This window comes from Melozone crissalis, unplaced genomic scaffold (genome assembly GCF_028551555.1).
Source record: "Melozone crissalis strain CALT ecotype California unplaced genomic scaffold, PUWL_Pcris_2 ptg000042l_1, whole genome shotgun sequence".
Classification (NCBI taxonomy): Eukaryota; Metazoa; Chordata; class Aves; order Passeriformes; family Passerellidae; genus Melozone; species Melozone crissalis.
The window spans coordinates 37,167,222-37,289,117 of record NW_026535820.1 but is presented as its reverse complement, the minus strand read 5'-3'; the positions used below and the strand labels follow the sequence as shown (position 1 = coordinate 37,289,117).

At 39.3% G+C, this 121,896-nt stretch overlaps 2 protein-coding genes across 4 annotated transcripts; one reads left to right on the top strand and one right to left on the bottom strand.

Annotated features, from left to right (window-relative positions):
• Positions 1 to 16,983: 16,983 nt before the first annotated feature.
• RPRD1A (regulation of nuclear pre-mRNA domain containing 1A) lies at positions 16,984 to 60,821 on the top strand. The gene is made up of 7 exons (XM_054284817.1): positions 16,984 to 17,299; positions 26,636 to 26,765; positions 27,443 to 27,549; positions 27,632 to 27,726; positions 28,623 to 28,749; positions 28,848 to 29,023; positions 56,198 to 60,821. The coding sequence occupies exons 1-7, from the start codon at positions 17,149 to 17,151 to the stop codon at positions 56,345 to 56,347; spliced, it is 936 nt and encodes a 311-aa protein (XP_054140792.1). The 5' UTR covers positions 16,984 to 17,148; the 3' UTR covers positions 56,348 to 60,821.
• A 2,006-nt stretch (positions 60,822 to 62,827) lies between these two features.
• On the bottom strand, positions 62,828 to 68,003 carry CUNH18orf21 (chromosome unknown C18orf21 homolog). Of its 3 annotated transcripts, none has more exons than XM_054285006.1 (5): positions 67,920 to 68,003; positions 67,778 to 67,804; positions 66,829 to 67,028; positions 63,689 to 63,897; positions 62,828 to 63,283 (listed from the first exon to the last, which is right to left on the bottom strand). In XM_054285006.1, exons 3-5 carry the CDS (start codon positions 66,940 to 66,942, stop codon positions 63,130 to 63,132), a joined length of 477 nt encoding a protein of 158 aa, XP_054140981.1. In that variant the 5' UTR covers positions 66,943 to 67,028; positions 67,778 to 67,804; positions 67,920 to 68,003; the 3' UTR covers positions 62,828 to 63,129. The 3 variants fall into 3 exon arrangements, with proteins under 3 accessions (XP_054140981.1, XP_054140982.1, XP_054140980.1); XM_054285007.1 differs by having other exon boundaries at positions 67,782 to 67,804; XM_054285005.1 differs by lacking the exons at positions 67,778 to 67,804; positions 67,920 to 68,003 and adding an exon at positions 67,435 to 67,768.
• Positions 68,004 to 121,896: the final 53,893 nt, after the last annotated feature.

Genomic DNA, 121,896 nt, shown 5'->3' with positions numbered 1-121,896 from the left:
GAACACAATGATTCATCCCACTTACCTAGCTCAGTGTAATAGCAAACAACCCAGGGTACCACTGTACAGAATGCAGCTGTTGTGAACAGCATGTGACAGAACCCTGACTGTGACAGAGTGGAGCTGTGTCACTGCCCCATCCTGGCTCTAACCCACTGGACAAATTCTGGTTTGCACAGGAAGAGCAAGGTGTGAGACACTCACATATTAATACTGACATATTATAATACTGACATATTAAAGGTTAATGACTCAAAAAATCAGCCATTTGCAAAAGCAGAGGTGCATTCCTCAGGCAGATTTGCACCTTCAAACTGAAAGGGAGGGGGAGAGTTTCTGGGTGGGTGGTAGAAAAATCTCTGATGTCCATAAGAATAACTGAGGTGCAGAGCAGATGTGAACCCTCCACCAGAGGCTGACCACGACAAACTGACTTTTGTTTACCAACATGTTGTTTTTGAGTCAGAGAAAGGGAAAGGCAGATCCTTCAAAGTGGGACAATGCTTTTTAGCATGCCAATGTCCTCCATCCTGAGTCCTGATAAGGCTCAGGCATAAAACTTCCTCCTGGGGGAGGTATAGGAACATTCACTTGTAGGTCTGAAGGCGTTCATCCCTTCTGATGGGGCACGAGGGGCTTAGTTACACTGGCATGAGAGGCAGCTGTCATGCCATTAAAATGTGTCATAAACCATCACAGACCCTCAAAGCCCCACCAGACTCATTTCTGGGTCCTCCCACCAGAGCACTGCACATGATCCACAGTGTTCCATAAGACAGTGTTAAACTCCCCTTCCAGATGGGGTCCCTGGGTGTTCCCACCTGAACCTGGGCATTTATTAACCCACTGAATTTTATGTTCCAAAGACTCTCCCTGTCTCCTCAATGGATCAAGTCTACAACCATCAATTCAACCATCAGACATGGAAATAGCAGCAGTGAAGCCTTGCCACTGGATCCATGCATGGTGATAGCTTTCCTTTCCCCTATCTACTCTTATCCTTTCTTTCTCTTTCTGGCTTTTCCTTATACATTTTCTTAAGTGATATCCTTATACTTTAAATAGTTATATTCCTATAGATAATACTCAAAAGTGCCACATACCTCCTTTCCATTGCAACCAAATTCTTCTAAAATGAATCTGTGTGTATAAATATAAATATAAATATAAATATAAATATAAATCCTAGAAATAGAAATATATGACCACTAGTGATTCTGTGTATTTTCACTTTATTCTGTCCCAAGAGATTAACAAGAATTGTAGCTACCCCACCACAGGGGGTGGGCCGTAACTACCCCTGTGTTATCACCTGGGGAGACCCTACCTGAAAGCACTGCTAAATGTGCTGGGAGAATCAGATAGTGCAGAGTTTTCTTTTCTTCTTACCATCAAAGAAACACTGGCTGCAAGACATAGCTCTAAAATCTTTCCACTCTTTCACACTCAGGGAAATTAATTACTTTTTGGTTGTGGAAACCAAAAAGTTTTTCTTTCAATTTCTCCAATAAGAATTCCTTTGTATACTAAAAACACAGTGGGCTAAATCCAGCTTTCCTTGTGCAGTAAGGCATGAAATATATAAGATATTCACGTAAGCAACCTTAGCAGGATCTGGCACTCAGTCTTCTATGCATGAAAAACCAAATTCACATATGAGTAATGTGGTTCAGCAAAATACGTTCTGTAACTACCCTACGCACATGTCTGCCTTTGACAAAGATGGGATGTATTCCCTGAAATTAGAGCATATAAAAGAAATTTTCCTCCATGAAAGGTGGTTCTTTTTCACTTCCATGTAGTCTCACCGAAATGAATGAAGATTGCACATGAGTAAATTATAGAGTACTTTGACTACACCACCACAAGGAGGAATATTTTGTGATTGAGAAAGAGGATTAACTCTCACAGTCAGAACACAGCAATTTAAAACAGCTACAATTTTTAAAGTATGCTAAAATTTTGTGGTTTTTTCCACTTGCCATTTCTCCTTGCTGATTTTCTAGATAAACAAGCAGCTAAGGATATTTACCAGAACAATTACTCAACATCATTACCCAATTATAGATTTTTGGCTGAGAGCTAACGCAGAATTTGTTTCCGAAGAAGAAAAAGGTACTCCTGCAAAAGGTCTTTGTGTCACACTTTGATCCATTCAGGTGTGTAAAGTCTTAGGTTCAAGGACAGGATATATCTCTCACATTGACAAGTCTGAAATAGCAGTTGTGTACAATCTATTCTTCAGGTTTCAAGCTGACAGATATCCTGTAGTGTACATCATACCAATCCTGAGTACTACAAGCAGCAATAGAGGAGCAAGTGTGAGCATCTAAAATGATGCTCTTATTCAGAAATGAACTACAGGCCTTGGTAATGTTGGCATCAGTAATTTTTTTAACAGAAAAGGTCATATTCTGAAGGGTTAAAAAACTGCAGTTGTTAAGGGAGTGACTTATTTAAAATTACTTAGGGTCTCAAGTGTAAATGAATAAGAATTAGTCTTCCAGGTGGTTTGTGCAATGTGAATTATTTATGTTACAGAAGTTTAGTACCATTTTAGTTTTTATGACAAAAACTGCTGTACCAGATGCATTTAGGCCAGGATTTGCCAGCCTTGAAAAGTGATCACCGAGTGGTGATAATAGAATTCAGTGAGTCAAAGGAGAAAGAGAGAGAATAAGTAGGAAGTCTTTACTTATGGTTCATTGTAATACAGAATATATAAGGGTTTAATTAAAGTTATCAGCAACTCAAAAAGGAAGTAAGTTTTAACAGAGTAGAATTAAACTCTGGTATTCATTGTTAGAGGATAATTGTGAGCATCAAAGTAAAATTTGATTTAGAAAGTAATTAGAAAAATTCAAGGAGAAAATCCATTGAACACATTGATATAACTTCAGACAAGAAATATTTTGTTAATAAAATTATATTTGCACATAGTCTTTTAACTAGTATAACTAACTAATAGACTAATATATTTAAAGAAAAAATATTTTTTATTTTTGACTAGATTATAGTTGTTCCTTAAATTGTTTCACACCAGATACTGATATTTTTGTATCATACATTTATATAGATAACTATTTTTTAATATCTAATAGAAAATATTTCTTAAAATTGACTTTTGGGGACAGCTTTTTTCCTTCTTCTATTTTTTTTCATTTTTGCCACTGAATAGAAAGAGCAAAATACTTCTGCACACTGATTTTTATTCCCTGCTTTCCTAGTTCTGCTTTGCTTTAAATTTCTAAGGGTGTCTTTTTGGCAATTTGTTTTTGGGGTTTTTTGTTTGTTTTTTTCCCCTTAAAAAATTCCAACTGGGTAAGAGCCATCACAGCCAAGGAAACGGGCATGGGTTGGCTCTTTTTTTAGAACTGATGTCAGGGGAAAACCCTAGAGGATCATTCCTAACTTCATTTGGAAAAGAGGTGTCCAAAGCATAACTCAATCAGTTGTTGACAGAAGAGAGGAGAGACAGACACTGTCAAAAAAGAATGCCCAGAGAAGATGATAAATGCCTGTGGCTTGTCAGGGTCCTGATCTCAGCCTCTCAGCCTTTAAACCTCTCACAGTGAAGCTCTCATTAGTAAACAGATTGCTCACAAGAAGCAGAGGAGGAGCAGGACAAGAACAAGGCTGTGGGAGCCAGAAACACCATGATTAATGATGTTCTGCTGACATGCAAAAGCAAACGCACTCTGTGTCCACGGCATCGAACTCGGCTACAGTCTAACAGTGATTCCTTAATTGTTCTCTTGGCATGCAGCACATGGCTCTTCTTCTGAAAGTCATTTCACATTAAAATTCCTGGTAAATCTTTTATCCAGACCAGAGTGAACTGAGCAGTGAAGCTTGTGCTGGGGAGAGAAAGAAATAGCCTTGAACAAAATGGTTGGAGAAGTGGTGGAGGAGAAGGCTCTCTCTGTAACAAAGAGCAAATACCATGCTATAGCCAACTGCACCATGTGAATCACTTGGATAGAGAAGGGAAAGAAAAGTGATTTCACACAGTTCTGTCTAAGGAGGCCATCTTCCTGCCAGGGAGAATCTGCCTCTGGCAAGAGCAAAGCTATCTCCTGAGGCAAGTGTGTAAGTTTGGAAGTGGCAGGGCAGGACCTGAGGTGCTCTCCCAATGCCCACCCAGTAGACCTGATCCTGAACCACAATAACCTCACTGCACCGCTAGGCAGAAGGAAGGTCTGGTTTGTTGCCCCATGGTTGATGGAAAGAATAAAAAAGGTTTAGCTTTATATTTGCACTTAGCCCAAACCATAAACATTAAAAAAAAAATCACATTTTTGCTGTTCTTTTCAGCAGTCACTTGCCACCAAGTCTGCTGACAGGTGGTGTTCATGGCAGAAAAGGAACTTCACTATTTACTGGTCACGATCTCTGCTAACATGGCTATCTCACTGCAGCTTTATGGTATCTGGGTGGTTCCTTTTGGAAGAATAAACTGATAACTTTATCACACAGCCTTCAAATTAGGCTTTTACTTTTCACTAGTCTACCTGTTGGAGACTAATTGTAAGCAAAACCTACAAATCAGTATTTGCAAAACAAAGTTAAATACCAATCAGTCCTGCTATAGCCATCAACTTTCCATCCAACACTCCTTAATGAAAATAAAATCCAGTGGCTACATCTAACTTAGCAAGTGATATATGGGAGCTGCAGTCAGAGGTTCTATCTGGGTAACACTTGGTAGCATAGAAAGCATTTAGCTGAGATGTATAATCAGAACATCTCATTTACCATACACACACACACACACACACACGTCACAAAACATATATTAAAAAATAAGAGTAGAAATAGGAATACATATTCTGGAGACTGTTGAAAGCCTAACAGGAAAGCAGATTTTATTCTTATCAGCTGGGAAAACAATAGCAAAACAATAATCTTGTTTTGCCTGGCTTGTATTTTGCTCTTGTTCTTTTCATTTTTAAGATTATACCAGTTCTGTGCAACTTTTTTTTGTTTGTTTCATACCCTACTTTTTTCCCCAGAAATTCTTTCACTGGCAGCTACCTTTATGTCAGTTTTAATTTCAAAGCTGACATTTAAAATCTGTTCTGTGGCACTGATACATTTAGTGGCATGTTGACTGTTGTTTCTTCTGGTTTCTTGTACTCCATTTGATAAATTTTACAGCCCAAATAGAAAATATGAAACTAAGTGGATCTTTGTATAGCAGACTGGAAGAAATACATTGCTAGCAATTTTACACTAACAATATATATACTGTAATACTAAGGCTACCAGCAAATACATTTTAAACTGATATTTGCTTACTATCACAAACAAAGGTAAATGCAAAAAATCAGTGGATGTTAGTTGTATGTAATTTGAACCTCTGGAAAGTCTTTCTTACATTGTGCACAATGCAATAGCAAAATAGAAAATACAGCCACTCAAATCAATTAGGGCCTTTTTGAAAAGATGGGTCCTACTCCCTTGGTGAGTACTGCCACCACCAAAAGCCAAGACAGGACCCAGAGTACCTGAATGTGCAGTTTATTGTGCTGCAGTGTTCACAGCACCAGGCGTCCATCCACACACAGATCAGAATAATAACCTTAAGTGTAGGGAAAGCTCCAGCAACAATGGTTGAATTCTATTTTACCTTAAATCCAGCAGGCAAGGATATGCATTTAAGCTCACCAGTGGCTGCACACTGATAGCAGTGGGAGAGGCCTGGGCCATGCAAAGTGGAGGTGAACTCCAAACATGGCTGTAGGATTGCTTTACACCGATGGTGCTCTCCTGAGGTCACTGATGGTATATATTGGTATCAGAGTAAGAAAGATGAGAATCAACTTTGCTTAAGACAAGAAACTCAGATCATGAGTTTAAAGGTTTAAAAAAGGGAGGAAAAAGGACCAGAGACCACAGTCTGGCCTTGCCATGCTGGGAATGGATCAAAATCTTACTTACAGTGTCACAATTATGATAAAAGATATTTGTGGGAAAATACCCTCTTCATTTTTTTACCAACCCTCAAAGCATACTAAGACTGAAATAATTTGGCTATGCATCTGAACATCACACAGATCTGTAAAATTTCCATCCTTTTTCAACTGTTATCTAATTTTGTGTGTTAGGATGAAAACAGACCTTCAAGTCATGTTTCAGCACTTGAGTGATTCCCAGTCAAAGCTGCAAATTGCTCTTTCTGCTCTATAAGGTCAAAGTTTGAGGATAGAGAGGGCAGGAGGGATTTTCTGCTATTTTTCATGCTGAATGGGAAATGACCCCTAAGAATTTTTAGCTGGCCCTTTTAAGTCTTGAGACTTAAAGACAGGTGGAGAATTGCAAGGCATAAATGCCATGGTAGCTGAAGCAAAGACAGACGCATCAAAGCATTGGCAATTTGGCAGCCATGCAGTGAATCCTGGGAGGAATGCCTGAGGTGAAATGAGGTTCTTGCCATACAGGTATAGCAGAAGTTAATTCAGGACAGTTGTCTAGGGTGTGTGGTTAGCTGTGCACACAGCAAACTTCAGATTAAAAACAAACAAAGCACAAGTTTGTAGTCATTGGGAGGGTTTCAGGCAATTTTCAGTACAAATCATATACTAATTGGAAGTAATCATTGGCTTCTTGGGGTGAGCAAAATTTCTTGATGATATCATATGAAGTCTGTTGGCATAGTCCTGGTACCTTACGAGACCAATGGAACTGAGAGAGCTCCAGCTCCTTCCTTATAAAAGCAGCACTTAAGGCAGTTCTGGCAACCAATACCTCTCTGTCCTGCCAAGTTCTTCTGACTGCTTTTCATACTCATGATGCCCAGACAACTTTCTTCAGCTTTATGGAATATACAGGGTAGGAAGATATGCTGAAAATAGAGTCTGTTGTCTACAAGCAGAACAATATCTGTAACAACATGAAGAAATTATTTGATTTATGTAATTAATTTTTGTGTTTTGAAAACAATATCACTCATAACTTCATGTTATGAGGATATGTATTTATTTGCAGATATCTCATCTACCTGTGCCATGAGGAATGTGTTCAAACACACATCCTTCTTTCTTAAAATGCTTTGAGTGATTCCTAGGTCACAGCTGAGTTGTTTCATTCATTTATGCATGAAACAACAGTGACTTTGATCACAACTAAATAGGTCTGATTGAACATAACAGGCAGTATCCAAGAACTATACAATAAGGAATTGCTTCTACATTATTTATATATGCTTTATTTTTTCTCAGCTCTGAACAGACACAGGACGGTGATTAGTTCTGAATGCTGATGATCTGTACCATCAATACATGCAAGCTGAAAATGTCAGGAACTGCTAAATTGCTAAATTTACATCACTGACATAAAGTTTCCCCTGGGGGACATCCTTCTGCCATTTTCTGCCTGAGCCACAGTGTATTACTGTGGCTGGGTGATAGCAGAAGTTGTTGTGAGGTACAGAAGTTTACTTCAGGCATTCCAAAGCAGTGGAATTCCTTTCTACAAAGAAAAACAGCTTGTATGTGTCTTTACAGTCTGAATGATGCATGTGCACCCATCCCCTGATCATACAGAAGAATTCTACATGCATAAAATCTACATGCATTGATATGAACATTTTATTGAGTCTGTACATTTTCTTTGAGGAGTGTTAAAAAAATAATTTCTGCCTATACAGGGAAACTTAGTGAAGGAATTCTAGAACATAATGATTACATAAAAAGCTCCTTACTTAAAAGGACTGTGCAGGTCTTGGATTTCTTCCACTCTGATTTTCAAGCAATATTTGATAACCCATCTTGAAAATAAGAATGTATTATATCACACTTTTTATTTTCAGCACTGTAGAATACTGTTATTTTTGGGTATCCACTGTAAGGTCAACACAGTAAAGTGCAAGAATTCAGGAAATTTATGGAATTTAGATGCAATTCTTCAATACAGCTTCTGGATGTATCAAGCACTGGAAGTGCCTCTGCTGGATTCCTTACTCATAGACAGTAGTGGTTTAACATGTGATATTTGATCATCTTGGCTGGGATTACCATAGAGAGGATAGGGATTAGTGTCCCTTCAAGATTGGTAAGAATGGGGAAACCATGGGCTACCTGCTAGTCAGCCTAACCTCAGGCTCCAGGAAGTTTAGGGAGCAAATACTCCTGGAAAATGCATCCAGGAGCATGAAGACCTAGCAGGCAGCATTCCACAGTATCTTTTGAGGGAGTCAGAGAGACCTAGGACTAGAGAAGCTGGCTACTGGGTGGTGGAAAATGGAATTTTGTGAGCAATGGTACAAAATTCAACTGATGTTGAATTTGACTGATCAGTTGCTGTGCCCCACTGGAGGTACCAGAGATCAAAACCAGGAACAAGATGGTTAATGCCTGTGAATGACCTGGGCAAGGAGACAGCACATACCCCCAGCAAGTTTGCAGTTAACAGCACACTGGTGGCTGGATGGCAAGGTGGGGAAAAGCACTCCGTGCACTGATGGGTAGGGCAGCCATTTGATGCCAGAAATGCTGGAACTCTGCAATACAGGTGCTGCAGACTCCTGGTGCTGTGGAGCACTGGCTGAGGAGAAGCTCTGCCGGACAGGACTTTCTGAGTCCTAGAGGCAGAACAGAGGAACAGGCAGGAACAGTGAGGATGGAACAGCATCCCATACTCGGCGGTATTAATGAACCCCAAGGGAAGGGCCCTCTGCCTGGCACATGTGAGATCATTCCTGGATCTGTCTGGCTCTGGGTCCCCCAGTACCAAGAGAAAAGGAAAAAAACTGTGTGAGTTTTTAGGTACACCAGATGATTAAGATGAGATACAGAGACAAAGGACCTATCTTTCTTTGCCTTGATGAGAAGAAGGCTACAGAAGGATCTAATTTCACTCTTCAGAGAAGGCAGATCCATGCTCTTTTGGATGTGCACAGGGAGAGGCTGCGAAGTTATAAATGAGTTGCAGGAAAAATAAGCACATAGGAATGAAACTGTATCTGCTATTTCTAAACCACTAGTGACACCTAGTTTCCAAGAAAAAAAACAGCAGCTACATTAACACTGCAACTTGGAAAAATGCATTTGATTGCATTTGCAACACTATAGGGCTTGGTAATTCCAAAACTCTGCATAACATAACCTCAGACAAATAGACTTTGACAATAAAAATATGTGCATTAAATCTGTGCTTCAATAAGGGACATAGAGCTTGCAAGTGTGGTCTCTCAGTGAAAGGTAGTGATGCTATACCACATTAGACATTTTGCCATGTCTGTGTCTGTGCTGTCTGGCTACATCATTGGTTTTTCATTGATGCCCTGATTGTTCATACGCTGTAAATATTGATGTGCACTCAGAAAAGCTCTGGGGTGATACCATCTGGCTCTTCAGGTGGGAACCTTGGACTTGTGGAAGTACCTTACGCAGACATAAGTCCTATGCTCACAGGCAGTAGAGATGCAATTGAGTCAGACCTGCCCTCCTTACAGTACTCTGAGGACACCAGATTACTGGGAAGGCCATGAGCCTCCCTCTCCTCGCACTGTGCCCAGTTCAATTTAGAACAAAAGCAAAGCAAATGGCCACTCTGAGTGCTGGAGGACTGCACAGGAAAAGACCAGATTCTCCTTTCTGGGACAACAGCAAACACCTCTCAAACATGTTCATTTGAAAATTATGCTTTTTAGGGACATAAAGTTGTAGGTATGTGACACAGCTCACAGTTGTAGGTATGTGATAGCTGGAAGAGGTACTGAAACACCAGGTGACGGCTGTGGGCAGCCACATTTTCCCAGCATTGCTAGAGTGCTCTCAGCTACAGCATCCTTATCCACCTTCCAAATTTTTTCCGTCTCCTGCTCCCCATTTGCCAAGAGAAATTGGAATCTTATTTCCATCGAAATTAGTGGCTTTTACTTTAATTAGGCAGCAGTGCCAGATGTGACAGGTTAGGGGAGTCACCTGGCAAAAAAGTATATGGTGGCCTTGGACCACTACCAGATAGTGACAGCGTGTCTGGTCACCACTTCATAAACCACAGATGTCTGAAGAAACATGGACTTTCTATTGCATTTACAGCTGACTCCTGCACACAGCTGCTTACCCATCACCAGCTCTGACTTGGTTTTGAGTCAGATATGGCAAGACAATGGCACAGAGACCAAGTATCATGTCACTAACAATGACTGGAAAAATTACTGTGCCTGAGTCATGTTCCTGAAGGTGTTGCAAGAGCAAATTAAGCTCCTACTGCCTGCACAATCTTTCTTTCTTCATTAACTCACTTCATTCATTGTTCTTTCCTCAAAAACCGGGCTCAAAAATACATTTTTAGGGTGACCAAATAAACCTCCATTGGGAACAGCCACTAGCACTCTGGCAATGCTCAGTTTAAGGAAAAGAGCAAGTATGCATGAAAAAATACATGGCTTTTATATGTGGATCCCTGTGCATTTAAGAAAACTATGTCTACTTAAGTAATTGATGTTTTTGACAACATAACTGATGGCTAACATATAGAAGATATGGCTGATGGCTGTGTAGTAACAATTTTAATGGCAGACCTTTCCATCCTACTCTGCCTGCTCACTGAGCAGTAGGAGTTTGAGGGTAAGCACACTCCAGAAGACAACAAGCACCCTCTGTACTGAAGGGTGACACTGACATTCAAGTTAACCTGTGGTTAGGCTCTGCATGACAGGACAGTAACATTGTGCAGCTGCACAGCCTATTGTACTGTGTGGATCCAACTGATGGAAGCCCATCAGGCTTGAACTTGAACTCGTACAAGTTCACAAATGTGAATAGTGTAGTGTGCAGACAAAGCCTGGAGCATTATTTCACCATTCTCCTGCTCAAAGCAGGTACCACCACATGATCAGACCACAGTTGTAAGAATTTTATTCAGTCTGGTCTTGAAAATACTCAAGGATGCAAAACTTTTTGGGCAACCTGTTCCATTGCTTGACTGTTCCTGAGGTGAAAGAACTTTTTCGTTCTACCTAGTTGGAGCTTCCATTTCAGTTTCTCACCATTGTTTGTCAGCCTCTCATCATGCATGTCCATGAATCACTCCATTTTCTCAATTTACCTCCTTGTAGGTACTAGAAAGCTGCCACTAGGTTTCACTAAACCCTTCACTTCTCTAGGGTAAAATCCAAATTTCCACAGCCTCCCCATCTGGTTTCTGTGTTCCAACCATCTGACCATCTTGGTGGCCTTCAGCTGAACTTACTCAAGGTTATAAATATTTTTCCAACACTAGGGAAGGCCAGAACTGAATGCACTATTCCAGATTTGGTTGAATGCGTGTGGAGTAAAGGTGAATAAGTGCTTTCCTCAGCCCTCTGGCTGTGCTTGTGTTAGTAGAGCTCAGCAGGCTGGTAGCAACTACCTCCAGTACCATGAGCTGAGTACACAGTAACAAAAACACAGTGCCTGCTTCCTACAGTTAAACAGTTTCTGGAACATCAGGTCCTCCACTGGATAACAAAGGTTAATCAGCCCATCCCCTATGATTTAAAGTCAAATTTAAATTTGCATTTTTTGTAATTTCAAGTTGGTTCTTTACATAGTATGCCAATATATCACAGTGTTTTCCTTATCCTTGAAAGATAACATTATTTATTGTCAAGAATTTGTTTTGTTTTTTTTTACTTTTATGCCATGACTAAGAGCTATATGCATTCTAGGGCACATATGAATGATCCGTTAATATATTGTTCAGATGTTTAAAATTACTCAGTCTAATGTTTTGTGCCTTTCTGCACACCTGAGTTAATACATACCCTGGAGCGCTTTCCTGCTTGGTTACAGCACTCTGTACAACAAAAAAAACTGGGACTTGATTGCATCCATATATTAATCACAGTGGATGTTTACATAGTATGACTTCACTTAATTGCATAATGATGAAGAAGCCGGATGTACATAACTGTCTGGCTGAATGCCTGACTTAGGGAAAAAGGAAGGCTTCCCACAAACATTTTTACATTTCTACAGAGGGCCAAAGAAATCATAGAAATGCTGGACATATTTTTTCTGATTATTTAATCTATCTTTCTCCATAATATATGGGCATGCTTTGCTGAATCATATATACATATCTCAGAGAGTGGTTTTTGTTAATCTCCTAAATAGCAAATGATTCCTGTCTTTAATGAATTATATTAAAAGGTGAAGTGCTTAGTGGCAGGAACTCATGTAAAAGCACAATTAATCACCCTGGGGTTTTGGCTCCAGCAGGCAGCTCCTTTAAGCTACTTCAGAAGGCTTCCTCCTTCCATTTAAGCTTTCTTTTGTTCTTCTCCTGCAGGACTTCTTAATGTTCATTTTTGGGTGGTTCTGGTTTTTGGGGTTTTTTAAAAATAAATGGATGTATTTATTTTTAATTTCTGTCAGGGATACATCCTCTTGTTATTCAGGTAAAAAAATGGGGCTTAGTGTTTCTGAATTAATTACTCAGATGAATTATCATCACTCAGTCAAGAGTAACTTTACAGATATACTTCAGGATCCTGTTTCTGTGTATCTCCATTTTTCATGTTCTTATTGGAGTAAGGAAATAGGAACATTTATACAGCACTGGGCTGTGAGATGCACAAACACATTGTGAAAGATGGAAAAATATTTTTATATATGAAACTTCAGAAATTATTATATTTGATGGACCAGACACTTGGAAGATTAAAAAAGAACTGCTCTGCCAATGTTGTATTTTTGAGATCCAGGTAGTGATTGGTGTGCTGACTAATATAAACTCTCAGACAGGAAACACAACTACAGAAATCTCATTTTTCCTCTAATATCATTGCATCTCCTGGGTGAGACTATTTGAGAAAGAGATACAAAACAAAGTTTAAAATGAGAAAATGCCAGGCTCATACAGACAAAGATCTGATCTGTTCTGGTGCAAGAGCTGGTTTTAACTCAAATCCCACATAGCTGATGAGCAATGTTTAGGAAACCAGTATATACACAGATTGTTTTACTGCTCTATGTAGTAGTGTGAAATAAGGGTTCCTAAAAAGTCCAGTGAAGCATAGAATAATGGTAAGGATAAGAAGCCAAAACCCTGCAACCTCCATGTAAAGTAAGAGCGCTGTACAACCTCTTGGTGACTATAATTACATCTTTGAACTAGCTAGAGCGTCCCAGTACCATGCTCTACAAAAGTAATTTATTCACAGTTATTGTCTTACACTTGCATGTGGCTCCTTTCTCCCAGAGCGGGAGAGCACAGCGGACTATCCCAACAGAAGGGAAGCAGTACAGAACTTTGTTCTTAGGAATTCAGGGGGAAGATGCTATTGCAGTCTGAACATAGGAATGGGCGGGTGAAAACTTGACATCTGTTGACAGCTCCGCCTCTGTGGGTGTGGGTGAAATTTTAAAGGCAGGTGAATAATGTATGACTTGTTTGTGAATGAAAGCTGAGGTTTCCCAAGCTCTGCAACAAATGAACCTTCCATTGTGCATGCTTCCTGTCAGAGAGTCACTTTGCTTTGAGGAAGTCTCGTGGCAGATTTCTGTTCACTGACTGGATAAAGCATAGCTTTTAAATTAGCTTACTGATGTAAATACTTGTTATTACAAATTTAAAACGCGCTACAAAAATTTATGGGAAAAGTGAAATTTGTATTTTGTCAGTGTAGTTTATTATACAGTATATATAACACAGAAAATAAATCTCCTGGTATTCAAATATATTTATTTCAAAAAAATACCAATCTCAGAGGATTTCTTTTTTTGTAAAATGTTTTGATAATCTGGGAAGATGCAGAGGAAGGACTAATAAACATTTTTACAAACATTATTAAAATTCTCTACCAATTTCCTTTTTTTCTTCCCTTTTTAAATTTGATTTACCATGTAAATTTTACTGTTTGTTGCTGCATACTTTCTAGTCTAAGGTGTGAAAGAAATAGATCTTTTTCCGTAGTAACTCAAAAGTGTCTCCTGGTAGCATCAGAATATATATGACTTCAAGAAATGCTATTTGGGTGTTGATTACTAGGTTACCATTCATATTTCAGTTTTCTCACGGATGCATCCATGTTTGCTCTTTAGCTCTGTCTTAATTTGACTTCACTGGTCAGTTCTATTTAATGTCAGAGTGTCCTCTGCTGTACATAGCAAAAATAGCAGTATGTTACAGATTCTTTCATTCATGGTGATCAAAAGGCAGTGAATAAGAAATTCTGTAGGGATCTGTGCAACTTATTTAAATTTCTCTGTCAAAAGCATTTTTGAAAAATCCTTTCTAGTTCCCCCCCAAATCACTCATTCTATAGATGATTTTGTAAATAGAATTCACATTAAAACCTCCTAACACTCCCACCTCACCCTCATCAAAGTTTTATGTTTAAAGGGAAGATTTCACTGAGAACAAATATTAGGAAAATTGCCCAAAAAAATCCACTGGGACACCTTCTCTGTCAGATAGGAAATAGGGATAAACATTTATGCAATTAAAAAAAAAAAAAAAGCTGTAATGAGTGGCCAATACCCCAGAGCACTGTGCAGCCCTTCAGAAGGACCTTGACAGGGTGGAGATGGTCAGAGAGGAATATTCTAAAATTCAACAGAGGCAAATGCAGGGTCCTGCACCTGGGGAGGAATAACCCCAGGGACCAGGACAGGCTGGGGGCTGAGCTGCTGGAAAACAGCTCTGTGGAGAAGGACCTGGGGGTCCTGGTGGACAAGAAGCTGTCCATGAGCCAGCCGTGCTCTTGCAGCCAAGAGGCCAGTGGTGTCCTGGGGCGCATTAGGAAAAGCATTGCCAGCAGGTCAAGGGAGGTGACTCTGCCCCTCTACTCAGCCCTGGTGAGGCCACATCTGGAGTGCTGTGCCCAGTTCTGGGCTACTTAGTACCAGGGAGACATGGAGCTCCTGGAGCAGGTCCAGAAGAGGACAACAAAGGTGATTAAGGGACAGGAACATCTCTCTTATGAGGAAAGGCAGAGAGAACTTGGCCTTTTCAGCCTCAAGAAAAGACAGCTGAGAGGGGTCCTCATCAATATCTGTAAGTATCCAAAGAGAGGATGTCAAAAAGGCAGATCCAGGATCTGCTCAGTGGTGCTGAGCAACAGGATAAGAGCAAATTGGCAGAAACTGATGCCCAGAAAGTTACACCTGCATATGAGGAAGAACTTTACTGTGCAGGTGACCGAGCACTGAACAGAGTGCCCATAGAGGATGTGGAGTCTGCCTCACCAGAGATACTTGAGAACTGTCCAGACACAATCCTGTGTCATGTTTCAGGGATAACCCCGCTTGAGCATGGAGGTTGGACCAGATGATCCACTGTGGTCCCTTCAACCTGACCCACTCTGTGATTCTTTAAAATACTCCACAATTATTTTTGTTCATAACTCGCGTTCTACTGTTTGATGAGGACAAATTGGGTGTATAAAAGGTCATAGCAATTCCATTTTAAGGATGGATAGTTAGCCATTGTAAGGATGTCCTAAGAGTAAGGCATATGCATATTTTTCTAATTAATACACATGCAATTTTATAGAAAAATGAAAAATACTGACAACTGCAATCATAATTATTAGCTACAGAAATAGGATTCAGGATAGACCTGTAGTTGCTAAGGCAGATAGCTCTCTGAAATTGTCAGCCACTTGATAATGTTTAAAATAAGAAATAATGTAAAGTGTTTTTCAGATGGACATCAGGGAAGGCTAAAAATGCTCACATCAAGAATGCTACTTATGTCAAGTAGCACAGAGTACCTTCCCTGTTCAGAGAATCCTTGAAAAATGCCTGAAGATTACATGATAAAAAAATCTAGAAAATAATATAAAGGTAAGCAGACAGTAATTTTTATTCACTATTTCCAAAGTAGCAGAAGTAGCAAGAACGCAATGAAGCTTTAAGGAGCAAAAACAAAGACAAAGCATTTTTGCACATAATCTTGTCAGTGAACAGTAGAATCCTGTCACATGATACGGTTAATGCCAGAAATCAAAAATAAAAGAGACAGCTTTTAGAAATGAGGCCAGACACCTTTGTGGAGTATGTGTCTACCTGCTGATGTGAAATACCTTACACCCAAGTGTATGGTAGGTAAGTGAGTGCCTGGGGAAGAAGAACCCCAAGTAGTACCAGCACTGGAGAGCAGCTCTGCTGGGAAGGACGTGGGAGTCTTGGTGGGTGACAGGTTGACCATAAGCTGGCACCAAAAGGCCACTGGGATCCTGTGGTGCATTGGGAAGAGCATTGCCAGCAGGTGTGGAGGGAGGGGATCCTGGCCCTCTATTCGACCCTAGTGAGGCCACATTTGGAGCGGTGTCCAGTTCTGGGCTCCTCAGCACAAGGAAGATGAGGAGCTGGAGATGGTCCAGTGGAAGCCACAAAGATGATTTGGGGTCTGGAGCATTTCTCTTATGAAGAGAAACTGAGGCAGCTGGGGATGTTTAGTCTGGACAAAAGAAGACTGAGAGGGGATCTCATCAATACAGACAAATATCTCAAAAGCAGGTACCAAGAGGATGGTCTCAAACTCTTTTTGGTGTCGCCTAGCGACAGGACAAGGAGCAATGACCATAACGTAAAACACAAGATGTTCCACTCCAACCTGAGGAAGAACTACTTTATGGTGAGGGTGGCAGAGCACTGGAACAGGCTGCCCAGGGAGATTACAGAGTTTCCCTTTTGGGACACATTCCTGTTTAATTTGCTCCAGGTGACCCTGCCTTGGCAGGGGGTTGCACTGGATAATCTCCAGAGCTCCCTTCCAACCATAACGATTCTGTTATTCTTAACCTGCTGGGTGAAAGAAACCGCTAGGACTAGTGTGCCTTCTGGGGGCAAATTTACATTTGCGTATTTATGTTATTTTCCAGGGCAGGACGCTGACGGAGTGACCCCATCCCTGAGGGACCCCATCCCTGAGGGACCCCATCCCTGAGGGATCCCGTTCCCGCGCGGCCCCGCCCCGGCGCGAGCTCGCGCCCGGCCGGAAGTGAGGGCAGGCGGGGAAGGGGCGGGGCCGCGCGGCTCCCCACGGGCCTCGGCCGCCGCCATTTTGTTGGCGCCGGGCGCTGCCGCCGGGGCGGGAAGGGCTGGGAATCGCTCGTCGGCTCCTCCCTCGTCGGGGCCGAGAGGCGGGGACTGAGCGCGGCCCGGCCCGGCCGGGACGGGACGGAGCGGCGGGGCCCTACGCGGTGCAGCGATGTCGGCGTTCTCGGAGGCGGCGCTGGAGCGGAAGCTGTCGGAGCTGAGCAACTCGCAGCAGAGCGTGCAGACGCTGAGCCTGTGGCTCATCCACCACCGCAAGCACTCGGCGCTCATCGTCAGCGTGTGGGAGCGGGAGCTGCGCAAAGGTGAGCGGGGGGCCGGGCAGGGCCCGCCGGGGGCGCCCCGGGGCGGCGGAGCCGGGCGGGATTGAAGGCGGCGGCCCCGCTCCGAGTGCGGGCACGGGGAGGGAGGGTCCGGCGGGGCTGCGCGGCCTGCGGGGCCGGGGAGAGAGCGAGGGCAGGCCTGAGCGCCTGCGGAGAGAGAGCGGAACTGTTGGGCCAGCGTTAAACGTCGGGTCTCCGCTTCTCCGTGACCGTGGGCTGCCAGGTGCTGCTTCTCCCTTTTTTTCCTTCCACTTCTCTCGCTCCTTTCTTTTCCTTCCCGTTTTCCTGTCACTCCATAAAGAGGTGTCTCTGAGGACGCTGCCCCTTGTGTATTGTCTCCCGTTTTTTAAGGAGAAAGGCAAGTGGGGAACCGGAAGGAATCCGGCGAGCCAGGGCTTTAGGGCTTTTTGTTGTTAATTACAGCTCTTTCAAGACGGAGCCTTTTTGCGTATTATTTGTCATCGTCTCTTATGATGGTTAGCTGTAATACTGTATGAATTCCATGTCTACTCAGGTTTCCTTTCCAGAAATGTTCTTGAAGGGCAGATGAGGATGGGAATACACTGAGGGAAAAGCAGTGTAATGTATCCAGAGTGGTTTTTGCTTCCTGGTTTTGCCAGATGGTTAATAAAAATGTTAACATAATAAAAACATGGGTTTCTTTAGGTGTGATCAGCGTGCAGACTCAAATGCTAATGTGGCTTTCCATTTAACAGGAAAGAACTTGCAACTATAGGCTGTGGTTCAGGGAGTGAAAGGGAGAAATGGCATATGAGGGTTTATTTGACCTGACTGGATAATAGCTTAAGTTGGTTCATTTAAGAAAAAGAAAACTCACTTACTGGAACTCTGCTTCGATCTACAAAATGATGCTGTTTTACAGTAGCTTCCTTTGGAGCCTCAATAATATGTGGATCTTCAATGGGAAAAATAAGAAGTCTCAATCTTTTAGACTAAGCAGAAAAAAACCAGTACTAAGCCATCTTTCAGGATTTATGAAAGAGGAAGGAAACACTGAGTTTCATGTAATATGACTACTGTGCTTTTATTAAAATACTCTTTTTCTGGGATTTGTTATCTTTTGAACTTTGAGGCATGAGTTAAATTCTTATTTGTATTGACTGAAGGGAGACTGACTTGGTGACATTATTCCATCTTAGGACATAAACACATTTTCATTGTGTTAGTTGCAGACTTGCTTTTTTTTGTTGCAGGAGCAAATGAATGGATCTCCCACCTTTGTCTGAAACATTTCACATTTCTGGGCCTTCTAATCAAGCAGCATGAATGTTTAGGGTTTTGAATGATAGCAGGAAGGTATCTTAAACTAATTTAAAGAGTCACAGAGTTTTGGTTGCTCCTCTTAATTATCATGCACAATATTAGTTCATAGTAATCTGTGATATTAATAGGCAGTCCTTAACTTTAACTTTCTTCTTGTGCTGGTTGACTAACTGGAGAAATGAAATCTTTGAAACCCAGGCATTGAGAGGCAAGGACAACAACCTTCTTTTGAGCTTTAGCTGAGAATAGCTGCCATCATTGGGTTTGTTTTGTTTATTGAAGTTGTTGTCCTGCTTTTGCTGCTTCAAAGTAAGATTTTGGTGTGACCTCTCTTCAGATGCCAACCTTCAAGGGTCTGTGGAAGGCAAATGTGAAACTCTGCCTGTGCTAGGAGTAGCTTAGTTGCTTTCAAGGTCCTGACCCTTCTGGGCTTTTAGGCCTATGTGAAGTGTTTCATTTTGGAAGATAGGAAGCTTCATTTAAAGCTGCCATAGTTAAAATGCACAGGATGTATTTTAGTTTCCTATCTGTTATAATATCTGAGCTTCATAAATGCTAGCTTGCATTTACCTGATACTAACTTCTGGCTAATTGCTGCTCAGATTTGTAAGATGCTGTCTAATTCCCAAAGGTGGAAGTAGTTATCTCAGCAGGCAGCATGGGAAGGATGAGGGGAAAACAACTGTCCTGTGGTGAAGCGAGTGCATAAAACACCACAAAGTAGGATATTGGCAATGAGGCCGTAACTAGAGGAAGTTTAAGGCTCCTGACTTGCCTGTTATTCAAACCATAGAAACAGGATTTCTCTTCTACCTGAGAGGAAAATTACCTGTATCTGGGGAATATAGATATGAAAGTTATTGACGTTGTCAGCTGTTATTGCTAGCCAGTAGTGTCCTGGAACCTTGAACCTTGCATTTCTAGATTTTGTTTCCTTTCATTGTATCCCTTTTTTATTGTCACCGCCCCTCTCCAGACCTTCCTTCCAGCCTACTGCTTTTCAGGAACATTGTATAACTAGTTGCGTTGACCACAGTACAATGACATTATGTTTTTTTCTGGATGCTTTCAGTTTTGGTAAAAGATCATTTGCATCAGATGAGCTTTCATGAGCCTTTCTGAACATGTCTCTAGCTATTCATAAAGGCAAGTCCTAAGATCAGAGCTCTTTCTTTCCTAAATGTTTGGTTCTGATTCTTTTATATTTAAAGTAATCTTTTTCTTTATGCCACATTAGACTAGAGGTGAAAAGATAGCTTTTCAAATCTGCATATAATTTAGACAGCATAAAATTTTAGTGCCTTTCTGTTTACTTGGATTAATTGGCAGTGGTCAGGTCCCATATTCTCTTCCCTATGGATCATCAGTATGCCTTCATGTACAGGTTTTCTTGAAAAGCGTGTACTGAGGGAAATGATCCTGCTTCAGCTAGATTTCAGAGGTACGAAATGTAGTTCTCAAAGTTAAATAGTTAATTACTTGTGAGTCATAAGCTTATTCAGTATTTAAGCAGTACTAATTAATTAACTTGTGATTACCTCAGTCATTTTAAAGAGGCAACTGGTGGGCCCATTTAACCCTGTGTAGTTTTGTGTATCCATAAAGGGAATGACTTACAGGGTTTCTGTTTAAACTGAGTAGTGGCATAACATACAAATTTGTTGTGTAAGCCTGCAGTCACTGAAGGGCTGCTGGGAAACCCCTTAGGAAGAAAAACCTTTGAATAGGCTCTTCTGAGATGCAGTCTCTTGAGAATTATTTTTTGTTGTTTGCAAGTCAGGTTTGTTCTCTTGCATGCATCTCTTGTTCCCTGGTTTCAGGAGGCTCTGCAACTGTAGAGGTTTGCTACGTGTTAGTTCATTTTTTGAAATGAAAAATTTCAGTTCTGTAATTCAAAGCATCTGCCTTCAAGGGTGAACAGTAACTGCCCATTCAGTAGGCTCAATGTGCAGTTTGCTGTACTTGGTTAAAAGGTGTTCTTTTCCAAAGGAGAAAACCCAAAATTGCTAAGGGTTTGTAATATGGGACTTGTTATTTTGAGTTCCAGTTAGTTGTCCATATGAATCTTTTCCTGTCATCTCATTTTCTTTTACCTTTTCCAGGTTCAGTTCTGTCACTTGTTAAGGTTTTATTTCATAGTGATATTTTAGTAAGCACAGAATATTCTGAGTTGGAAGGGACCCACAGGGATCTTCATGTCCAAGTCTTGGTTCTTCACAGGACACTGTTGCATTGTATCTTTAAACCTAATTTCAGATTCAAGTATCTCTTTCTTCAGGGCCCACACGGCATCTCAATGGTAAGTCAGTAACAGAAACTCATGGTGATCATCCCCCATCCTCCTTGATCGCTTGACCTCTTGTTTAGGCTTTCATCTGTCACCCCACGCGTGTCATGCTGATCACTCTCTTCCCTGCACAGCTTATCTAGGTCAGTGGAGCCGTTGTGTAGAGCCTTAGGAGAGCCACAGTTGTGTAGGTGCATCTGGGCTGCTACAGGGAGATGTATTTGTAGTGCTTGACTCTGCCAGCTCACCTGCTGTGCCAGTTTATTATGTTTTTTCTTTGTTTGTTTTTTCCTGGTGTTGAAGTCCTTCAGTGGCATAAGAAGCTACATCTTTTTTGCTTATTTATGGTTTGTCTACAGCTTCTGCTACTGGACATGTGCTGCTGCTTGGTCCTCATCCAGTATAGCTGTTGCATTGATGAAATATGTTTTTCTGAAGCTACTGGCTGTTGTGGCAGATACTGAAATGTGGAAGATAGAGAATTTTAGTAAGTAAATTGAGAAGGCCTAGCAACACTTAAAGCAGATTCAAAAGTTGAACTACATCTGAACTACTGTAATACTTAGCTGTTTTGGAGCACCATTACAGCCAAAAGTGGTTATGATATATTGCCTTGGAGATGGGAAGTGGATCACAGGAAACAAGTTCCTTCTTTAAAGCAATTATTTTCTGTACCGTGTAGTGTAGTTTTTTCTGCCAGGAGAAGGAATCTTTCTTTTCTGGTGATTGTAAGGTGGTGGTATAGTCTTTTCTGGTGATTTTACTTAGTGGTGGTATAATCCAATGTGAGAGAATAAATAATTTTGGTTTCTTTTATTTAAAAGAAGCAAAGCTGTGGCTTTTGGATTTCGCTGGTTATGCCCACATCAATCTTCTCATCCACGCCACAAGGTTTGGAGAGCAATAAGCAGGCAAAACTTCAGATGGATGGGTGTTGTTGAGTCTAGTTAAGGAAACTTATTTGCTATGTGCATGATTTACAAAATGATCTGCAGTTAGGAGCAGCAGAGTGGCAATATAAGAGCCTTTTATTTAAAACAATTATATTTGGGTTGTGTAGTGTCAAACCTGCATGTCTTTTACCATTCTGGTTCTGAATACTTAAGTGTAGGGTCTTTTTACTATCCTGAAGCTGTTGTTGCAGTTGGTTCATATCCATCTTGGCATTTTACCAGCCAGGTAAGGCAATGAAAGGAGTTGGTTTGTTTCATATGTTCGGGTAGTTCAGGATGCACTAAGTGCAGTGGGAAGCTTCTGCAGTGTAATTATGTTGGAATGGTTTCCTTGGTCTGTGACCAGCTGTCTGGCATTCCTGTGGTAATTTGATGCTAGTGGCCTTGTTCCCAGCAGTGGCTGTGTTGTGTTCCCTTTGTCACTAGTCTCCAAACCCAGTCAAAATACTTGGACCCTCAAACCTTGAACACATTCAATGGGTAATCCCATTTCCCTCTTTGAAGAGAAAACATGGCAATTACCAAACCTTGGTAAAATTCACCAGGTGACTGCATAAGGTGGAATGCTTAGTTTAACCTTTTCTTAGTAGAAGGTTAATGAGTTTTAAGGTTAAGGGCTTGTTGTACAATGTGCCTTTTATGGATTATGTTGTCTTTAAACTGTCTTTTCTGGTGGCAGCCTCTCAAGTGGCTTTTTAGAGTCATATTACCAAAGATGCTCTGCTTAATCAGCTTGCATAAAAACCCAGGCTAGCTCTCCACAGTGTGAAGGATCGGTGAGCTTGCACTCAAGTTTCAGTGCTGCTTGACTTAACAATGTTTGGTCTTGTAATAAAAAGCTTGTCAGGTATTTACAGAGATGTCATGAGCTCCTCTTGCAAAGGTGTGAAGCATGCTGTGTGAAAGTGTCCCAGAGATTTTGGGAGGAGTGGTGGCACTCATAAACTCTCATGCATGTGTAGAGACTAAAGTAATTAGTAATAGACTAAAGTAATTCAAAAGCAAAAGTCTTTATTTGAATCCATACTAGAGAACTTAAGTATGCTAATTAAATGTTTCGGGCTGATAACTTTTGTAAGATTTTAACATTTTTAACAATAACATGCTTATTGTTTCAAACCCTTTTGTTAGGTGGTATTTTCCTTCAAGGTCAGTTGACACAGAGCTGGCCTGCAGAAAGCCACAGCCTGATGTAACATTTTCAGATGCTCAGTCAGTCTATATGTTTTGTAGTGGGATATAAGTGAAATCTCTTATGCTTGTGTGCTTTTCTGTAGTTTCTTCTAGTATATCTGCAGCAGCAAATATGTCTTGGCTCTAAGTGTAAAACAGCATGAAACTAATGGGCATGTTTCTAGCTATCTTCATGGGAGCTCAATTTCAAATGCAGGACGTAAACCTGGAGAAGACAGGTGATTCTGCTGACTTTGATTGCCAGGGCTATCCTCAGTGAAAATGGCTGATTTATTGCCTTTCAGGGTAAAATGCTGGTTACTTGCACTAAAGTGGTGGCTTGTCAGTGTCAGGAGTTCTCTAAGTCTTATGGATTAAAGCAGATAATGTCAGGCATCAATTCTGAGCTGCCAGAGAACCAGGCATACCTAATGGGCTAACAAAAATGCATTATTGAGAAGAATGGATTGCCAAAAACTAAGGCTTGATAATGTTGTCTCCACTGCAGATATGCTAATTGTTGGTGAAACATCATTATTTTCTGAGGAATATTCATTGGCATTTAAACATGTCAGATGCATTTTTGGTACAGACATAGTTTCATTTGCAAGGTGCCAATCCCATGTAGTCTCATTGAAGATGCTTTAAGAGTAATATGCATAATATGGCTCTTACATCAACCAGCACTGTTGACACATTAAAATACTTCAGAATCCAGTACTTCAGGGAGCTACTTAGGTGGCTAAATGGTGAGTTTGGCTGCAACAAGCAGAGGAGTTATGTGAACACTGCACAGAGCTTCTGAAAAGATGACTCAATCCAACAAGAATGATTTCTTGGCAGTTTTGTGTTTGCAGAGGGTACTGTTGGTACAGAGATGGCTACTTGTAACACTGTACATTCTGGCAGTTGTGCCTTTCAGATCCTTCTTTAACCTAGGTTCTTACAGGTTTTCTCTCTTCATTTTCTTCTGGCAGTAAGCTGTTTTGCTGTTAGCCTTGCCATGTGTTGAGGACCTTCAAAAATCGTCTGTTTGATCCATTTTGATGTTCTGAGGTTTATCAATGCCCCAGGCTGGAAAATGAGTTTCACTGCTACTGAAGAGAGATGTTCTAACATAGTTCTTTCTCCAAAACAGATCTATTTGATCCTGAATTTAATTTGTGTTTCAGACATCACCAGTCAATTTATAGTCATGCTAGAGATAGAATGTTTTCGGTTCAGGTTGTCAGAGTTTACCTTCAGTCTCATGTGTAAGGCAGAGTGCCAGTAGACCAGAATGTAAGTCTTGAAAATTTGTGAAGGGAGAGGGAGCACTTCTCAATACTATGCATAATTTTTACCTTTGGAATTTTGTGCAGCACATTCTTACAGCAAGAAGAATTAAATTTTACTTCACAATTTTCCTTGTGAATAATAAGGATAGAATAGTGAAATTTTCAACCAAAGGCACAGATAGCTTAATAGTGGGTCTAGGGTTTTTGTTCATTCTGCACAGCTTTGTTTATGTTGAATTGTAGTAGGAAGCTGAAAAGGTAATAATTGGGGGAATAAGCCTGAAAATGACTTTCTGTGGTTTAGGATGCTTTTACCAAATATGATACATCAATCTTTTACTGCAGTGAACAGATAGTGTCCAGGCTTTGTGAGAGTCAGCATTACCTGACTTCATGTCGCTGAGTATCCATCTGGTGTCTTTGCCAGCCCAGTTGATTTGGCTGTTTTTTGGAAAGAAGAAAGTTAGGATATCTCACAAATAGGTTACATCACTGAGGATTTAAAAGTGATGGGGTTTTTTTCTGGTGAAATGAATGGATAAGGACCTACCCTGCATAAAGTTCCAGAGGATATAGGATATAGGATGATCTGCTTCATTAGATTTTGAATCCTAATTCTGGGCTTATTTAAGAACTGAGAGAGGAAGCAAGGCCATCTTTGATAAACTTTAGTTACTTTTTGATTATGCCTATGAGAAAACATGTGTTTTCTGACATTCTCTCTCTGAGTAATTCAAAACTTGCTAGGTGTCAGAGCTCTTATGTGAAACATAGGAGATGTGTTGTTTTATCATTAGTCAGGTTTTAATGTAGAAATTGAGCAGCACTTTATAAAACCTACATTATAGATTAGCCAGATTTTGACAGAAATTGATTAATTTCCTGTCTGCTTGCATGTGGTGACTTCACTTTTTGGAGCACACTCTATTGAGTCCACCTGTGTCCAGCACTTCCAAGCTTTTTTTTTTTTCTTTTTATTTTGTTTCCTACTCTTCAGTTTACCTTGACTGTAAGCAGAGTGCATTTTTACATTTAACAGATGGTTTTTTCCCCAGTGAATCCAGAACGCCCAACTTGTTAGATATGTCTGTTCAGAGACTGGAAAGAATTCTGTACTTCAAGGAGCAGTCCTTCAGAGGAGTCTTTCTGTAGTGCAAAATTTATTCTCGAAAGCATTTCCCTAGAGTGAAAGCATATTAACATTGAATTTTCTCTTTATATGTGAGGGTGGTGTTCTGCATTTTTGAGAGGACAGACTAGAAAGTAACAAAATAAAATCATATTTTCTTGCATAAGTTATAAGAAATCCTAGATTGTCATTACCACGGTGCTGCTTTCCTTGACAGAGCAGAAAAAACTTGTCTTTCAAGAGAAACCTCTTTTTAAAATCAGAGTGTACATATTGAGATTATGTGGTGGTAATGGTATTCTGGTGTTAACCAAAAGTAGAAATGTTACAGTAAGAGTTTCAGCTCCAATAAACTTGGAGAATAATGAAAATTAGATGAAGTATAAATGAAAATAACCCAGGTAACTTAGAAAACATAGAATAGATTTTGAGAAGCAGCTTGTAAATTGGAAGCTTGTAGTCTACTGCACATTAAGAGAGGTGGGTTAAGATGTTTAAGGGGCTGAGGGAAGAGATACACCATAGGAGCTTCAAGGTAGTTTTTGAAAACACTTTTGTGCTATTACAGCTGCTGGCACATGAGTGTTTTAACAATTCAGAGGTGGGGAAGGGGAGTATCAGAGTGATGCAGGGACATTGACGAGGGGATTGACTGTTCAGTTTGCTTAAATGTGAGAATGAGGAGTGGTTGTGTAAGACTGAGTGAAATTCAGACTGAAAGGGAAGAGGTTCTTCACATGAATGATTGTGGATCTGTGAAGTGCCTCATCAGATGATTTCATGAGTGTAAGAAATTTAAGCAGGCTTAGAAGAAAGCTGAAGTACTTGGAAGAAATCCATGAAGGCTGCCAAACAAGAATCATTAAAGGCTCAGGAAAACACCTGAAAATAGTTTGGGGATGAAGAACTTTGGAATATCTTGGGATTTTTTCTGTTTTTTGAGATAGCACTAAATGGAGATTGTGTCATACTATGAAGGAAGAAGAACTTGAACAAAGAGAGCGGAAGGGAGAGAAGACCCAATGAGTGACTAAAGTCTTTCACATGAAAATACTGAAAATGTGAAATGGTGTAAGCAGTAATGAAAATGGGGAAAAAATATTTGATTTCAGGATGTGGGGGAGTGGGTGTTTGTATTCAATATAAGCCTGGATATGTAGGTATTAGTTGAAGGAAATAAAATTTCTAATTATTTTTAATTTTTCTTTTTATTAGCAAAACCCAATAGGAAGCTGACATTCCTGTACTTGGCCAATGATGTCATACAGAACAGCAAAAGGAAAGGACCAGAATTTACGAAAGACTTTGCTCCTGTAATAGTGGAGGCTTTTAAGCATGTTTCAAGGTACAGTAAACTTGTATGTGCAGTGTCCTTCACACTGCATTGGAGAAGTGGTCAGTTGATGTCTTCTGGCCCATCTAGTCTTCATCTGCTATTCCTGTACTTGAAATCTTAGTTTCATTTATTCAGTGTTCTTGTGATCTTAGATAGTCTTACTACAGCTTGATGAAGTTTGATAGTAAATTCATCAGCATTCAGTCCCTTTTTGCCTTGGAAGACCGCCTTTCAAGAAGGAAGAAACTGAAACTTGCTTACTGTCTGTGTTTATGTGCTACAACAGTTTGGCATTTTTCATTACCGGGTGTTGCATGATTTGCTTTTTCCCCAGCAGCCTCTAATGTCATTGCATGAGGAAGCTAAAGTCCTGATGCAGGCTTATCTTTACAATGACACACAGCTGTTTAAGCAACATAAACCTGTTTGTAGTGTTTGCAGATTTATGGGTTGAAAAACCAAAAGAGTTTGATATAGGCCCTTTTTTTTTTTTTCAGGTGCTTGCTAGAGCACATTAAACTGGTCTTTGCTTTCTTTAAAATGGGGATTTGTTACTTTCTGAGGTTATTCGACTTCTGATAGTTGGATATTGCTAAGATCTGTGAAGGTCTTTCTGTGAAAAATAATTATAAAGCAGTGCTATACTTCTAACTAGTGCTGATATTTGCTTTTTTTCCTTCTAACAGTGAGTCTGATGAGAGTTGTAAGAAACACCTTGGCCGAGTGCTGTCTATCTGGGAAGAAAGGTCTGTTTATGAAAATGATGTATTAGAACAACTTAGGCAAGCTTTGTGTAAGTATTTTGTGAGTGTATGAAGGTTCTGTCTCCTGTTTCAAATAGTACTTCTTTGACTGCTGTGTTTGTTTTCATTTAGATGGAGACAGAAAGGTGAGGAAGCGCACATATGAACAGATCAAAGTTGATGAAAATAACTGTTCACCTCGAAGTTCTCCCACTGATCCTCCTCAGGTAACAGCATGTTTATTAAATTCTCTACTTCCATATGGTTTTATATAGAATTTTTTGGTTTCTATTTTTTTTGAATGGTCTCTTTCAGTGAGGAACTGTTTCTGGGTAAGGGTGGCTACACCTCAAACTTTGAATAGTTTTTTAGCGGGGCATGCTGTAACTTTGTGTTTGACAGTAAACTCAGATGTATGAGCTCTATGTCCAGCTTTGTTCATGACAGTATTTCAGGAGTTTGTACAATGTATTGAGTTCTCATTCAGTTTTCAGGGTAGTAGTAACACATGTATATTTAGAGTGTAAGATTGTTACGATTTATCGATAAAATATTTCCCAAAGTTTCACTCACAATGGCTGTGAGAAATTCTTGTTTGCCTTGCACTGTTACAGCTCTTCTAATTCTTGTGGGGTTTTGTTGCAGTATTGCCCTACCTCAAAAGGATTTTTGTTATAGCAAAGAACGACTGTCCTCAAGTCATCACAATTTAGTATGTTTCTCTGTAGCAGATAGCTGGGCTTCTGTGAGCATCAGCCCTACTTCCAGAAGCAGTGCACTGATACAGTCTTTTGCAATAGTGAAGCAAAACAACAAGAAAGGAACTTTTAAAAATGTGTAATAAAATGAAAGGTACTGTAAAATAATCACTACTGTCAAGAAGAAAAGGTTTATAAGTATTCCTATACAAAGAATTTAAATGAGAAAGCTCTTGTAGAAAGGTGACCTTTAAAACTAGCAATGATGTGCTGAGACTAAAGGTTTTGTTTTGTTTGACTCTAAAGGTGATACTGTAAATGCTGCTAAAATTATCATCAAATCAATAAGCTTGTTGTAAATACTTCTGTTATGTTGTAGGATCTGTTTATTTAAACTAGTTCTCAATCTTGCATGCTTTTTTCAGACCACAGATCTCATTAGAGCATTACAAGAACTAGAAAATGCTGCCTCTGGGGATGCAGCAGTTCACCAGAGAATAGCTTCCTTGCCTATAGAGGTCCAGGATGTGTCCCTGTTAGACAGAATAACAGGTGAGGGTTGGGGGCCTGGTAACCAAAATGCTCTTCTAAGAACGTAATGGTACATAATGGAATCACACTTTACCTGTTTTTCTCTGCTTGCTTTTTAGATAAGGAATCTGGAGAGCAACTTTCCAAAATGGTAGATGATGCATGTATGTTGCTGGCGGATTACAATGGCAGGTTGGCAGCTGAAATAGATGATAGAAAGCAGCTAACTCGAATGTTATCAGACTTTCTCCGATGTCAAAAAGAGTTCCTTGCAGAGAAAGAACATAAGCTGGAAGTGCGTAATATTTTGTTTTGGTCTCTTCTTCACTAAAGCTTGTTCTTGCAAATGTTTTTAGTTAGCCTGAACAACCTTTTTCTCCAAAGACAAATATTTTTTTGCCACTGTTATGTCTTTGTCTCCAGCACATTAGTAACACATTATTTGATTCTAGTGTTCTAAACCTACTAAACCAGCTCTTTCTGCTTTTCAGTCTTGGTTATACCTACAAACTTAGTTTTAGTAGTGCAGATGGAAAGTCTTATCCCTGCTGTTACAAACTTAATTCTTCATAGTGTCATTTTCTTTCCATGCTCTTTTCATTGTGAGTCTTAGTTATGTATTTGCTAAAGGATAAGAATTTAATTCCAGGTTTCAGCACAAGTGTTTAACCTGTCTCAAGCATCCATTAAACCCAGGGAAATGTACTTACAGCTTCTACAGCCTCTAACACAGCTGGTTATCAGCACTAGTACCAGCACAACCAGGCAGATCATAATAAAAGAGTGATGCACGGTGAGCAGCTCATTATTAGCAAATGATCCCTGAAGTTACTCCTTTCTTTGCTATTACCAATCACCTGCTTTTCTTTCCTACCATGTACTAATGTAAAGCCTCCCGTGGAACATTCCACGTATTTAGAATATGTCCATAATTTCATATCAGTGGCTTCCCAGTGCTAACCTTGGGTATTACAGTAATAGAATTGAAGCTGCATCATTTTGCAAGGGAAGATGTCTGAACAATCATGATGCCCTGTAACTGCAGCATATGCATATATGGTCCCAGCATTAATTTATCTTCAGGTTTCATCATATATGCCTGTCAAGAACATTTTCTTTCCCTAGTGGTTTCTTTACCTTTAGCTTCATAACTTTGATTCAGATTTTGTTGTGCTTTTTTTTTCTGGAAAATGCTGTTTGTAATATATTTGAAGTCCTCATTCAGATCAGTTGTGTCATTCCTAGCCTACTCTTATTTCCTGACTTCCTTTCCTCTGTGCCTCACAGAAAATCAATTGATGAAGGTTCTTCCTATCAACCTTACTGTGTTTATCCTGTGGGAAGAATATCAACCAGCTTCATGTAAGATAGATGGCATGCACAGTAGTGCTGATCTCAGTAGCACCTGATCCAACTGCATAATGGAACCTGGAAGATTAAAGAACAGGAAGCCTTAAGCTTTTCATCATATGCCCTACCTTCCCTCTGCCTGTGTAATGGGTTTGAAGGACAAGTTCCCATAATTTCATTGAAGGACTGGTTGTCTAGAGGCACTGACTTGTTTATGTAGCTCATTACCAGCAGTTCAATGCTGTGTAGGTGTGGTAGACTGCCAGGATAGTGAGTTGCTCAAAAGGCAGTGACTTAGTCTTCAGACAGATTTACCCTTCTGTAAAACAAGAGAGCCAGTTAAAAAGAAATTAAAAATAGTAGCACAGCTGTGAACAGATTCCACCCTTATTGGTTGTTTTCAACAAATAGAAACCAGTGTAATTTCCCAATATTGCTAGATCAGAGAATTCATAATTCTGAGAGAAAGCAATTGCATATTACTGGGCTGTTATGGTGCTTTACATAGTTTCTTGGCTGAATTATTTAGACTGCTAAAGAATTTATTTCCAACATTACAGAGTTTCATCTTTGGGCTAGTTTGAGGTCTTTCTTTAAAAGTAGGAGACAGTCTCAATGTCTGTAGCAGCTTGTTTTAAACTGATGAAGTCCTAGGATGTTGAAGTACACTGTAAGAATGTTTTTAGGCTGATTAGTGTGGCATAAATATGATTTCCTAATACAGAACTATGAGCCAGGATGGTGTTAACCCAGTTACTAGTAAAGGCCTTTGAGCCAAGAGATTTCAAAAAACAGAAACCTTAAAATGGAGTTTCTAAACTAGTGATGAGTAAAGTGACTTCATGCTCACTATCAGTAGTGCTTTTTTGTTTGGGAAGTAGAGGCTGATAAGCATTCTCAAGTTTTGAAATGTAAGATTAGGATGTCTTAGTGATATTGTCTGTAGGGCTTGCTGACTTAGCACATGTAGGATTTATTTTGGTGATTAAGAAATGGAGATGAAGCGAGGACTCCCTGTTCTTACCGATTTGGGAAATTACATGACTCAAATTGAACCTTGCTTCTTGGCTTCTCATTTGAAATAGAACTGGGAGAGGACCTTTCACATAATTCTTTGAGAATGTGTTTCCCTGAACTGTCTGTCCCTAGGTTTTGCTGTTCAAGTTTCATTTCTGGTGAAATTAATTTGTTCCAGACAAGCTTGTTTCCTGTGTTAGACTTCTGGCTGTTGATACTTTCCCGAGTGTAACGTGATCTCTCAGTTGTAACAGAAAGTCTTTATTTCTTCCTGAATTACTGTCACCAATCTGTGAGTATAATGCTGAGATCCTACCTTAATGATTCCTTACCATACCAGGCAGGTATAGTAAGGAACAAGTAGATGTATTCTTAGTTGAATCTAGAAATGTTACCTGCTGTTAACCTTGTTTAACAATTTGAATTGGAATTCCCAAAGAATTGTCAGTAGCTTTCAGCATTAGATAGAAGCTTCAGACCTAAATAGGCAGTACTTTTATCTTCTGAAGATAATTTCTAGGTAAGTAATTTTGCATAACCAATCTTTCCATCTTCCTTAATTTTTTAAGAATAAGAGTTTCTCTAATAGTTATTTCTGAAACAGAAGTGTGTGATTCCCATCAAAATCAAGGTAATGTATGTGGTAAATCTTGACAGGAAATTGTGATAACAAGTAAATAATGTTATGTCTGCATCAAAAGCTAGCTGTACTGCTTGGTAGGTGACTTTCAAAAGTGTGTTTGGGGTAAGTAGTGTCATCTTTAACTCTTAAATTGTTTTCTTTAACATCTGTCTAGCTTCTGTTGCAGGTGGTGGACATGGACCTATCTTCTAATGATGTCACCATCCATTAGTAAACACATCCTGCTAAAAATAAATTTAAGAATCAAAATCTTGTATTGTCTGTTGTTTTTGAAAACTTGAAGAGGAAGAATTCTGTAACTACTCATATCAAATCTCTGCTATTTTCATCTATATTCTCACAAGCATTACTGAGTTTATGCCTGAGATGGATAAGTATTTATCCAGTGTCATCTCTTTTTCCTGAAGACTAAAATTTTCACATGGTTGTTCTTAAAACTATCACATTCTTTCAGTGAACTAATTCAAAATTCCCATTACAGAAGTTGGGGGGTTGCTTGCATTGAAGCTGCCATTTCCAAAAGGAAAAAGCTGTGAAAACAAGACTTTTTCAGCCTTTTGCTTTTTAACTTACACTGCTGGGTTTACATGATCAGAAATGGGAAGTGATGAATGTAGGACTTCTCCTTTACAAGTACAATGGAAAAACTTTCACTTTATTAGATAACAGAGAAAATGTGCTTTATAATTGCACTTAGGCCCCTTTAGAACCTCCCTCAAATTTAGGATCGTGCTAAGGAGTCTGTTCCCTTCACTTTTGGTAGTTTTAAAGCAGTATAAATTTTTAAGGTTCAGTGTGCTGTGGCTCCAGCTAGGATCTCTAGCTAGGTAGGGTTCTATCTACTAGAGAAAATGGAAATTTTTACAGAATATTTTTGTAGAACTTTTTTTCTGAAGCCTTTGATGACTAATACCATGCCTGTTTTCTACCAGTTTGGTTGACTTTTTCCCTCTTTCCCTCCCTGTTGTACCTCCCTCCTGTCTCCCTGCCCGTCCCCTAGTTTTTGAACAGAAATACTGGTTCATCTCTTGGTGTCACTGAAGGATAAAATGAGATTTTGTATTGCACAGGAACAAGGAATTGGGTACATAAATTGATATCCAGATTTGGGTATCAATTTGGCTCATGTCCTTTTGATAAGACTGTCTTGTTACTCTAGAATTAATATTGCCTTAAAAGTGACATGAACAAGAGAAGTACTTGATTTATTGTTCTCTCATGTTTCTTTGTGTTTACCTCTCCCTCCCACAGTCTCCTAGATTATGGTGTTTAGTCTCTTATTAAGTTTCAATTAGAAGGTTTGATAGTGGACCTCTTATGTGACTCATGAACAGGTGTGAGTAGGGGATCACAAGACACCACCTCACTTTCATTTTGGCCTTAGGAAAAGATGTAGTACTGCTGCACTTAGCGTATAGTGGATATATAGTTTCTTGCATACTTCTATCAGTTTACCACTTTAAATTTGGGAATATCTTGTCACTAGATTCAAAGTTTTGTGAGGGAAGTGCTACTCTGGGAAGCTTGCTGTCATTTAGCAGCTTGCATTTAATTAAAACAGTTAATGCTGCTATCTTGCATTTCTGATTTTCTACAGCTCTGTAAGCAGTATTCATATTCTTACACTCACACATCTGGTTTTAATTGTGGTTTCTTAGCGTGTTGAGAGAATGTCATTTTCAATGCACATTTATTTCATGATTGAGCTTTTATGGCTCCACATAGCTTGACTTATCTTCCTGAAGGTTTTAATTTTGTCTTGGAATTTTACAGATAAACAGCAAACAGTTAGTCAGCCTTGACTTTTGCTCTGGATTTGAAATACTTTTTTTTCCTGCTCAGTTCACACTTGATGGTTTCAAATGTAGACAAAAATATTAAGCAAACAGTTTAGGGCTGGCAGTGGTATAACAGGCCTCTTATCCTTAAGTTTTGTTTTGCAACACCAAACTGGGTTGGTGCTGTTGTCTACTGTTGCCCTTCACCATAGCCTTCATGATATCACAGTAGTGTTTTCCTTGCTGGCTTTTTTTTTTTTTTTCTTTTAAACCCCTTATTCATCCTTAGTATGTTAGTATGTCAGGTTCACTCTGCTCAGTGACAGAGTACTTAGAGTAATATATTCCATTATACTTCGTATTGTTCAAGTCCACTATTGGTAATTTGGATTCATTTTTCATAACCTTGCAGCTGAGCACCTAATTTATTTTACTGAGCTTTGGTTGAAGATTTGTAGGATGAACCCAATATTGCCTTTTGTTACGGGGTGGAGTTTGCAGCATTGAAGGTGATTTACAACTCCATAAATGTGGCATAGCACAATAACTTTTAAGTTATTCTGGATTTGGAGCTGAGCAGTTAACAGTGGGGTGATTACAGAACTGGTAACTGGAAGGTATCAGGAAGTGGTCACTAAGGTTCATCCGAACCCACTAAGACTGTTTTAAGATCTGATACATGCTTGGTACCTGATAGTGGTACAAACAGACCATATTGTGTGATCTCTTGACATGATGAAACATTGTATTCATTTTTGTTGAAGATTACAGCTTCAAAAATTGAGGCTGACTTGGCAGAGCCTCCAGATCAGGAAACGAATGACTTATACTGAAGGAAATCTTTTGAGTCAAGGCAGATATTCTTGAGCTGAGGAGAACATGACTGTGGATCTTTTCATAATAAAGGGGGGAGAGCCTTTGCCAAAATTACTTACTTTCTCTAGTGCCCCAGTTCCAAGTAAGTTGCACTGTTTTTCAAAGAAATGTATGTAGCTCTTCACCATTAGGAAAGAAATGTAGGGTAAAGATCTCTAATGGGCGTATTCTTTATGTTCTAGCTCTCTCTATCCTGCTGTGTATGAGATGAAATGCAATTCAGGAACAGGCCACTATGCTTAGATAGTTGTGTAGATTGATTGAAATCCCTTGCTTATAGGTTGGCCATTTGATAGTGTTTGTGTATTGTAAATGATTTATTAGAATTTCACAGTGCAAATCTTTTACTGAATACCAGCACTGTGGTTGTGTTTTGTAAAAAACAAAACTAAATTTCAGTAGGATCAGTAGTTTGTATTATCAACCCAAAGGTGACTGGGGAGAATTAAGTGATCACTGAAATAGTAATTTCTCCTTAGTTTCTCCTTAAGATGTGTTTAGTTAAGGTGAGGGGATGTTTAAAATAGGACATAGGTTGCATCTCTTACCTGCAGTGGAAGTAGGCTTGCTAAGTGTTTTTACAAATTGCTGACCTGTCTTTCAGATGTGGTTTCTTGCTTTCCATGAGCACTTTTTTCAGTGACAGAAGATAAACTTGTAGAGTTTTGTAAAAGTAATTTGCAAGACTGGTGGAGAACAGCAGCCCTTATGTCAAACACAACAAAGCAAAGTCAATGGTCAGTGCATTTTGTTCTTTGTGTTATACCCATTCTGTGAGAATAATGCTAATTTGGCCCATTTTCATAACAAACTTACAACCTCTCTGTACTTGAGCAATAAATATGCTTCTTTCATAAAGTGACTTACCAACTGCAGCCTCAGATGCCATAGTATAGAGTTACTCAGTGTGTACCTGAAAGATTAGACTTCACAGCTCAATGTTGTCATTCAAAGCAGCAGAAACACTTAAAGGCTTCCTCCTTTTAAATTGACTTATCAGATATTTCCGTGTAAATCCTGGCTTTTCTAACAGATTGAGCAGGTTGTAGGTTGTACTTTGCTCACCCCTGTAAAATAAAGATAACCTTTTGCTTCAGTTCATCACGTTTTAAAGCATTGTTGGACATTCAAGATATTCTGGTTTTGAAACAAGGTAATAAAAATGTTACTGCTGTTATATTTTTTTTATCTATTTCACCCTTATTATTTTTTAAGGGTGAGATTTTTTTAGCTTTCATTCTGCAACTTGCCTGTTAGTTTTTATTGAAGCGGGGGGGAAAAGTATATATGTATGAGATACCACAAGATACCAGGAACTTAGTTACCCTTGAAGTGCATTTTGAATTTATTATAAAAATACTGAGAGAAGATACTGGATTATCCTAGGTAGGACTTGCTGTTGTTTGTGAGACTTCTAGCCAGAATGTTCCTGGCTATTGCCAGCCAAAAACTTCATACTGTTAACCAAAATGAATGGATCTATTTGTGTCATCCTCAGAAGAAAAAGTTTTGCAGGTATGTAAAACCTTGTGCAAACATCTGAGATGATGGGAAATTGTAAAGGGAATAATTAGTGCTCTAACTTAAATTTCTTGAAAGACAGCTGTAGATTAGCAAGTGACTTTCTGCAGTGCATTCTGTAGAAGATATTTTCTTTGCTTTGATCAGGAGTTTCCTGGACTAAAAAGAAAACCTGGATATAAGAAAATTATGTAGGAAAGACTGATACTGTAGTGTTTATGTCAGTAGTAGCAGTGAGGTTTTTCAAGTTCAAACTACCTTTTCTGCAAGCCTTAATTTTCAATAGTTATTGTTTAAATATTTTTGTTAAAAATCTGATGTTTGTGTTGCTGGACTTAGTAATTTTTTTTTTTTAATCTGTATTTTGAATACAAAGCAGAACTGTAAACCCTGCTTGTATCCTTCCCACAATTAGAAGCTTTTGGAATTATTTGTTGAAGCAGCTATAAACTCTAAATAGGAACATAAGACCACACTGAATGGTAGGTAGTCATTCTGCTCAGACTAAATAAACATCAATCTTTCTGCATGGGCGTTACTAAGGAAACATTCATAATCAAGTTTCAAAAAACCCTTAAATGTTAAGGCTGAAAAAGGAGAGAGAAGGGAGGGTGTTGGAAAGCTCTGCTTCACAATTTGAGATGACTTGTATGAAAAAGCTGAATCAAAATATGTTGCTTTAGCTAGTGTCTTCTGGTGGTTTCATTTAATAGGAAAATAAGCCCATGTGAATTTGAAGATAATTGCAGTTTACTCAACAGAAGTGCTCCTTAGAGTTCTCTGTGAATAGTGCCCACATTAAAACCTGTGTTGTTGGGCTGATATTCAGAAGTTGTTTTACAACTTTTACAGTTTAATTTTCTTATTTATTTAAATTTTTATGCTATCACTAAGATCTAGAACTTTATTATAAATAAGGGGGTTTTTGGCTAACAAACTTCTGTGTGAAGTTAAAAGGAAGGACCATGCTCAAGTTACACTTTACTATGACCTATAATAGTAGTAACATTCTTTTGCTATATTTTTAATAATGTTTTGCCTGGGTGATTGGAAGGGCTGATGAGAACTGCTTTTAGAATTCTCTGACAGAATAAGGAAGAGAAATGGGTAGAACATCAGCCTGCTTTTTTTCAGCCTTGCTAAAACAACATAAAACAGATTTTATTCTACAGCAGACTTCTGATGTTTTCACTCAAAACCACTCCAGTGTTACATAGAAGAAATTTGTGTAAAATCCAATATAAAACATGGTGGCACTCATGCTGTTGTGAACAGAGCTGATACTTTTGGAGAATTTAATGTACACCGCAAGAAAAGTCTTCAGGTGGACAGCAAGTCCAGCTGTGAGATGGCATTTAAAGAAAATACGCATCCAGTTACTGTAGTTCTTTGGCAGAGTGCTGATATCTCACTGTTCTCACATTTACGTAGGAAAATAATTCATCATCTTGCATAATGGTCTGAGGCGGCAAATACTGTCAGAGCCTTATTAATGAAATAATGTATGGCCTTGTATGTTGTATTTTAAATCAGCTTAGGGGAAAGTAAGAAATGTTAACTTGTGCAGAGTGATTAGGAAGTATAGGTGCCATTGTCGTGACAAAACCTGTTGGCATTTAAAAAAGCATCATTAGGAGTGAAACATTCTTAGTTTTGAATCGACATTTTTTAGTGGATGAGAACAGTGCACTTTTCTGTGCGGGCTTTTTGTTTGCCTTTTGTTGCTGCTTTTTGTGTTTTGTTATGGTTTTTTATTTTTTTTCTTGAAGCCCAGAGCTTTAATTGAAATTTGTCTACTACTAAGCCCATTAGTTATGGGTAAAATATCACTGGAAATAATGAGAACATTCAAGAATACATACAAATCTTTCATGAAATCAGAATAATTTTTAGTTTTAATAATATTGTTGTCAAAATTGAGCTCATGAATCAAAATGAAGGAGTCAGTAGTTGAACTGCTTTAATCAAGAGCCAAAGCTATTCTATTTTCCTAGTTTAAATTCATTATAATCTTCTGTAGTGGTGCAACTAAACTCGTCACAGGGTTTGTTGTGATGTTGCAGGGAACATCCATCTCTTCAGCTAAGGCTAAATACTCTTCATTAGGACTCACAGTGAAACTGAATTTTACAAATCAAACCACCAAAGTTACACTAATGTCTTCATATAGTAAACCTGGGGAATTTACTTCAAAATATCCAAGCTTTTAAAATAAAACCAGCTAACCCTCATTCCTAAAAAGCTTAGGGAATAATAGGCCACTTCATGGTGCAGTAGGTCAAGAGAAAATATGAAGACTCTTGGGTAACATAATTCTTAGCTGGACCGTGCTGAAAAATCCAGTTCTTTAAAACTCTGTATCTTTCTGTTAAAGCTCATTGGTGAAATACAGAACTTTGGGTAATGTTTCCTTTCAGGTAGTAGTGACTGTAGTTTAGTTTTTCCCCTGACACCTTTCAAAAAGTATTAAGAAGTTGGGTTATTTTTTCATACCTGGATTCCTCTCATTAATTGGGGTATGGTACATGTCTCTGCAGAGTGGAGGGAACAACTTGGAAAGTGTGAGTTGAGGCTGAGGACAATGTTGAAACACCAGCTCTCTTTGTCCTTTGAAGCTGTGTCAGTAGTTATTCTGGGCAGCGTGATGTAAGAGTAGTTGATGCTGTTTTAGCAGCAGTGAGAAAACAATGTATCCCACAGCTGTTGTTCTTGCTGAGAATATTTCTTAGCCAGGAGGAAGTGGAAGTTGTCACGTACTCACCACCACCGCCTGATAAGTGTGTAAAGTGGTTCTTACACTTGTATTAAAACTTTCTTCTAAACTAAAGGAGTAGCCAGAGTCCATTGACTTTTGCATTTGACTGAAGCAGTTGTGATATTTTTCAGTTCTGCCAAAAGTAAAGAATATTGTATTAATCTGATATGTAGTTGGTGAAGTTTTTTCCACTGCCAAAGTTTGAAATGCTGTGGACTAAAATTGATTGAAATATGGAGGAGCAGAACATGGAGAAACAACCCAGGATGATGTATAAATCCTGTAAATGAACTCCATGTTGTCCTGGAATTTCATTTTATTTATATAGTGTGAACATGTATCTCTGACATAAAAAATACATAAAGTTGACTTTATTAGAGAGGGCAAAACATTTTTGTAGTATTTCTCAGTTACTGCTGGCAGTGATTGGCAGGAGAGAAAAGAGTGAGTTCCAGTTACATGGGGCTTACAGGTATTGTCCAATTTCCTGTGAGACTTGACTGTTGCAGTTATGCTGCCAGTCATATAAATTCTTTCCTTTGGCAGGGAAATTAGCTCTTAAAAGTTTGATGAAATTACTTCTGTGAATACATAAAGAGAAGAGAGGCCCAGAGGGATGTTTCGGTAGCTCTTCTTCCCTCAGTCTATCCTAGTCAGCCTATGGAACATGGAACCAGCCATAACTCCCACTGCTCTTTGCCACCCCAATAGTTAGGTGATGTAGAAAACATCAAGGAATATTGGGGTGGAAAGGGGAGAGCTGGAGGGTGCACACTGGCTGGGAGCTGCTCTGGGATGGAGAATTGGACTAACTGGGATGGAGTTAGAATATTTGGCACTACTGTGGGTGTAGAACAGTGGTCTGAAATAATAACATTGAAATGCTGTTTCTCTGAAAGTAAGTAATCTAAGGAGCCAGTATTTGAAGTGTTCTCTCCCAATATCACTAGCTGTTTTATTTTCTTGCCTGGTTCCGTATTACATTTTTTCACAAAAGCATCTGTATTTAATTTCCTTCATCTGTGAAACTGGCATCACAGCAGATTCTTATATTCTGACTGGGTTGGTAATTTAGAAATATATTTTGAATTCAAATTGATTATGAAAACCTCCAGCCTTATGCACACTAGGATGGTAACCCTGTTATCTACTGCAGTATACCCCTTCATCACAAAAAGAAGAAAAAACTGCTGTTTTCAACTTTTTGAAATTGAATAAGATGTTCAGAATTTGAAGTGAGATGGTACATACTTAAATGAAAACATTTGGAACATTTTGTTAGTATCAAAAAGGAATTTCGGTTTCTTCTTTTTCTGCACTTCTGCACTACCAAACTGGAAAGGATGCATTTTAATTCAGTGTAGTGAGGATGGTATTTTTGAGGGCCATAGGTAGGAGAGGAATACATGGTGAAGTTTAAGACAGAGACAAGTTTGTTAGTGGATGAAATAAGGACTCTGATGAGATAAAGGACTGTTAAGAACATTATCTTCCCCAGGCCTTCTCTCCTGGAATCAGGCTTTTTTCTCAGTGCAGAAGAGATGCTCTCTCTCCATAGTTAAGTTTATGTTCCATTGTGTATACATAATTTTTAAATGGGGGTGAGAGAAGTAGGAGAAATGCCACGTGCTTTCTAAAATAATTGTAGATCTTACTGTAGCTGTGCACCAAAGGGCTGGGATATTCATTGGTATTTCATCAGATTATCTAGCACAAATCCTGAAGTATTTAAAACATTGTTGTGAGTCTCTGATTTAAGTGTAGCCTGATGTTAACAAATAGATAGAAATCACTGTAAAATTTAATTTTGGGTCTTCCCAGAAGTTAGACATTTCCCTCGGTGTTTTGGTAGGTTTTTCTTTTTCTTCCTCCCCATGCATCCAAACCAGGTTTTTTATGTTGCCTTGTAGAGGTGTAGAGAATTGGTTTTGTAGTCAGCACATGCAACAATTTTAACACTTGGCTGCAGGCAGAATTTAGGGTACAAAATTTATAGTGGCTGCTTAGTACATTGAAAGACAGATTTGAAGAACAGAATTGAGAGTTGGAGATAGCATTGAGCCTTTATTTCTGCCCTTCAAAAGACCATTATTTTGAGGTCCGTTCTGAATATAGAACTTGAAAAACGTGTCAAAAGCAGCAATGAAATGTGAAGTGCCGTGGAGAACCAAGATTGACATCTGACTGTGGTCCTACAGGTTAAGTACATGCTTATTGGGCTCTATTTCCTCAAATGCTAGGTTGTCACAACTTTCCATTCTTGATTTTGTATTTCTTGCTTTTTTTTTCATCAGTCACTCTCAAAGGTTCATTTTACTCCAGCCCAAATACTTCATTGGACAGAAAAGGAGGTAGAGGGACATAATTGTTTTTACCAGAGTTATTTATGCTTTTAAACAGTTCTCAGATTTTATGTGGAACACTGAGCTCCCTATAACTGTTTTAAAGACAAGCCTCAGAACCGTCATGTTCTCAGTAAATGTGAGCCCTTTGATCCTGAAGAAGGTAGAAGGCAGGAGACGGCAGATGGTGTAACTCCCCCGAGTGTTACACTTGGCAATGCTTCAAACACACAAAGTTTTGATGTAATTTATTTCTAGGTTGCTAGTAGCTACCAGAGTAGGAGGAATGATTCTGCAAAGGCAGTAGATATGAAATCAATATTTTTCTGCATCACATCCCTATTTGCTAGTTGTAATGACCCATCACTTTATTTCTTTTGTGCACTATCATTTATTTTGCATTCTCCTCAACCCATGGGCACCAAACCAGAGGCCACTGAGAACATGACATTCATAGAGAACTCCTTTTTCTCTGCATCCCTTCACCTTGTCTCTGCTGTCCTACACATCCAGACTCAACAGTGAAAGCTGTAGCTCTTCATTGCCCAAGATTTTAGAGTATAGAATTGAAGCCAAGTTTAAATTCTTGACATATTTTAGAAACATAAAATTTCTCATACTAAGTTACTTGTTTTCTGGTGGAGATAATTGACATACTTCAGCTGCAGTGAACCATGGGCAAAAGGTGGTAGCTGTAGCTCAAAAGGCCAGCATATTTGATAGATAAATTTGATGAGCTGTGCCATTATCAACTTTATTTTGGAGTATTTGTCATCCACAGGAACTCAGGGTTTTTGTTAAACTGATACACGGCACATAGCTTCCAGACATATCTGTTTAGTCTTAACTCATCTATGATTCCATAATAACCAGTGTGAGAGATGCTGGATGAGTGCCAATAGATCATGGTTTCCTCTTTCCTCATTTTCTGTCTTCCACTGACACGACTTCTGTTGTGACAAATTTTTATTGCTGCTGGGTTTTTTTAATGGTGGTACATTAAACAGTCATTAGTCTTACATGATCTAAATCTAGGAGCTGTACCACTGTAATTAGTATTTTATACACTGATTGTTTAAACAAAACAATTTAGTATGTCATCTTGAAAGCCAGACATTTCTTGTGTTTGCTGTCACAGGTCGTGTAATGAATAGAGTGCCATTTCCAGTAGAGAAACACATCATAGGATGAAATTAGATGCAGCTTATGTAGAGACCATTAAATTCTATGTGTGTATGTATACCTGTTCTTTGTTTTCTTGGTGATAACTCAACTACTACACTTAGGGACCTTTCATTCCTACATTTTCAGATAAGCTATTTATAATGCTGTTATGTGTGGAAGTAATCAAGCATTTTTGCTCAAGCAGTGTTATCTCAGATGTTTTATACTCATGCTGAAAGGTTGGGGAATAAAGCAGTGATGCAGGTGCAAACCCAAAGCAGAAAGTACAATCACTACAAATCAGTTTGGTTTTGAGAACCTGCCTGAACTTTTTCAGACAACACATTCTTCTTAAGAACCAGTAATTCTTGATTTTCTGGATTTCTTCTTGTGTGATAGTGCTGTGTTAGAACACAGCAGCAAGAAATTTAAAATGGCTAGGCTGTCCTCCAGACAGTAGTGTTTAAAATAGTACTCCTTTGGTTTCCTAGCTGGCTTCTCACCTGTAATTTATATGGATTGCTAATGCATTCCCTTACTGTAGTACCTGTAAAGAGAAGTCATCCTAATTTCATTGAAAATGTAATCTGCAGCTGTGTTGTACCCATGTTCTCAGCATTTCTAGAAAAGAGCACCTTGAAACTTTTTTACCTTCTGGCTGATTCATATCCTCTGCTTTATGCAAAGAGAAGAATCCAGTTTTCTGTAATACCAGGGTCTTCCTTTTTTTTTCCCCATCAGTAGAGTTATTGTGCTTTGTGCTTTGAGTCCCAGAAGGATGCTGCTTTATTATTTGGCTAATCAGTGTTATTAGTATTGGATCATGCAACTGCTTTTAAGCCAGTTGAAAATGGTTGTGTTGATCCACATGTAAACCACAAAATGGTTATTAGCATAATTTTTTTTCAACTCTAACAGTTCAAGATAGAGAAGATTCCTGTCGCTGATGACTAGGAGCATCTCACTTATTCCAGTAGTGTCCTCTGCACTCTGTGTGTGCATATACAAGTCATCAACTGTCATAGTCCCAAATCCTTGAAGCCATGTTCAATAGCAGCTACTGTAGTCAGTGGAAAATTAATGTTCTTATGCGGCAAGATCAGAAAAATTGTACGTGCTCAATGACAGCTGTAGGTTTCAACCTTGTGTTTCTGTTAAATAGTAAGCAATAATTCTTAGACTTCTGAGGGTAAATCCTGTATGTGGGCTGTAGAATAATCTTGGTCACTTGAACTTCGGGTTGGGATTTACCTGAGAGTATTCATTGTCTTCTGGAGTCTGAATAGCTAACATCCAGTTAGGTGTATAACTAAAATACAAGAGAGTTTACAGAAGGTACTCTTAAATATGCCAAGAGTAATAAAGACTGATGTTCATAATGTAGGTTTTACAATCTTCAGTTATAAAATGGTGAGATTGATTTGCATATTTCAATGTGATTGATAAAGGTTACTATTTAAGAATATGTATTTTTAATTTAAGAAGCCATAAATGTATTATGAGATTTAAGACTTAGAACATATTTATTTTCTGCTTGTGAGCCAGTGCCCAAATTTCAGTAGAAGGAGGTTGCTGGAAAGTACTGAATTTCATTAGAGCTCCAGTGAAAACAAAGCTACTGGTGGAAAACACACATGCACAGACAAACTGTTGTGAGGGTCAGCAGGCAGGCTCTTAGTGCTGCAGTGGGAGGGAGGAATACTGTGCAATTCTGAGAATGCTGTGAGGTCCAGAGTCTCACTGAAATAATTTCCTCAGGAGACACATTCTTCATGTCCCTCAAAATGTTTAATGGCAGACAAGCTTTTTCTTCTGCTGCTGCATACAGATGTAGTTTTTAAAGAATGTTGCTCACTTCTTCATGGCACGTGTGTGATTAACAATGCTTTTTCTTCCAACATTGCAGTACCTGGCATGCTTTTATGTAATGTCAGACAGCTTTTGCCATGTTGCACAATGAACTTTCTCCTCCAAACCTCAGTTCATTTGGAAACATAATGAAATATGCTCTACACAGTTGCAGCTTTCCAGCTACACATGAATTACTGTGGGGAGAGTTTTTTGCTGTTTTTATTTGATCCTGTGGTCTTGACTCTTCTTGATAAGGTAACTATGAGCAAGTCACTTTCCCTGAACAGCGGCAAAAAGATGATTTTGATTTCTGGTTCTTTTAGCTGTGGAAGTGGGGACAGACATGTCCTTTCTGCTCCATCAGCAGTTACTTGCCCTTTCAGCTGGGGCTCCTCTTGCTATGCTGTTGCACCATCAAAACCCAGCTAGAGATGGCTGGGGGTCACTGAGGGACTCATTTGGGCTGTTGAGCCCTTCAGCCTGTGGTGCCTGGCTAGCCTGGGTTTGAGGGGTGTCAGTAGAGAAACTTCCTTTTACTTTATAAGGCAAGCCTTTACAAAAAAAAGTTAAAAATTGGAAATGCATGGTGACTTGTATGGTTACTGTTTAAGATGGTATCTTGTGTGCAAATCTTTACATTTTATTGTAAGTCATGGCCAAATAGTAAATGATTTTGTTGTTTCCCACTCTACATGGAGAAAGGTTGCCTTTTCCCATGACATTGCACTGCAGAGTAACAGAAAAGTGACACATCCAGGCCTAATACTCAATCCCTCTACTTCATGGCAGGCTGGAAACATGTACCCAGATGGCATTTGTGTAGTTCTTCATAAACACACACTCCAGCCTGCCACAGATCGTGTCCAGCACACCAGAAATCTTAAAGAGGTCTTGACAGGTGGATTTGGCTGTGCCAGCCAGTCAGTCCAGCTCTTACCTGAACATCAGCTGCAGGTTCAGACCTGCTGGTTTTGTTTCCCTTGTCATCAGATGCTGAGTGTACTTTATTTTTATTTTACTTTCAGACTTCACATTTACAAGAGATCTGGAAACGTGAGTTTAAGGAGAGACCAGCCTTAAAGGTTTTAAGAGCAAGTAGGGATAGACAATTAATAAAAAAGATCCTGAATTGCTATACTAGCCATGTATACTGGATTTGTATTCAATTCAGTTTGCCACCATGGTAAGCTCTTTTCTGCAGCAAGTGCTGTTTAATTGCTACTTCAGATCTTGTTTTCTGAGGGAATTTGAAGCAGCTCACCAGTGAAATGAGACAGATATTGTTACTTTGCACATTAATTTGGACAGCAAATCTGCTAAAACCCTGCTTTTCTAAGACATTGTTAGGAAAACCAACTTTTTAAAAGAGAGGTTGTACAAGTTCTTATTTTAGGCTGTGCAACTGGAAGTAGAGCCTGAGGTTTTCTCCAGAACCCTTGGTGCAAATTTAAAGCAGTATCAAGTTTGTGAGAGCAGATTTAGTGTGAATCAGAGAGAAGATTGAAGTGTCTGTCATGCAAGAAACCCAGGGTAATGAACTTGGTGAAAATATACCTAAGTGACTTGCATTTTGACATGCAAGAAGCACATGGCAAAAAAGGGAGTTTAAGTGATTTACTGCTTTGTATAATTCTTTTGACACTGTGTAAACATGAAGACTAAAGGAATTTCTTGAATCATTTGCTTTTTTCCCTCCAGTAACAAGTTTTACTGAATTACTTATGATATTTTTTGCAAATATCTTAGTAGTAAATTACTGTAACAACATTTAACTTACTATGTTTTCCTCATGACCTGATCTTCCAAGGTCATTTCATCCACAGCTGGATAGGAATACAGACATACAGAATGGAATGTACACAGATACTTCTAGAGTTCTATATAAACCAAGATAATGATTTTAAAGATAATTTTAGTGAACTATAGGTGGCTTGAAAGAAAGAAAGGTGCTTTAAAAAGCTAAGATACTTTAGGTTGAAATGATATTGCAGCACTGAGCCTGATGAGTCCAATAAGTGTTTGGACAATGCTCTCAGGAACAATGGTGTGACTCTTGGGGGTGGTCCTGGGCAGGAGTTGGACTCAGTGATCCCTGTGGGTCCCTCCCAACTCACCAAATTCTGTAATTCTGTGATTGCTAACCTGTGATACGTGCTTTATCAGTAGATCACAGAAAAATGTGCATTAGTCAGGTTATTGCAATCTGTAGGCTTTTGGGAGCAATATAGTTCATAATGGGAAAGGAGAATTGTAAAAAACACTGTAAATATCTTTCCTTGTTCTTTTTAATGTTGTTTACTTGTTCTGTGTTTTGCTCTCTCTCTAGACCTTTTTTTCCCTCTGATTTCTCATAATTTCTTCCCTGGCAACTTCTTTCTCCACCTTTTTTATTATAAAATAAAAGCAGCTATTTGAGCAGTTTGGAATTGGGTAAAAAACGTAAAAGACATGTGGATGTGCCAAATTTGCTGCCTGAAATCGGTTGATTGATAAGGGACTTCTTAATCATTAATTTTTCTTGGAATTGTTCTGTGCTCTCTATTGGTATCATATTTCTAAGGCTGTTTTTTCTAGTCATAATATTTTAATACTAGAGCTTGAGGGTAAGCACTTTCTTTAAAAGCACTTTTTTCTACAATTTTTTAAATTATAGAACTTGTATCTATATCCATTTTTGGAAAATTTACATTATGAATCTTGTTGGTCGTGGAAGAAGTGCAATTGTTGGCTTGCTTCATGCATAGTAGAGTTTTCACTGGAGATACTCCTGCAGGGTGTTTGAGGGGCAAGTAAATCAAAATATCTATTGCTGCTGTTTAGTTGTCCTTTCCAGCTTTGCCTTTCTTATGCTCCCATCCCCATTGCTGAACACAGCATCTGAAATATCTATTTCACACAAAATGAGAGAAAAACACAGAAATCACCATGCAGCATATCAACAATTTGTCTTACAGAATTGCTCTAATTAGTCATGTAAACTATAGTTTCAATTATCAATTGACATTAGCATATTCAACTGCCATTAAGCAAACCAGGCCTAGGAATGCTTATGGTTGAGCTTTAACTTAATGCTCCTCTTGAGAATCCAGGTATCTAAAATAGATGGTTCAACCTACTTAATGAAGCTGTGAGAATGAGTTGACAAGTGTAATATGAAACTGTCTAGCTGATAAAATTCATTAGAATGTTGAAAACAAACACATATTGGATGGCCCATAGCATTTCTTGACTTCTTTGAGAACTATCCATTAAAAATCTTTAAAAATCATGTGCTGTTAGACTGTTTTGAAATTTAAGGTGGCTGTCTTTCACAGCTCTTGTTTGGGTTGGATAGGAATAATTTGTGAACTTAGAAAAGATGGACAGGAATTACTGAAAAAAAAAAAAGTAGTTGGAAGAACTTCTTCAAAATGTCCAAAACCAGTTTTGCACAGATAGACCCTACATTGATAGATTATTTAAATGAACAAGGTAACCAGTGTGGACTCAGCTGTAGCAGAAATGTGGGGTCCTCGATCTTCACTGCCTTTATTTATTTCACCCTAAATGAAGCTAATTTATTAGCTACACCCACTCTCAGGTCACTAGAATGCTTTTTCATTTTCTTTCTTGCCCACAGGTTGACACCGAGTGGTTCTATACTGCAACTACAACAGCTATAAATGTTTCCTTGCTTTAAGTTCTATGCTGCTTGGATTAGAATGCTACTAGTACTTAGCCTTGCTACAATAAAACCAGGTTTTATGCTTCTGCATTACCTAGATCTGTCTTTGATAAACATCTGAGAGAGTTGTGACCTGGCTAGCAATAGATAAATCCCTACCTAGTGACCTGCAGCGTTAACCTTCATTTTCAGATTCACTTTCATATTCAAAATAAGTACATGTAGTCTTAGCTTTACAGCAGTTTCATACTTTAGGATGTCCATTTGTGTCTGCTAAATAATGAACTACACAGTCCATGTTTTTGCAGTTCAACGCTTACAGCTTTAGGTTGAGAGATTTGCACATGTGAAATCTGAAGTTGGAACTGAGACTGTTGTAATGACCTACAGGCAAGGGCTGCATGAACTGAGGACGGTGCATCTGACACATCAGAATTTTTACAGTTCATCTGTTAGGTACAGTAAATATTTGAGCTTGAAGACTTTGCACAACTGTTCTTAAATGCATTGTTAAAGGCATGCTTTTCTAACAGACCATCAAAATTCTTCACTCATTTTAAAATTAAACACTGATACCCTTTAATTTGGATTTCATGTAGATCTTCCATGAATAGGTGAAACTTCAAGAAACTATCTATAAGCCGCCAGCCATTTAATTTTTTTTCCTATTTTCAAAACTGTTCTGCTTTATTCCTTATGTGCCTGTGCAGAGTAGCAACTTGAGAATTTGAGCAAAATTGCTCAGAATTGTTCTGAAGTACTTGATTACTTATCATCAGAAGTTCTCCAAAGCTTCATTCTGTCAGCCAGTGTTTGAAACTTAAGAATTCAGTATAATTTAAGCATCTCTTGGAAGTGTGTAGCTTTGAGTTTATTATAATGGCTAAATAAATGCTGTATCAGATAATAAAACACAAGTAGACCAAGTGTAACCTCAGGCAGGCATCCTTCATTTCAGTTGCTGCTCATGTCTGCCATCCTGGAATGCTTTAAATTAAATCATAGTCCCACAGAGATTGACTAATTAAATCAATGTCTTTATATAGTAATATATTTTATAAATTAATATTCATCACCCTGGACCTTTTATGATTGAGGGGAGATAAATATAAACTAAGCCAGCCTAGTAATATCCCTGCTAATTAATTATACTCATAGAATCATCAAGATTGGAAGAGACCTTCAAGCCAATCCAGCCCAACTGTCCACCCAGCTCTACCACTGTAACCCCTAAACCACATCACCCACTACCAGATCCAAGTGCCTGTTGAACACTTCCAGGCATGGTGACTCCACCACCTCCCTGAAGGCTTGCAAGTCCTGTTTTGTTTTCTTCTACTTTTCCAGACATTGGGCAACTTTTTGGCAACGCAATCTTCAACAGAAAGGCTAAAGACAAGTTTATAATAAAATAGTCTTAAAAATTAGCTTTGAGTTAAGTAATTTATGTTTTTTTCTCAAATTATTATGAAATGGGGAAATCCTTTTTTTTCTGAGGGGACATGCATTTTAATATACTAATGAAAATGAACTTGAATTTAATGAAATTACAAGCCTTTGGAAAAAAAAATCTTTTGTTATGCTCATCAGAGATTATTTAAAACATTACTAACTTCTGTGAGGATGTCTGCCAGAGAGTTTTCCCGCCTGGGCTAAAGAAAACTTCTGCAGTTGCAATCATGTACAGTTGTTCTCTATGCTGGCCATGTGCTGCTTGGCCACTTGCTCTCTGTGGTGTGTGAACTTCTTCCATGGGTGGGTTGTCCATGGCTCCCATGTGTCTAAATAATGGGGAGATGGGAGCCAATGGTTTGAATGCAAAACTTGGATAAGTTCATAGGGAATTTGGCTCCAGAAGCTGTGAAGATTAAGAAGGGATCCTGGACTAGACATTACAGTAAAGAATGGAATAGGCGATTAGCTGGCTGAGAAGGGAGTGACCACCCAGAAGGGTGTAATACCATGTAGGACTGAAATCAATTGGAATTCATTTGGACTAAGACAATGGAAGCAAAAACTGTGAGCTAATAAATCTGATAAAGATATTATGTAGGTGGAGAATAGGGACAGGCCAAGTATAGGACTGGGAAGAAACAGGTGTAACTGGAACCAGAACTATAGAGAGACTGATAAATGGAGACCAGGATTGGAGAGGGAGAAATTTAGATCAGAATCAGAAAAGCTAGAAATGGGAAGAGGTAGTCAAAAACCAGTTGTGAGTGTTTGTATTGTGTCTGAATAGAGCTGTGATAGGAGTCTGAGAGGCATTGAATATCCTTCCTGGACAAAGGTTGGTTCTAGGAGCGATGTTCCAGCAGGAATGGAGATGGAGACCAGGGGTCAAGGCTGCAGTGAATGAGATTTGAGATACTGTTTTAGGCTGGAAGAAGCTGGACAAAAATTGCATTTCAAGAAATCGGAAGAGCAATTTGTGGCCACTGAGACTTTGCATTTGTGATAGTCACACTTCAAATGGGAAGTGTCCTGATAAAATGCTTAGTTTCTTTCTGCTACTGTTCCAGACAGGAATTTGTGGTTTGAAGGTCTGCGGTGTATTCCAGTCTGTACCACAGCATAACAGTTGATGGTAGGCAAAGTCACATAGTCAAGCTTTCTCCAGATGGTCACTAATTTAGTTTGTGTATTTCAAACTTCTGAGCTGATTGCTTCCTATTGCTTCACTTGCAGACAAGCTGAGGAGTCTCTAATGCTTTAACTTAGAAAATTTCTTTGAAGTGTTAATTTCTTGGAAATTTTAAGTACTAAAAAAATGAGATACCTGGAATTAAAGGATGCATTTCATTTTCCTCTGTCAGCTCAAAGAAGGTTTCTGAAGAATAAATTGTGTTTTGTAATGGTGAAGCTTGCCATTAGAAAACCTGAGAATATTAGTAAATCTATGCACAGAATAATGTTTACTGTAAGTAATGCATGGGGCAGTGCATAGAACAAAACAAAATAAAGCAGTCACCACATAGTTGCTCATTTCTTCAGTGCTATTTACTTAGTTCAAAACTTGGCAAGGCCAAATGCAAAACAGTTAGACATTAGCATATTTAAAAAGTTGAAGCTTGCTTCCAGAAATATCTTTCTAGGAAGTAGGCAATGTGCAATGGAAGATTAGCCAAGTCCATCCTTTACTAAACTTGTCATAACTGTCCTTAGTTCTTCTACCTCGTGTGTGAAGCTTATGGATATTGGTTCAGTCTCTTGAAGTTATTTCAGGGTTTCATTTATCCTAAACACCGGTAAATACGTTGAGCTTTTAATTGTACTGCTGACAAACGTGAGCCATGCCAAATTTTCAAAAGCAGTGCAAAATTTAACTCTGCTCATCTATTTTCCAAGGTGATAGTGAGGCTTACCTGAGTCCTCTGAGTCTAGTTGTCAGTCTTATTGCAGAAAAATACCCAAACTGGGTAAGGTAGAGTCTATAAATAATGTGATTCTGAACTTCAAAATCTAGATATCAGGCTTTCACATGACATTTGCTTTCATCTGAACCTTTGAAGAGTTCTAGTAGTTTCTGCACTGTTGGACACAATACAGGAGGAACCTTTACTCTGTGATGCAGTTCTGACATCTGCACCTGAAACTGAAGGTTGGAATGGACCTAGAAAGTCAGAGGTCTCAGTTTTAAATACTGTGTTCATACAGGCCATGGATGCTGGTGTACACACATGCCCTCAACACCTTAAAAGCCTTTTAAATGTCTGGGTTTTGTTTTTCTGTATTGAAGTATTTATTTCCACCTTACCTTTCTCTAGCTAACGAGGGTGCAGATTAAATACTTCTCTTTCCTGCAAACCTTTTATTTTTGCTTTGCTATACATGTTCTACCACGTGGTATTTTGGTGCATTCTGTAGCATCAGTGATCAGATGAAGGTTCAAAGTCATATCAATGACATAAAGGAAAAGTATATCCATGAAGTTTTTTATCTGTAGCACCTTCCTATTGCAAAACGTCTTTATAATGATCTATTTTATTTGGAAAGCAATATATTCTCTGCAGTGCGCAGCTTGTTTAATCTGCCTGCATTTTTATTATTTATGATGTCTGTAATGTCTAATCAAAAATTATTTGGCTTTTTTGCCTGGTACTTTTTGATAGAGAATCACTATTAATCTAGATTCCAAATCCATATGTTATTAGCATTGCTTTCACAAAATATCCATATACACTGTCAAATAATGGAAATTGTAATAACTGGTGGGACTCTAATGAGCAAAATAAGTTATAATTACCTCATAAACCTGCTTTTATGACTGGAAGTGAAAACAAATATTGCCTGAAAGTAGTGTTAGCTTAATCCACTGGAGAAATTGAAGAGACCTTAATTCCAAATATCAGGTTGCCCATATATACCAAAAGTAAGGTTCTCCATAGGTAGGAAGAAATGCAAATTAAGCTCAATGTGACAAAATAAAGCATCATACTTCTGCTTGTCCCTGACTCTGAAGTAAATGTCTCAAATCTTGCCTCATTTATACAGGGGTAATTTGAAATTTATGTTAAAATCAGCACAGTGACAATCAAATTGAAATTCTCCATGAGGATTTCCACAGTTAAAAGTGTCAAAAACAGGATTAAATTGTTACTTGGTTGTATAATGTCCAGCATTTCTAATGGAGCAACGATACTAGAAATAACACCTAGATATCCCAGTTCCCACTTCTCTGCTTTCATTGTCATACTCTCAACATCCACACTGAGGAAAAAGGTGGTAGGTACATGTGCATGCTATTATGATAAAACAGTAAAGGCTGGACATACAGTGAGTGTTGTTGATAATGAGTACTTAATACTTGTATTCCAGCAGTCCAGGACTACTTAGGTCATGCCGGGACAATAATACACAAGCAAGCCTGTCAGAAGAGACTAGTGGTTTTAAATAGAATCAAACTGTGAACAGCAGCTGCCTTGAAAATACCTCTAAACTGCTGAGTCACTGTACTTGAAAATCAGTCCGCTTTTGGACTTGTTCACCAGTCATAAAACTGGACATCTCCGGTGATTTCTAGAATAGTTTCAGGAGTGTCATGGAAAATTAGATGCTCTGGATAGGTGAATATTTTTTCTTTATGTGGAGGAGGATTGCTGTGAACATCTAACCTGCAGTTTCAGATCTCATATATGCTTTGAATTCCCGAAATTGGATTAAAATTGCATTCTGTAATTTATACTGTGTGGTATTTGCTGGGTCCCCAGGATGAGGAGGAAATGAGTGAATCTGACTCCATGTTCTTAGAAGGCTAATTTATTATTTTATGATATTATATTTTATTAAAGAATACTATACTAAAACAATACTAAAGAATAGAGAAAGGATAGCGACAAAAGGCTTAACAGGAATGATAATGGCAGACTCGTGACTCTCCAGAGCCTTGACACAGCTGGATGTGATTGGTAATTAAATTAAAACAATTCACATGAAACCAGTCAAACAATGACCAGTTGGTAAACTATCTCCAGACCACATTCCAAAGCAGCAAACACAGGAGAAGCAATCAGATAATTATTGTTTTCCTTCTTCTCTGAGGCTCCTCAGCTTCCCAGGAGAAGAAATCCTGGTGAAGGGATTTTTCAGAAAATATGACAGTGAGAATACTGCATCAATAACATAATCAACTATAAAACCTTACCTTTTTTTTTTTTTACCTCTAGTTTTGCAGTAAAGACTTCGAGCAAATTTTCTCAGAGTTACATACTTCTGAGAAGGCTGAAGGAACAAATTTGGTCTCCCTAGAGTGCATTACGCTAGAGATGTTGGTGAGAGGAAGATGACTGTGTTATGTGGGAGACACAATTTATGAGAACATTTTCCTTAGTGAGGAAAAGGAACCTACTGTTAGTGGTATTGATCAAGCTGATAGTCACTAGGCAACAAGTCCCAGGCAGATTTATATGGAAAATGCTGGATGTCAGAAATGCAATGTTGTTATGGAAATGATTTATTATCAGCTAAAGGGAACTTTAAGGGAGTCAAGGAACTGACAGTCTAATATAAGGTACATTTCAGGTTTTGGAGTAAAGTCTAGCAAGAATATAGCTGCTGGGTCTGTTGCTAAGTGACTGTGTCTATTTGCCTAACTTCAGGCTTCAAGCTTGTGAAGTGATACTGATTTGTGGCTTTACATTCCTCATTGATAGAGAATAAACTTGGGCAGGATTCAGCTCTTTACAAGAATTAACTGCAGGAGGGATTTTATAGTTAATATATTTTATGATTTTTAGGCCTCTTGAGTGTATTGATTCTGCTTACAATTCTGCTCATCCTCTTCTGTATAGGAGTGCATCTTTCACAGTGGAGGCAAGATCACCTAGCTTCCTGAAAATCTTTGTCACCCAGTGAGCAATCTCCAAGCATCCTGCTTCTGAAAATAGGGATTCTAGTTGACTGGTATTCTGTATAGCACAAAAATGGTTGTTTTAGTAAACAATGAAACCTGAAGCTGGTCTTGTCTTCTGGCATAAAATCTATTTCCTAAAATAATAGTCAGGAGTCTCTGCATCCTGGGCTAAAATGCATAGTGAGAATGCCTGAGATTGGCCTTTTACACGCTGGAAAAAAACTACACCTCTTTCACTGAGTCTGCTCAGTGAGGCCTCTGGATTCTGCTGTAAAATCAGGTATGAAACAGTGAAGTATTTGTGGTCCTAGGGCATTAGTATAGGGATACAGTGTCAGGATACAGACCTTCATTTCCACAGCCATGTCCCGAAGTCACTTGCACCAAAGAGAATATTTTTGGATAACTGTAGCAAGTTTTCACAGGACCAAGGGACTCACAGTTGTAAGACTTCTTTGGCCACCTGTATCCTAAAATAAATGCTGCTTTACCCTGGGTACTATTACTAAGGGTTTACAGTTCCACTGACTGGGCATCTGTAGTATTTTCACTGTGTTTAATATCTCATTAGAATCTGCATGTAATATTTGATTTTGAAATAGAAATTATACCAAGAAATTGATGATCCTAATTCAGGGACACTTTTTCTTTCTCCTCTGTAAAGATTTGAAATTTTTTTAGCTACCCGTAATGATTCTTATTAAGAATTTAAGGTATCTCATTGTTCTCTTACTGCCACTGATAAGAAGGTCATGTAGTTGCAAACCTTTTAAATTTGTGTTGGACCTTGTCTAATAATCTTGGTCATGTCCCATTATCTAACATTCTTTACTATATTTTTCTACTGCATTAGGTTCTACTACCAAAAGATCTTTTCATTATTCTTCTTTATTACTCCATGTTATTAACAATATAGTAATATATTTTAAATTGTGTTTAGAGCTTGTAAAGAAACAGCCTGATTCTTATCTTTTATAGACATTTGCATAGTGTTTTCATACTTGCGGGAATTATCAAGTGTTTATATTTGTTACTGTTGCTGGATCATGTAGAATTTTCCCCCACTGTTATTTAAAAGCGGTTATAGTCATGAGATCTTGGTTTTCCATGGGCTGATTATCCAAGTTGTGGATTACCTATGTGTTGTTACTTCCAGCCATTCTTAGGCGGCAGCAAAACGTGCAGCCACACTAGGAAGCATCTGCATTTGATGTGTTGTGAATTTGTTGTGAATTGTGGTATTTTTTCATGAAGCACTGCTTTGTCTGCTAGTGCTTAGTTTCTTCTGCTTTCCACAGTTTCCAAGTATTTGAAATTCAAATGTTCCTGTGAATTATATACATTGATCTTCTTATATTTTGGAATGACTGTTTTCATTTTATAAAAGCTGGTATTCTACTCCATTATGTTTCGTGTTCTTAAGAGGCGACCACTGACTATATTCTAGTGCACTGATTTACAATGTTGAACTTTATTTATATAATGTTGTTTCAAATTAAAAGGGCCTCATAGTCATTAAATACATCAATTGTGAGTGGTTTGACCTATATTCCAACACAATATGAAATCCTAAGTTCCCAATTCAAAAAGTTTCTGAAAACCCAGGGTTAAATCCATAAATGTACTGAGGTAATACGTTTTTTATTTTAAAAGTTAACACAAAATACTTGTCATTTATCATCTTGGTGGGACCTGTTAGGCCTAGTTAGAGGATATTTGGTTGTTTTTTATTATTTCAGCAGTATGAGATGAGAGTAACTTCTTTGACATCAGTAAGTTTATCCCTCTAGCCTCACTGATAGTAGAATGTGTGTAACAACTATCCTTAATTAAGTTTTAACAATAATCCTGTTCTCCTAGTTACATGGAGAAAAGCCTGTGGTTGTGTTAGCTGGGATTGTCTTCCCTATTTAGCATTTATGTTCTTAGAATTTAAAGCAAAATAATCCCATGGCTATGCTTTTGAAGTCCATTGCTGGGAAAATGCTAGAGCTGATACCTCTACCTCCTAAATACCCAAATCTCTGGATTCTCTCCTGTTAAAGGCTGTTCACCTAGCTTGCAGAAGGAAAACTTAGTTTGGAAAATCACAGGTGCAGTAAGTAGTAGGGATGTAATGGCAATAAAACCTCATATGGAATCCTTCTGCATTACAGGAGTACAAACGCAAGTTAGCCAGAGTGTCCCAAGTACGGAAAGAACTCAGGTCACGCATCCAGAACCTGCCTGATCTCTCTCGACTTCCCAATGTCACGGGCAGCCACGTACACCTACCGTTTGCAGGAGACATCTACAGCGATGACTGATTCCCAAACATCCCCCATAGCCTCTGCTTTTCTGTGGAATGAGGGGTAGGCCAGACCGATCGGTACTCTTGTAGTATTATTTTTGTATATTGTTGCAGAGTGTCAGTAAAAATACTTTAATAATTTATAAAAAATGGTTTAAAAAGTTGATTTGTTTACTATTTTATTGGTGAGTGAACATAAGGGTACATTTATAAAAGTGGCATCTCTGTCTGTTACATGGAAGAATGAATAATTATCTTTTGTAAAGATTTTAGTTGGGTGCCCTGTAAAAAACATGCTAAGATTTTTCTTATGTACCCTGTATTTAATGTAGAACAATATATAATCAAAACATAATTCTAACTTGAGACATTTCTGTTGCTAGTGGGAGAGTGAAACATGGAAATCATAGGCTTAGGTTTGCAAGAAGGCCAATGCCATTTAATGCAAAGTTAAAAGTGATCTTACTGTTCATTACATTTAAATTACCCACTCCCAAAAGAATGTGAGTTTTTTTGAAGTAAATGTAAACAACCAATTTTCTATTGGAAAATATTAATCATGTTACACTGAGCAGATCTTCAAACAACTCAAAATACTACAATATTTTTGTATCATGTAGAAGTCAGCATGTAGAAACTATAAAATTGACCAGTTAATTATGTTTTGAAATTGTAGCTTTTTACAGCTGCTTAGTTTCTAAATCGAGGGACCATTCATTTGCAATCTAATCCTGTTCTGGAACATCTGTTTCCATCTAAAAAGGTTAATCCCAGAAATGTGAAGCCATTTTACAGTTTTAATTAAATTGAAAGGTCATTCTCTAAACTGTCTCAGTTGCTAAATGCCCATTATTAAAATTTGACAATGTACCATCCGTACATGCAACAAAATGGTGATACAGCTGTACTGTACATCCTCTTCCACTGAGAAACCCTGGAGGCCAGCATAGGCTACCACCTCCTCACCTTCACCTGCTCCAGCAAATATTTCTAAATTTTGCTTGTCTTTTTCTCACACAACAGGAAGAGACTGTTCAGGCCTGTGTATAACTCAAACAGCAGAAAACTATTGCCCAGTTAAAAAACTCTGTTGCATGCCATAAGTGTGGTATTTGTCAGGGAACAGCTGAATTTGTGAAGAATCCTTGTTTCCATACTATGAATCACCTTTTAAGTTCACTTAAAGATACAGTTAGGCATTTAGCAAATTGCCAGAAAGTTGAGGCTTTTCAGTTCACTGGAATGAGCCATGTAATCACTGAGTAATTTTAGAAATGCCTACCTGTACCTTTGGCATTTTGATGACCTAAAAGACCTGGGCTGCAAGTGTTTTGAGTTGGATATATCATAGGACTGTTTTACGATTGCATTTTGTCCATGGTTTTGCACTTGTCAGGCATTGTTTTGTACCAGTTCAGCTCACAGTTTACAAGTTTAATACACCTCACATGAAATCAGTTTTTTTTACAAAAAGCTGTTCTTCCTTTTCAAAACCCACAACAATTCAAAATAGTCCTGGAGTGAAATTGTTCAAGGTAGTTATCTGTCACTTGTTATTGGCTTCTACAGGGCAAATCACCAAAATAGTTGTAGGATGTGAATGGAGAATAACCACTCTCTTTAAAATACATACACTTGGACATAGGCATCTCAATCCAGTTACTTTTTCTCATGGAAGTTGCTATGAATTAGACGTCAGTTAAGTAGGGAAAAAGCCTGAAAAGATAGAAATACAAGCTGTTGACATAGAAGTCCATAGCATGCAATGTAGAAGATTTCCTAAAAAATTCTGACTGACAAATAGGAGGGTGCAAAATAGTTATCAGAGCTCACTACAGGTCCAAAAATTTCAGTTTTGAGTGGCAATTTTCCATTCCATACGAAAAAAAGAGCTGTGACTACATTGAATCCAGAATATTTAGTTTCTTTAATTTAAGTGTAATATGCAAAATTAAATAACACTAACATCTTTTCAGTGTAGATTCTTGATAAGAAAATGTTCTGATACAATTTTAATGTTTTAAATATTTCTGTTCTAGAATGTTAAACTCACATAAATTCTTACACACGTGTATTTGCATTGCAGTTGCAGTTAAAGCTCAGTTTTGCTAAAGAATAGCGCCAAATTTGTGGTGAATATTAAACCAGCTTAATCTATTAGGAATTCTAAAACAAATCATAGAACTAGAGGCATAAATAGTGAGTTCATGGTTGAATTCCATCCATAGAAAACTTAATTTATGCCCAGAGGTGATTATAAGTGCAGTGACAAGGCTTATTAGACTACGCTGAAAGATCTATATTGGATACTCAGAATCATAGGGAATTAAGCTTAAACAATCTTTTTCTGCCTGAATTGAAATTAGTTGTAATAATAAAGTTGAGTGCTGAATTTTCTTGATCTCTCAAAGGTTTTAAAAAAAACATGACATTTACTTCACTGGATCTGTTTTTCCTATTCATAACTCCTGGTGATAACATTGCTTATCTATAGGTAATGTAGAACTGATAAAAGAGTGAGGAAAACCTCAACTTTTTCTTGCTGTATATAAGTTTTAATTTTGAGAGAGTGTTATTTTCTAGATATATTTTTCCTTATTTTACTGTGAAATTGTTTACTTCAAGGAGTTTTTCATAGCTGGGGTTTTGGAAATGATCCCTCAATATTTGTTTGGAAAAGAGGGCTTGTGAAAGGCAAAGGTCACTCTTAGAGCAAGTGTCATATATTAATGGCTGAATGGTACGCTGGGGTTTTTTTATTTATATGGGAAAGGCATTGGGTATCAAGTAGTTAGGAGATTTATACTGTAACTGTGATAGTATAGCAGGAGATAGCATGGTAGAGTACAGATGCAGCCCTGTAGTGTCAAAAAATACCTCCAAATTCTCAGGTTCCAAAGCTCAATGTACGTACTTCTGACATCTCAGGAAGAAAAGAGGCTGGGTGGGGAAGGGTAGGGTGCCGAAGAGACAAAAGGGAGAACATGCCTGGGTGGAAAGGTAAAGCAAACCACATGTCAGCTTCTGTCAAAACAGAAATAAGTGTGAGACTGGGCAGCACAATGTTTTATCTGTAGGTGGGGTTGTACCACAGAACTGCTTTGGGGTGTTGCCATCCTGGGAAAGAAAATGCGTGGGCTTACCCTGCCTACCTCTTCTAATGTGGTCTGGCTCTAGGCAATGCAGAATGCCTGCCATACAAAAGGCACAATTATAAAATTTCTGAGTATTTTTAGTCTAATAATAAAGTCATAATAATTAGATTATTTGCTTCACTATATTGCACTTTTATTAAGCATTCTCTGAAAAAAGCAAAGATATTCCTGCAGCACTTTGCCATACGAGAATGCTTACCTTGGAGGTCACTGGGACTGCTTGTATGTATATTCTAGTGTTTGCAGGCTCAAACTGTGTTTTTTGCAGAATGTTTTGAAAGATATCAGGAATACTATCCCACTTTTGTGGTTTTAAAAATAAATGTGAAGTCCTTAGTTACAAAAGTTGCCATTCTTAGAAATTATTTTTCATTACTTCTTTTGGAAATTAGACCACAGCCTGCAGTAATACTAGCTTGTCTGATTCACTCTGTAATGTTTGTATTAATATATTAAAGCACCTCTGTTAATCCCTAGCAACACAACCCAAACCACATGCTTATTATGTATTTTATCCGAGTAGTCTTCTGAGTGTCAAATTGAGAGCTTTCATTATGATGAAATTACATTGCTGCTTACCTGAAGTTTTAAAAAACCCATTGTGTTAGGACTTGCACAGACTAGTTCTGCTCTCACATCTCAGTGGTAACTCAGTTTGGTCCTTTGATGATGACCCAAACGCATATGTAGGAAGGATGCAGTAGCCAGCGGTGCAGATGACCATGGAGGACGTGGAAATCATACATAGGCTTGGTTGGCCCTCTGCAGAAGAGCCTTTTGAAACGTAAGGAAATAGATCTGTGGGTGTGGGGTTTTTTCAGTGGGAAAATCAGTGAAAACCAGCACGTCTAAAATCTGATGGTTACATTTACAAATGTTTAGGCCAGTTCTGCTCATTACATTTAATCACAGTGATTATTCCTGCAAGTAAAGAAAGCAGACTCAAACATAATGTCTGAAGTGGAATTTTTTTTAATGAATGACCAATTTTGTCTCAGCTCCTATTTCAGTGTGTCATTTATCTTGATTAAGTAGTAAAACTCTTCCATCGTGTTATTTAGGAATCTAATTCTGACTTCATATTTACAATAGTTGAAGTACCCTACTAAGCATGATGTTTTTGTGGGAATTTGAAAAAGTTCAATAGCACTCATTACTTGTTTGCAACAGAAATAGACTTATTTGTTAAAAGCTAACAAGAAAAGTTTGAATTGTAAAGATGTTTCATTATTGTGCTTTTCTGACAGAACCTGTAATCCTTGTGTAATTTATGTCCTCAGAATTACACCTGTATGTACGCTCTTTCATATTTAATAAAACATTGTTGTAAAAACATCTTTGAAAATTATTGTTCCCTGCTTGCCTTCTCAGTCTCATGGTGAGAAATGGCTTTAATGTCAACTGCTCCCTATACTAGGAGGTAGTCAAGATCTTATCTCAGGGATGATGCTGAGGAAATGCTTGATACTAATTTCGAGGTTTATTACTCCCTGTATTCTATGTGACAGTTTTTGGTGAGAAAGCAGTCTGTTAAAGGGTCTGAGGTTCTATGTCTAGAACTGTAAATTTAGTTGAACTGATTATTTTAAGACACACTTTTGTAACATTTTCAGTGTGGTACAAGTACTGCCAGTGATACACATACCATTGCCCAGTAGAATTTGTGTGAGCTGGGAAATAACTCCCACTCTCAATTCAAATGTCTCTTTGCAGGGCTGTATGCTTAATAGAGACCTTCTTGCTCTTACTTTACAAAGTCTGAAATGAGAGAAGGCATTTCCTCTCTCGAGTTGTTCTTCCAGCTCTTCAAACACAAGCCAGTAATGTGGCCTGGCAGTGGTTTGGAGGGGAGCTCAGCAAGTCTCTCACAGCCAGCAGCCTTCAGTGTTTCATCAAGTACAAGAAGGTAATGTGTCCTGAAGGGGAGAGTGCATGACTTGCATGTATGTGTAGTCTGTGTTTGCATGTAAGCCTCTGATGTGTGGGTATGTATATACCTATATATATTATCTGTAGAGATATGTTTATACATGTGTGTGTCTATCTTTCAATACACTAATTCTGTGAAAGTCCAGTTAACAGAAAGAACACTCCATTAAAGGCTTAGGAGTAATGTAAAAGCACTGGAGAATATTTCTACCTAGCATTTTGAAGCACACTTGTAAAACAAGAGAAGGCACATACTCAATGACTTCTTTCCCTTTGTTCCCAGAATAAAGTCTAATAGCTCACAATAACAATCCCTTTTAACAACACACCTAGACATATCTGACAACTCTGGTAAATTCAAAGAAAAAAAGATGTTGTTTGGAGCATGACAAGGCTCTATCTCTGTTAACAAATAGCATGCTGCAAAGGTAACACTCTTGGTGTGCAGAATGCCTCCCACCCACAAAACATTTTTGGAAATGCACAGTTTAGACAAGCTCTCCTGTGATCCTGTGGACAGATCACCCATTAGCTTTCTCTACACTGGTTGTGCTCCCCCCTCCATGTCTTTTATCCCTTCTCTGTAGTTTTATCCAAGAAGAATGCACTCTTGAGACAGCAAAATGTTGTGTAAGAAGCACTGTAAACAAGAACAACAGGGAAATGAGCTCTAACAAACACATTAATGTTGGGACACCTCAAAACTCAGCAGATGACTGTGCTGGTTTCACACTGGCCTCATGGGAAGCACAGCAGTACCTAATGTGTGTACTTTTAATAAATTTATTGCAAAATTAATATTTTCAAATACTTCTGTGCAATGAACATTTTCCATCAACAAAACTAAGTATTTCTTCCAGAGGACTGGGTTGTAAGTACAGCAACAGGTCAATCAATGCCAAGTTCTACACTGGAAAAGGCAACACTCCAAGGTTTGTATTTTGATTAAAGAGTGGCAGTTCATTTTATCCTACCTGTACACAAGAGACAATGAGCAGTGTGTCCTTCAGTTATTGTGCACGTGTACAGGAGATATAAAAAGGTTACATGCCAATTTCTGAGACTCTTAAGTACAGTTTACAACAAACTCTTCTCCCCTACCCTGGACTGCTTCCCAGTCCACCAAGTTATTTGCTGGTCCTATTTCTGAAGTAGTGTTCACTGAGTCTGAAAGCACTTAAAGTAAACTATTCATTAAATCAGCAAAAGAAAATGAAAATACAGACCTTTACATCCAAGAAAGTAAATGCTTTTAACTAACTGGCTCTATTTTTCAGGGGAGAATGTGAAGCACCACGTGCAGAACTTTCACTGCAGAAATATGCAGGACGGGCTATAACCTCAGTCTTGAACAGTTACTTTATATTTCCTCTCTTATCTCTGTGCCAAATATAAAATTGATAATCTTTAATGGTCCTGATGGGGCCATCATCAGCTTCCTCAAAGGATAAATCCTGGCTTTTTAATTCTTGGGGCATCAGAAACTGCAAAATATGTCCAAGATTCCCAAGCATATTAAACTGGCTATCTTTACTTCTCCCTCTGGCAGACCATCACTCCCCTTAGAAACAGACCTTCCTTCTAAAAAACATGAGCTATGCTTCCACAAGGTACAGGATGTTAGCTTGAGTTTTAAAGAAATCACTTTGTTGATTTACTAAAACTGGAGCAATATTTATTGCTGTAATCTTTATTACTTTGAAATAAAATGTAACTAAAGTAAAGTCAAGAAGGTTTTGAAATCTGCCTTCTCGTTTTTCTCTTTTTCTTCTAGGTCAAGCATCCGTTTTAGCTTAGAAAAGTGAAATTTGGAATTTCGGGGAGTCTTGGAAGCAGAGTTGGTTGTTGTCTGTCCAGATTCACGTGTCCTGAAAAACAAAAGATTCAAATGTCTTACAGGAGAGAAATAAGAATTAATATAAAGTAACTGTGAAAGCACACATATATAATTTGAGTGGAAAATATCCAAGAGAAATAGTGTATTTTTATGTGCAAGTGCGCAGGCAGAAGCAATACTTTGCCATGCAAATTTTAGGCAGACATTCTGCATTAAAGACACAAATGTAACTGGGTATTTTTTGCACACAGTGGCTTTTAATGAGAGTCTTTGATTTTAAAGGTTGGAAAGTTAAAATTGATCTCCTCAACCATACCAACTAAGAAATACACTAAGTTATCAATTTAAACTTTATTAAATGACTGATCTAAAATCAACAAGATTTAATACACTCTACTTGGCAAAGGGCTGCTTTAAATAGGAAAGAAACACATACCTGGAAAGTGATGAGGGACTGTTCCCTTTAGATCCCAACCTACTGCAGCTTACAGGTGTCATTTTCTTTGCAGACTGAATTTTTACATCTGGTGTCTTCAGGCTAGATTTGACACCTGGAGTGCCACAATTTTGTGTTTTGGCTGCCAGAAAATCCCTGCTTTTACCATAATATCTTGTTGTTTTGTTGCAAGATTTGCAAGTAACCAGCTATGGAGAGAAGAAAGGAAGTATCAAGCTGTCTTTCAGTCTTTCCACCTTTATGTTATAAAGCCATTAGAAGAATTATTCAAACTGTTCTCCAAATACCATGACACAAATTAAATATTTGCTTAAGTGAAACATGAGATACTAAAAAGTACAAAGATACACTTTGTAACTCATATTTTAATTCAGGCTTCTTAAACCAAATACATCCTCTGGGTTTATCTAGAAATTACTCCAATTCCCTGCAAACTAATTTCAGGGGATCCATACTGCTGAATGTAACACTGTACAGTGATATACAGAGAACAACCCTGTCAAGACATGAAACAGCACCTGAACTGGGCAAATCACATTTTGAGTGCACAAGATACACTGAGTATACTGGAGTACTCCTACACATTGGGAATTTGGCTAAAAAATTTGACGTTCTGGGTCATCTAAAGTCATTAGCATATTCTACCCCCAATGAAGTTATATTGCACACTTTTCAGGGAATCTTGGGATACAATATTTAAATTGCCAAACTCTCAAACCCAGTCATCTATTTTACTAAAAACAGCAAGTCTCAGTGAACAAAGCCAAGGCTTTGTATTAGAGCAAAAGTACTTTGTACAGTAAGGAGGATGTTCTAAACAAAGGGCACTTTCTCTTCTCTCTGTGTACCTCTAGGCTGCAGGGAACTTCAGCAGCACACCAGGCTGAGAGGTGCATCAGAACTGATCACATCACCCAGTCAGAGGCTGTCAGGCATTCCTGAAATCCCTCACTGCCATGGCAACTACTCACATTAAGATATAAGAAAGTAATACAGCCAGACAGCTTTCTGAGGCACCAATTAGACTGACAGAAAAACAGTTCTGTGATGCTTCTGGTTAAAAATAACATACTCAAAAGACTGTCACAAAAACGTCTAAGCAGTTTTGAAAACATCTACACCAAATCATTCTTCATTTCAACATGTGTAAATTCAGATACTTTATTAAAAATTTCATTTAGAGATGCTGAAATGAAACATTTTTAGTTAAGTGTTTTGACTTCCTCTAGACATTATATTTTGTCAGCCTAACAAACTAAAAAAAAGAAGAAATAGCATCAACTATTTTAGTGCTCAGGTATTGACATATTTTTAAATTCTTCTGAATGAAATTCAGGTGGGAAACAACCATTCATGGTGACTTAGCACTGTGTGCAATATAAATGGAGGTGACCACTTTACAATGCAGGAATTACTCATAGCACTTCACAGCTAATTTCCATTCCCTGAAATGGATCAGCAGTTAACTCCAAAAATTTTCAAAGCCTTGAAACAGTCCCTATGTTATATGCCTTTCTATGCCAGAAGCAATCTAAAATCAAGTTCTACTTGCTAAGAAAGTTCTCAGAGGTACAACCCGTCACATTATTGCTTGCATTAATTTTCAACCACACTGGAATTTTCATTTGCACAAGTCTCAGGTATTAGATTACAGGGATCTACATTGCTAATTTTGAAAGCTGCCAGTTGCTGACAGCATTTTTAAAGACTTAAGACAAGAAACACTTAAATCATAATCCACAGGACAAATTTAAACTGAACAAAGCACAAGTACAGCAGTCTGTAATTACATACCAAGATCAAAATATTACCCAGAGTTTAAACTGGACCTATTTAAACTGAATTTCAAACTACTCATATGAATGCACAGTGTGTCCCTAACAAACGCTCTGCAGCTACACAGTAAGTCTAAGAGCCCATCATCATTTCATAGGACACTGCTCTGTTCATCAGTTGCTTAAAGGGACAGTTCTTAATGTACCCTCAACATTCAGGATACCAGAAAAATAAAGCAAACATGTCAGCTTGAAGAATCACAGAACATCTTGAGTTGGAAGGAACCCACATGCATCACCAAATTTCAGCTCCTGGCCGAGCACAGAACATGCCAAGAATCCCAGCCTCATGTGCCTGAGAGTGTTGTCCCAATGCTTCCTGAACTCCTGTCAGCCTTGGTGCTGTGACCCCTCCCCTGGGGAGCCTGTTCCACTGCCCAACCACCCTCTGGCTGAAAAACCTTTTCAGATGTCCTTTCTGAAGCTCAACTTGGATCTACAATTCGGGGAGAGTGCCTTTATGAAGCATCTTATTTTGGTCTGACAGCCAAAAACCTTGGTGATATATTCTTCAGTTTAAAATTTTTAATTGACTCTTACATAGTTTTTGGTTTCACAAAATTTACTCCTGTAACCACAAGACTCTTATGCAAGAAAATTCCAAGTGTGCCAGCAACTGCTGGGCACAATAGGGTGCAGTCTCATTTATTACAACAACCATTCACATAACCTGTTTTAAAAACAGTACCTACCTTGGCAACACTAGATTAAATGTTTACTATTTTCTTCCAATAGTAATTAAATGTCACATTCCTGAGTACTTTTAGGAAAAATAACTGAGGCCTCAAGAAAAACATCAACTTGTTGAAATTACCTCTGTAGTTTAGTTTTAAAAGAGTTTCTATAAACAGTAATATTCAGACAAAAGTAAAAAATTCTATTAATATAGATGGCAATAATAATCTGATGTAGCTATGAGAGGCTAGTGAAACACATGAAGTAAAGCTTGTGTCAAAACATATTTGGTCAACAAGTGATAAATTGAAACAAAGGAACATGAGATGTTTGTGTAGCTTCTCTAACATCTGGGGTCACAAGGTATTTTTTTGACAGAAAAGCTTACTGGTCTTGGGTTCATGATCTATCTGTTGTGGGAGGTAAATTTTAAAAATGTCATTTATGCATAGAAGTTATTCCAAAAAGAAAGAGTCTTATGCTCGTGAAAAAGAAACGTGTGGGCTCCTCTTCTAAGAGAAAGATTTCTCTATCTTCTTTTTTTTGCCACTGAAACAGGGACATGAAATTTAGGGAAATATCGTGTACATGTCAAATAACTGTCCTTACCAGAATGCTTTTTGACTCCCTGTACTTTCTCAAAAGCTTTGTCTGTTTCATGTTAAGCTTATGATTCTTTGCCTCTTGTTTAAGGACCTTCTCTATCTGTGGAGTCACTTTCATCTTTGGTTTGAGGCGCACTCGGTAGCTGTCAGGAACCAGGAACTGGAAGCAGTAAGGACATATCCTTTCTAATCCACGTTCATTACCTACAGATAAGTAAAGGCAAAAGGATAAAATAACTATGTTTTATAAGCAAACTTTAAAATTGTGTGTTTCAATGTAAACATTACCTAGCTACGTGTTTTTGTGTTTAAGGTAACACTAGAACACAAGAGGAAGCTGAGCACCAGAATGTGCTCAGCTGAGCACAATTCAGACTAAGCTAATGCCTGGCACAAGTTTACACAATATCTAACTGTAGATTTTCTTGAAAAAATGCAATTCCTTCCCAAAAATCAATAGCAAAGGAGGCTCACAATTCTGCCATGTAGGCACAATCTTCTACCAGATCAGCAACACCAAAGCCTCGGAAAGCTCTTTGCCCATTTTAAGTGTGAGAAGATGACACGACCTCAGGAATGTCAGAGAAACACTTTGAGGTAAATTTCAGACCCAACAGGAGGCTCACTCCTGACATCTGCCTCATTGTCTCCTGCAGCCGGAGCCGGACTCGGGCGCCTCTCCCCAAACCCCCGAGGGCCCCCTGGCCCTGCCTCCTGGCGAGCTGAACACCGCAGCCGGCAGCCCCGAGGCTCGGCCCTGCCGGGGCAGCGCAGGGCAAGGGGCACAGGGAGGGAACGGGCGAGCCGGCATTCATTCCCATGCTCCTGTCCTGTCCTTGCGCTGCTCTCCCGCGCCAGGAGCCTCCTCTGGAGCGCGCCGGCCTCACGGGGCGCTCGGCTCCGGAGCCCCCTCCTCCGGCCCCGGCTCCACCGCCTGCGCCCGGGTCCCTCACTCGCCTCGGGAACTGCGGAGCGTCCACCTGCACGGGAGAGAGGGAAAGCGTCAGGGCGCGGCCGCCGGCACGGGCGGGGACATCCCGCGCGTCACCGCCGGGCTCCCGCACCGCCCGGCCCGGCCCCGCCGCGGTTCCTTACAGCAGGAATCGCGCCTCTCCCGGGCACGTCTCCGCCAGCTGCTCCGCCGAAGCCAGCAGCCGCCGCCGCCCCATGGCGCTGAGCGCCCGCCCCGCCGGAAGGACGGGAAGGGAGGGAAGGGAAGGCGGGCGATGTGCAGCGCTTGGCCGAGCCCCGGCGGCTCCGCGGCCGCTGCACCAGGGTACCGGGCTGGGGCGGGCCCGGGCGAGGGCAGGGCCGGGGCCGGCGCCGGAGGGCAGCGGGGCCCGCCTGAGGGGCCGCGGGAGCCGAGCCCTCTCTGAGCGCGACACCCGCCGCTTGTGTCCCCGCCGTGTGAAAAGTTTCTCCGGTAGGAAAGGAAACTTTTACCTTAGGGAAAAAAAAAAAAACGTGAGGAGGAGGTGCTTTAGGTTGAGGGCGGCAGAGCGCTTAGGCTGGCTCAGAGAGGTCATGGAATCTCCTTCTCTGGAGACACGCCAATCCCACCTCGATGCGTTCCTGTGTCACCTGCTCCAGGGCACCCTGGATGGACGATTTCCAGAGGTCCCTTCAAATCGTAACAATTTTGTGATTTTGTGAAAAAAAAACCCAAAATCCCAAACTCCGAACCCCACGCGTTTCTCTGTGAGGGCTTGTCAGGTGAAAGATGTGCAGCAGCCGCTCCAGAAATCCGCCCGATGCTCAGCAGTGCTGAACTTCATCTGTCACTTATACCAGTCAGCTGCATAAAAGTCATGAACTGCTCTCTGTTGGGGGTGCCTTTTCCGTGCATTTTGGCGACTGCAGACTTTATCACTCTGCAAATGTCCTCCAATAAAAAAAAAAAACCAAACCAAACCAAAACAAAACAAACAAACAAAAACAAACAAACAAAAAAACCAAAAATACCCCACCAAACCCAAACCAAAAAAACCCCTCAAAACCAACAAAAACCCCTACCAAAACCACGACCTCCCCCCCAAAACCTCCCCCGCAACCCCCAAAAAAGCCCCTAAACCAAACCCTCAGCCTTTCACCGTTTGATGTGTGTTTTATTAATTCCCTCAGCCCTGCTCATTTGCTAGACGTTTTTATCCTTTGATCTGTTGGTAATGGTGTTCATTTAGGAGAGGTATTCAGCTGAGCAGGCTTCAATAGTCTATCAAGGAATTTGAATAAATATAATTATTTATTTTCTGATATGGTGTAGCCAAGGGCTTTAAAAATAGAAAAGCAACAGGAAAAAGACATTTCAAGGCTTCCTTTAAGACAGGTTTACTGCACAGTCAATAAATCTGGACTTGTTAATTAAATGTTCATAATAGGTACAATTAGGCCCTCTCTTGAGTCTATTTTTTAATGAAACTAATTTTTTCAGTTAACCTTTCAATGTTACATTTTCATTGCTTTGTTTCTGGCTTTTTTGATCCTAGAGTATACTCCTACCTTTTCTGAGTGGAAGAGGAGAGATGTCATGTTATATCTATTCAAAACAGAACCAATGTCCATCAGTCAACAGAAACATTCCCATTTATTAATACTGGTGAGGGAAAGTGAAAGTACTTTTTGAACACAGGTAAACAAAAATAATTCCAACACTTTTTTGGGGTGTGGGTCTGTGTCTATAATTTTTTAAGCAGGTTTGTTCCCCAGGGAAGTTGTTTGTGGAGGAAGAATGGTGAGGCAAGATAGTGCTTTCCCAGCTGCTGCCTAGATAAAGGGAAATGTGCTAGGGATTTCTTCTTTTGCCTGGAGCTGGGACCCGACTCCTCCCTGCCCCTGGAGTGGTGCAGGTGGGCCAGAGCATCTGCACCAGCACTGTGGATTCACTTTTCCTTCTGAGAACAAGTGCCTGAGTGACCTGATTAACCAGCATGTGTTGTACTTATTAGGCAGTGACTAACACAATGCAAAAGATTGATTTATATTCTCCCCCCCCCTCCACCTTCACTTTTACACTCTTTATATCCCTGCTTTCTCTCTCAGTGTCTTCCAGTCTGCCTGAAATGCTTGTACACTTTTTTGTCCTTCTGCTCCTGAGACAACACTGCGCCATTCCTTTTTTTTTTTTTTTAATCTTAGCTGGCTGGATTCTCTTAGCATTATAGATAATCTTTGTTTAAAAAGCAGGGCAGACAACCACTCCCAGTGCCATCCACACTCAGGGTGATGTGCCTGGGTGATGTGTTTCCTGGGTCCCATCATATGAGGCTTTCCCATACTAGGTGTGGTGCTGAATGTGCTAAACAAAGCACTAGAGACAAAGGGGAAATGGCCAAAACCCATGGCCCCAAATCCATGGCTCTCTACCAGCCCCTTCCTGCAGAACTCCCATCACAAGGCAGTATTTCTGTGCATCCACTGCTGGCAGGACCAAACCCTTAAAACCAGACAGCCTTCAGATCCCCGGCACAGTATTTATGGCATCAGTGGGATGGATTCATCCTCATTTCAAGGCAGAACGCTTTCGTCTCTACTTTTTCCTGGCTTTTGTTCGCCAAAAAAAGAGCCCACGTTAGCAGAGCCGTGTTACAAACTGCTTCCCGCTTCTGTTGTTTAGCGTTTTGTAGCTACCACGGCTGGCCAAGAGGCTGTAAATCTTGCCTGGTGTTTTGTAACAAAGGAAAAAATAGAATGATTTGTGTTGACTTTTGGTCATCGTGTATCATTATCGATCCGGGGGAGGGCGGCGGGGAGCGCGTAGCGCGGATCTGTTGCTCGCCGCTTCTCCGGGAAGGCGGCGTGAGCCGGCAGTCAGTAGAGGGCAATAGAGAAATACAGTTTGTGATGCCTAAAGGATTTGAAGCCCTGATTATGTGTTTACAGAAAAGAAAAAGAAGAAAAGAAGAGCCAGGAGGATAGGTTGTTCAGTTTACTACCGGAGACCTGACTGTGACAGACCACCAAGAAAACAAAATTTTCAAAGAGAGTGGAGAAGACCTTCTGCAGCGTCTGCAAGTCTGTCTTTTTTTCTTCAGAGTTACGTAGGATAACTTAGCCAGAACTTATTGATGTCTGCATGTTCACTGGACTCGGGGATGGACTGGGAGATGCGGAAACGTACTCTTTGGAAGAAACAGGAGAGGAGGCATTTCAAAGATCCTGCAGGTGACAAAGGTGAGCAAACTCACAGCTTCTCTTTCACGTGAGATAATAAATGTTCAGTCAGCTGTATAAAAGTCATGAACACACTGAGTGAGTGATAGAAATTATGTGAGAATTTTGCTTTTTCAGGCATGCTACTGCATGATTCATTTTCTCACTGAAAAAAGAGAATAGTGATGCTACAAGGATAAGCATTTTCAAGCATATGTTATTTTGAAGACATGCTAAAACCAGTGACCTGTTTTATGTGTCATATTTTGTATTAGAATTGTTTGAAACATGCTATCATTTTACAAGGTTTATGTGCTATAGTTCCTAGACTCTAGTGTACAGAGGAATATATATATAAAAATGTGACTATTGTTTCTCCTTTTAGAGGGGATTTTTGCTCAGCTTTTAGACAAATGTGATTTGAAGGTTTGGAGAAATTTATCAAGAGATTTTTGGATGCATAATGGGAATGCCCTCAGGTTTCTCAAAGGCTTTTTAATCAGAAAGATATTGAGAAGTGATAACTAAGAACACAGTAATAGCAAAAGGTGTTAAGCCATAGAAATCAAGGGATGCAGAGGGTTGGGAAAGCAGAAAAAACCACAAGAGACTAAGTTAGGAAATAAACATGTGAAACACTTTTCTATTGCCAAGATCTCAGCTGGTGTCACCATAACACTTGGAAAATATCCTCAGGATGCTGGGAACCATTAAAGCAGTACAGATTATCAGAAGACAAACTTCCACTTCAGCTGCCACCACTACCAGAAGTGACCAATAAGAAATGTTTGGGAAATGAAAGAGGAAGAATCAAAGCATTGACATTCTGGGGATATCACAGAGCAAATGCAAGGGTACCTAGAGGTCAGTCAGACAGTACCCATTTGAAACAAGGCAGGCTGAAAAATAAAATAAATAAATCATATTCTGAAATGAACCATTAGCTTTTAAAAGGTAATTAAGGGACAAGTTATCTGGTGTTCCTGCTGAGCTTGGATTTATTTTGTAAGTGATATTATAGGTGAGGCTATGACACAGTGATTTATCTATGCTTCGAGTGCCAAAAACATGTAAAAGATTAGTGTGGTTTTTGTTAGTTTATACATTGTTTAGAACACAGCTTCCTTGCAGTATGTGGGTGAGGGAGGTGAAAGGTAATGTATACAAAGCATGCCACTGTATCCTGTGGGCTGGCAACATCCATTTGATAGGAAATATACCAAATGACTATCAGAATCCATCTGATCTTGAAAGCTACAAGTTCTAGTTTCCTATTTTTCCTTCCTTTCATTCAATTTCCAGTACTCTACATCTTGTATACTTGTAAATCCATTATCTCAAAAGATAACAGAAATTAAAGATGGTGTTGAACAAAAACCTCAGAGAGAAATATTCATGCAGCTTAATAGTACCAACTCTTCTTTAAAGTGGTCTCTGGTAGAAATGATGAACTCTGTATCTAGGATGTGAAGTTGTAGGGCAGTGAACATTCCCTTATAACTGATACCTATTTTCAGTGAAATTAGCAGGGTTGCTCTGTGGTGTTATGTCCATACAAATACAGTCAAAGGGGTTTTTGTAGTGGGGAGCCACACTACAGCGGCTGGGGCTGAGGAATGGGAGCTGCTGCTCCTGGAAGTCCAGGCCTTGCTTTGTGTCTGTGTGACTTTGTGGCACATTAGGCTTGCTTATGGTCAGCTCATGAAGTGGCCAGCCTGGCACCTTGCCCATGCCAAGGGCTGGGCTTTGAGTGGCAGGATGCAGATGGTACAAGGAGGCCTTCCTTCCATGCAGGTTATGGGAAAGGCCATTGACAGGTTGCAGTGTCCTTCAGTACACAGACAAACATACTCCTATGCCAGTTCTGCCTGTAAATCCTTGCTGCCTTGAGTCATGATAAACCATTCCTTAATTTTCACTCACAGAACAGTTGTCTAAAAATGTTGAAATCTCAAGCCAAAGTTTCACCTGTGAAAAAGATGCTGCTAATTAATGTGTTAATTGTCATGTAAACCCCTTTGCTTAATGAGATGTGAAATAGCTTCTGCTGTTGGGAACATCAGTGTGCACAGGAGTTTGTCCCGGGCACTTAGGGTCATTTACTGCTGTGCTGCAGCACAACCCAGGGCTGCTATTTCAGCCTCTTGCCAAAATAGAAACGTTTTACTTTCTGATGAGTCATCTGGGTTTCACTGAGATCTTGCAAGGTTCCCCCACCCTATTCTTCTTTGCTGTTCAGTCCAGGCCCTGCCCTGGAGGCCTTGCTTTCTCAGGAAAAGATGGGGTGGAACCTGCTTCAGCAGCTGTCAGCTCCATTCCTTAATTAACTTGGAGCAGACTGCTAATGACTGATATGGAGCGTTTTCCCTGTCACTGGAGCTGAACATGCAGCGTTCCCAGCCTTTTCTGGCCAGCAGTGTGGCAGAGCAGTGCTGGCAACTGAGTCAGAGTTTGCCACACGTTGTGCTAAATGTTCCTTGCATCAAGGCACAAAGGGAACTAGGTCAACAAAAGGTGGAAGCTTTAATCTATTTTCCAGGTAGGTCATACTTACAAACAGCACAGAAGAACTACATGTTTCAAGAAAATATTTCCTTGCATTTTTTTTTCCTTCTGATGCAAAAGGGGGTAGAGGAAGACTTAATTTTCTCCTTTCCTTTTACTTTAAATTATTTCCTTTTCCTTCTGAGTCTGAATGTTCTGTTCTAAGGTGGCACTAGTTTGAGCATGAGGCCGGACTAGATGACCTTAGATGACCTCTAAAGGTTTCCAACCTTACCCTGTAATTTTCAACAATCATGCTGTTATTTTGGATTCCTCCCGACTCCAAATTACCTGGGAGAGGGGGAAAAAAAAAACCACCACTGTTTAAAGATAATTTTCTTTCCCCCTTAAGTTATTATTTTTATTCATTTGAAAATGCACTAGGGAAAATAAAAGCCAGGTACTTCTAATAAATAACAGTGTTATGGAATAGTTCTTTGCAGTTGTTGGTTTCTGAGTTTTGTTGTAAAATGCTTTAATTACCGTGTTCAGGCTGCTTTGCAGAATTGGTATTAGACAGAAATGTAGTCAGCTGAGGGGTAAACTGTTTGAGGGCTGTACTCCCTGCTGCAGTTGAAAAGTGGCTTTTCACACCTGTTTATAGTATCCTAAGTTGGTCTTGTGTTTGAAAAGCTGGTGTCATTGCTGATTCTTCCAGTTCTATGCATGGTGACTCATGTGGTAAGGAGTGAAATATTTACTGCTAAAGTATGTGAAACAATATTAATTTTAAAAATCCATATTGCTTTTTCAGTAATGCATTTTAGCTAAATTCATTCCAAATTATACTGTTTGCCCAGCTGACATCCTTAATTCATCACCCTGGCTGAAACCAAGATCTTCAAAGCCATTTACAACAGCTAAACAAACATGTCTTTCATTAGCTTCGATTATAATGCCTGATGAAGTGCACAGAGGATCTAAATCTTTAGAGATGACAGTGATGGATATGATTTAGACACAGGAGAGGTAAGAGAATCAGGCTGATGCTTAGAATGAGCATTAATCCAGAGTTTCACAATCAAATATAGGTGGATGGTGCAGTGCTTCGTATCTGCTTCAAAACTGCTGCTGCTGCTGAGGCACAACATATTGTAACTGCACTAGGAAGTGAGCACTTGGGTTTTCATTGCTGGTAATGGGGCCTTGTCCCCAAAACCTACTCCTCTTTTAAAGGATAAACTGGATGTAACCACCTCCGAAGTGTCAAGCAGCTACAGTGAAGAGGAAAAACTCCACGTGACATCAATTTAATTAGAATGCAGCATCATTGCCTTGATTAGTGATGGAAAACAGGAAACTTCTTCAGTGAGGATTGTATTATAGCTGCACAATTCCGCAGTAGGGAAAGGATTTAACCTTTGTCAAGTTGGCCTGCATGCAAGGCCCTTGGCTTTCCTGTGCCCCTCAGAGACTTTGTGCAGAAAACAAAACAGCAAGGGGTAGATAATTCAACAGAAGATTTCTTTTTCTAAAATCCAGAGGCCTCTGCTTAAGCATCCCAAGCTATTAAAAGCTCACACTAGTTGTATGCACATATCTTAAACAAACATCATCAGAGTTATGTTAACTTGTTGCTTATTTGGAATGTGGAGAGGGGCTGATGCAATCTCTGGTCTTTTTCAAGAAGGCACATAGCCATATGTTTTTGTGTATTCTTTTCATTATTGTTAGATAAAGCTGACAGTGGTGTTCAAGTATAGTCTGCATCAGTCCCTTGAAAGGTCATTTCCTTAGTGAGCAAAGACTTGTTGCCTTTCTTCAGGACAATAGTTTTAAAGACTAAGTTGATAGCTGGGCAGACACAACAAAGTTTGTCAATTCATAATCAATTTATGGAAATGAAAATTATTTTTTCCTTACTGTGTGCTTAAGCAATGTTTTCCTGATGAAAATATTTATGTATTTTTTGTTTGTTTGTTTTTTGGGATTTTTTTATCTCCTCCTTTCTCCTGAGCCCTTCTGAGATCTCTATATCCCTTAGCACTGTTTAGAAAAAAAAGATCTGGTTATCCTAAGAGCAGGGAAGACAGTGTAAAGCCTGAAGGAATTCTAGACAGAGATGCTGTGGCATACATAAGGTCTGTGAAGAGCTTGTCACTGTGCATTTTAGCTCTCAGCTTCTGTTTCATTTGCTCCGCTGGTTAATCATTGGCTTGAGTGCTCAGGTACCATGGTGATCAACACACTACCAGTGCCACAAACCCAGCATGATGCATATTCATTGAAACACTATTTTTGAAATAAAACCAAAAATAAATGCAACTTTTGAAAATCCTCAGCATAGCTAACATTGCCATGTGCTTTCCTCTCTAACAATATAAATTAGCATGGTAGGATAAAGGCTTCTTCCTCCCATTTTAGATTTTTCCTTCTGCTGTTGATATCCCCCAGCTTTCTCATTAAGTGATTTGGAAGGCTTCAGACTTTTTCCATATGTTGAGTGTAGCACATTTGTGCATTGGCCTTTCTGTGCAGCTATTGAGATGTTTGTTCCACTGTCATCAATATTAATATCAAGGAAAGGCCCTTGGAATAAGAGCCAAATGCATCCTTGCTCTGTTAAGCCCCAGCAGTTTGCTAAGTGTGACCTTTGTGAAGCTACGGGTATAAAGTTCAACCTTGAAAATCTTGGCCAGCAACTAACTGCTGGAATGCCAATTGGCAAGCTCTTCTTCCTTCTCCAAATGCGGAGCCTTCTGCCTGAATAGCTCCAATGCAGCATCTCTTCCGCAGTGTCAGGTTTTGAGGTCTGATCCTCACACAGACCTCTGGTGCTGTTGTTAATTTTTATAATGCTGTGCTATTTATATCTTTATTTGAATGTGTAAGGTGGCCAACACTGGGAAGTCAGCACTGAGGAGCAGTTTCCCACTGAGGGTGTTACTGTGCCAGCGTCCCTCCAAGATAACTGCAGGGAATATAGAAAAAAAATATTTCCTCCTTATCATGAGAACCTTATGAGTTTGCTCCTGGTTTTGGTATCTTGAATTCCTTCACAATGCTGCTCTCTGAGCAGCGGTGCCTGGAGCAGATTCGATATCATGCTGTCAGTCAATGAGCCCCCAGCACGTGGCATGCCCACGAGGAAAATAAACCACAGAAGAGGGAATTAGATGGAGCTAGATGCAAGGTATGCATCCACTGGAGCTGGGTAATTGTTCCTCAAACTCTGCTGATCATAAAAGCTTGCTTTAACTTTTGTTTCAGCTGTCGGGAAATGGAAAATACATAATATTCCTCTTACATTCCCCTCACATGAAATAAAGATGCCAAATATTTTTTCAGCGTGTCTTACCATCTGCTTCGACAGCAATTAGCTCACCAATTGGTGTGGGACAAGTTTCATTAATAGATGGTGAAAGCATGCAAAAAGCCTCAAAACTCAAAGAGCGATGCAGGGATGCGCTTTATCTTTCTCTGGCATGAGGTAGGAAAGGCCTGTGATGCACTAGTTTGCAGGAGTTGGAGACAATTAAAAGAAGTGGGAAGACAAACCAACATACTGAATCCCCCATATTACTGATTTATGTTTTTAAGTATAGTAAAGACACTAAATATGGCAATTGTATTAATATTCCTGAGCCAAAGAGTGAGATTTATAGGACTTGTGGATCAGGACAGTGGTTGCCTCCCTAGCCTGCTTCCTGTGAGATCTGAGCTGATGTTGTCACAGGAGTGGTGGGAGAGAAGCCAGGACTTACTCTCTAAGGATTTAATTTGGAAAGCCTTGTAGTTGGGATTCCCTCCTATCTATCTATCTAGCTATCTATCTATCTAGCTAGCTAGCTATCCTTCTGCAGTATGGGACTTTCCAGCTTGGGGCTATCCAGTCCTTGAACTCTCTACAATCCACAAATCCTTGTAAAACGTACAGGTCCAGCTGCTCTGCTCCGGTGCTTTGCTGCAGAGAAAGAACAAACCTTGAGGACAGTGGAAAATGAGCGCTGCTTGCTTCCTCTGCCTCTCCTGACTCCAGGGCCAATGTAGGGACAGTCACATCCCTCTTCCTGGAGGAAGATGGGCCAAACTGCAGAGGAAGGCATCAAACAAGGTGTAGACTATTACTGTGGGATGTAGGTGTATATCTTAAAAATCCTGGTGCCTGTAGCCTGACTGCAAAACTGGGCTGTGGCATCAGAACACGAGTTGTCCTCTAAAATTATTTTGTTACCATGATATTGCCAGTCCTACAGGCAACCCTTCCTGCCAACCATTTCCTCTTTCTCATTGATCTGCAGTAATTTGTTGGTTGCTTTTTTGGTTACTTTAAATACTTTTGGTTTCTTTGCTTACCTTGAATTATTTTTTGGTGTTCCTTTGCGTTAAAGTTGAGGTGTATTCGTAGCGTTCACAGGTCGGGTTCAATTAATTCCTTCGTACTTCTTTTCCCAAGGTTATTCCATTTTTGAGAACCACTCTAGAACACGTGCAAATTGAGTGTGGATAAAGACATCTCTTGCCAACATATCTGTGTGCTTGGTTCTTTCCATGGACTGTAGTCTGGAACTTGACAAGCCTTTGGAATCTTTCCTGGATGAGCAGTTCTGGACTATTCACTATTGAAGTGAAGGGGAGAAACGACCATCCTGGTAATGCATCGAACTCCAACTTTATTGATCAATCCATCACCTTAAATAACAGTGCTAACGAACGCCATGAATATTCTGTAATCCAATTTCATGATAGGCTAACAGAGAAACTTCTAACCACTCCTCTTGTTTTAGAATACCTACAATTGTTTATTAAAACAGAACCAGTGTTCCCAAAACTTCTTCATCAGTTCTCAGGGTGCCAGCTTTTCCCAGAGACGGTGTTCTTCTTGTTATGGGAAGACACCCTGAGAACTTTATTGTTTATAAAGACAGTCTAATTGTTTATAGAAATCAGAAGGCTGAGAATTGTTAGAAACTGCTTTACTTTTCTCTTCTACTTTTCTCTCAATTGTATGTCTCATGGCCTTTTTCTTTAAGCCATTCTTGAAAAACTCTCCAACAATTCACCAATATTTTTTTGGAGCCACAGTGAAAATAAACATGAGCTTGAAATGATGGGTACCAGCTCAAACCCAGACTTCCCCTGTGTGCCCAGAACTGAGATTTAATTAATTTGGCCCCTTTTGATTATGATCCTGTGTCAGAGTGAGGTTTTTAGTCTGGATGGCATGCAGTGTGATACTCTTGTAAATATAAATACAGCAGCTTAGTGCTTGTAATATATTTACAGCCTCCTATTCATTCCTGGTGACATTTTCCTTTTTGGCTACGGTGGGAGAAGCTGTGGCCTTTACTGTTGGAATTGGGTTTGGTACCTTCTGATGGCAACAAAACCTGCAGATATAGAAGCATGATAAATGTTCAAGCATGAGGGTGAGAAATTAGTCCATTTCTGAGCAATCTTAACATCTGCTGGAATGAGCAGAGTTTATGTGGGTTGCACAATTTCAGCCACTGTTCACTTTCATAAAAGCAGACCCATGATTTTTCTGTTCTCAAACACTTGATAGTTTTGGCTAAAAAAGTAGGCCTGCTGCCAAAATGTGTTCAGGTTTTCAAAGTGTCTAATTAACAACAGGGATTGGTTATGCCTGGAATAAAAAGTATGTAAGGCAAGGAAAGAAATCACCTGGTCCAATGCTGAAAGGGTTAATGAGGAATTAAGGAGAAGGAAAAAATAAAGGCTTCTAGAGTTGTGTTTAATTTTTCAGTCTCTTTGCTGTCTGCTAGTTCTTTATGTGAATGCTAAAAATTTAATAAAAAAATTAAAAATGCATTTTATAGACCAATTTAAGAAACTGAACTTGCAATTCTAAGTTTGGAAAATTGCACTTATATTTTCTGACAGAATCTTACATTTGTGAGTAAGGGAAAACTTGATTATTTCAGTGAATTGCTGGAGAAGTACATGTGAATCTCACTTTATCCATTCTCACCCTGACAGATTGACTTGGAAACCATCAGTTTCAAAGAAGGTAAAGGTATCAGATGAGTTCATATGCAGCAGATGGGTTTTCTGGAAAAAGCCTCAGATTTGATAAACTTTCAGAAAAATTTCACATGACTTGCTGGGGAAAAAGTGTCTTTGTTGTGAATGTTTGCTCGTCCCACTGAAGCTGATGCTACTTTGGGGATTCACTTCAGCTGAGATTAGAACTTTGTTTATAGACCTGTGTGAGCACTGAAGATGAAGACACCAATCACTAAAGCTGTGTCAGCGTCTCAGCAATGAATTGATGTTCTTTTTGCCTAAAATTCAATGTTCTTTGAATGAAAATCCTTTATTTACATTTCTCAACTATTCATGCGGGGCTATTAAGCTGATGTCATGCTACTGTTTGTGGAGCCACCGAGGAAAGAAGCAAAAAGGGAAAAAATGCCATCCAAACAACAACCCATGGAAAATATTGGTTTAAATTTGGTGGCTGCTGTTGAATGTGCTTGTCGTTCCCTCATGCAGCCACAGAACACATTGGCATTGCAGATAGGCCGTCTGACAGCTTCCTTTCAAAGCATTGCCAAACCTGCTTCGTGGATTAGTCAACAACTGTTTCCTGAATTGTGCTTGCAGCTGTTTCCTCTTCTTCTGGAATAAACAGTTTTATCTGAAAAAATCATTGACAAAGGCCAAAGATGCACCCCCAGCCTGGCCAACTGATATAAGGGAAATCACATTTTCTTGGTGTTTGTAGAATGAAAGTCGCAGCTGTTACCATGGGAATAGTCAATTTATGAAAGAAGAAGTTTTGAGGAGGCTGAACATTACCACTAATCGAAGTGATTGCAGTCAAGACAAAAGGTTAATGTTCAAGATCTGCTAATTAGGAGAGAGCTACTTTTCTGGTAATGTGAGGATGGATGCAAATGAATTCTGTTTGATAAAAATGCTGTTGTCCTGGCTAATCCCTTGAATTTATTATTTTGGATGCAAGGATTAGATTCATCCCTAGTATAGTATCCACTGATTTGTTTTCAAGTAAGTGTAAACTTAATGGGTATAAACAGATGCTATTTCCTGGAAAGGTTCTTTCAAATACATTCCTATAATATATTTTAAGTGTTATTACTTTGCCTTCCCTTTTTGGAGACATTTTTCCCTGTTTTGTTTTGTATTTTGCAACTATTGATGTCCTCTCTGTCCTTTTCTCTCTGCTCAACACATTTTCTAGGGTGTAGACATTACTATGGTTCTTCAGATTTCTCCTTAAATGTGCTAAAAATGTTATCAGCAAATAGAGAAAAGGCTTTTTTATTCTGCTGAACTCCCTCTATTGACTGACTGTGCTAAGACAAAGTGAATAATATAGTAGTCATCATCTGCAAACAGAAATGTTTGGGCCAGATCATCTCTGCTCATATGAAGTGCCAAATTTTCACTCTCTTCAGGAGAAATGCATCTCTGCACAAGTTCTAAAAATACAGTTTCTGTTAAATTTCTCTTTAGAGCACCCATCTGACATACTTCTTTTAAGCAGCTAATATTTAAGAAGAATTCTCCAGTTTGCCCTGAATTATTTCACAAAATAATCCTTATTAATTAATTATTTAACAAAATACTTAATTATTATTAACATCATATTTGTGTGAGCCCTAGCTGTTTAAATAATCTTGGGCTCTACATTCTTCTATTTAGTTTCACTTGCAAGTAGCCTGCATTATCGCAAAAGCCTTTATCTGTGTAATTAGTTTTACATGGATTTTGTAATGAAAAGTGCATGTGAAAAAAGGAATGGTGTGCTGGATATGTCTCCCAAAATGAAACCAGTAACATCAAAGCAGTGATAATGTCAGTACCACACTGATGGAAGAGCTAAAGGACACTCTGTGACCAGTGGATGCAAGCAGTGGGTCCAGGCAGTTCTAGGGGATGTCACAGCACTGTGATCCTTCCAGCTGTGTATTAACCTCTAACTCCAAGGCTGTAATTTTGCCCCCAGTCTGGAAGAGTGTTTGAAAAACTCATAGCTGCTTTCATTCTGTACAGCCTAGATGAGTGTGTGGCATGTACACTGCCTTCCCAGCCTTGCTCTTGTTGCTCCTTTAATTAGATGATACCAACTTACTTCTACCTGCAGGCATCTTCCTCAAGGCATTTCTAGGCAGCGGTTACGTGCTTAGTTAGCTCTTCTCTTGCTGTGCTAAACAGATCAGCTCTGGTAGTGTCTTCGGATGGGAAATCTCCTTGTCTCCCAGGTTCTGCTGGAAATCCCCACTCTTATGTTCTATGGCCTCATTTGCCTTTTTCATCATGTTACCTGTTTTGTCACTCTCTCATTGACAACTGTAGTCGTCATTTGTCCTTACCGGGTCATCTCCTATGTTACATTTTCGTTTTCTGCCCCAGACCTTGTTGCTGACCCCATTTCTTTGGCTCACGTCTTCAAGCCGCTTGTATCACTCCTCTACTCCACTGACATTAGAATGTGCAGGTACTCTTCAACCTTGGTCACAGTGATCAAGAGTTATGGAAGGACAAGAGTAGCCCCAGAATGGATCCTGAAGACCCACTGCTAATCTTAATTGATTTGATGCATCCCTTCTTAATGGCACTTACTTGCTATTATTTCTCCTTTAGCTGTTTTTTAACTATGCAAAATGTCTTAGTCCTCAGATTCCTTAATAGCGTATAACACGATGTCAAATGCATTACTAAAGTCCTGAAAGATGAGACCTATTACACCTAATTTGTTCACAAAATCTTTTACCTCATCTAAGAAAACTATATGGATAATTTATATGGTGTCCTCTTGCTAAATTGCTGTTGCACTTTATCCCATTTTTCATTTACCTCTGTGTCTTTATATATTGTCTCTCTCAAAATGTATTTTAAAGCCTTTCATACTAATGAGGTCCAATGAAATAGCTTGTAATTTCCCAACTGCCATCTCCTCTTATTTTTCTTCACTGATTTTTTTATAAGTAAAGAAACCATATCTTCTATTTTTCAGTATCACTCCCAACTAGACGGTGCTATTAAAAATATTTGTCACTGGACCAGCATTACACGTGAGAGGAATTTTTAGAAGTGTGAGATGGTGATTAATCAGACTTCAAGCATTTAACTCTTTGAATTGAGTTTTTTGCTAGCTCTGGTAGTTTCTATTTGCATATCCACATTCTTATTATTCACCTTATCTTTGTCTGTAAATTTAACCTAAAAATTTCTGATTGAAAATCGGGGGAATATACTTACTTGAGGCCTTCCTTGTGTTGTCTTTAATCTCTTTTTCATCCTTCCTCCACAGTGGCACAGCATTTTTTCCTTGTGGTTTTTTTTGGGTTTTTTTTCTATTTATACTACCAAAGAGCCTTTTACTATGTGCTTTAATATTCTTTGCAGGACAGAAGTCAGTTAAGTTCGTGGGCATTCAAACTTTATCTTTGTACTTCCTGACTTCTCTGAAGTTTTTAGCTTGTGGACAGTACTTTTGGCATTGTGTGAACTCTGCTTATTTCCAGTACCTCCATTTTTTTGGTTTCTGGCTGCAGTTTTGTAAAAGCTACTTGTTCAATTTACTGTCTCTTTTCTGTACTACAGAATAGGTATAACTCGAAAGAGTTTATATGCCATTTTTATTGTCATTTTACAATACTTTACTGTGTTAGTGCAATTCTTAAGTTCCTATGCCTACCTTTCTTCTCTCTTATATGAATAATCCTCCTCATGTCAGAATCAAAGCTATGAAGATTATTTGTGAGAGAAAAGGTTTGCAGATTAGGGTCTACATTCCTTGAAGTACTTTCACCAGGTACAGCATTTTTTCACAGCAGTGGCTTTTTTAGCTGTGCTGTAAAAGCTGTTTAAGAGATACACATGCAATATCAAAAGGAATGCAAAATGTTTTGGAGGATGAAACTGCTTGGAAACTGAAGAATGCAGGGATTTGTTCAGGTGCCCAGTATTTCTCTAATAGCCTTTTTGCCAATCGACTCGTGTTTTATTTCTGTCTTTTAAGTATTATTAGATTTTCTTTTGGCACGCTGGTGATTTGCAAATGTACAAGTACTGTTCTGAGTGCTTGGGAAAATAGTCTTTCACAGAACTAAATTGTTGCCTGAAAAAAATCTTTGGTAACTACTTATTGCTTGGATTTTTGTTAAGTCTCAAGATATGTCATGGCTGTGTTGCACTAACAGTAGAAAAGCATATTTAGCATCTGACTGTGCCCCAAAGAGCTTGCAACTGAAATATGTAAAATACATTCAGCACCTAAGGAAGCAAACATCATTTTCATGTTTACTGTGAGAGGTGAGAAAGAAGCCAGTGTCACTCATCTGGGGCACAACCAGTAGCTGCACCCAGTCCCGTTGATTTCTCAGTCTCTCAGTTGCCGGAATGTTTTTTCCTATTTTCATCCACTACAGTTGTTAGTAGGAGTAGGAAATTTCAGTAGGATACTGGGAATAAAAGGAGACAAATTGTCATTTATCTTCCTGTGGTTTCACTTTAATAATCTGTCACTGTACGCAAAGCAATTGGTAAAAGTAGAAAGTGTGGTATGTTCTCCACTGCAGCCATTGCATTTTGTAGCCAATCCAGAGGGAATATGCATTAGCCATTAATCTGTTACAGGGAGGAGGCTGTGGATGGTCAAAACCCAGTTTGTCTGGTAATTTGCAAATACTGAGCAAAAGAGATGAACAGGCTGAACAAAGAAGTAGATGACAATGCAGAAAACATTTTTTGGCATTTTAAAACCTTTCTTTTGAATTGAGTCCATTCATAAGTAATATGATGCAGAGTTCTGAGAAGATATCAAAAAGTCTCTGCAGATTTAGATTTTCAGATTAGCTGGTGAGCTGCACAAATGTGACCTGAATTATGACTCTCCTGTGGTTCCTACTTATAAATCCTTTTTCCACTTCAAATAAATTTTGAAATATATTTAAAATAATGAGTTAATGAAAAAAAGAGGGTTTTTTTAATGGACACAACTACTTTGAGTAGTGTAACTTTTTGCTGTGAGAATGAAAAAAAAACCTTCTTCAAATCTCTTTTGTATGTAACTACATTCATTTACTTCAGCAGCATCAGTGAATCTAAGTTTGACCGACAAAAGTCAGCTGGAATGTCACTTCTGTGAGTGTGTGTCAGAAAGATTCAGGAGAGGTTAGTGAGGAATCTGTGTGTGTTTCAGTACTTCCCCAATATGTCATCTTCCCATCAAAGCAGGATCCTGGGCCATAGAAAATCATGGAAGCAGAATTCTGTTTTGAAGTGTGTCATTTCACGTATGTACACAGCTATTATTTCCCTTTCAGGCAGTGAAACTATGTACTCTATTTAGAAAGAAAGAGTTTTTTGTAGAACTGTAATTATGAAGAAATTCCTTTCTGTCAGGGTGGTGAGACACTGGAACAGGCTGTCCATGGAGGTACAAACCTGGCAGTGTTCAAGGCCTTCAGCAGCCTTGTCTAGTGAGAGGTGTTCCTGTCCAGGGCAAGGCGGGGTTGGGACTAGAGGATCTTTAAGATCCCGTCCAACACAGACCATTCTATGATTCATTCTATGGTTCTGTGATTTCCAAAAAGAACAACAAATCCCGTAGAAGTGCTTGCATAATGTTATTTTAAAGAATTTCGAGGAAAATCTGATCAAGATGGTACTCAGACTATGAATAGAATTTCAAGCAGCACCACAGTGTTGCAAAGAGTCCTACAAGAAGGTCTCCTCTGGCACTAGTGTTGCAGTTATTCACCTAGCAAATCTTGTGCTCAGTAATTCATTTCAACAGCAACAAAAAATACAAATTATTTTATCACTGATAATGTTTTTTCCTCAGTTTCTTTTCTAAAACAACCAACACAAATCTTTGTTCTCTTATTCTTCATGTTTTGAGGGGTTTTTTGGTTTTGTTTTTCTTTTCTTTTCAGGGAAGAAGGTGTTCAAACAATTGGAAACTTTTCAATCAAGAATGTGGAGATAATAGGTTAAATAGGGCTGATAGTTCATGGTAAGGGAAGTTTGCTCCTTCCCATATCTGTGTTTGTTTTCTGAACAATATTTTCAGAAAAAAGGATCTTAGCCTTACGATTTGTAGTCCTGCATGAACTTTTCAGGAAAGCAATTCTGCTATATCAGGGACATTCTGTTTGTTAACAGGCTGTAAAATAATGGGTGTTGATTTAAAATTTAGAGACACAAAAATAACTGGTTTAATTTTTGGATGCATAAAATGTACAGATTACTAGTTGAAAAGAAACCCCATACCATTTCTTTCAATGCTTGTCTGTTAAAAATGAAGCATGTTTTTCACTTTGCTTATATGCCTATGTTGATTTTTCCGAGCTCTGGAGCATGAGCTGCAATACAAATAGAATGGCATAGCTATTTACCCAGCAGTTGTCCAGACAAACTGACCTGATTAAAGTGAAATTTTTTCATTGCAGTAGTTTTCTATGGGTGTTAGGATATTTTTAGTGAAGGGGCATGTTTTTGTGCAGGTTTATTTTAATAACACCCCCCTCCCCAGACACCAAACAGTCAACTTAAACATTTATTACATATTTTAATTTAAATAAGTCTCCATAGTGTCTTCTGAGGATGACAATTTAGATGCTTATTTCTCCTGTTCTACTTAGGGGCCTGTTTTCCTGTTTGGACTTAGTGCTCCATGACATGCCACTGTCTCTGCTTTATGGCTGTGGACATAGCCTATTCTGTGATGAATTGAGGGAAATACAGTCTAGTAGTGTAGCTACACAAGGGAATGAGAATATGAGTCACTCAAACTTTAATATCTGTGAGTGCTAAAGCTTGTATTTAAAGCTCCCCCGGAAAACTTAATTCTTTTCTGCAAGAGGAAAAAACCTGAAAATATTTTTAATTACCTCTAGACAGCTAGTTTTTGTTTACTGTTGAAGACATATGGTGACTTTGGTAAAATTATTCCACAGGACATAAGTTAGTATTTTAGCTGTGCAGAAAACTAATACTGTGAGTGAAAGGCTCAGACTGAATTTTTGTACAAATGATTTCATCTGACAGGTGGAAGAGAAGGGTGATTTTAAGTCAGAGGCATGCTGGGCTATTGGTATTCTTCAGCCATACTCTATTTGTGCAGAGAACTTTTTTGTTGATGTCTCTATTAATCCTCTCTCTCAGTTCGTAGCATTTGATACAGAAAGCATTTTTTCACACAAGCGTTGTGCATGTGGCATGGCCCACACAACTGAAATTCATCTGTGAACTACAGTGTCAGCTTGACATCAATTACTGTCTGTGGCTCCAGGATAGGTATCTTTAAGCATCAAGCAACAAGCAGAAGTTGTATTTCAAAGCCTTGAAACCTGGTCTGAAGCTGCTAGTCTGAAAGCTCTCATCCAATTTGGATGGTATTTTCTCAGCTTGGATTGCTTAATCAATGCTCTGTTTTCACTTCATTGGCAAAAAATAATACAAAAAGAAAGCTTCTCTATTAACAAGTCATTTGTCATTTCCAAGCTGGCAGCAGAGGTCTGTGCAGTCATGTCTACTGAGTTGCTAAATCTTTATGCCTTCTTCTCTTTGGAGAATCATTAAGTTTAGAATCACTTGCCTCTACAGGGCTGATGAGGATGGCTTGTTTTAAAACATGTCAAAAATGTTGGACAGCAGCTTGTTAAAAACTTCCACATTATGGATCATTCTGATTGACTGGGCATGGTTTAATACCAGTTTTGCGATTATTTTTCATACAGGTTGCAAAGATGCTTACACATCCTAATTGAGACTTTAGTCTAGACTTGGCACAGAGCTGTAGTGCATCTAAGCTCTTCCAATTTTTCTTCATATTAATCCAAAATATGTTTATTTTCTCTCTGTTAATTTGAAATCTGAGTAACTGTTGCTCAGTGCTATTACAAGACCTTGCCCAGAGAAGTTTTGAATGCCCCATTTCTGAAAAAGTTCAAAGCCAGGTTAGATGGGGGCTTAGAGAAACCTAATCTGCTGGAAGATGTCTCTGCCCATGTCCGAGGGATTGAAACTCAATGATTTTTAAGGTCCCTTCCAACCCAAACCATTCTGTGGTTCTATGACTCTGTGACTGTTGAGAAACTGATTTTCAGAAAAGCTGTTTGCCCACATTGTCTTCAACTCAAGTCAAGTGTCGCTGCTTCTAAACACCAGAGCTACACAGTCAACCTAAATCTCTGCAAGAGACTGAACTGCAGCCCAGCCCTCAGCCCATCACATCAGACCAAACCTGGTTGCCAAGGGTTTGTGTCCAAGCACAGAACAAGTGATGTGTGTGCATATTCCTGTGCCCACCCTGACTTCCATCCAGTAACCTTCAGCACATTGTAATTGTATCCTGGTGTCTCATCTGCCTTAAGACAGCGAGTGACCTTGACTTGGAGCAGGTTCAGAGCAGGCACATGTTTCAGCTGACAAGGCCTCTGGCAAAGGGGCAGGTGGGGAAGCCTGTGGAAAACCTCTGTGCCAGAATTCATTTGAACTTATTCTTTTCGTGACTGCAAGGTGGATGGGAGATGGAGGAGAGCGGAGCTACCCTCCTCCTTTACTCCCTTGTATTTCAGGGAGTTAGTCCCCATCAGGGAGAAAGAAGGGCAGTCCCTGTCCCCAGGAAGAGTTTTTTGGGTCTCTGCCTTTGTATGCACCATGTGAGGGTATGACTTTTCTCTCATCTCCTCCACCATACCATGAAGACAGACTCTCCTCTCCTTGTATAACTAGATTTTCAGAGCTCAGCAGCAAAAGTGCAGACCTTGTTCTTCTAGAAAATTACATGACATTTTGTTAGTGCCAGAGAGAATTGGACTCCAGTATCCAAAGACTGAATTTAGGTCTTTTTTTGAGCACTGCATTTCAAGTTAAATAATTTTGTTTTCTGACCAATTCATAGTGAAGAACTGCATCTCTGTTTCCTGTCTTGTATGCTATAAATGCAGCTTGATTAGATTATATTTATTGTACTTTGAACTTCAAATATTTCCTGCAGTTTCCAGGAAAAGAAAGGAAGGAAAAGTAGGAGAAAAATCATGACATAAATGACTTTGGTCTAATTTGTAACTTTCAGATTTTGACTATTTCTTAATTTGATTTGCAGGTGATGATCTGCTGACAGAATAAATAAATCATAGAAAGTGCCGAGACTGCACAAGCATTTGCTGTAGTATTCCTACATGAGGAACCTTCATCACAATCTTTCTTCAAGTATGTTCTCTCCTGGGGTAAGTGTTTCAGACATACAATCTTCTCCTGTGTCAAGAGTTTTCAGCAGAGGGAATGAGATGAGTTCTGAAAAGTCCAGCCCAGGTCCTAGACTTTGTTGTCAGAACTGGAAGCTATAGATGGTAAACTTAGCTGTACTCATGTTAAACACATACAAGGTTTGGTAAGGCTGTGGAGTGTAGTAAACACCACAGAACTAAGTTACAGGTGTCACTAACTTTAGTTTGTGTTTCCTTTGTCCCAGTGAAATGGACCACATTTGCACAGGGTGTAAAATTCTTTACTTGTCTGTTTACAGGAAATTAATTTTTTTAATACTGGCACCTGTATTTTAATTTAAGACTTTCTGAATTATGTCAGTTCCTCTAAATAACTAAAAAAGACTCTCTTGTCCAATACTAAAAACAAGTAAACAAAAATCCATTAATAATTCTGACAACTAACCTTTGGAATGGAGACCTAATTAGTTCTTATTGAGCTTGGTCCAAAGATCATTGAAGCAATTTGAAGTCTTACCATTAAAGTTAATTGACTTTAGAGCAAAATCCTCAGACATGCTGGTTTAGCAAGCAGTCTCTGTGTCACCCATCAGCAGCATCACCTCCAGACAGACAGGCTGTGTGAGCTGTTCCGTTTGATGTTGTTTCTGGTAAGGATGTTGCTTAAGTTGATTATGTCCCTGTGGGCTAATAGAGGACCTAGAAAAAACTTTGTGCCCTGGGTACCTGTTTATGTGGCAGTCACCAAAGCCTGCAGGTTTCACACATTCCGGTGTCAAAGTGGAGCTTTCGTCAGAAGTGTCAGCATTAACAAGATTTTAAACTGCAGGCGAATATAGAGGATCATTTTATCCTGGCAAGGAACTGTTTGCCTCAGCACTTGTGGGATAATGTAGAGTAAGCAGCAAATCATTGATGAATCTGTAATGCAACACCAGTCCCAGGAGTACTCAGGCAAAATTGCTGCCAAGAAGAAGGAAAGACAACAAAAGTGATTAAATGTAGTGAAGGATTCAGACCTTGGGAGACCTTTAGGGAGAAGCTTCTTATTTTAAGCATAAAGGAAAAAAAATAGTACAAAATTATGTGCATAAAGCTTTCATTCTGGCTTAATAAAAACCATAAGGAACCCACAGATGCTGAATGTTTACTGAACCTTAATTGGCCTGGAATCATTCTTGCAGTTACTCTGGTTTTATGCTTGTGGTAATGTTGACTTCTGGCCATTAGCCACGAGTTTCTAGTGAACCTTTTGCACATTCTACCAAGCCATTAATTCTCATCATTGTTAAACACTTTACATGCTTTTGCTGTCAATAGACATAATTAATAAACATAGGTAAAAATTTACATTGATAGAGCAAGGTGCTTGATCATTGCTTGAACACTTTAAACATGTGGAAAATCCACTAACAATATCCAACAATACTTAAATGGGGATTAGAGAACCTCAGTGGAATTGCATTGTCACAATGGTGTATCACATCTGTCAACACAGAGAGGTAGTCCTTAGCCTCGCATTTCAGTGGATGCCTACTTGCTCCTCATCTCTGTTTTGTCTTGTTGCTGGCTGCCATAGTTCTAATAGAGATCCAATGGGATCCACACAGGTTTTTCCATAGTAATGTCTGGGACTTCTACTAAAAACCTTGGTACTTGGGAGATCACTGCTCCTTTTCCATCTCTATGGTGTAATTCACTCTGGGAACACAGTTTGGTCGCTCCGACCAGTTTTAATAGGCAAAGCTTCGTGGGACAGCGTTGTTTCCAACTACATTGCTGTACCTGGAAGAAGGGTACAAATTCCATTTGGTTTCCCAGGTAACTTAACATAACAAATTTGGTTTAGTCAGCTTCAAATAATGGCATAGAGATTAAAAAAAAACCCTCCCTATCACATTGATTATCCTCAGAGTAGTCCACTCCCTTTGCAAATTTATTTTGAAAACTAAGCAAGGTTATACTGCAATATTAAATACAGTCATCTACTTAGATTAATGCAGTTGCAAAGCTCTGGCTAGTATCCTTATGAAGTTTAAATTAAAGTATGCATTCCACCTACTGATACCAAAAATACTGAGTTAATGCACCAAAAATAAACATTCATCTAAAGAAAACAAAGAGGCTTTTAAGTGATCATTCTGAAAATTTCAATGCCATTTTGCAATAATTTGTGTTGCATGATTTGTGCTTGAAATATTGTTTTCTACTTGCCCTTAAATATGCTTTTCTATTGTTGGACACCTTTTACTTTGCACCAGCTGATTTTGGAGGTAGATGAAGATGGATGTTAATCTTTCATATGCTGCAGCAGGGGGGATGTTCTTTGGACTACACTGGGAAAAAAATGATGTAAGGATCTCTAGCTTCATGTTTATATCCAGGCCAGCAGTCATCCAAAGAAATTTGTCTCCTAGGTACCATCAGAAAGGGGGCAGGCAATGTAGATGGGCTTGGCAATGAGACCCTGCCTGTACCAATACAAAAGAGCCTCACAAGGCCTTTCAAGTCTGCAGTAAAGCATATGCTCAAGGGATTAGGGTGGAGGGAAGAAGAGAATCAACTCTTCTTTTTATCTGAATTCACACACACAAAAAAAGAAACATTTTCTCTCAGGCACAACCAAGGTGGAAGATGATGTCTTACTCATGGAGGAACATGTATTTAGCGCCATGATTTATTGAGAGTGGTTGTGCTTGTTTCCTGAGGAATACATGGAGCCTTTTGATAATGCTAGATGATAGCAATCTGCTCTCTGGGCAGATGTGCACATAATAGATGGTGCCTGAGGCATATTTGCCCACATTTGGTGAAATCTCTTGTTTATCTTACCACATGATTTAGTTTTATTATATTGACTGTTGAGAACAGTATCTTCTTCATGTTGGAAATCGCTACCTTATTTATAAGTATGCAGATTTTAATAATGCAGTAACAGTAATGATTTTTTTTTCTAAGTGTATGATAAAAATAGTGCCACTCTTTTCCTGTGGTTAAAGACGCTTTAAAAGTGGTGGACTGGTCATACTGATTTTGAAATAATCTATTTTTGCTGTTGTTCCAGATGATGTAAATTAATGGAAAATGTTCTCAGAATCTGGCTAGACAATGCTTTTGCTTTTTTGAGAGTCTATGCACTATGTTTAAGATTTTTGCCCTATGCTCTCAGCTGGGATTTAGATGGGATCATTTCCTTTGAAGTTTTGTTACTAAGGTTCCAGATCAATACAGGATTTATGTTCACATGTTTACAAGTACACAAGTAGTCCTTCTGAAATCAGTGAAAAAAGTTCTGACTTAATTGATGTCAGTGCCAGAACTCCCACTCACCTCAGAAAGGCATACCTAATCACATTTTTCAATCGAGTTGTTTTGGGGCAAGGAAAGGGAGGATTGTTCTGTTTATTACCAGTGAATGAAGGGTAGTCATATGTTAAGATTTTATAACAGATACAGGGAAGATATCCATGGAGAACTGTCAGAAATAATTATTTCAGTTTCATTAAAATCTTCAGTTTTAGTAATTCCAGTTCTTTATTTTGTCCTTCTACATTGTGTATTAATGTTAACCATGTTACTGTGATGACATCAAATGTAATCCAAATGGTTTAGACAGCATTTAGATACAATTGATGCAAAGCTTTTTACCATATCAAACTAAAACCATTAATCATGTCAAAATAAATTGTTTTGTCATTACCAAAATGCTTTTGTTTTGGATTCCTGAATCTTATTTCTTCAAGCCATTTGTTTAATGGGAAATTCTGAAGTAGTGACATTCTTTCTGATTTAGATCTTCATCAAATTTTGAAGGGTCAGATTTTCCTGCAGAACAGAAATTCCAATTTTGACCATCTCTCAGGGCAGTGAGTACTTCATTCACTGTGACTGTTTGCCAACTCAGTGAAAAGCTGGGTACTAAAGTGCTGTTCAAATTTGGAGCTTAGCTGGCTAATATTACTACTGATCAAAAGAACATGAACATATGGTTATATTGTTGGACAAATACATTGTCTGTGATGCCTTGGTTTTTCAGAAGATAATGAGACTTATTACAATTGCTCTTCCTCAGATACTCCATTTCTGATTGAAAAAGATTTTAAATAGAACCCAAGCTTTTGTAGAGCATAGAATGTTTCTTTTACCTTCCTTCTGCACTCAGAAAACAGCTTCACAACCTACATAATAAGCCAGAGTCACAAAAAAGTCATATTTTTACTATTAAAAGCTTTTGCAATAGATTGTTGTGCAATATAGCCACTTTTATTGAGCCTTTTATTAAATTCTACTTGTTTCTTAATTTCTTGTTAGTCATAATTTCTTGGCAGAGCACTATATACTAACAATAACTCTTTATCCTCTTACCTGGTAACTTTATCTACAGAACCACATGTTGTTTTTCTTTTACTGTAATTATGATGGGCTGGAATTGAGTGTCTTAACACTATTTTATACAAATATAGTGTCCTCTGTTTAAGCGGAATGCATCTCATTCTATACACGTGGTTGCAAAAAAAAATGTACTTTTGGATATTTCATCACATATTGAAAGTGCTGAACTCTTGGATAATACTAGTGCCTGGCTGGTGGTAATATCCTAGAATTTTTTCTGCTTGTTTCCTAAAATATCTGCATTGTCAGAAATTTTGTTCACACAGAGTCATGGAGTGCTTTTTCAAACAGTGCTGACTATGGTGTAATAAATGTCCCCAGCTGTTTTATGGGAACCTTTAACATAGAGGCTGAGTGACAAGTAGTCACATAAACCTTCTTCCACTGTTGTAATGGACCTTGAAAATCTGCTAAGCCCTGGAGGACTAGGGAGGTCATAAGGAAAGGCAGGATATAAAAAATAATATTAACACATCGTTAGTGTAAGCAAACATAATGTGATTTTGCATTTAAATGAAATTTTATATACTCACAGGAAGCATCATCTAGCAGTTAAGGTATAGAATTGGGAACTGAATGATGCTGCTTCTATTCTTGGCCATGAGGCTGAAGGTTTTGTTGTAAATAGAGAAGAGCAGAGGTCAAAAATATACCTGAATAAAAGAACTTTCTGTTTTTAATAATGGCACGAGATAAGGCTGTATGCCAAAGCATTACATAGAAACAGAACTTTGATTTCAGATAAGATTTCTATGAAAACCAACTCAGAATTTCATAAAAGGGACAGATCAGAGTTAAATAAAAATGGATATGAGAGGAAAGTCCTACTCAGTCTGAAATCATGTGAAGAGAGGTATATAAGTTTAGTCTGAGGTCAGCAAATGTAGAAAGCACCAAGGGTAGTAACAGCACAATAATTAGTTAAAGGGTCACAAAATGTGTCCATCTCATACACCCATGAAATTTCTGTAGCTATCTGGGAAAGGATATTAAAAGCCTGCTTTTGTATGAATGTAAGATTACTCACACAGAGAAATTTGTGCAAAGTCCAGGGTGTAATTCATGGTCTTCACAGGGTTTGTGCCTGCAGTTTGAATGGGAATGGATTCAAATGAAGTCATTCCCAGCTGTGCTCAACTGCACAGGTAATGTGCACATGTGAAACTGCCATATGAAAAAAACAGAACTTAACTGAAACAGCTTGGAAAGTGTGACCCCAGGTATGCAGAGCTTTGTCCACATTTTCTTGTCCTAGCACACCTTCATGCCACCATCGGGTTTCACTCTCTTTCTATAGTATCCAGGCTCTCCTTGAGCAGGTCAGCTGTTGATTAAAAAAGCTGGAATTATTGTACTATAGATATCTCTTCTGTTCATAGTCTGCTGTTCTGTGTTCTAGATTTGGAAGGTGGTGGTGCTTGGGCGTTCCTGAAGTGCAAAAGTATTTATTTCCAAGAAAAGAAAATATAGAGGGCTTGGAATCACATAGGGGCAGAACCACTTGTCTCTGGCTATCGGGTAAACATCTAATGCTAAGATGTTCCTGATGTGTCCTATATCCTCAACATGCCCAGTGTGTCTCCAGCCTGGAGACTGCTGAGCACTTCAGCATGTCTTGTACCTCAGATCTGTCAGGATTTCAAACTTAGAAATGGATGTAAGATTCAATGTTGTGGCACTGGCACACTCAGTTCTGGTCTAGTGACATTCATCCAGCATTGGGAGATCCCGCTTCTTCCCACTTCAAGTCCCACCTCTGCCTAAGTAGATAGGAATTTGCATTTTCTGCCTCTCTGGGGAAGCACCTTAAACAACAGGCTCAGAGTAAGCTTTGAGAAAGGATGATGGGACAGGGAGTCAAGATTGTCCTTCCCTTGTTTCAAACTGTTCCAATTTCAATGAGGTGATTAAATGTTCATTGGATTGGGGGGTGGCAGAAGGGGAATGAATGAACTATACCAAGAGATAGAGGGGAAGAGGCCAAACATCTTCAGATATTGAAAGTGTTTGAAACTGGAATTTGATATTCCCGGTGAGAGCTCCATGATGTTTGGAGAGGAGGTTGTCTGTATTTTGTGAGTAAGGGATGGCTCAAGTATCCGTCTTCAGGAGACAGTACATAGTGGTGAATTGTGCAAGTCCCAGCTCAGGACAGCGCCTGTGTTGGGGAGGGTGGAGGGGGGGGAAGAAGGGCACTTCCATCTCCAGCAAAATCACTCATCCAGCTTCATCAGACCGGCCTCCCAGGTGCTCTCTGCTGAGGCACCTGGCTGTCCCCATCTATCAGCACATCAGTCTCTGAGTCATACGGGGCGTCAAAGCACCAAGAACTGCCTCTGAGGATGTAGTACATTGTACTTCATGCATCAAGAATCCCAGTGATACCTATAAACCTCTTTGTAAAGCTCTTTAAAATCCCCAATGAAAAATGAAATAGCACTATTTTGTCTAATAAGAATTGATCAAAAAATCTAAGAGAGGTAAGGTTTTAGAGGAGATACTATCTTTTATTAGATCAACTGCTATGCTTGAAAGAAGCAGGCCAGTTTTCAGGCACAAATCTCTTCTTTGTAATCTTGATCACTGCTCATTACCACAAGGTGTTGCAAAGTCAACCTCCCAGTTTGTCTCTATCTTTGAATGCCTTTCTCATTTTGTTGCAGGAAGTTGTATTTTCCTTTATATTGCTGATTTCATGATTATTCCTATTAGTTATCTTGCCTGAAGTGTAGTTTACAGAAGCTGGACTGAATTACCTTTTACAGCTCCAGAGACTTCTTTGCAGCAGCAGACTACCCATCTGGCATGTTCCGTTTGCTTTGCGCTTCTGGCTCTAACCTGAATGTAGAAAGCTAAAAAAGTGGGTCCAGCATTTTGCATTCCAGCAGGCACACATTCAGGAAGTAAATTTATTGATGAAATATTTAATAGTTAATTAATCAATTTTTACAACTGGAATTCTAAAAGGAACAACTGTTGCTTAATTTACTGAAGTTAAGTTACCCCAATGCAGTTGGGTTCATGGTTAAAAAAAAAAAAGTTAATTCCTTGAGGAATAAAAAGAAGAAGCTGGAGGCAGAGAGGAAAAATAATTACTTTTTTTTTTCTGTATTTCCAAAACAACTATCAGCCTTCTTTGGAAAGTCAGTCTTTGTGTCCATTCCCCTACTCTTCTCTAACTGAAAAGTATCTAGTCTGATATCTTTCTGCAAATGCTCTGCAGAGGGAATTGAATCTGTTTGTTTTGTCTTGTTTTCTTTTTGATTTTCTCCTTAAAATCTCCGTTAGGCTTTCACAATTTATTCATGGATATGCATTAACAAGAAAGCAGAAGCTGGGCAAAAAAATGAAGTGGGTTTTCAATGAAATTTGTCTGCAACATTTGCCCCCAGTAAACTGAACACTCTGTTATGCTCTATTTAAAGATGTCTCCATGAACCTGTTAAGTTTTGCATCTGTCCAAATTCAAGGCATTTTGAGATGGGATTTTGTCTCAAGCTGAGTCCTGAGGCTGGAGTTCAGCTACTGAAGCACAAACGTAACTGCATATTTTTTCATTGTAAACAGTTTTCATAAAATGTTGGTTGACTTTTGTTATTTTCAACTTCAAATGAAAAGCAAGTCTTCTCCCAATTCCCAAATATTCATGAATATATTATGAATATACTATCAACTCTGGCAAACAAACACCTGTACCATATGCTGTGAGTTCAGTGCATTATTTATGGAGCAAAGCATTATTCATAGGTATGAATAAGGGTAGTGACACCTTGGCCTTTTGTTTCCCACTCCTTTCTTCTTGGTCCTTCTAATAAACCTGCAAATATAAGGAGGACTTAAGGAGGAGTCAAAGTTAAGAATTGTGATGAAAAAAACCTGGCAACTGTAAGAATAACAGGGCATAAAAAGTCAATTGCTTGCAAGGTGCTCTGATACAAGAAAGTATCAAAGCAATATTGCATCATGTCTTTATTATAAGACTATAGATGCTGTGCAGAGCAACATTAATGAGCTCCTCTAAAACTTTGGGGAAGGTTAAACCAGTCTGAATTCACTTGCTGCTTTGGTCTAATTTGGGCATACATTAATATCTCTACAGTTTGATGCTGAGGAGTAGATGGAAACCCGCTACAATCCACTAAACATGCTGTCGTGTTCAGTTCACAAAACCATCAGAATTCATGAAACACTAAATATATCCAAAAATTGCTTAAAATTGCAAAATAAATTAGAATAGAATAAATCAAAATAAGAGCAAATGCAAAGAAGGAAATAATAAAGTGAAATATTACATTTAAGTGTAAAAGATACTGAGACATTAACATTGGTTTGCATTTAAGAAATTACTAAAATGATGTTTTAGAATTGGATGCAAAATTTATTGGCCAAGAATTGTTCCTGAGCAAGGCAGCATTATTTGTTCTAATATTGGTGAATTCATTACAAAGAAGCATGAGTGTAAAGATTTCCCTCTCCACTCATTCTTCCATCTCTATTCCTTTCAGAATTGTAGATATACTTCTGCATGTCACCAGGATATATTGAAATATAGCACATTTCTTGAAAGCTGTTCAGTTCCTTCTCTTTTGTGCAGGTGCATGAAAAATTCTTTTGTTGGCTCAGGCATTGATAAAGTAATAGCAATTTCTGCAAGCATAACTATTCAACTTCATTATTTCTTTGGAGAAATTCCATGGAATGGAGCAGGAGGAGTGAAATTGAGGGAATTTATTGCAATTTAAAGTAAAAAATATTGTTAATTACTACAAAATAAAAAAAAGAAAACAAAACTTGCCTGTATTTAGTTACTGGTAAGGTTTTGGGATTTTTTACATGAATGTCATTTGCTTCCGTTTAGCAGATGTTTCCAATGCATGACCCATACATATCTGAGAGTGTGAGAACCACTCTTAGGGTGTCTGTAGAACTTTGCTAAGAAAATCAAGCCTGTTGGGTAAATTTTAAGGAGCTGCAAGAAAAACAAAGTTGAAAACTAATGCTATATGATAGTACCAGTACAGAACTAGATAATTTTTTTTCCCCAGTATTGTAATTAGGCTCTGAAGGTCCTATCCTAAAAGACTTGGAGTCAACAGGAATGCCGTTACTGACTTTTAGGGACTTAGAATGTCAATTTATTGGAGTTTTGTTTGTCTTTAGTGTCTTTAATGCACATAAGAAGATGCTTGAATAGCAGTAATTGGAATTTCCTAGCTTGGTCATTTGGCAAGGCTTAGGAGGCTGGAGATTGGTAGTGCTGGGTGTTGTATTGATGCTTTTCCACTGATTGGCTGGATGACCTTTGAGCACTGACTTGCCCATTCAGCCCACAGTTAATTTATCGTGAAGAGACAGAAAATAATAAGAATCAATTTTTTTCCTTTCAGAATTCAGCAGCTGTGAAATTTAAAATAAAGCATCTTCAGCAATTCTTGGACAGTGAAAGAGGCAAAATGCTTGAAGGCAGCGAAACAGAGGTTTCTGTGCCTGCAGACAGATACACAGTGGCTGGTAGCCAAAAAGATTTTTCCTCATAATAATAGTTTATTCTTCTGAGTACAATGGAATACAGAATAATTCCACAAAAGATGATGTTGTTACTGCAAGAACAGAGCTTGGCCCATAAGGAGCAGAACTCTTTTGCCTTTTCCCTTGTGGAAACTGGAAGAAAGAAGTATAATGTTAAGGAAAAAAAAATATAACAGTGGGAGGCTGCTGTGGTGGTGACCAATATTCCACTGCTTTAAGTCCTTATGCTTATTATATTGTGTGTTCTGGATTTAATTACAGATCTGGAGTGTAGTGCTAATAAGGCTGCACAGTTTTGTCTTCTTCCTCTCTCTGAAGCAGAGCTAATTAAAAAAGGCATTAATTAATATGTGCTTTGAGGTCCCGGAACTTTAGGTGATTAAAATATTCTGAGTAATATATTATAACTTATAGCGCATGGATCACTGTGAAATGGTTTAATGGCACTGACTGTAAAATGTGACCTCTCTGAAATGCCACACCTGATAGGGAACAGAGCAGATGCAATTGACCAGCTCTGTGTCCCTGAAGAGATCTGTTGAGCTGGCAGTTCCTGGGCTCCCTTCACAAGCCAGCCACAGGGGAACATTAATGGCAAAACCTTTGCATCTTTGACTCCAGTACCCTTTTCTGGTGCAAACACATTACCTTTTAGTCCAGTGCTTACTGCCTATTTTTGGTTTTACATCTGCTCTAGAAAAACTGCAGATTTGAGTAAAGCATTTTTTAAATTTCTTTGTGCTCTTAGGTCTCTAATTAACCCACAACACCTTTGTCCTTTTCTTGTGGGTAATGCATAGGAGATAATTACTCATATATTGAAAACATATTTACTAGCTTCACAATTTCTCTTTGCATCCATTACTGACATTTTGTGATGGTTATGATCAAGGCATATGCACTGTCAGCAAAGGAGACAAGTAGACCTTTTGGTCTAGAGTACATATTTAGAATTTGAATTCAGTGAGCAGTAAATGTGGCAGTGAATGTTAATAAATGTTAGAGTCAAGACTTCCCTAGTGCTAAATAAGGCAGTTCCTGATCAAACAGGACAGCTTTTAAGTGATCAGCACAGTGGTGCCACCCTTACAGCCACCTCAGGGATGATGATGCCTTCTCCTTCACACCCCTGATGAGAGGAGGATGCCCATTTCCCTGCTATGATATCCTTCAGGTCTCCTACAGACATAGCATTACGTTAGACAGTCCTCTGCTTTCAGGAAAAGGGTTAAAGATCTGCTTTTTAAAATGACCCTCATCCCCCTCATGCACACAGAAAAATCTTCCTGTAAGAAAAGACTAAACCTAAATATCCTGGCTTCTGAGAATTTTAAATTTGTATCTAGATTTCTAGGCTACTTTTTGGTGCGAATTTCTTCTTATAATCACCACGGCAGCAATACTTAACTCATTTTGTTGAAAAAAGAAGCTTTTTCTATACTTTGACTATGAAGAACTATGCAGAAAAAAATTTTGTAATTTATTACATGACAACACAAAATTGGAAGTCTGCAATCAGTGGGAAGTAAAAGCTTTCAAAAATGATGCTACAAGGTGATAAGTTAAAATTGCTGGTTGTCACATCCATCCTACTGCTTTTATCCATAACTGTTCTGTTCCTTTTATAAAAGCTTGGATTTATTAGCAACCACTGGAGGCCTTCAGACACCACCAACCCTTGTAGCTCCCAGGTTAATGACTGGTATTAATTACTACCAATGTACAAATTCCTAAGGCTCTGTACCAGCTGCTATGCTTTTATCTCAGATGCATCTAAAAATGCAGTCTCTAGCTTGATTTAAATGTCACCATCTTCAGCACTGAGTGTTACTCTAAGCTGAAGCTATTTCCAGGTCTCATGAATAGTCGTATTTATGTTTGACTGAAAAAAGGCTCAGTGATTGCAGCAAAATGGGCCTTCACACAGGTTCCACGGGCAAGAGGGGAGCAGGTGCTTTGGTCTAACCTCCTCTCTCCGAATGCAGTCATTTCACATGAAGAATGAAGGAACTGTATGATTGATCACTTATATAAAGGTTAAGGAGCAAAGATCCAACTCTCTAGACTCCTTCCTGGCCTATTGGTATCTGTCTTGTGTTGTGTTTTAAATAGAGTGTGACTCTATATTGCTCTTCTGAGCTCTTCTTCAGTACTACATTCACAGAACCCCCATTCTGGCAGAGTCTGAGGCTGCCATGAGCACCATGTCCCTCCAGGAAACCCATTGGCCTGGTCCTTCCTACATGGCACCTAAGCAGCTTCTTTTATGCTTTCTACTCTGATGTCCCTCATGCTGAGGGACTCCCCTCTGCACACATCCATCAACATCTACTTCATCATCACACTTGAGAACTATTTTGCTCTGAAGATCCATTTGTGAGTCCCCAGCAGAGTACAGGACAGCACTGACAGCCAGTGGGCTGGCACTGTAACTTCCCACTGGCTAGGGCTCTCTCGTTCCCTTCTTCCCGTGCCCATGACAGGTAGATCACTTGTGACAGTCCTCACCAAAGGACATGGGAGATTCTAAAAATGTACAAGGGATGACTGAAGCTCATGAAAATAAATCTACTGAGCATTGCAAAATGCTTGGAGCCCACATTCGGAGAAATAAGGTCCTGAGCTAAAATCATTGAAGGCAGAGAGATTAGCAAATTTTAACATATGGTTGTCCTGCTCTTATGATTCCATAACCATCCACTTGTGGCCATAATTTATGCATTGAAATTGAAACACCAGAACAAGACATTGTCAACAGTCCCAGGAGCAAAAACTGTGCTCAGACATCTCTTAATGTCAATTCTGTAAAAACAGGATACTCTGCTGGAGTGGACAGACCTTTGGTCTAACCCCCTGTAGTCTTTCTTAGGTTTTGCTTTTATGTATCTAAAAAGTATTTCACGCTTTGTTACTATTTTTATTGTTTTTCCAGCAGCACAACTTGAATTAGTTACACACACACACACACACACACACACGCACGCACAGACAATATTAGAACAGTGGCACCTAAGGCAAAACACCCCAAATCTCAAGTTTTACCCCCACATCCCAGTAACAACAGAGATGCTCTAAGAAAATGCACATTGGAGAATTTCAGTGATGTCTTAAGCCACAATATTCCCTTAGAGAGCTGCTGTTTCAATCTGAAGCAGGTAAAGTGGGTCCTGCTGCACCTTTTACAAAGAATTTTTGATGGTTTCCGTATGATTTATCCAGTGGCACAGTGTGAGAGGCTAAAACCCACCATGGGTTTTAGATATTTTGTTAGTGCATTTTCTACCAGTAGAAATTTAATAGAATCATCTTCTGCCTTTGAAATACCAGATGCCATATTGATCTTTCTCTTATAAATGCTGTTACTATGGATTTTGATGCCTCCTTGCTTATAACAAGACACAGAGGTTTGTTGTAGAGCATGTTCACTGTATATGTTTTGTAAATGAGCATAATTTGGAGTGATAGAGATTTCTTTTCTTTCTTTTCTTTCTTTTTTCTTTTTTTTTTTTTTTGACCTAGAGTTGAGCTACAAAAACAGTGTTTACCAGAGGAGAAATTTTTGAACATTTGAACACCAGAAAAGGTTTTTATTCAATAGTTCATTTTTCCTTTACCTGCAGTCTTTTATGCAGGACTACAAAGGTAATCTGTCTGTCTGAATACTAAAACACCTACAGGGGATAATTCTACCTGTCTGTGTCCTCTTAAGGAGAAATAAACTTCTCCTTAAGAATCTCAGAAAACTAATTTACTGAATATTAGTAGTCCTTTTTTTTTTTTTTTTTTTTTTGCATAGACAAATATATTCTTTTACAAATTTCCCAGACCTCCACCTTCTCCCACCTCCGTTAATCAGCATTTTCCAAGCTGAAGATGAGGAATTCTCTGGATGGATTGACAGATGAAAGCAGTAATACCATTTGATACACAAATCCTCAAAGATAATTTAAGCACAAATTCTTTTGCTGAAGCTGGCAGGAGGTTGGTGCTCAGTGGCTTTTAGCACTGAAGTGCTGGCAAAAATGAAGGCAGTGCAGGTCCCCACCAGCTCCATCACACGGATCAGCTCTCAGCACCACATTCCCCTCCTGTACCACAGTACCACAACCTGCCCTGGTCCTCTCGTGCTGCTTCCCACACATGGAGAGCCCAGACTGCTGCAAACATCTCACTGAAAACTGCCAGTGACTCTCACTGTCTAACATATGTGCATGCCTTTGTACCTTCTACAGCTCTCTCCTCTCACCTGACTAGAAATTATTCAGTGTCCCAAGATTATGTCACGTCCCACCGAAAACTTCCCTGATGTCCCTTGGCATTCAACTCAGCTGTGTTTGCTATCACTGGACAGCATCTTTTCTGAAGCTCAACTCACACTGGACCAAGTATCCTTAGCATGCTCTAGTCACCATTTATTGTATTTAAATTAATTTATAGATGATTCGCTTGAATTAAAATCAGACCCAAACTCTAATCTAGATTTACTTAGAGACACCTTACCCAGATGGCACATGCACTCTGTGTAAATGCATTTTGCTGATCAATCTAAGCCATTTTAATTAAATACAAAATCCAGCCAAAGTACTTTTTGCATGCTGCTTTTCATGAAAAACATTACAGAAGGGCTGTTGGCATCTGGAGTAACCAAAGGCTATACTACCAAATTATTCCTGTAATAAATGTACAAATGCTAGATTCTTTTGTTTTCTGTTTCCCTCCTCCCATTTTCACCCCCACAGATACCTGTGGGAACGTTCTGTTCTGTTATCTCTCCATTTCATTTCCAGTGTTGAACATGATGCTCCGAAATCGCCCAAAATTTGCGATTTTCCTAAAGCACCCTTGCCCCTAGGGAAATGGGGAAAGCATTAAACCATATTCAAGTCCAGTGTCTTGGATAAATGTAGAGGTCTTTGAAGAGATTGTGTCCAGAGTAGGTGCAAGGGTGATGTGCTTTGCCTCCTCCCTCACATCCTTGGAGGCAGGCAGTGGGGATGTGTGTGAGCAGGCTGTGAACGCCGTGCACTGATGTGCTGGTCCTGAGAGGGCACACGCTCTAGAGGGTGTTCCTCAGCTGTAGCAGCTAATGTGCTTTCAGGCTCACCCCTGTACAGCAGACATGTTGTGTTTGGAGAATATTTAAGCTTTGATCCTACCCTTGCCAGACACTGTAGCCACAGTGTGTGTGACCTCAGACTAGTTACTTACTATTTTTGGGCGTCTGTCCTTTTTCTTTTCCAGTTAGCTGTAAGAATAGTCATTGAAGTATATGAAATGCTCAAAAACTGTACTTCAATAGTCTGAACTTCAAAAAATGCCTTGTGTGTTATTCCTTCCGTAAGTGACAGGATTTGTTCTCTGTGGAGGCTGGGTAGCAGAAGGGCATTTGTGGCCAGGATGGTAACATAATCTTTTATAGTCTTTCATGTTTGTGAGAACTGGAATGGGCATACATATGCTTGCTCAGAGTCAGGAGGACTTCGCACAAAATTTTCCCAGAATTAAAGAGTAATTAAAGACACTGAGAACACAGCAGGATGATTCCCTGGCAGCCAGTTTCATCAGGCTGTCTATCTGCCTACCTCCTTCACTACCAGGCAAATGCAACAAGAGCAGGAAGTCTCTGCTGTGCAGACAGGCACCAGACCTGGCCAGTGCAGTTTCTTACTAACCTTGCTCCTTCACACACATGGTACAGTGGGACCCATTCAAAAGCAAATACTGTAGTGTACATGCTTTAGTAAATGGCTGTTTCCAAGTGCATGACTCAGTACCAGCACAACTACAGCCTATATTGCCTAAGCAGCAGCTAAGCTGGCGCTAACAAGTGCCCTGGAAGTCGGATTCTAGGTGCAATATTTGTATAGTGCAATAATTTAGCGTAAATTTTTATAATCCATTGTTTGGTGGGTTCCCACACAATTCAGCATAACTGGTACTAATGGAAGAGAGAGGGACACGAGCTAAGGGTGTGAGAGGCTGTTGCACTGAATTCAGTAGCAGGTATCCACATGGTTTTGCAGAAGTTACCAGTGGGGGTGTTGTTCTTGAGTGTATTGATTGTTGCACAGCTAAACACACAGCTTCAGCCTGAGCTGTAGCTGTACTACTGCAGGGAAAGAGATTGGGAACACATCCACAGCAGACCCTCACCTGAATGGGGTGTTTCCACCTGATACATGCTTCACATCCTAATTGTACTTTCTAAACTGATGAATGAAGCAGAGGAATAAGCTTCTTTTTTTTTTCTTTTTTTTCTTTTTAAATAAATCTTTTCTTTCCCCCTTATTTGTGAATTTCTGCAAGAAAAGCAACTGGAGTCGCAGCTTTTGGAATGCATCCAGCTATCAAAGTTCAATGATGTAGTGACAACTAAGTGACAGCTAAGTGCTTTAATTCAGTTTGAAGTTAGAGTAATTCAGTAAGAAGGGAATGTATTGCAAAGTACTATTCAATCCCACACACACATTAGACAGCAAGTGGACTGTACATTATTATAATTTCATTTCAAAGTTCTGTCAGTTATGCTGTGAGAAAAATTTCTTCATATAGAGTGTTTAATTCTGGAAGCAATAGTCAGTTCTTAGTACTGGAAGGAAGTAGCAGTGGACAAAACCACCTACGGACTGGCAAATTTAGATCATCTCTAAATCCATCATCAGCTCCATTCTCCAGCATGTTTTAGTTACATACCTCAGACAACACTGACGGTGGCTTAACAGTAAATGTGGAAATCAGTTTCTGCAAAGTTGAAGTTACAGGCTTTCCATGGGCTGGCTGGGAGGAGCTACGTGGCAAGTGCTGTGTGTGCCTGATGGTGTCTGGGAGGTTCGTTTCTGTGTCAGTGTGACACAGTAGTCACACTGTGTCCAACCCTATTTTCTGGTGCCCTCTGGACACCAGCTCTAAACCTGTCAAGGATTTTTACATATATCAGCAGATGCCTGTTCAGTTCCACTTTTAAAATCTTGTTTTCACTGTTTATTTTGGTCCACAATTTCCATATAGTTGTAGATAAGCCAGGGAGTGGCAGAGCTCCCAGATGTAAAATACCTGCAATAGCTGCTCAGTTCTCCAGGAAGCAACATTCAGGGGCACTGTCTCCAGCCCATGGAGACACTGGCCTGAGGGTCGTTGTATCTATGAAGGGTACCACGAGATGAAACTTTTATATCAGTCCACAGGCCTTCTCTTGGTGCTATTACATTTAATTAATTAGGTCCGTTTGAATAACTACCTGACTCTGCTTTGTAAATTGGTGCCTGAAAAGCAGTGAAAAGATGATGTTAAGTGCTCACAAGCAGGACACAACTGGTGTTACACAAGCTCATTTCTATGGAAAAAGGACAGCTGAAATCACAGCTGAATAAGAAGTGGAAAAAAAAATATTATGGCCTGTCATAATGACCATGACAGTCTCCTTGTACATCCTTACCCCACAGGAACAGGGAGGCAAAGGAGCCTGAACTGTGCAAGCAGCAGCATTCCTACTGCAGGTTGTGCCAGCATGTGCCAGTGGATTTCCAGCAAGGAGAGCATGACTGTGCAGGCTGTGGGAGGACAGCACTGCCTGACAAGACAGAGCTTGTGCCAGTGGCCTTCCTCACAAACTGATGCCAGTCCTGGGGTGAAAGTGGGTTTTCTTCTGTGCTGAGTGAAAGTTCTGGGCCAGCTTCACTCTCTCTTCCTTAATTTGGGAAAAACACACTTTTCCTTTAGGAATTAATACCTGACTCAGTTTTGGTGTTGTCTGTGGAGATGAGTTTTCTCTGTGCTACCCAAGCTCCTAGATAATGAACTGCAGCCCCCTCACAGCATAAACTAGCTCTGCCTGAGGAGGGAATGCTTGCACAGGGATGGGGTTGCTAAGAACTGATGCCAGAGAATCATGGCACATGATTCAAGGTGAAACGTTTTCACCTTGACCCAGTGCTCCATCCTTCTGAGCTCTTGAAATAGCTGTGATTGTAATTGATTCATACATTTTATGCATGTTTGCTGTGCAGCTGGAAAACAAGCAACAGAGCTTTAGACTTTCAGGCTTTCTTTGGGGATTGATGCAGAATTTGGACAGATTCTCCAGAAACACAGTGGCCAGGGTGATTGAATCCATCAATCATAACAACATGGGAAGATATCATGGGGATATGATATGAACTTTCTCAGTTCAGTGATGAGGACTGGCAGCAGAAGCCTCAAAATAAATGCTCGATTTATGGAGATTGTGCCCTTTTTGGGGCCTCTTTCCAGAACTGAACATATATAGTGGAAAAAGCAACCTCTGAAACTTTGCAAAGCCACAGTGTATTAACTGATGATAAAAGAAAGTGAAGGCTGGCTAATAGAAGACAAATTAAAACATTTGGAGACTTCATAGTGGATATAGGGATAGAAAAATATTTCCCAAAAGAGAATAAGTCTAAATCATAAAACAAGAACAAACCTTTAAAATTTTGCCTGGTGGTGCAACCCCAGCTCAATGGAGTGTGAAGCACAAGAGGCCATCTCCATACCACGGTTTGTATGCTCTGCTTAGAACAGGCAGAGTAGCTCCAAGTTACACAACTCTGGAATAATCTCAGTGCTCACTGAGACATTGAGTATGAAGAATGAAGGGAAGCTCCTTAAAATAAAGGCCAGATGAGACACTTAGCCTAAAGCTGCAAGAGCCATTGAAATAATTGCTAACTCCTTAACCTTTCAAGAAAAAATTAGCTGAACTGGAAAAAATGAAGGATTAAAAAGTGGGGAGAGGGGAGAGAGAGAAAACTAGTCAGAGGAAGACACTTTTAATTTGCAGCCTGCTCTCTTCATCAGAATTACTTTAGGATAATCAGGCAGATGCGGATGTTTCTTGGAAGGTAATGCGTGAGTGGTGAGGGTAGAATATGATGGTTGGATAAAACATGCTTGCAAATTTGACAGGTTACATTATCTTTTATTGACATCCAAACAGAACTGCCAGACTCTGGAGGCTTTATTTTTGCATCAGCCTATTTTTTTATGACATCTGCCATCTTTAGAAATTAAACAAACTTTTTATTGCTGAGTTTTAGCAGATTATCTCAAGCAGCCTTGACTGCTTCTTGGTAAATTGTGTCATATGTGATGTATTTCTGACTTTAACCTGCTTTTTTTTTTCCCCTTTCCTTCTTTTTCTCTAAAATAATTCAAAATAATTTATGAAATTCACTCTGTGTTATAATCTAACTTTGATCTGGGGAGACAATACCAAGGCGAAATAGAAAAAGATGGATTATAGTTCCTACATTAATAGACTTGCAGGAAAAAAACCCATCGTACACTTTATGAAATGAAAAAGATAAGAGCATGAATTAATAATACTTTAACAGCAGTGGCACAAAATCCTTGAACAGTAATGCTCCAAAACTACTCATATTGATTTAAAATCTATATTTAAGACAGTTAGGTTTAGAAGTCCCTCTTCAGCCACATCAGATATAGATTTTCAATTTACAGGATTATTTTAAATTGTGGTCTTTAATTCAGAAAATATCATATAATGCTTTCCACATTTAAAAGAAAATTCCTTTCTTTTGCTCTCTCAGATTATGCTGGTTAAAGTTTAACAGTCATCACTGATAAATGCTGCTGTATGACTATGTCAAAGCACAACTGCTGCAGGACCCACAGAAGCCATGTCCCAAGCTGCATTCTTATAGACTTTGGAGTCTGGAATGAGGGGAAACCCCCTGTGGATACCGATCAGAAGAAGATGAGGCTAATGGAACATCTAAGATCACTGAGGGCCAAATTCTGTCTGAGGTGATGTGTAACTATTGAGTACCACAAGGGTTTGTGTTCATGAAAAGGCGGAGTTTGTCAAAATCGTTTTACTGCTAATAAATAGAGATTGATCTACTTAAAAATAAAGTTAGCCAGTTCTTTGCTTTATGTTGAAGTAGCAGCATAACAGAATTGATTATTGCTTTCTTGAATTCCAAAACAGTTCTTGAGGACTTTGCTGGAAGCATGTACTGTTCATTCAAAGGGAAATGATTACAGCCTGCAGCTACATTAATGTGCTGATATGTAATTAGCACAGTGTCACTTTAAACAGCAAATTAATTCACAGTGGTTAGATAAATTGTAACACATACTCACAGCTGTTTTTCTATAAAATGTCCAACATTTTTTAGTGTGCCCCAGCAAAAATGTCCTCTCCAAAGAAAAGCGTGAATTGGTGTGAAAGAGATGTGAAACTTAATTAGAACTAAAGGGTATTTGTCACAAACTCAAAAATTGTTACAAAGCATGGAGGCTGGGAAAAAAATTGATTCCAACAGTGGCAAGAAATTTCTCTCTTAACTAATGATAGTAATGGGCAGAAAAGACAGTATCCAGATCCAAAGGAAAGTGCTGGTTTACATTTAATGGCTTGAAGATGAGGAAAAATCATCCTGGCTTGAGTTCAAATTCATATCCTGTGGCTTCAGTATTCCTGTAATGTGTTTCTGAAACTGGAAAATAATTCTCTTCTCACTTTGGGTCTAGCCACGCCACCAAATTTTATGTGTGAGCATGGTGGTGGAAATCAGAATTCCTCTCAGACCTCCAGTTTAGGGGTTTGATTTGATGACTAGGTATGGAATGGCATCTCCTCATCCTGGGGAAAGAATCCCTTGGACACCTCTGAGGTCATATGAATGCATTGTGTTCTTGCTCCTTATGCAAACCACAGAAGTAATGACAGTCTGGCTAATGATATCTGCCAAGGATGGCTCTTGAATGACTCACTGTGAGGATTACTCTGGCCAGCTTAGCTGAGAGGCCAGATTTCAATGATCATTCACTGCAGCTTCCAGCTTCCTCTCACAATGGGGAAGAGGGGAGTGAAACACCAGGCAAGAGGTGATTTGCAAATCTCTGCCTCCATTCTGCCAGTATTCATCATGACTCAAAGTTTATAGTCGTGGTGTGAAAGATGATTGCCCTGTCAGACTAGGGAAGTGAACCCTGAGGAATGAGCAGGTTTCCCATTTATTCATAAGTCAACTTATCCTTGTTGGTGGTATAAAATAGGTAAAAGGATGCTCTGTGTGCAGCAGGTTGCTTGCTAATACATCCTGCTTCCTCTCTGAGGTGTCACACAGAGCAGACAATGAGACCCTTCCACAGAGCCTTGTGGGCTCAGACTAACTTCTCTCAGAAATGCCTTCAGTGAACAAAAGCAAGGAGACACAAAAGGAGGAAGCACAGAATAATTAAGCAGAATCTTCTCTAACTCAGAATATTTTCATGCTTTTTCCACAGGGCATCAGCAAATCTTTAAGGATGCAATTTCAGCTCCAACCTTGAATTTCCTTGCTGTAGAAATGGGATGGAGTGAATCATTTAGTTTTATCTGAACATGCTTTTTCTGTAAAAAGCAGATTAATTCTGGGTCCCAAGTTTCTAGTACTCCGTGTTTTGATTTCCTTATAGTGCCTATATAGGCACAGTTGAGGGAATTGGTAAGACAGATGGAGCTTGGTTAACATGATTTTTTTTTCATGCTGAATGTAAAAGTGGTTGGGTATTTTTTTTACTATGCAGCTGAGATATGAAAGACAAATGGCTGGAAATAACTAATTTCTGGATAAACTATATAATTTGTAGGAAAAAAATCAGAATACGTGCATGAAAAGATTTGGGGATTCTTCAAGTTGCAGACTAATAGCCAAAAACGGTTGCACTCATCATTAGGCAACATTAAAAGTCATGTTACTGTCAAAAATACTGATGGCATTCCTTTTGATGCCCTCCTAGGGAAAGACCTTTTAATTCATAGCTTTGTCCTTTGCCTAATCTGAGGTCTGACCAGTTGAACTGTGCTTTATTCCATGCAAGATAAATCTGGAAATGAACAAACTGATAGCTGTGACTTTTATACTTTTATTTGAAGTAGATAGGAAAGCTTAAAAAAAATGAAAATCTTTTGAACAGAAGTTTGACATTTTAGAGCAAACAGCTTATGTAATTTGCTTAATTCTGTTAATGTGAGTACTTATCAACAGAGTGACTGAACAGGCATTCAGTCGGTCATCTTCATAAAAATAGCAGCCAAGTACACTTCATTTCCTCTCCCGCTTCTTTGAGTTTGTTTGGAGAAGCAAAAGTACCAATTAAAGTAGCAACAGCATAAAAGTAATATGTGGAGAGTCAGACACACAAAACCAATAAACCTGCCAAAGATTTTTTGAACTGAGATAGCAATAATGTTGTCTTGTGCACCTGGCTTCAAAGTGCTGATCTTTATTAAAATGCAGAGCAATATATTGTACTGAGTACACACACACACACACCCACGCACGCACGCAGGTAGATAGATAGATAGATAGATAGATAGAGATAGAGATAGAGATAGAGATAGAGATAGATAAGTATATGAAGGAATTTTCAAGCTCTACTTTTCAAACTATTTCAGCTGGGAACAAAACGTAAGTCCACAGGGAAAAGAACACATAGAAGTAAATACTGTGCTCATAAGAAATTCAACAACAGCTCTGAATATTTTCCTTAGCATTAATTTATGACTTGAGTTGAGCAAACAGTAAAAAAAGATGCTGTCCTGTGAATATCCGCTTGGATTCACAAGTGAATTTCAATTTAACTCTTTGAACCATTTCAAGGGGCTGTTTTCTGTGGATATTTGGTACTGAACTTTATTAGCAGAAACTGCTCTCAGAAATGCCTACCCTTTAAATTCTTAAGTTTGAATATTCACCAAAAGTGGTTTCTTGAGCTGCATATCCACAATGTCAGTTAGTTAATTAGACAACTAACATCATCAGGAATAAGGTTTACATGGCTTATATAATTTAGAAATGCAGTGTGATTTACAAATGTTCACAACTCCTTATGAGTGATCTGCAGACCTGGAATTATTAATTATGAAGGCATTCATAAATAATTCTGCATAACAAATTTGGAAATGTTGTGATCCGTGTAAGGGCAATTTGCAAACAAGAAACAAAAGGCAGCATTTGTTTCTACATAATTAGTTGCTAATTATTCACTTAGCTTTATCTGCTATTGAAAGAGCAGGTGCTGGTGAAGTTGCCAAAGAAATACTTTCAGCCATCAAGATCTGGAGATCATGCTGCAAAGTCAGTAGGGCTGATTCCAACTGCTGTGAACTGGTGTGTCTTTGCTGAGGTCAACTAAATGGTAGCTTTAGATTCCAGGTCAGAACTTGGCTTTTCTGCCTCAGCTTGGCAGCTGCTCGGGTGCTTTTTCCATTTGCTGTGTTAACAGTACCAACAGCACACAGTGTTATCTGTGCACCTGATTTCCATTCTTCTCCATTTTTCTTTCACAGATTGACACATAGGTTGAATTCAAAAGTGCAGGAAAAGAGCTTTGGCTGCGAAAGGAACCTGCACACCAGAGGGTTTGCTCCAAACTATTGTGAGACCTCCGGCTACAACACAGGACATGGGAGCTTTTCTGAACCCTCGTGTCTTGTGTTGCAGCCAGAGGGGCACATCTTTTCAGCAGAGTCTGAGATAAGGAGAAGAAACCAACGTGAAAGAGATATAAAGAGAAAGTGAGAGACGGGTACAGGCATGGGACTTCACTGAACATCTAAAGAAGCCGACACAGGAATGTTATCCTTGGCATTAACCTTTGAAGCTTTCTCCTGGATCCAGAGGAGATGTCAGATTTCTGGCTGATCTTGAATGCAGATTGAAAGTTCTGAATCAGGTAGTAAAAGTTACAGTATTTGCAATGCCCTGACATTTCTATTTTTGGGCTTTTTTTCTTCAAATTTCACTGGGATCGCTGAATTAAACACTAAACAGTTTGCAATTATCTCATGATCTGTCCTTTTGAAACTCAGCTTTCTGTACTTCAGCTGTTGTAGGTATGAGCTTTCCATAGAAATAGAGCTAGAATAAGTATCCTCACATGTTTTAGACAGAGAGCATGCCTATGATTAGCACTGAACTTTTTGTTTCTCACTGGGACAAATTTTTCACTTTTTTCAGCAGCTGACTTCAGAGTGTGCCTTATCTTGGATAGGAGCTGCAACAAAATTTGTTTGTTTTGGCTTAACCGTGTCACTTGTTTAAAACATTGCATGCCTTTTTGTCCCATGCAATAAAGTGCACTCAACTGAAATCTTCCTTTTTAATGCTGCATTATATTGGACACTCTGGGATATAATGTTTTAAATATATGGATTAAAAATATATTGAAATACTGAAATACTCAGAAGAGGAGTATGGATTTGTATTTTGAGTTATTAAAATAACATAATAAGGGTGATTAAAAATATTCATGTTCCAGTCCTTCCATTTTGACATCTTTTAGGAAGCTGCAAAGATATATCTCCTGATGTGTCAATAGACACATTTAGATTTTGATGTAAAAGCTGAATAATTTAGAATATGCTTCCAGAACATCTCTGATCACTCAGACTTTGCCCCATTCTCTTTTGACTGATATCAGTGGCAAGACACACAAAATAAAGCTCTGATCAAGGAGTTAAGAATAGCAGGAGGTAAATCTTGGGTCATCACATAAGAGAGTTTTTGAAGACTGCCTTACCAGGTAAATACTCTATTTTTGTACTCCATTTTGGATTACTATTTCCTGGGGAGGAAAAAAAAAAAAAGGTACTTTTAAGAAATGTAAATAAATATTCTCACCTTCACTTCTCTGATTAGGCTCAGTGTTTCCTGCACATTTTGTGTTGTTATTTCAATGAGAGACAGTGCTTTCTTTAAGAAAGTAGCCTCCTGAGTCACTGGCTGACTTTTCAATGCCATTTATACTTTTCTGTTCGATCTCCTTAGCTTTGGTGCAAGTCAGCAGAATGAATTAGCAAAATAACCCACAAGAGACTGATAGTCCAATGCCATCTATTATCCCACTGATTCCCAGTGCATTGAAAAGCCCAGTTGTTGCATCTCTGTGTGCGTGTCTCTGTCCCCAGCACTTCTTTCAGCCCTGAAGGATGAAACCTGATAAAATAGAAAAATTTTGCTAGGGGAGCTCCATCTTTCCATATTCTCAAATGCAAGTCATGTCTGGACATCTTCTGAGGGGAAAAGGGGTGAGAAAAACTTTCCTGTCCCAGTGGAAGGCCTTGGGAGGTGTCAACACTTCAGGAGAAAACAGGAACTCATGCACTTGAATAGAAGAAGAGAACTCTGGGTGTAAATTTCTGCAATTGCAAAGTTTACTACAGCCTAAGCACTTTACCTAGTGTTTTTTCCCTTTCTAAAATATCCCACATGGGCTTGCAAAAATTCCAAGAGCTTCTTAAAATATTCAAAACAAAGGATGTACTTCAGGGTTTTTTCATGATCTTTACTCAAATACTTTGCTTACTATTGCATACATTACGTTTTGCACTTGAATTACAAAGCAAATGGTTTGACAGAAAAATATGCCTATACTGTGGGAGAGGTGTAGTTTTTTGCTCTGGAGTCTGCCAGCTAGACTGTACCAGCTGAGTAGAGTTTTACAAGTAGTTAGCCATCAGACTGTACCCAAACTCCTAGTTTAAAGAAAAAACCCAGCAGTTAAGTATAGTTTAATTTTTTCCCCCAGGAAGTATTGTTATTATAAACTGTAATTAGTGGGTTTAACTCAGCAATATTTCATTTCTCTTACTGGAGAAAAAGCTTCCTAGCTGAGCATCTTTGTTAGAGCTGTCAGTATCTGCATTCAGAAAAGGAAAAGAGCTGTGATTGAAAATGGGTAATTTCTTGGCAGTTTACATGCACACCCTGCCAATCAATAATGCTGAAGCCTCCTAATGATATTAAAATAACAGAAAAAGAAATTTTGTCTAACATTCAGGTGGTTTTCAGAGAACATATTTGCTCAAGTGAGAAGTTTTATTTGTTGGCAGTGGCTGAATGCTTGATTACAGGAGCTGTGCTAAATATCACTGCTGGTGCTTGAGATATATTTAGATTCAGCTGCCTCTGTCTCAGAAAAACCAGCAATTAAAATGCAGCACTGTAACATAACGTAACTGATAATAGGCATAGGGCTGAGGAAGCTTTGAGATGTTGCCAAATCTGCTATGGAAACCATGGATAAAGCATGAAAATGGTGGGAGCTATTTCTTCCTGTACTAGTCAGAGCTCATACTCAGTTCCATCAGTGAAACATGCAGCAGTGCAGGGATTTTCCAGGGAATCTGAAGGAGTTAGGTGCCTTTGACAGCAATAATCACTACAGCATTAATCTTACTGTCTGTAATTTATCTGCTTCACAAGGTTTGTTATTCCTGCACAGACCTAAAGTACCTCTCCTCTCCTCTCCTCTCCTCTCCTCTCCTCTCCTCTCCTCTCCTCTCCTCTCCTCTCCTCTCCTCTCCTCTCTCCATGCTTTTGGTTCTGAATCTCTGCATGTGATTTCTGTCTGGTCTGACTTCTTGCACAGATCGGTACAAGTTGATAGGATCATTCCAGTTCTCCCCATATGGTTCTGATTTCATCCTGTGCTCTCAGGCAGTGAGAGAGAAGGAGATCGAGTGAGGAACATAAAATCTAAAGGTTTATCCTATCCTATCCTATCCTATCCTATCCTATCCTATCCTATCCTATCCTATCCTATCCTATCCATGCCTGAACCTTTTGTGATTTCATCTGCTCTCTGACTCCTCTTCTCCTCCTCCTCTTTCTCTGAATACTCTCAGAATACTCTGATTTAATGAGCGCTAAAGTCATTAAGCTCTGTTAAGGCTCAAATACCCTCAGACAATCCCAGGACAGAGGACATAGCAGAATGCAAGGTCTAGTACATAATTCTTGACTATATTTTTAACTGTCATCCATGTGCAGGAAATCCATTAGAGCACATCTTGAAGGACAAAGTGGGAAGGCATTGTCTCCTTGGCACATACATGTTTGACTTTGCTGGCAGAAACCTGCTTGGTAACATACATGGAAAAGGCCTGCACTCTTACAGGCTCTGAACTTTCCAGGAGTTGCATTTACTGTAAAAAATGCAACTCCTGTGAAAAAGAGATGTAATAAAGAGCCGCCCTTGTCTTCATTTGAGCTCTACGTATGCTTTGAAAGTCCCATGTAGTTCACTGAGAGAGTTTCTCCATCTGTCTTCAAAACATGGAACTTAGTGATTGTCAGAGCTCCATACTGACAGGATAAGGAACTGACTTAGCCTATTTATCTGTAAAGCAGTGGCACTGTATAAGTTACTTCAGCCAGTGACTTTCCTGGAAAGCAAAGGAGCCTGTTTATATTTGCAGGCTGAATCACTATATAGAGCATGAGAACAAAAGTGGCAAATTCTCAAACCACAAAAAAATTTTATCTGTCATTTACAGTGCCATTCTTTAAAGCTCCTTTCGGTATTTTAAAATTGAATTATCATATGTATGGTCTACATGTCTTTGATTTACTGAGTATTTAATTGACAAAAAACTCATTTTCAACTGAAAAAGGCAGCTTTGCTGGAAATATAATAATCTATGCACCATTAGCCTTCGTTATAGTCAAAAAGGAACAGTAAAAATGTCACCTTCTAGCTCAGGTCAGCTTCCTGAGTGGCTCACAGGTGGTGTTTGTTCACTTTACTGACTAAAATAAATCTTATTCTCTCAGCTGCAAGAACAACGCAGCTAATGGAGATTGAGGTGGGCTTCAGGCTGCATCAAATATATTCAGCAGAGATTAATTTAGTACTTTAATGAAGAATGTTTACCGGTAGTCATGATTCAGGGGGAACGTCCATTAAGAGCCTTGGGTGAACTTGCAGTAGTCAGAAAAGAGATTGTCCCTGTAAATTAGGCTTTGCAGAAGAGGCATGGCAATCATGTGGTGCTCCTTGAATGGGGCCAGGCCAGGCAAGGCAGGCCACTTGTGGGTATTTCCCTCCTCCCTGCAGGCAAAGAAAGGCAGCGAGTCAAGATCTGCCAGAGCAATCCTGAAAATCCTACAGAGGGTTGACACACAATCCCAGTGGGAGTGATGGGGTGAGTGTTTGGTGCCTGTGGCAGCAGGAAAATGAGGAGGGTTTTTTTCCGTCTTCACACTGCCCTGCAAAGCCAGTTAGCTGTGAGAGGACATTCTTCAAAGTTGCCTACCTTTTTAAAGGCAGAGTGGCTCTCGTGGCAGTACAAGCTGTGTCCTGAACCCTCATGCACCCTGCTCCTGGCTGACACAGTGACACTGTGGCAGCATTGCTGATCATCATGCACTCAGTACCAGGCTGTGCCAATCGCTGGGTGCTCTCACCTCAAGCACAGGCTCCTGTCTGGCCACACTGCACTTTTGATGCTTTTCTCCCTTGATTCTGCTCTACAAAGAGAAAGAAACTGCTGGTGGAGCCAGCAGCAGAAGAGAGAATTGGGATTTTCTACACAATGCCATTGGTATGTTTTCCTCACCATCACTGTGCTGAGAAGAGCTCTGAGCTGTATGGACCCAGAGGGGGTCTGTATGTTATGTGGTGTAGCTGGAGCAAGATAGAATCAGGCTGGGATTAGGGTATCCCATTAGCGTATCCCATTTGGGCAGCATGTGAGTGGGCAAAGGCCACCAGTGTCAGTCTTTCTGCTCTAAGGGGGCTGGGAGGGAAGGAGGAAGAGTCAGGGGCTGATGGAGGGACAGAGGAAGAGGAGGAAATCCAAACCCACATCCTGCAAGACTGCACTGCCTCCTCTTCCAGATTTTGCAGTGTGTACTTGTACTGACCTACTAATTCAACTTTATGTATGTTTGGAATGCCATTGGCCCTGAGCATTTGGCACAGAAATGCAAAGCCACAATCTCTGCTTTATTTGCAGAAGGGGGCTGGTACTATTTTGAAGCCATGACAATGAAAAAAGGTTTGAAGTAGAGAGTGGTGCAGAAAAGGAGACAAAAGCAGAGTATGTGTGGGTGTGTGCAGGTGTACTCTCCAGATCATGGGCTGAGGAGAGAAGAGGTGCAAATGTTTGGGAGCCAATGTCAGAGATGCCTGTTTCCCTCGTGTTCCTCCAGAGCAACTCCATCAAATTCTGCTGAGCCCCCTGGCTTCCTTGTAAAGGAATGGGTCATGAAACTTTGCTCACTGTCTTTGCTGCAGGAGTCATTTCTGTTTTTCTGAAGAGTTACAAACCTGCAAGCTGAACCTGAATGTCATTCACAAATGCTGTTCTCTTTACCTCTCCTTCCTGCGTGGGTGTATCACACCAGGTTATTCAGGCAGTGCCACAGTTCAGTGTTTTCTGTTTGAATTTGATAATAAACATTGCAAAAGGCAAACACATTTCCTCCTACTCTGCTAGCAGGGGAAAAGAAAGGGGTAGAAGAGGCACTGAGATGAAAGACATAACTACAGGTGGAATGCATCCACCAGCTGACAATCAAACAATACCCAGAATAATGAGAAAATACCTGCAACACTGTGGCAGGGCAGGGCAGGCCTGGCTTCCCTGTTCCAGCACACAGTGTGCAGATACAATTGTGGCTGTCATGGGTGTCCTAAAGAAACACCAAATCCAGCTGGCAGAAGGTTCCAAACCTTCCATGGTGTCATCCTCTCCAGCATGTCTCCATTGTGTGTACTGGGGCAGTGCCAGGCAGGGAGCTCCAGGGCTCCTGTGGCAGCTGTCCAGCTGTGTGCACTCTGGAATTGAGCTGAGTCTCCACTGGGGACTGACTCGCTGCAGCACCCTGACCTGGTGGCAATGTCCTCCCTCATCACTCCCTGCCAGCAGAAGCCCCTGTGTGCTGGGGACTGCAGCTCAGTCACTCTGACCCCTGCATCCCTCGTCCTCTGCAGGATAGGGGAGAAGGGAGAAGGCATGAGAAATTGGTATCACCACCTAAAACACTGCTCCCAGAGGGCTGCACTTCTGTGTGGGTGCCTGTGCCCTCTGTGAGGAGTGGGAGTCACACTGAGGCTGGGGAGGTTGAGTGGAATTATCTGTCTATGAAAGGTTCATGGGAAATTTAAATGCTGGGTGTCTCTGCCTGGCTGTCTTCAAAGGCTTTTTTACTTATGGATTACCTTTTCTGCTCCAAAGGTATGTTTGTTCAAGCAAGAAAATTAACATTAATGCAGCCATTGTTAATCTAATCTCTTCCTTTTGCTTAATTTTGCCAATGTTATAGAAAGAAAAACAAAATTTTCTTTCTCCCTGGCCTCATATGGTCTCTGTCCATAGCAGAAGCCAGTGCTGAGGAAGCATCTGGGGCACTCCAGGTCTTTTGCTCTTGTTTTAGCAGTGGACTCCAATATAACCAAGTTAATTGGCCAAAACCTTTTATTAGCAGTGCACAGGCTTGGTGATATAGTAAGGGCTGAATATAGTAAGGGCTAAGAAAGTCCTTGCAAACTATTTAAAGGGAGAGTCAATAATTCTTATGTGCTGCCTTCTTCTCTGCCATGGAACCATCCCCAAGTATTATAAGAAGAGCTGAATCACTGCATTATAAATAGACTCACCACGTACTTTTTCTCCCTGAAAATAATTTCAAATCGAACATGCCTACTCTATTCACTTTGAATTACTGCTCCTAAGAAAAGAGAAGATGATGACATTTTCTAACTCTTTCTACTTTCCCCATTAGTAGTCTGACTGTTAAAAGCCTTGACTGTTAGCCTTTGGGATGCAAACCTGCTTCCATTTAAGTCAATGTGAGTTTTATCATTGACTTAATTGGAAGTGAGATTGAGCCATTGGGCATGTGAATGGCTTTGTATAGAACTTTGAAAAAAATAATAAAGGAGACTGAGGCAAAATGCAGTGCCAGTTTTTTCATCACAGCGATAACCCAGCTTTGCCCAGCCTGCCAAGAGTCATGCTAAGAGGAAAGCCTAGCCTCAAAGGAAGTGCTCATAATATTATAGCCTAATTAGTTTATGGGAGAAAAATGCTGAAGGGGAGAGCCGCTCCCATTGTTAAATATTTCAGCATTGCAACACTGACTAATGTTGTCTGCTCAACACTAAGTTAGCCAGAGTCCTTGCCCTGTTCCACTGCTGCCTGCCTATGACTGTGTGCTCCCTCCTCAAGCCTTGGTTTTGGTTTAATGACAGTCATGCTGGGTATCTCTGAAAGTACAGAAAACATTGTTTTGCTGTGTATCTAATTTGCCCATTATTAATATTATCCCAGATCTTTTAAGTAGGTGATTATAAAGCAAAGAAATAGCAATGAAGCAAGGAAAGAATGTGATAGGGAGATTTACTGTGTGGGAGGCAGAGATAAAATTAGATTTCTTTAAGCTATGTAGTACAGTTATTAGGAAGTTAGGCTAATTTTTCAAGGAGCAGTCGCTTAAATAACCTCATCTTATTATTCATGCTGAGGTATTTACTACAAAAATTCCTTCCCCCAGGTCATCATTTTTTCCAGCAGTAGAAGTTGGGAACTCAACAATTATTTGCAGACCAGAATAATGCAATGACATGTTACAGTAATGCGAATGGTAGATTATTAAAGGACATGATTTAAAACCACTCTGCTGGTGCTAGTGGAATTTGTTTGTTTGGCCTCTTTTAACATTTTCACCAGCTCTCTCCAAGTTTTCCATTTACAGTCTCAGTGGAGACAGCAGTAAATTTTACCCACCTCAATTTATTCTTAATGCTGTTTCTTATTATCTGCTGACTTTTCTAAAGGCACCCCAGTATCAATCTCACTGACTGTTAATAGCACCCAGTATCTCCACCACCACAGAAGTCCCAAGTGTATTTTACCTTAATTAGTTTCTTTTTTCCCCCATCTCTTATCTGTTGCTCCCACCTAGCCTGTGTATGAATTAATCAGACTGACTTTTAGGCTAAAGTATGGGCTTCTAGGACCACATGTAGCTCTTAACACAGAATACATTTTCCAAGCCCTGCAGTGGGAGGGAGTCTCAAATCATTTGTGGGTTTGGCAGTCCCACACAGCTTGGCAATATATTTCCACTTACACTTCTTTCAACAAAGTGACTCCAGCTCTGCTCCTGTTTTGTTTTGCTTTACAGGATTGTTTACAGGACTACCTCAGCATGTACTTCTCAGCTCCAGCTTGCTGGCATACCACCCTGAGCTACATGGGTTTACGTAGACTTCTCCTCCTGACCTTTCCAGTGAGCCACAAGAGGCCTGCATAAAACCCTGTGGCTCTTTACTGTGAAGTCATCCTCTCAAAATTCAGGGCAGAACTCTAGCTCTTCTAAAAATAAGGATAATGCTGGAAGGATGCAGGTTTTAGTTTTTATACCAGGAAACATAATAAAGGGATCAAGGGGAGAAAACACATGCTTTTGTCATGCTTTCATTATTTGCAGGCTTAACTTAATCTCTTGCTGCTGGTGATTTGCTAATAAAATGGGTCCTTCTTGTTTTATAGAGGACACTTTTGAATCATTGACCTCTGCTATGTTGTTGGCTGAATAAGACCTCACATGCCAAAGGCTCCACTTTAGAAAAAGAGTCAGCACTCCATGCAGAGCTCTGCTACTTGTGTTAGGCTGCTCAATACACATGATTTAGTTTGAGGGCAGAGGTACTGAAATGGACATCCTATAAAGTCCCTCATAAATGGTTAAGATTGGAGAGACTCCTTAGAGTTGCAAATCCATGTGTTCCCAAGACCTCTCAAGATGAGGCAGTGAAGAGACACTTTCACTTCCACAATTATTGGCTGCTGTTCTCCAGTGTCAGGGTGCATGTAGCTGCTCCTCTAGGACAAATTTGGAGAGGTTGGGACTACCACAAATTTCATTTTTTCAAAAAGAAACATTTTCTTGTTTAAAAATGAGGTAAATGTGAGCATGACAGCGAGAGAAAGGTGTCCTTAAAACATGGATTCTGTTCTAGTACGTGAAAGTGAAAATCCTAACCAACTCCTGAGGTTACATCCAAAGCAGCAGCATATGGGGAAAATCAGCTTTCAAAGCAACCACTTTGATTCATGTAAATCAGTATAAAATTCCCAAGGAAGCTCTGAAGTAAGCTGGAAAAGGTTAATATGACTGGTTTGGCTGGGGTGGGAGGTGGTGCGTTCTTGAAAATGCTGAAGAGAAGATGAAAATAGGATTATTATGAGATGTTTTGTCTCTGAAACTTCAGCAACTGCAGTAATTAAGCAGTACCAAGGAATATATTTTCAAGGCAGGTGCAGAACTGGCATAATGCTAACAGAGACAGTGTACTAGTGGTGTTCAAACAGCTCTTCTCACCTCTGCTGCTAACTCGTCATACCAGTTTAGGTCCGTGTTTTCCTCCTCCCCTCTCCTCTCACCATGTTTCTCTTTCTCTTGTTTCTTTCTCTTTCTTCAAACAAGGCCAATGCGCTTTCTTTTTTTTCTAGCACCGATAGG

Bases quoted from the DNA above. Each gene is read 5' to 3' on its own strand.
- RPRD1A (XM_054284817.1), top strand. From the start codon at position 17,149: ATGTCGGCGTTCTCGGAGGCGGCGCTGGAGCGGAAGCTGTCGGAGCTG. The intron at 26,766-27,442 runs GTACAGTAAACT...TCCTTCTAACAG, and splicing joins GCTTTTAAGCATGTTTCAAG to TGAGTCTGATGAGAGTTGTA. The intron at 27,550-27,631 runs GTAAGTATTTTG...GTTTTCATTTAG, and splicing joins ACAACTTAGGCAAGCTTTGT to ATGGAGACAGAAAGGTGAGG.
- CUNH18orf21 (XM_054285005.1), bottom strand. From the start codon at position 67,645: ATGGGAATGAATGCCGGCTCGCCCGTTCCCTCCCTGTGCCCCTTGCCC. The intron at 63,898-66,828 runs GTAAGGACAGTT...TTCTCTCCATAG, and splicing joins GGGAGTCAAAAAGCATTCTG to CTGGTTACTTGCAAATCTTG. The intron at 63,284-63,688 runs GTATGTGTTTCT...TTTGTTTTTCAG, and splicing joins AGTCCCTCATCACTTTCCAG to GACACGTGAATCTGGACAGA.